Consider the following 144,179-nt stretch of genomic DNA (forward strand, 5'->3'; position numbering starts at 1 on the left):
GAGAAAGGGTCTGATGAGATGAAGTTGAAGGACAAGTTCACAGTTCTTGTTTCTCACATGGCTATTAGAGGCTATCTCCAAAGTCTATTTGTGTCATGCATCTCTCCCTCTGTTAGGATAACTGAATTGATGTACAGAAAAATGTGACTTTTGTTGCTGTTCTCACCAGCTCCAAACAGAGCAAATAATTCATATATTAAAATGCAAAAGTCAATCTCTAATCGAGAAAAGGGTGAAAGTGGATTTTTCATATAAACTTCCCAAACGGTATTGCTACCTCATTACACTAAAAAGCAGCAATAAAATACATTATCTGGTTGAAGAAGGATCACAAATATATCCCAACTCCAACTGTAAAAAGAATATTGATGGGGACCATGGCCCTAACAGAAAAGTTTTTGCTAAAAAACAGTCCTGCAGCCACTGAGTGACCTTCAAATAATCCAGGGCCCTGGACAAAAATCAATAGGGAGCAGGGTTTCTTCTAGCAACCAAGTCTAAAAGTTATGGGCCAGCATGAAGAACTAGCTCACGGTGGAAACAGATATTTCTTTTTGTTGTCTTTGCCATAAAAATGCCAGATGTCCAAGCCCTTTGTCTCACCAGAGCGTGGTCATGACAAAAGGTAGTAATAATTTGTGCTGCTTTATTGCATCTATTAGCTTGATGGAAGGAGAGTGCAGGCAGCCTGGAGCTGCCCCAAGCAGGTGCTCTGAGGGACTGAGGGGCCCGATCTTGCATACCCTAGGAATTCATGCACAGGATCAGGCCCCTCAAGGCCTGGGAGCACCTTCCTGGCCTTCCCTGCTTACCAAGATGCATCTGAAGGGATCTCTGGGACACAGCTTGGTTAGTGGGCAAAGTTAGGATTGCTCTGCTTAACAAGGCATGCCCCAGAGATCCCAGGGATGCATTTCAGTAAGTGGGGAAAGTTGTACAGGTATAGGCACTCCCAGGGTTTGAGGGCTTTAATCCTGCTTGGGAATTCTTGGGGTCTGGGCCTCCCAAACCCCAGGAGAAAACATCAGCTGTTGTCCCATCAATAGGCGGGACAATAGGTGACATGCGTTTGGCCCAATAAAGTGGACCAGCTGCCCAGGACACATCCTGACAGTTGCTCCACTCCATTTGGCAGCATCCATTTCTAACCTCAGTGAATTATTCAGGGTAAAAACAGGCATCAGATTTAACCCTGCTGTGCTTGTTCTGGCCTTTGACTGTCAACTAAAACACGAGTCAGATTTGGGACAGTAGTTTACACACACAGCTTTTATGGCAACTAACTTGAATTAGCCCTGATTGTCCCAGGAAAAAAGTGTTACCTCAGATACTTCATAGGCACTTTAACTGGGACAATGGGTTGATAAGTCTGTAGGACCCCTGCAGAAAAAATATAGTCCCCAGAAGAAATCCAACATCTGTTTTTAGCTTCAGAGGCTGGCAACAAGGAAAGGATTCTTTTTGCCCTATTGAAGCACAAGCTCACTTCCAAGGATTTTTTATTACACAGGACAGAATACTTATCCCATAGAATATTATGTAGTACCCGTAGAACCTTATGGGATCACAAATGAGAAGGCAGGCAATTCACAAGACCATCTCTGCATTAAACATGTCAAATGGTTTAAGGCAGCGCTGTCAAAGGTATGGTCTGGAAGCTAGATTCAACCAACAGAGCCCTGTTATCTAGTCCATAGGGCTCCTGAAGAGGCTGAGAATTTGGAGGCAGAGTGAGCAGGGACAGAGTATGAAGAGCCCTGCTGTTCAGATCTGGCCCTGGGGGGCCAAGGAAGTTTGATACCCCTTCTTTAAGAATACTATAACCACATGGGTTTAAGAAGAGTGGAGACACCAAGGGAAAAAAATTCATCAGTATGGCTAGGGACAGACATTCAAAAAGCCTGAACCTAAATTGATTCAATCTTTGCAGGTTAGTCTAACCTGGCTGGCTGAATTGGTTTGTAACTGGACAGACATTCTCTCTGGACTGCAGACATTCTCTCTGTGCTTACATGCCTGCAGTGGCTCAGGCTAGAAGCTGAGGGGGGGGGGGGTTCTAGAGCCTTCCTTCCCTTCCAGAGTGCTGAGCTGAAGGTTGGGAAGGGGGTGGGTGGCCAGACTCAGGCAGGACCTCTTATTAGGGAGGTCTGCCTGCATCAGCCCAGGCTTTTCCCCGCTGACTGCTCAAGGGTGGGAGTGTTGCCAGGCCCCAGCCCCCTGCTAGCATTCTGAGGCACAGGGGGATATGCAGTGCATGCATCTGTTGATGATACAGAGCTTTTCAATCTCTCTCACTGCTTCTTTATACTGTCTGGAGCAAACTGACAGGCAAGCAAGTTCAAATTCTTCAACAACTTACCAGCTGACCTGTTGTTTAGCTTCAAAAAGCCCTAAGTTGTCACTGTTCTGTCTGCCTGCCTCAGTGAAATTGGAGACATGCACACACAGACACCTCTTGGCATTAGCTAGGGTCTGTGGGGCTGGGGTCTGTGCTGTGGGAGATGAGAGGGAGGGAGGCGAGGATCCCTGCTTCAGCAGTGAGCAGTGAGGGTGGCGGGTAGGGCAGGAGGAAGCAAGGCAGACCCTGTTGTGCTTGCAGTCTCTGCCAGAGCTCCAGTCAGGGAGCAGAGATGAGGAGCTGGCTCTCCTGTGGAGCAGAGAGCCCTGCCCAGGCCAAACAGCATGCTGGGATGCTGGGAAAGTCTGATTTATCTTAAACCAGCAAGGGGTCTGGGACAGACATTTCATAAACCAGTTTGAGCCAAATCAGTTAAGTCTGATACTACCTTCAACTAGGTTAATCTCAAACTGGTTTCAGCCATTTTCAAACTGGTTTATGTGCACTGAACATCTGTTTTGTTACAGGTTTAAACCAGTTTCTGATCATTTAAACTGTTTTATGTGTAATGCCTGTCCCTAGCCTATATGTGTACACTGACTGCAGATGTTGCCTTTGCTTTTTATGTTATTTATCAAATACATATTTAAGATCAGCCTGTTGTATACAACTCACTATCTGAAAAAGATTCATTCTACTAAATGAATGCTCCTTAATTTCAATATCTACTTTTGCTAATTTATTTCCTCAGGGATAACAACCTTTAAAGCAAATTAAAGTATAACAACCTTTATGGCTTTCTTGTTTGCCTTCATCTTTTGTGCAGCTGTTTATATATTTCCGTTTCTACATTTCCAGTCCAACAGATGAAAAAATGTGATGAGATTATGGTGCTGTTCGAAACTCTCATTTTCACAAGTTAATTAAATTAAGGGAATTCATTATAAGATTTGAAGCATTAAAAGAGGAAGAAAAAGGTCAGGAGAACATAAACCTTATCTGTCCAGGTATTTCATTATTGAAAGTGAGGCTCACAGGCCTGCTCTTATAGAGGCTCAGAATTAGAATACTATTCTTGTTATTATTAGACTAGAAGATGAGTAAATGGTGGAAGTGTGTTAAAGAGGATTTCTTGGGACAGGTGTGAAAATAGGTGGAACAGAGGCAACATGGTCCTCCTGTCAGCTGAGAATGAAGGGTGCCTACACAAATGCATCAAGGCTTCTCTGATGTGTCATAATTACAGTGCATTGGAGCAGCCTTGATTAATCAAAGCTGCTGGAGCATGGTAATTACCGCACTCCAGTATCATGTATATCAGCATCCCTGTGCTGAAAAATGGCATTTGGGGTGCTTTAACTAACACTCTCAGAGCTGGTCTAATTAAAGCAGCTCCCTCTCCCCCTCTGCCTCCTGGGGCACGTATATAAATGCCTGATGGCTCTGTGTGTCAAAAAGCAACAACCTGAGGACAGGATGATGCTGAATGAGGTGCACAGCACACTGAAGAATGTACACTGTCAGCAGTATGAGATGGCTGAGAAAGCTTCGCACAGAATCAGGCCTTACCTGGAGAGGCTAAGAGACCTAAAAGGTCAGAATCAAAATTATTAGTCCCTAGGCTTGGCAGACTTGTAGGTTTATAATTCTCTTCTCCCAAGCTGTTCCTCGTGACTCTAGGAGGAAATTTCCAAGGCACATCTTGTTTCCTGTTCCTTTTTAAATCACCTTTTCATGAAGTTTCCCTAAAAAGGGTACAAAATAGCCCAAGGAAAAGAAAGAACCCAATTTTAGTTGTATCTGAATTTCCAAGGTATTACTCCAAGGTATTATTTAGTTATATCTGAATTTCCAAGGCATTAAGCTTGTTATAATATTAGAAACATTTTTTAAAAGGTCACTTGCTGATCACACAGACCAACCAGAAATTTATGTATTATAAAGGCCAACTTCCATGAGACTCAGCAAGAAGCCTGAGCTCACAATCAAAATTGGAAAGCAGAAGCTATTTGCTTTGGTTGATCAAATGAGATCTTTAACATAGGGAGGTCATTCAAATGCAAGTGTTTACTTCATAAAGGCAAACCACTGGAAAGAAACAAATGGAACCCTGATGGCTTAGTCTGGCCAACTGTTAGTGTAAGCATTTCTTAGGCTCTTGACCCTACAATGAGTCATCCCAGCTAGGAATGGCTAAAAATGTGTTTTTCAGTGCTGTATACAGTAACTAGAGTACTAATAATTCACCAAATAGGCAAGTTGTAGATTTAACTGACCTCAAAAAGTATTCTAGTTTGAAAATAACTATTGAGTTAAATATGAAAAGAACCACAGAGCACTTAAATGCTCTGGCTCTGTAAAACACAACTTATGTAACTGTTTTCTGGAAAGCTAACATATAATAGCTTAAGAACAGTGTAACCTTTTGCATGCGTTTCCATAGCTACACATCTGAACATTCTTTTAAATGGAATTTCAGTATTTCTTTAGTTATTTCTGGGGCTGTCTTCCATACTGTGCTGGCTTGTCATCAAAGACAAAATGTTGCAAAATATGATTTAGATACTGTAACATTATTTCCTAGTATTAAATTGTATTTGCATATAAATAATTCATTGATGTCTGTGCAGATCCAGGAGATGCACAGATCTGTGCACGTTTGAATATATCCTCAAGTGGGTGTCTGCAGGTGTAATATATACAATCATTGAGAGCAGAACAACATTTTCATTCCCACTCTTTCATCATAAAAGACAAAAGTTATGGATAGATACATTCCGTTGCCATGCATCATTTAAACTGCTATTTTATGTTTCCCATTGTACAAATTTTATGTTTCCCATTGTACACAAACAACCCCCGATTTTGTTCTTGCCATGAGATAGACTACAAGGTGGCTTCCAGATGAGTTGTCTTGACAATTCACAGCAGGACTTTTTTCCCTGATAATTTCAGTGCAGTTAGTTGAAAATTTACAATAAAGCTGCATATGTAAATAGTTTAACCCCATTTTGAACAGGAGTTAGCTATGCTGCACTGAGAGATTTTTAAGCATGTGGGCTTCAGCAATAGAGATTCAAGGAATTCACAGATGTTGATAAGATGGACAAGATGACTGAAGTGCACATGCCCTCTATTACTGAAGAACAGCAATTACCAGTTCATTTAAGTTATGCAGTTCTTACTTTCCCATACAAACTCTTGTTTTCTTGTTCAGTAAATTTAAAATAACAATTTTGAAAGAAATCTCTACTTAGTTTTTGTGCATGGAAACAGAATTGGAACACCAACCTCACAGCTCTTAAATACGTGTTAAAATGCATATCCCTCAGAGCTTTAAATTAACTGTCTAACCAAATAAAACTACAATTTTATACCCTCTTTACATCATTTAATATACAGTATCATGTGACTCCACTATAATTTATATGTAGTTCAGAAAAAAAAACACAGTTGCTCATAGTACTTTAAAAACTGGTAATAGGAATAGTACAAAAATAGGGATAGTATTAAAATGTACCGTTAAATTACTTATAATTGGGATATAGCTAACCAATAGAAAAATGTCTTAGTCTATATCACATCTACTCACCTAGAAACATTGTTCAGTTTCTGCTTCCTGAAATGGTATCAGATAATGTTTGTCTTCCACTCTCGTGCAAATTCATAATCAAAGAAGAAGTGACCATAAGTCACTTACAAATCAACAAGAAATTTCCTAAAACCAGTCCCAGTGTGGTTCTATTGTTTATTGAAAGGCTGTCAGGAAATGCATTACTAACTTTAATATGACGGTATTCTTTAAAAAAAAATCTGAGCCATTACTAGGCAACTACAAGTCATCAACTTAACTTATTCATACAAAAAGAGTTTGCCTATTCAGTCATTTCTGAAAAAGGAAATAGAAAACAAAAACTTCACAATTTAATCATCCTTTTCAATTATTTCTTTCCCAGTCAGTCATGAGTATCACTGATTATCTTAAAATAATATATTTACTAACAATGTACAAGCCAAGAAAGGAATATATTCAAGAGAGACATTATCCGTACTGTGTTTAGACTAATGGCGGTGCTACTAGTATTGTCCAGCTTCATTAGAATGGATACAGAGACCAAGCTGCACTATAATCAAGAAGGAAGTCAAAAGAATATCACCTCTGAGAAAAACAGCTAGAAACAGGGGCTAATTATGCTTCTGAACCATTCTGTTTTCTTCCTTATAATTACTGAAGCCCATTTCATAATGTGGGGCCTGTAAAAACCAGAATTCATTCATAAATGCTGACTGATGTGACAAGCAGTGTATAATCTCATAGGATGTCCCTTTCTGGAGTCCAAAGGTGGCATTTTAATAACATTGGGGTCATTACAGAAATAAAGAATTGCAGGACAAAACCCTGTTAAGCAACCATAATGAATTTGAAGGAAGTTTAACAGGCAAGATGGAGAATATGTGACTGATCAGTGATATGTAGGTCTGTTTAAAGTGGTCATTCTCATTAAGCCCAACATCTGAGGTTAGGTTATATCTATGACAAATAGATCAGTCCCTCAAAAATTATTCATCTGCTTCTTATTTTGACCCACATCTTTGGCTGAAGAATCATTTCCTCTTATCAAAAAAATCAAATTAGTAAAATGTCAAATAAGGCATAATATAGTGATAGAACATCCTTTTAATTAGTGCTATAGGAATCATATTAGACTGCATGTGGATTTCACAAAGAACTACTTTTACCAGTATGTAAAAGATTAAAAGAAGAGAAAGTCAAAACAAACAAAGATTTTCCTGCTAATGAAGTCTCATAGGAACAGGGCTAAGGTCCTTACATACTTGCCCTGTTCAGAGATCTCAATCTTGGAGACAGAAAAAAGGCCCAATCAGGTTAAAAACCCCATCAGCCCAGGAGATCACTTCTTTAAACCCAGCAGATTATTAAATCTTGAAACTATAACATGAGTCTAGCTTCAGGGCTCAATCTTTGTAGACTCAAGGCATCCCTCAGAAAATGTTAGCTCTTAGTTTTCACTCATTTTTTAACTACAGAAACATAATAAAGGAATACATCGCTTTCAAATAACTCAGAAAGGACCTTCTTACACCGTTTGTACACTTAAAGATCTGCAAAATTTTGCCAGCTGTTTCATTTCGATGCTGTTTTGACTTGTTTTGCGCTCAAAACAGCAAAATCAAAATGAAACAAAGGGCCTCAAAACAGCCTTGAAATGAAACAAGGGCAGTTGAAATGTTTCAAAAAGTTTCAAAGCCTGTTGAGTTTTGAAGGTGAAACTGGGCTTGCCTGCAGGGAAACAGAAAATGAGAGGGAGAGGGAAGGTGTGGGGGAGGGAGGGAAGGACTGCTATCATATTGCCAGGCACTGTTATCCTTCTCTGAGCTACATTCTAATCCCAGTGCTCTGGGGGAGAGATGGAAAAACAGCATAAACAGCAGCATTGTTTGAAATAGCCTGCTTTCTGCCTTGGGGTCAGTTATTGAGCTATGTTCCAGAAGCTCAGGAGCATTAAACAACAAAGACTACTACCATTGATTTCCTACTTGCTAGCCTAGTAAGTGGGATTCTGCAATACCTTTTGCTTTCTTTCTAGGCCCTTTTATTTTATTATTATATTCACTGATTTATTCTTTTCAATTTCATAATTATATTGCATATTATACTATAGAATATATAGGAAGACACATATACATTTATATATTTTTATTTTTATACATTTATATATTGCATATTATACTATAGAATATATATAGGAAAACACATATACATTTATATATTTTTATAAAGACAAGACACTATGAAACACACCAAGAAGCGTGCTGGAAAGGCAGCTGGCAAGCCTTCAGGGAGGGACGGAAGGGGGAGTAGAGGGAGAGGTGTAAGTTCCCCATCCCCCCAAACTGAGACAGCCTTTTTGCTACAACAAGCAGGCATGAGGCTTCCACTAGTACTGGCAGCAAGAAGAGGGGAGCAGTGCCAGTGCCACTGCCACTGCCTGTGCCTGAGTCTGCATCCCCTCAAAGAGCACCAACATAACCCACCATCACCACCAGCACCATGACAACAAGCAGCAGAACCAGCATGACAGTCTCCTCCACCCCCATTTCACATCCCATGCTGAGCCTTCAAGTGCCAGAGGAAGAGCTGGAGCTGGATCTGAGTGCTTTGGCAAGGGAAATTCTGCGGAATAAGGGGGAATCATCTGAGTTTGTGCTCCATTACCCTCAAGTTTCCCCTAGAGCTAGGTCTCCTTCCCCAGAAGGCACATCAGAAGAGGCTGAGATAGAGGCTGCAGAGGCAAGTGGCTCAGCCAAGTCCTCTTCTGTTGCTGTGCTTCTCTGCCTGCTGAGGAGGGGGAAATTGCAGCATCCACACATGCACCCACACCCCAGAAGTGAGCAGGTAGTGTGATCTGGGATCATTTTGAGCTGGCAGATGATCCCACATACGCTATCTGCCTGCACTGCCGAGAAAAAAACCAGCTGAGGCAAGGAAACAAAATACATGAGCACCATGGGGATGCTGATGCATCTCCGCAGGCACCATCCCCTTGCCCTTGCTCCTCAGCTTGGAACCAGCGGGAGTGTGCCCAAAGGGAAGTCTTATTCTCACTCCAAAGTGCCCAACCCCCCGAAGCAGAGGCAGGCCACCCTCAAACAGTGCAGGAAAGGCAGACAGAAAGCTGGGAGAGTTGCAAGGGCAAGTGAGATCAATCAGAGCACCGGGGAGATGACTGCTGTGGATGGCCAGCCCTTCTCCTTAGTTGAGCAGCCAGGGTTCAGGTGCCTCATGGTGCTCGTGACCCCATCGTACCAAGTGCCCGCATGCACCACCTTGAGCAGGACGGTGGTGCCCTCCCTGTATGAGGCATGCAGGGAGTACTTGAGGGAGCAGCTGCACAGGGCAGGTCTGCAGGTAGCCTTAAACTTCACCTTGGACATCTGGAGCAGCCAGGGTGGAGATCACACTTGCCACTCCCTTACAGGGCACTGGTGCGACCAGTCAGGCTATCGGTGTGGGTTCTCCTTCAAGCCGAGGTGGTGAATTAGTCCCACATGACAACAGAGATCATGACCATGAACTGTTTGGTGCAGGAGTGGCTCATTGGGTAAGGCGAGCTCACCCATGGGTTCATGATCATCCACAACAGGGCCAATATGGTCATGACAGTGCATGATGCCAACTTTGCTGGCATCCGCTATGTGGCACACAAGTTCCACCTCATAGTCAGGGACACTTTGGAGGGGGACAGGGCTGCCAGTGACAGTGCCAGCACCACCAGCAAGTTCATTTCCAAATGCAGGAAGGTGGCAAGTTATTTTCACTGGAGCATCAAGGGGGGCAAGATGCTGTGCGACAAACAAGCAGAGCTGAACATCCCGCAGAACAAAATCATGCAGGATCTGGGAACCCAGTGGACCTCCTCATACCTGATGCCACCTTGCCAGCTGACTATTCAGACTGGGCACAGGTGGCCCGAAATCTAGGCCTAGACATCTGCCCACTTGCTAGCACAGGAGTGGCTGGACAGGGTCAGCTGACAGCTCACTTTCTCCCATATAAACCCTTGACCCAGAACAGGAATGGTCTGGGCAACAGAGCTCAACTCCTACCTAGAATGTCTGTTTCTTGCAGCTTATGCCTCTGCTTACTATGTGTGATCTCCTGGGCACTTGATGCTACTTGCCCTCTGACTCTGTGCTCCGTCTGATCCTTTGGATTTCTAACTTGATTTATCCCTAAGCTCTACTCTCTGCTTGATCTCCTGGCCACTTACCCAAGCTCACCCTTTGACTCCATGCTCTGGCTCCTCTGGCTTCCTGACTCAGCATGTTCCCAGACCCAGGTCTTGGCTTTCTGATCTGGCCTGTACCTGGATTCTGCTCACTCCTCCCAACGCCAGTCAGCCCCTCAAATCCCAAGTTACCCCCAGACCCGACTGCTCATGACCTGATGTGACAGCCCCACCCAACCATATCCATTAGGCATGTACACAACCGAGCAATGAGGCAGGGCAGCCATGCTGCATGTATTGTCTCTACTACTGCTGTCAAGATCCATCTCTGGTTAGCTTGAGAGCTGTGACAGAAGCTGCCCTCAGAACATCTTTGCTGCCCCATATGTGGGTTTATATATACCCTCAGGCTCCTGCTCATCACCACTGCTCAGGTTGGTCAGTTTGAGACTCAGATGAATCCCAGGACATTCTCTTCTCCTGCAGTCTTCCAGGCATACATAAAACAGATGGTTCTCTTCATGCTCTGCTAACTGTACTTCCCGGCATGCCTTGCTGCTCTTTGTGGATTCGGCAATCTCTGCGACTCCTCCAACCATTGTTGAAGCAGTAACCAAAGAACCACTTCTGTGATCTTTTATGAAGGGCAGGGGCTCTTAAATGCTCTTAAAGACTAGGTTACATGTCAATTATTAGAGAGAAAACAAACTGATGAAAACTACTTTCCCTTTAATAATGTTCCATCAAAAGAAGAGAATTAATCACAGTTCATAAGACCCTTACTACAGGATCTCATTTAACACTCCCAGTCTTAGGAGAGTGTCTAGGCTCCTGCAGCCTCAGAGAGAAACCCCCACCATAGCAACTCAGCAGCCCCTATTTCCTGCTCAGTTTTCTCTGAGGACCTCTTTTAAATAATCAATTCACAGGAAGAGGAAGAGAGCCTCTCTGATTTACCGCAGTTTGTTTCGACTGTAGGTTCCAACTTCCCATCTGGTTCTCCGCAAAGCTAGAAGAAATTCCCTGGCTAATGCAGACCCGGCACTGAGCCATCATTTAAGGCATGTTGCCCACCTGCAGTTAGAGGATGGAGTTGTGATTCAGAAGCCTCACCAGTGGAAGCTGCTTAAAATGCACCTTAAAATAGGGTTACCATACATCCAGGTTTTCACAGACATGTCCTCTTTTTGGATCCTCCCATCTCTGTCCGGGCGTTTTTTTTAAATATCAAGAAATGTCTGGGATTTTGCTCTGCCTCTGCTCAACATCAAAGTTTTTTCCCGGCACTTCCCGGCTTACCCAGCAAGGAGCTGCTTGGGGCTGGGGTGAGGAGGGGGAAGGAGGATTGCAGGCAGGGGCATCATGTGGGTCTCTGCACCACCCCAGCAGCTGCAGGCAGCTTAGTCTATGGGGGCAGGGGTTGGTGGGACAGGGTTGGGAACTGTCCAGAGATGTGTGTGCTATGTGTGAGTGTGTCTGTGCATCTGTCTTAGTGTCTGTGAGGGGATGTGTGTGTGAGGGGGGTGGGTGCCTAAGCTGTCTGGGCACTGGCACTGCAGCAGGGTGGGGAGGCAGGGAGGTGCCTGCCCCTCCAGCAGTGGAACAGAGAGGTTGGGAAGAGGAGGGAGTTCTTTAGGGGCAGCAGGGAGCTGCGTGGGCAGCAGGGCTGGGAGGGTCAGGGGGCTGTGAGTTGGGGGTGAGGGGCACAGATAGTGCTAAGGGAGGCAAGGGGCTGCAGGTCAGGAGTGAGGAGCACTGGCAGGGCTGGAGAAGTTGTGGCTTGGGAGTGAGGGGCACCATGGGGTGGAGAAATCTGGGTCAGGAGTGTGGGGCACAGGCAGTGCCAGGGGGCTGTGGGTCAAGACTGAGGGGTAGAATCAGGGATGGGGGTGGGAGGCTGCAGGTGTCGGGACCCAGGGCAGCCAGCCAGCAGCTCTCCCTGACTCCCACCCGGGCAGATAAGGGTCCGGGGCCTTAGAAGGCCATCAGGCGGGTACTTGTGATGCTTGGAGTGGAATTAATTAGGCAGACGCTTATCAGTTGCAAAGCAAGATTATTTACTCACGCCGTCAAGGTGGTGAATAGCGGAGGTCAGAGATACTTGGTTAGTTACAGCTTAAGGTTCGAAGGTCGTATGTCGGTCTGCATAAGAGTTCGTTGATCGGGCAGATAAACGGAGAAAAAAGTCGGGCCGGCAGGTCGTTGATTTATGTCTGATAAGGTCGAGACGGGGGAGACTGACAAGCAATCAATTTGTCAGTTATTCTCACGCATACGTTCAGAGGTTTTTCAGGTGTGTGTGCGGAGGTCTCCCGTTCTTCACGGAAGTGAAGACGGGTTTTATTTGTGTAATAGCCAATTGTTTTTCGCCACGTCATAAATTTAATTAGAATCACCAATTATCTAGCGGTCTTCGCTAGGGTGTTCTCACAGGGTTACTCCCTGTTTTCTCTAACCAGTTATAATGATTTATGTACAGCATAGAAGGCTAAGTTCTATTTCATGTTAGTGTCGCAGTTATAAATTTCTTTTTGACATGCGCAGCAAAAAAAAAGCGGTTACTATCATTATTGTTAACCCTTAGTTAACCTAGTGCAGGAAAAAACTGTTTTGAATGGTTTTACTTGTTTGTGACATGGGCATTCCTTAATTTGGTTGTGACAGCAGGTTGGGAGTGAAGGGCACAAGAATGGTCTGGGGGGCAAGGTACTGTGGGTTGGGAGTGAAGGGCAGCAGCAGGTCTGAGGGAGGGGGGGCTAGGGCTTGGGAGTGAGGGGCAGGGCACAGGCATATCACTGACCCCCATCCCCCAATCATATTATTCTGCCCTGCCCCCTGGACAGGTGTCCTCTTTTTTTAAACTGGAAATATGGTAACCTTACCTAAAAACATTCTCTACTCTGAAAGCTCTACTCTGAAGACCTCTTACAAGAGTAGCATTTTTCCTGCGTTAACGCTACAAACATCAGAATAGAATCAGCTCCAGGGTATGAGCACAAAGAGACAACGAATATTTTGGTTAAGTAACTGTCGAGCCAGTCAGTCTGCATTTTCAACAGCAAACAGAATGTATGCTGGATTTGAGGGAATAACTATTCTTCCTGCTAAAGACCGAAACAGGAGAAATAAGGGCTTATTACATTTATCTCAGGTGACAATCATGCAATAAATTTTAACATGCCAGATGTTCAGACTGTTCATCACCCAATAACAAGCCACAAAAATGGTGATCCAACCTCAAAGATAATACAAGATATTACTTGTAAAATGTAGAACCTTTGCTGTTCATTTGTATCATGCTATCATTTGAACATGTGGCATATTACCCGTACAGCGACAGTGTTTGACCATGTTCTCCAGCATCCCTGAGTGGACTGCTCTCTCCCACCCACCCCCTCCTTCATGCAAAAGGACCTCTGTGACTCATACTGAACTCTATTGCTGCAGGGTGTTTCAGCAAGAGATGTCATAACTCCCTTTCCATAACCAGTCTTCCATTTAGCACTTCTCCCCTGTGAGGGCCAGAGTGTATACAAGCTCTCAGCATGCTTTACGTGCACACAGTATGACCCTGAAAGAAGGGGGGAGAATTTGTTCAGAAAACTGCAGGCAGGACAAGATGGGGAGAGAGGAAATGCACATACATAAAAGCAACTCATAAGGTCTCCTGGCAGAGTTTGAGACCCAGTGTTTTTGCCCTCCCCCGCTCCATTTTGCACAGGTCTCCCCTGTTGTAGGCAAAAGTCAGGAAAAAGCTTCTTTACCCAGAGCTCACCTATCATTGGATCTCTCTCAGAGCTCATTTCTCATTAGCAACACAACTGACGGTGTAGGAGAGGGGCTGACAGCCCCTGCCAACAGCTCTCCAGCTTCCCTAGCTGTGGAGTGCTAGCAGAAGTTTCCAGGACACTTCTTTGTCCTCTGGATAGCTTGCCATGCAAACATGGAGCAGGTCACATGGAGTAATAGTTTCCACTGAGCAACATTACCTGCTGCTTGATGAAAATAATGTCTGCCAGGGGCCTAAGCTGCATGATGTCAAATGCATTTGCGACTCATATTGCTATTACACCTTTGATTAATGGTAATTACTCAAAGTACATAGAAGCTTAATTCAAATACACTCATTGGCAGAGACATAGCAAGCTCATTGAGCACCCAGGGTGGAGGGAGGGGGATCACATGCTGACCACTGTAGACGGATATGGGGAGAAGGGAACTTTGGTGAAGGGAAATCACTGTCACTGTTGCTGCTGTAACAGTGTCAGCTCCAACAGCTCCACTAGAGCAGCAGCAGCCACATGGCTGGGCACTCTGGGAGCTGACCCCAGTGCCCTGTTCACTTTCCCCCCATGCGCCCCCCCACCCCCAACATATACACACACATACATATATTTTGGGCACAGAACTATGTCTGCTCTGACAAAGGTCCCTGGGGTTGAGGGAATCTCCATTCCACTTGCTATATTCACCCCCACCCCACCCCTTCCTGGCTTCTATGGCTGGGCAGGAGAAGCACAGGCTGCCTTGGCCATGCCAAATACTCCTGGGTTGTGGGGGAGAGCTATTTTAGAGCCTCCTCTTAATTGATGCCTGGGGCTAGTGGGCTGCACACTCTGCCCTAGTTTTAATACTGCTCATAGGACACAGTTCCATACTACCTTCTTATACCTACCTTGCAGAGCTGTAAATTACAGTAAAAGGAGTCAGGTTGGTAACGTTATATCTGCTTTATAATTACTTTACTTGTTGTAGTTACCTACACATGGCAAAGGATGGTCGAAAAATCAGGTTCTTTGGCCGCAGGAAAATCAGTTCTTCAAATGCTGAAGTTACAGCCAAATCATCTACTATCAATGTTAAGTATTACCACTGTTTCAGAAACATATATGAGGTCATATTAGCCAAAACTGCAGAGGACTGAACTTGCCTCTCAAGACCTTAAAATGTTGTAGGTATGAACAATCCCCAAGATGTTGGGCTATTTCAGGGACAGAAAGTATTAAAGTTGTTTTTGCATTGCCTGCCAACATCTGAGCCAAGGAGTGCTATTGACATTGGCTTCAGCCTTGTTGGGATCAACAGTGTGAAGCAATGAACTGCAACAACCTCCCCCTCAACTATCACTAAAAGAAATTCAGAGACATGCCTGAGCCCAGTCCAGACAGCTACATGCCTGGAAAAACTAACATAATGCTTCAACTTAGCCAGACAAGCCAAAATGTATATTGGTAGTAACTGCACATTAACAGCTGTCCATGACTGTCATATCTAGAGCCCGCCTTGAGATTACCACAAAAAGGCAACATTCATCATTGAAACAACAGAACATTTCCACCAGCTCTTTGCAATCTAATGATACATCAACCAACAGTTTGAAGTTGACAGGCCTGAAATTTAAGTGCTTAGAAAGTGGCTTTCATATTAACTACAGCTTAAAACAAAATTCATACAAATATATGTCTATAAGCAATATGCTCCTTTAGGCTCTAATGAGGATATATATTAACAGATTTTTTTCTTTATTGGGGGACTCCCCCCAAAAATGGATTAATTATACTTTACTGAATTTTCAAGCATTTCTGACCACATCTAATATTGCTAAGGATTATTTTCCCTCAAAAACTTAGCCTTATTTTCAAGTTATATTTCTATACTCCTTACAATACAATGAAAACAAAAGTGGAATTACAGATGTCAAATTATTTTATTGTTGTCCTGTAAGACCCTACTCTCTTGACAAAGTAAAAAGGACAATATAATATATTTCTGAACCAAAACAAAAGCTTGTGGGTCTGGGTTTAAGCTTGACTGACTTAACAGTGCCCCTTTAAAGCTGGGATTTTAAGCCTCAGAAACATAGGAAGAGTGAAATAAGCTCTTAAAAATACAGTAATGATTTCTGAGTAATTGATGGAATTCTGTTTCTTTATAAAGCAGTTTATGACATCATCTACACTGTTAAAAACAATGTAACTTAATCTTCTGGGAAACTCCACTAGCACCGCCATGTAGGTTATTACACTGAACGCTGAAGTGGTGCTTTGTAAGAGAAAGACTACAGGTTAAAGATTTCACTCTTCCTTCAGACAAATTGTAGCTGCACATTTAAGCCCCGCAGCCAAACTAAATACCTAGGGCCCAGTTCTGCTCTCCAGAGCGCTGATTTTACATAAGAACAATTCAATGTTACCTTCAGTAAGGATATTTCTATTTTATACAAAGATAAACATAAGAATGAGGCCCATAAACTATTTGTGCAAACAGATATTTGTTTATAGACTGTAAAAATGCATCACCATAATAGCATGTTTCCTCTGAAATTCTGTTTTAAGTCAAAAAGACATGTCAGAAAATAAACAACAATAATCTCATAATTTCTTTTAGTAATTCTGAAATTTATATAGGCTTAGTTATTTTCTTTGCTACCTCATGATTCCCAAATACTGTTAAATATTGATTCATAGGTGGATTGAAATACTCTCAGCTTTGATTCATAGAATGTTCATATTTATTTCAGTAAAGGAAAAGCTATTTAAACCCCTGGGCACTTCACCTTTCTATATAATAGAAGTATATTTGCCTTTAATTTTGGCTCCAGAATTCTAATCAATGTAATAACTCTGAGCTCTTTGTATGTGGGGTATTTTTTAATTAATTTTTTCCCAAATAGTAATATTCAATTCATACAGTTGAATAGCTAAGGTTCCAAAATAAAAATGGGTTTCAGCTGAAAGCACAATTACTGAATTGTTAGAAAAAAGTGACTAAAAGGACCTTATGGGTCAACAAGTGTATTTCTTTGCTGTTCAACAGATACCATTAGTATAAATTAACTTTTTGAAAAAAGCAGAGTATTCAAAAGAGACTTCTGAATAGATATTTTTCTGTTTAGTACTTCCATATTATAGATGTATCAATGAGTTGAAATGTTAAAAATTAATCCTACAAAAAAGAAGATGGTTGGCCATATTATTCATCTTCCAGTGAAAGAAGAAAACAAAATAAGTATCAGACAAGCATGCAGAGAGAAAATCAGGAAGACTAAGGCACACATTGAGAAGCAACTCGCAAGGGACATAAAGAACAACAAAAGAGCATTCTGTGACTATGTCAAAAGTATGAGACTAAGGAAAGTGTAGGTCCCTTACTGAATGCAGAGTACAATATAGGTATGGTGTGGATAAGACTGAAGTATGTTTTTATTTCAGTCTTCACTAATAAGGTCAGCTAGTAGAAGACAAGTGCAGTTGCCAACAAGGATAGGGGAGGAGATAAGCAGCCTAGAGCAGTAGAAGAACAGATTAGGGATTACTTAGAGAAGCTGGATGTTTTCAAGTCAGCAGAATTGGACAGGATGCTTCACCGAGTACTCATGTCATTGGCTGAGGTAACTGCAGAGCCATTAGCTATTATCTTTCAAAACTTGTGGCATTTGGGTGAGATCCTAGATGACTGGAAAAGAGCAAATATAGTGTTCATCTTTAACAAAGGGAAAAAGGAGTATTCAGGGAATTACAGACTGATCAAACCTTGATACCTGGAAAGATCATGGAGAAGCCCTTCAAGCATTTTTTTTCTAAGCACCTGGGCTAAGTACAGACAGTCAAAAAACCCAAGGCTGAATCAATGTAGTCTTTGTGAGTTTGTCTAAACTGTAGAGCTTAAACTGAGAAACATACAGGACAGGCATTCATTTCTGATTCACAAAATACAACTACATACCTGCAGTGGCTTAGACCAGAAGCCAGGGGGCACTAGAGCATGACTCTCTGGCGCACAGCCAGCATGGGCTGTGTGTTCACTTCCTCTTCCCGATACCCCCAAAGTCTCTGGGTTTGTAGTCAAGAATGACAGCAACAGGACTCTGCAGGGTTGCTTCTCACTTTCTCTTCCTGCTTCCAAATGCCTCTAGGATTTGTAGTCCACATTTGCAGCCAGCAGTAAGTTTTTAGCAGAGCAGGGCAGCACTGTACTCAGGGGAAGGGAAGTTTAAGCCTCCTCCCTGGCCCCATACCCCAGCCACAGTTTGCCGGGGGGGGGGGGGAGGGCAGTCCCTGCCTCCCTGCTACCCCCAACCCTTCTCTGCTGAAGCAGACATCCCAGCACAGGGCTGCAAAGCATGTTGTGGGACTCTGATTTAACTTGTACCTGGAAGGGGTCTTGGATAGAAGTTTCATAAACCAGTTTGACCCAAAACAGTTAAGTCTGATTTAAACCTACATTCAACCAGGTTTATCTTAAACCAGTTTCAACTATTCTGAAACTGGTTTATGTGCACTGAACTTCTGTTCTGTTACAGGTTGAAGCCAGTTTCTAGTCACTTAAAGCAGTTTATGTGTAATGTATGTCCCTAGCCCTTAAGGCTAAAAACCTTCTCTGACTGTCCTCACCTGCACAGCTGTGACTTGCTGCTAGTGGCCCGGCAAGCAGGGGCCTGGCTCAGAGCTACAACTGCGAGTTGCCACGACAGGGGTGGTGAGCCAGAACAGACTCCTATCCCTACTCTTAGGTAGTAGTGTGCAAGAGATGGGTTGTGGGAGAAGGAGCAGGAACATGAAGCTAGAAGGCGGAGAGTTAGTGGGATGAGAGGTGGAAAGAAAATGGGTGTGGCAGAAGGGTGGTGAAATTAAGGAAGTCAGCCACTGAAGGATAAAATAAAAATAAATAATAAAAGAAGAAATAAAGATGAAGCAAATTAAAGAAGGTCTTGTGTTTTAATAAATTGGGATTTCAGATTGGGGTTTGGGAGGTTCTGGTCAAGCTTCCTAGGGTGGCTGGGAGGTAGAAGCGATGAAACATTTTTAGCAGAGCTACTGCCCCTGCCCTGAGGAAGTAAACCCCAGCTCATGGGGATCTAGCCTCCTACCTTGTTCCTGCACCCGTCTAGTCCCCATTCCCGGACCTATCTAGGCCCTGTGACCTGGCTAGCTAGCATGTGCTACCTAGCTTGCCTGTGCTCTGCAAGTTGTTTGCATGGGGTTTCACCCCTGGGGATGAGAACGTCACACCCCTAGGGGCAGGAGGGGAGTTGGCTTGATGCCAGTACCACTGTCTGGGTAGTAGAATTCAGGGAGTAGACAGTTTGTCCACACAGAACAGGAGAGTGGGAGAACAGGAGCTGTTTAACTCCCGCACATTTTCTTCCAGTCATGGCATTTGGAAGAGTACAGGCAGACTTTAAATTTCTCTTTCTACAAGGTTGCAGACAGCAGAACACAAAGGGAACCTACATAGCTCATTTGCATATCATTTTTACATATTATTTTCATAGCATTTTAGTTTTTAAAGGCAATAGACAAATTGCTGCTATTTAATTCCATCAAATTGCTGGCATGATTATCTCACCAGGCATATTTAACATTGCCAATTAACACAATTCATTACTGGGGTGATGCTTTTAACCCCTTCTATCAGACCATTTCTCATCTCAGAAATAATTTACTGTATTATGTGTATACAACTATTTTTCCCTCATTTTCTATGATAAAGTCTAAACTGTATATTATTTACAGCTCTGGTCTCCTACTGTGGGCATAATATATTACAGCTGAAACTAATTTCAAACATATTAAAACTCTGACCAACTTTTAAATATCAATATTTAATATTTTGTACACAAATTTCTTTTTACCCATCTCCTTCCATACCATGACATGGAACTTTTCCCCTTAAATTATGCTGTTCTGAAATACAGATCACTTCAGGAATGGCAACTTTATGCCTTCGAATAACTGTGAATCTCTCCTTTGTAACTGAATACATCTTTTGGCACAAAGCAAGCTATTGGCCCTTAACACTGTAATGTCAGGATTGATTGAAAACCTGTTTAAAGCCAATTTACTGGATAATAAATATCAGTTCTGTCTTCCCTTTGTGCAATTGGAATATATATATATATATAGAGAGAGAGAGAGAGATGTATATATACTTGTGTGTGTTTCTGCACACATATGCAGGCTTTGTATCTTATTAAAATAACCTCCTGACTGGAAGAGAGAGCATTCTGAAGCAGTGCAACAAAACACTAGTTTGCTTTGTGGCCATCAATCACATATGTTGGGTTATTGCTTATTCTTCCATTCTTCCAGATAAAACTGAGAGGCATCAGAGGACAGCACTAGCATTATTATTAAGACTGTCTCTCTGTCTCTATGAGTAAGATAAACTGAAGCACCTATTTAACACACTGAGGGCAAACCCAGTAGAAACACATTTTTTTTCCTGGTTTGCTTCACAGAATTTTTAATGTAAATCATGCAGTTTTCTGATTTAGGAGAGTTTTTTTATCTGTCTTCCACAAACATTACATTTTCAAAGGGCCTTTGCTGCCCTCATGTGTTTTATCAAGAGAAAACTTCTCTTGATATTGCCTTTGCATGAGTTAGTATGCTATTTTTCTTAACGAAGACAACTACTGCATATATAAAGGATGGTTATGTATAAGGGGCAACAAAAGTAATCACTGAAAGCTAAAAGTCAAGCCCTTTCTTTTTGTAAAGAGAAAAAGACCTGTGTCAGTATGCAAGGGTTATATATGTGAGATCCATTTTCCTATTTGCATTTGTAAGCATTGTTTACAAACAACAGATTTCAAGCTATGCTGGCATAAGGTAAATTCGCTGCTGATATAACTTAATTGAAATCAATACCATTAGCTGGGGGAGAATCTGACTCGCAATATTAAAAAAATATTAAACACCTACATTGGTTTTCATTAAAAGTAGTTTCAAAGTTATAGTAGTAGTAGTAATGATAATAATCACTACTATAGCAATTATAGTGACTATGGTAATCAGTATTAATATAAGATTATGAATAATAGTAATAAAACTATGATAATTATATAATGCTAATCATAATTGCATTATTTTCATGAGAGTAATCATAATGACAGTAATAGTAATAATATATATCCCAACCTATCAAGAGAGGGTCCGAACAGCTTACAATGAATGATAAATATCCCACAGAGAGGAAATAACAGAAGGCATCTCATTTGCTTCATCTTCTGATGTATTATACACCTACTGAAAGGTACAGAGTTCCCTTACCTCATTGATCTTGAATAAAGACCACTCAGCACCAGGCGGGCAGGAGTGGATGGTCATTAGATGTTACTGGGTGACTAAACCCACCCATATGCTTTTCTAAACAGTATCCCCATGCTGTCTGTGAAGTGACCTGTCACACATGCAATTCTATTATTCAGTGCAAAACAAAGTTATGTGAATGTTACCTTACATTTGAGATTTTAAAACTACTAGTCAGGATATTCAAGTGTTAAGGTTCCCACAGCAGTTTTCTCTCTGACAGAGTTGCACGTTACCATTGATATATGTTAAATGCACTTAAAACATGAACATCCATGGATTAAAGCAGGAAAACACTCTAAGCACACTTGATATGCGTCTCAGGCAAAGAGTATATCTGGCTGCAATGACACCTGCCCGCTCCACTTTAACTCCACAGAGATAAAATGAGCAATTTGCAGTCCCCTCCAGCACCCCAGGATTCACTACTCCCAGCCTCCTCAACCCATTCCTGCTCTGTGGATGATCTATCCACCCTTCTGAACACTACTGCCTAGCGGGTGATACTGTCTGGGGGCAGGTGGGGTCCTGCTAGTCCCAGGGCTGCCACAGCTGGGCCCCCTGTGCATGACACAGCACCAAGTGAAGCAGGTAGATGGCAGTATGGCTGCCCCAACACTCAATGGTCCTGCTACACCAACCTCCCTCTGGGCAGCGGCAGCTCCACACTCATGGGGAAGCCAGACTTACCTATAGCCAGGGGCAGGTGGCACTGCACAGTACGAGTATGGAGCATGCTTCTCCCCCTCCTGGTGGCTCCATTCTCCGTCTAGCTTTCCCTATGAGCGTACAGCCACAGCCACCAGGATGGGGTTGGCATGGCAAGAGCATGGAGCTACAAGGAAGGTCGCCATTCTCTGGCCGTAAAAAACCCTCTTCCATTGGCTGTGGTGGTACACTCATAGGAGGAGCCAGAGCATGAAGTCACCAGATTCTTGCTGTAAAGACTATTATAGTGCCTTGCCACTTGGTGATGGGGTGTCTGTCCGTCACAAATAGCTACCTCAATATCTGCAGGCACATGGCATTTACGCTAGCATAACTTGCACTGGTGTGATTTTATGCTTAACTTTTCATGAAAAGTTTTACATCAGGTTTGTTACACTAGTGTGTGGCTCCATGTCTGTTCCTTGTTTATACCCATGTACAGCTGATTATATTGGTGACTAATTTACAATGCCATTGGATAGTCCCGTCAGACATAGGTACTATCTGACAGCAGAGTAAATTACTGTGCTTAAATGCGCACATAGACAGTGATTTTAAGATTAGTTCACTCTGGCTCAGATTGCACCAGAGTTTATTCAGTCACAATAATTGCATGTGTAGATGTGCCCAATGTATCCAAATCCACAAAGAGAGCCAAATTTTCTCCTGCGCAGGTAAATAATCATTTAGGAAGCACATCAAAGCTCAAGAGATTTCTTATGCGTTTTCCTCATGGTTATTTTATCAAGAATGCAAGATCACCATAGACGCCTTCAGAAGAACAGCTGGTTCATTAGACTCTTCATTTTAATTTCATACTTATGGACTTTGATGGTTAAGGTTCACAGTCTGTGTTGTCTACATTGAGGGCAACAGACATTCCTCCAACTCCTTCTCCCTATTAAAGGGCCTAGACACACAACACAGTCGCTTTTCATCAGTTTGCAAAAATCTTTTAAAGTATCTACTTGTTTACTACACTGCCAAGCCCTCAAGGAACAGCAATAAACTTTTTAATAGGGTACATTTCCTAACATTATATTTTTTCAGAACAACTGTCTTTTGATTCTCTGACTAATAATTTCAATGATCTTACAGGTTGTGAGGATATTGACTTTGTTTTGGAGCCCTCTAGGCAAGATCAGTAATCACATAATGTTAAGTTATATCAGTTCTGGAAAAAAATGGATTCTCTTTAAACTTTTGCATGTGTGTCTGTATAGGCAGGGAGAACTATGTGCTTAACCAGAAAGTAAGCCATTTGCTTATGAGTCAATTGCCATAAATAATTATCTACATTCAAATAGTTCTACTGGGGCACATTGTTCAGGCATTTTTTCTGCCTAATGCAAAAAACTCAACTGAATTAATTAGAAAAAAAAAAGTACCTATGTCTTTTGAATATCAGATGCACTTAGTGACAGACTAGAACATACTGAGTTGTCTTAACAATGTCAAAGGCACATGCAGTGAGCTCTTGAAGCTTCTTCCAATCATATTTCTCAATACCAGGTTCCCCACACACCAGGAACAGTCAAACCTTCTGTGCTGCCCAACTGGGACATGCAGAGTTTTAACAGGCCCCAGCCACATGTTCAATTTAAGGCATGATACAAACATGAGGCAAAGTTATTCTGCATATAATGTGGAATAATATTGTCACTCATTTACCATATTATCACGTCTTCAACTGAGTTTCATGTGTGGCCAGTTACTACTTAACATGCCATTAACTTGTTAATCACATCTTAAATGTAATGCATCAGGGGGCTTAGAGTTATTTTTATCTGCCTCAGACTTAATTTTTCAATAATAAACAGTAAAATTTTTCTTCTTCATAAGCCAAAGAATGAAGGAAAAACTGTGAATGACAAAAAAAAACCCTGCAAAAGCAAAAAAAACCCAATGTTACCTCTCAACTCTTTCCATGGTGGAAAATGATTTTCATGGTGGAATATATACTAATGTGATCTCCAAAACATCCTCAACTGAGAAAGTTGTGGATTTTGTCAAATGAGTTTCACTCAAACACCTAGACATGCATGTGAACATATCCAACCCTACACACAAATATAAGCATTTTTTGAGCATAGTTAAAAAAAGAGTTGGAAAAAAGAAATAAGAGCACATTCCTCCTTTTCAGCCTGACAGAATTAGGTGGCAATTATAATACTCTCCAGAGTAAAGGTGTGGCTGTTTCTTCACATTGAAAGGATCTCTGACCCTTGTTAGATGTGTTTGGTCTGGTTGGGTTATATAGTCCCATTGATAAAATAAGGTTTTTTTTCTTTCTCTCTCAAGGCAAAAGAATTAGCAGAGACAGCATCTGATAAGCAGGCAAAACCAAACCTTGGACTAACTAGGGTACATTGATAAAACCTGAGGCATTGTGACATGACATTCAATAGGTTTGCTACTCATCACTTGGGTCAGAAAATAAAGATAGGCAAGAAAGAACAGTCGGAAACAAACTGACAAAAACAAAAAACAAAAGATATGGACATACCCTTTTGTGTTATACTCCATTATTTTATATTTCACATAGAAACTATTAAACTGTCCACAGCATTTTCAAATAACCCTTGAAGTCCAAACAAATAACTCATTACAAGAGAAACTTGAACAAATTCAAAATGTGTCTGCTGTAGCAGTCCTAGAACATAACAACAAAGGTGTGTTTCATTAAACAGTTCCAACAAATCTCTGCATGCATTGAGGCTTTTGTTAAAAGTAATCAAGACTCATGGTAGCAGTGATATCTTTTCTTAGACCAACTAGATTTTTGCAAAAAGAAAAACCACCCTAATTTTTAAATGTGAAGCTTTTAAAATTTAAATTTATATTTAAATTTGAGGATTGTGTAGCATTACTGGGTAAATTATTTTTAAGCCCTGGGGGAACAGTTTACTCTCCATAAATTACAGTATCTGTTGGAAGCAGACTAAATCAGTCAAGCTGCACTCCCCAGAGAGCTGCAGTTTAAAGACACTCCCTTTGCTTACCTAATGTGTAACCAGATGTAAAGTTAATGGCACTTCAGCTACAAGGCCAGATCTTTCCTCAGTCCCCAGGCATTCAGCAAACTACCTTAGCTGGCAAAGGATAATTAGGTCAGTATTAGCACATGGGAGGCTGTGATCTTCATCTCAAAAGGGTCAGGAAAGAGAAATGGGGGGAAATACTCTCTATTCATTCCCATATAGACATATAAATTGCCAGTCAGCTTTGCAGAACCTTAACTCTAGCTCTTAGTTTTTACTCATTTTTTACTATGGAAAAATAACAGCCGCTTTTCTATTGCAAAGAAGTCCAAAAGACTGTATAACAGGGAGCTCATAACCCCTGGGCTGTCCACATATAACACCTGAAACTAGTTTTAAGCACACTTCAGGCAGCTTAAATTAAACCACTGTTTGAGGAGAGAACACCAAATTAAAAGCTTCCTGCATGGGGTTAGTAGCTGGGCACCTAGAAAGCAGACAGGCTAGAAACAACACAGTAGAAACTACTACATGACTATCCTGGAGCTAATTACTCTGTAGAAAGCAGCCAAGGGACAGACATCTAGGTAGCCCAGAAGCAAAGAACTGCAAGGAGCTAAGTTAAACCACAGCAGGGAAGGGCAAGCTGGTCATCAGGTCAAAATAGAAACCCCTATGTGTGGCCGGACAGCCTCCTGATAGGTAGATATAGGGCTTTGGGCACATAAGCCCAGTATCTGAGAGGAAGTGATCTGGCTCTGCAGACTGAGGGAGCTCCTCGGTGAGATGTTTGCAAGAGATGGACTGACTGGCACCCATCCCAAGCTGTCCAGAGAGAGTGGCAAAGAAAGAACTGAGGAGGATTTAGAGCTTGTGGGGAAGTAATGATGACCCAGTGCAAGGAGGATTACTCTAACCAGAGGACTGGATTGTGGCTATGGGAGAGGTATGGAGGCCACAGAGGGGTGCCTGGTAGGACACCTAGTAGGCAGCCTAGCCTGGGGTCAAGGACCCAGAGGGCTGTGGGCTGGGATAGTTATAGCAGCTGTGATGGGGCCAGGGGCTCAGAGGCCTCAAGGCTGAGGCCAAAGCAGTCCTAAGAGGCCAAAAGCCCAGGGAAGGACTAGGACCAGAGGCCCAGGGAAAAGCCTTGCTATGGCTGGGCACCCAGCAGGCTGACTGGACTGTTTAATGTGTGGGGCAGAGGGTCCAGAGGATAACATTGGGCCTCTTTCTACGTTAATTTTAGGTAGTTTCTGGAGCTCATAACCCCTGGGTTGTCCACACATAACACCTGAATTTAGTTTTAAGCACACTTCAGGCAGCTCAAATTAAACCACTCCAGGGCAGGTTTCTCTCTGGCCTATGTTTCCCACTCATGTTCCACTAACATGTGAGCTACACAACTTTCCAGCATCCCAGGATGCAGTACCCCTTCCTGAGCCCTTCTGTTCTGCATGGATACACTTTCTACCCCCTAAACTCTACTGCCCAGGGGGTGGTTCTGGCACGATGCCATATCCCCACCTGCCCCTAGGGGTGTGACCTTCTCACCCCCAGGTGTGAAACCCATGCAAACAGCCTGCAGAGCATATGCCAGACAGCCAGGTTATAGATGGGTCCAGGAGTAGGGTCTAGGGAGCTGGGGGGGAACAAAATAGGAGGTGGGACTGGGTCCCCATGAGCTGGGGCTTCCTTTCTATGGCAGGGGCAGAAGCTCCCCCATAAGTGTCTTCTTCACTGCTCCTACCACCTAGCCACCCTGGGAAACTTGACCACCCCCCTCCCCCCCCCCTTAGTCCCAGTCTATTAAAACATGAGACCTTCTTTCATGCACTCCCTCTTTATTTCTTTTTAAATTCTTCTTTTTTTTACTTCACCACCCTTTCCCCACACCCATGTCCTTTCAAATTCCCATTTCATTACCTACCCCCACCCCATTAACACTCCAGCTTCATGTTCCTTGCCCCCCCACCCAACCCATCTTTCACACACCACCACCTAGAGCAGAAAGAAGCCTGTCCTAACTCACCAGCCCTGTAAAAGCAACTCACAGCTGTAGCTCCTAGCCAGGCCCTGGCTTTCCAGCCCTCTAGTGGCAAGTTGTAGCTATGTAGGCTGGGAAACAAGGTTTTTAGCCTTAAGTCAGGGTGGGCAAAATGCGGACTGGGGGCCAGATGCGGGCTGCCAAGCCATTCTATCCAGCCCGCAGGGCCCCTAAAAAATTTAGAAAATTAATATTTATCTGCCCCTGGCTGCCTATCATGCAGCCCTGGTTGGCTTGCCAAAACTCAGTAAGCGGCCCTCTGCCCAAAATAATTTCCCGCCCCTGCCTTAAGGTGTGACCGTTTCATTAAAGTAATATCTACTTGGCATGGGTGTGGCTACAGGGGTGGAAGAAGACCACAAATATTCCATAAATCAGCTGGTGCCTGGAAGCACCAATAAGGCCGGGAGGGCCACAGCATAGTGTCCAAGGGCCAATGTGGAACTAGACTGAGCTCACTCTGGGGCCCTGAGGGCAGCCTCCCTAAATCCTATAAATAACATCAAGGTGTGGCAAGCAGGATAGCCCAAGAAGCTGGAAATGCAGGGTGGGGGGTCAAATGTGCACCAGGGAATGTCCTGGCCACCCCTGGGCTCTGATCCTGTCCAACTACAGCATGTCAGAATATTTTTAACACTGTGATTTTCTATTTGAAATCTTTGGGTATATCTTGTGAATCATATTTGCATGCTGAACGATGCTAACATTATGGGGCACCCTTGAAAGGATTTTAAAACACTCCAGGGTGCTGGGACACCCTGCTTGAGAATCACTGCCCTTTTTTGTACCTCCAGTCCCATTCAAATATACCAAACTGTTACTTCCCATCCCTTGTAGCTATTAATAATAGAATCAAAACCTGTATTCTTTCTGCAGATTGTTAGTTTCTTCTTATGATTATTTTTCTGCTAATTACAAGAGGGGGTTACAAGAAACAATGGCCACAAGCTAGCAGAGAGCAGATTTAGATTGGACATTAAGAAGAACTTCTTCACAGTTCAAGTGGCCAAGGTCTGGAACGGGCTCCCAAGGGAGGTGGTGCTCTCCCCTACCCTGGGGGTCTTCAAGAGGAGGTTAGATGAGTATCTAGCTGGGGTCATCTAGACCTAGCACTCTTTCCTGCTTATGCAGGGGGTCGGACTCGATGATCTATTGAGGTCCCTTCCGACCCTAACATCTATGAATCTATGAATCTATGAATTCTCTCAGTTACCTTATTCTCTTCAGTTTTTCCACTTTAAAAAACAGAACCAAAACATCCATTTATACCTCCAGGTAAAAAAGACATGACAAATACCTTCTTTTAAAGCTTGAACAATTGCTGGCAGGCTATGCATTTTCTGTATGCTAGTCTAGAAATGAAATGTACAACACAGTTAAATTGCAGTCTATACAATTTAATTTCTTATTTTTGTTTGCATTATTAGCTAAAGTGTCACAAAGGTGATCAGTACAAATGCATTGAATTCAACTTTAAAAAAGTGGGACTCTGACATACATTTTGTAGTAATGGAGCACAAGCCAAAGTAATCAGATGTCATGTTTTAGAGTATAAACCTTCAGAATCAGTAACACATCCTACTTATCAGCTATTGAATTTTGGGACTGGCTGGTATTATGATGAAGGAGGGAGAATGCTTCTTATGTTTTTATTACTTGTGAACAAACCAATGAGGGAGGAAACAGAAATGTCTAGAAACACAAAAGGACTGAAAATGAATATAAGAGAGGTTGTCATAGAAACACGTTCATAGATAATTGGGGTTGGAAGGGACCTCAGGAGGTAATCTAGTTCAACCTTCATTACTTATTACTTATATATATAACTTATATAAAGCATTAAAAATAACATATCTAAACTATTAAGCTACAGAAAATTGCCAAACTATGAAGTCAGTAGGACTATAATGGGAGCCCCAGGCCTACAAGCACTTACTTATACTTCACCCATACTATGTGAGTGGCCCCTCTGAAGATGCTGGGATTTTGATAGCTATGTGATAAATAAGAAAAGGCTTGGAGGGTGAGCTGGGACAGCAAGCACACACTGGAAATGCTCTTGAAATGGTTTAATCCAGTGTCTTTTCTCTGGTAGTGGCCCAGCCAGCTCCATGAGCCTCTCAGAGCAGGCACGCACAACCCCAGATTTATGGAGGGCCACTAGCAAAGTACGCTTTCCAAGGGAGGGCTGCTACTGGTGGGAAATGTAGGCACTCAGCACATTTAAAGCAGTGGGGAATGTAAGCCCTAAGCATGTATAAAGCAGGACCCTGGACCATGTGTGCAGGCACATGTGCAGATGAGCAAATCACCATGCAGTGAAGAAGAGCCACTTGACTTCATTTTGCTTTTCAAATCTTTTTTTCAGCAACGAACAAGTGCTAAAACAAAACAATAAAACAAAACAAAAACACCCCCAAAACTAGACTGCAGGGATTGCCCTGCTGGGCCCCAGGCTATACTGGGATTTCTCAATCTGGTGTCCCAGCACCCTGGAGCACCTTGAGATCCTTTCAAGAAGGCCATGGGGTGCCAAGCACTGCTATACATTTCAAAGCCAAACTCGGGAGATTTCAATCAGGAATCCACAGCACCAAAGGGGATTCAGCCCTGTTGTGGGCTGAAATCTTTGGAGCAGCAGAACGATCTATTACTTTTTCCCTAGTCAAAACACCAACTAAAAATGAAAAAGTGGCATTTTCTGAGCAGGCCCTCATGGCCAGTGAGGTGGTCCCTTGAAGCTGTGGAGAGATGCCTTGAGTCTAAAATGCTCCAAAGCCATGGTGGGGCTACACATTGTGCCACCGTGCCTCCAGTTTTAGGTTCAAGGCCCAGGATAATCTGCCTGGGGGAAGTCTGTTGAACCTGGAGCTAGTTCCTCCTAGCTAGAGGCTGAACAAGGGGCTGGGGCATCTCGGGGGGCGGTGTGCCTTTCTGTGTGAATGTAGGACTCAGGCATCGTGGGGTATGTGTGAGTGTGTGGTTGAGGCATCATGGGGGGGGGCTGTTTGTGTGTGTCAGGCATCACGGTATGTGTGTATGTGTTTAGGGCTCAGGCATCATGGGTGTGTGTATCAGGCATCACGTGTGCCGGGGGGGGACTCCAGGTCCCGTCCCCACAAGACAACCCACAGGCGGGGCCGCCCCAGCGCGGCGGGACCCTACCCGCGCCCCGGGCAGCGCTGCCCTCAGCAGGCGGCGGCGGCGGCAGGAGGCGGAGCCGGGAGCAGGAAAGCGAAAGGGAAAGCCCGCCGCTGCCCGCACCAGCCTCCGGCCCCATGCAGCCGCTGGCGCTGTGGCTTGTGGCCTGCCTGCTGCCCGGCGGCGGCGGCCCGGGGCTGCTCGGCTCCCACAACCGCACGCGGGCTCCGCGAGGCGGCGGGCGGCAGAGCGCGGAGGCGGCGCTGTGGGTAGGTACCGGGCACCGGCTCCCGCCCCCGCCTGGGGCAGCCTCCCTTGTGTCTCCCGCCCCGGCACCAACGGGCAGAGAGGGGACCCCGGGGCACGTCACGGTGGCCGGGGCTTCCCCCGGGCTCTCTGCGGGGAGGAGCAGGCTCTGCGGGCAGGTGTGGGTGCTGCACTGCTGGCCACCTCTGTATTGGGGGGGTGTCTTTTATTGGGCCATCTGCGGCGTTGGGATGGACCTTGCGTAAGGCCTCTGCCATTCATCAGGCACTTCACTTTAGGGGCTGGACCCATGGGGAACTGGTGCCACCTTAGCGGGGGCACATTTGTCCCCAGCAACCAGTCAGCCAACCCGGGGAGGCCCTGTGGCCACTCTCACCAACCAGGCGTAGGGGTCCCCCTGCAGCAAAACTCACTGCGCTGCAGTAGCGCTACATCTGGCGCTCCCACTCCCCGGCCACTGCTCGCTGGGGGGGACACCAGTGCTCCTGCCTGCTCCCCTCTGCCCATCACCTAAGCGGGGGCACCCCCATGCACCCCCTGTGTGTCGCCAGTGCTGGACCTGATGATCTTGCAAGGTCCCTTCCAGCCCTAATGTCTATGAATTGTGCCCTTTGCTTAGGGCCTTGGCATACGTTTGGTGGTGAGCCGCACAAATGCTGATGGGTGTCAGTGCTAGCTTGGGGTTTGGAGTAGTCGCACCCTTAGGGAGTTTATACACATGCTCTGGGAGTGGTGGGTGGGGACAGGGGCTTTAATTAAAGTGACTCCTCTAATGACAGTGTCCCGAGCGTCTTGTACATCAGCCTCCCCACGCTTCAAAACAGCAGCGGGGGCACTTTAACTAAAGCTTGGTTGGCAAGCTTTAGTTAAAGTGCTCCATTTTTATACAGGAGAACTGGAGTGCAGGAACTACCACACTCCAACAGACTTGATTAATTGAGGCTGCTCTGGCATGCTGTAATTACAGCCCTTGCTGCTCATGTATAGGCATGTCCTTACTGTAGAAACCTTCTCTAACCTCCCCCCACCAGCTGTGACTTCCTGCTAGAGGCCTGGAGAGCAGGGGGCAGGAGCTGTAGCTGGAAGTTGCTGCCAGAAAGGCTTTTATCCTTGCTCTACCGGTGGGGGTGTGAGAGATTTGGGATACCAGAGGACTTCAATATGGGTAGCACATAGTAGGGGGTGGCCACACCTTAATAGAACAGGAGCTGGGGAGTGTGGATAGGAGATTGTTCTGCTTTGGAGCAGCATATATTTCAGCTGCATAAGGGGTGCTTAAAAGCACTTTAAGGTGTTAATATGCAAATAATCCAGGGGTTAAGAGCTCTAGGAGCCATCCAGAATTACTGTGTAACAAGTCCAAAGCAAGACCAGCCCTGGGTGCAAAGTAGTAATCCTGCAGCTGACTGGTTAATCACACAATAAAATTTAGAATGGCCTCATGTGCAAAGTCATGATCACACAATTAAAAAATGAGGAGCCAGCTATCAAAAGAGCCAGCCAACAAGGAAGTTAGAGCTGTTCCACATTTTGAAGCACTAATAGCTGGCTTCTCTCCAGCTTTAATTTGAATGTATGGCAGGGTCTGAAGTCTAACCCAGTTGGCCCAGGAAAGATATCACCCACTGACAACCCATGCCTCTGGCACAATTCTTGGACCACCATGGCTGCAACTGACTCCAGCACTGATTGCTTCTCTTGCTTACATCATGCCTCCCCTGTATCTCACCCACCTGTCCTTGCTTTGCCGCTCAGCCTCCCTGCCTGTCATTCCCCCATTTTACAGCTGATGAAGTAGAATCAGGTGCAGGAAAGCTCATGCTCTCTGGCCCCTGCTACACATTACATGTATTATACAACTGACTGGTTAATCATGCAATAAATGTAGACAGGCCAAACATGCAAAGTAATTTGCATAAGAATGTCCATCCAGCTATAAAAAGAGCCAGCTGGCTACAAAGCTATTGCTTGAAAATGTATAATAACTTTATAGTTGGTTTTTATCCAGCCTTAATTTGAATGTGTGGCAGGGCCCTTAGTGTATCTTAGTTTATAAAGGTGCAAGTAGATGTCTCCAGGAAGGGGGAAATGATATTGCTGCATAGGTATCCTGCCTTCTGACCGACTTCAGGCTAATACATCTAACTACCTTTCACTACTCACTGCCAAGACCACCTGCATGGTGGTGTTGGACATGCAGAAGCTGCACTTCATCAGCTCTACTCACCAGTTTTGCCATTTTCCCTAGTCTGATTCCCCAAACTTACTCCGCCTTATCCCTGTGCTGAAACGCTCTTTCACATGTCCGGGTGTTGAGGGTCAGCCCTTGCCTTTCATAAAATAGGCCTTCTTCACTCCTCTGATTTTGAGCATCTGCACACCTTAGATTGCAGAAGTGGAAGGAAGGAAGCATAAGGCGGTGTGGGGTGTAGATGGCAGAGGAGAAAGGACTAACATGATCCATGGTGAAATAGAGTAGAATCTAGCATGGGGACATGGAACAGGTTTTTTCCCCAATATAGAAGAATAAATGGAAGTTTTGTTTTCTTTAAAATTTCTCATTCTCCTATTAAAAAGATACAGCCTATTCATCACTGATTTGTACCTTGTGTACATGCAATATAAAATGTCAGCAGATCAGAATCAGCTTATCTGTGAATGTAAATTGACTGAATGGTATAACCAGCTGTGGAGAATCAAAGCTGTTATGCCTTGTTCATCCTATTTTCTCCCTCAAGATCCCTATGAACAAATGGGTTTTCAGTTGGATTTTAGCCTTGCAATGGCCATGAGAGAGCAGTTCAGAAAAAAAAGGATGTTTAGTTAGAATACTGTATTCTTGGAGCCTCATTCAGCATTATGCTAGTTAGATTTTACATCGTAATTCCATTGACATTTTACAAAATGAAAAGTCCTTTCTTGACTAAGTCCTGAACATAAGGGGTAGGCATATATAGCCATGATTTTCCTGGACCACCAAACCTTAAATTTGAATTGTACTTTTCATTTCCAGCACAAGGTGTCAGCCTTGAATTTACAAAAACCCACAGATTTTACCCAGCAATAACTTGACCCTGCTGTCTGTAGGAGATGGTGGTGTTACAGTGGCTTGTATAGTCTCTTGCAGTTTTGAGATAGAGCAGACTCGTCTTGTAAGGCTGTGGAAATGGGTTATATGCAGCTGAGTACTCTGATCCCAACTCCTTGTCTTGACATTCCTGACTCAGAGTCCTGCTGTTTTCAAATAACAGTGCTATTATTTCTTTAGTAATGCTAAAAATGTTATTTGTTTACGAAAAGACTTTTCATTCCAAGGTACCTTACAAAACTAGCGTTTAACACCAAACAAACAAACCAGCAACCAGGGAAAAACGTAAAGACAACCAAGCAGAGAGGAAAATCAAATAGCATTGCACCACACACCCCCTTACAGCAGCCCGTATTACACCCCACCCTCCTTAAAATGTGGCTACAAGTTGGATTTTGCAGCACAACTTGAACATCAAGAGATGTGGGCTGCTTTGGAATTTTGACCCCACTGGTCCAAAGACAAAGGCCATCTTGGCCCTATCTGTTCTATACCAAAAGCACCCCAGTTCAGGTAGCTCTTTGAACCAGGTTTGTGTTATGGGAACAAAGAAGCAGTCACTAAGAGGCGTTTTTGTTTGGTTTGCACTGGTAAGCAGCAGTGAGAAGAATTCTTGCTCTTATGGAAAATCATGCTATGGAGACAGAATTTCAACTTTCTGATGTTCAATCCTAAAACTTATAAGTCTAAAACTAGTTGAAAACAAATCATAATGTGTTACTAAATTGTATAGTTTAAGGCAGCGGTTCCCAATCTGTGATGCGCATACCATGAGTGGTACGCAGACAACCTGTCAGTGGTATGTGTTAATAGATTTATTATAATTACTTTATATGGCAAAAATGTGGTGGTGGTACTTAAGGTTGTATCGTTTTAAAATGATGGTGCGCAATCTGTTACAGTTTGGGAACCGCTGGTTTAAGGAGATGCTTTTAAATATTTCATGTATCTGGATAATTTAGGGCCATAATTTTAGAAGTATTAAAGCACCTAATTACTATTAAAAACTGGTCCTTAATTCTTTGTAAAATATCCATAGAAGTTAGAGCCATGGACAGAATGTTAGATTAACTTTAAAAATAGAAAACGTATGTCAAAACAATTTGATATTCTTTCAGATAATGAATTGAGTCAGCAGTCTGGAAGCTTGCAAGTTGTAGAGAGCATGTCCCAGAGATAACATTTGTCATCAGATAAAGCTGTTCTGTTTCAATTTTCAGACCACTTCCTCCTTTGTGAGCCATGTCCCATAACATCCTCTATGCACTGTTTAACCTCCAAGCATGCAATTCCAAAGACCACTGGGAACTTTGAGAGCCAGAGCTGAGGAACCTTGATCTAACTAAGTAATTACCTGCTGGCAATTCTTGACTGTTTTGTCTTTATGAAGGTCCACCGGCCCCTAAAGAGGACAGTTTGTCCTGCTTTTACACAGAGTTCCATACAAATACATTCACTACTTCTTCCCATACCAAAACAGCTTCGTATGTTGCCCTAGTTCAAAACTAGTGTATTCTTAAATCTATTCACACTGAATGTTTTACTGCAAGTATTCCAAAAACATATTAGTCTTGCTTCCAAGAATAAAACTATTATTTTCACTTTAAGAAATAACCATTTTTCTAAAGACCTATTTCTTGTGCAAGTTCACAGTAAAAACATAATGAAAAATGTTAGTTTGAAAAAGTTACTTAACATGAGCCTTTCCACTGGTTCTCCAACTGTATTGCTGCTGTTTATCTTCTAGCTGAAAAGCTCTTCAGACCCAGGATTGTATTGATAGCGGTGTCTTTTACATCGCTGGGTTTACTTTAAAGTTCAACTAACAATAAACCACAAAAGGAGATAATCAGATTTGAAAAGTCTACTTGATCATGGTGTGGGTAATCAAAAGTTTTCCCACTTAAGGGTGAACACAGACTCTAGTATCTAGGCTAGCAAGGGGTGGGGGAAAAGAGAAGAGAAAGAACAGTACACACCAAATCAACAGAAGAAAGCGTGTACTGTATTCTAGAGACTTAAATAAATATGAAGGGACTCCAAGATGACTAAAGAAGCCATAATAAAAATCAAGATAGAGAAAATTTTACAAGCTGTAGCAAAAGATGGATGCATTCTTTCAATAAATAGAAACCTAGTAACTTGTATTTTTCTTTTCTTTTTCAGGAAAGTGTTAAACGAATTACCAACTTGAATTCATTATCATCAAATGACAACACCACTGCTTTCTATGGATTCAATCAATTTTCTCATTTGTTCCCTGAAGAGTTTAAAGGTACAGAATTTGAGTCATGCCAGTCTTCTTCCTATTACTTTGCTGTATGATTCTGCGGCTGCTGCATGCACGTGCTCTTTTCTGTCATGGTTAAAAGTTATTATGTTATTATCAAACAGCTACCTATTTTTGGTAATAATTAATTCTACTTGCCAGGTATCTTACCGTCTATTACCCATGAACGGTGTGTTACCCTGGTAGGTGCAGACACAAGTACATCAGATATTTATTCTTTGTGTCCCCAGATCTCTCTCTCCCAAACCCAGATCAGGCTCTCCCTTTAAATTATCTCATCTATTTTTTTCCCCAGCCATTTTAAACCCAAACAAAAGAGTTGTATAAATTTTCTGAGAAGGCAATACTCTCAGACTTGTTTGTCTACCAAGGAATCTACATCAATTTTACATAAACCCCTATTGTTTTCAGACACACAAAGATACACATAACGCTTATGATACTAATATACCAATTTTGTTTAATGCACCAATCTTGTTGGATATTCAGTGTATGCATAGCTTCTGATGCACCTCAGTACAACAGTCTTTCAAGTTTCCTTGTTCCTGAGGTCTTGCGTTTCTCACAGATATAATATATACTATGACATTACCTGAAAACTGTAGGCTTGGCGGCTCACTTCCAGTGACTTCTCACCACGTCCTATCACAAATTCTTCTGTTGTCTTTAAGCAGTAGGATATTAGTGTCAGATGAGTGGAACAAATGCCCAAGGTGCTGACATAAAGGGGGTCCTAGTAGAGAGGCCCCCTTCTATGCTGCCAAATTTACCAATTTCCATAGTAATCGGTGGCACCTGGGGAAGAGGTGGGGGGCAGGGCTTGGTGTAGTGGGGAGCAGGAGTTGCTTGGAACCAGTGGGGCACCTGGAAACTTGTGGGGTTATACTGATCACAGGGTTCAATAGACAGGCACATGTGAATTAGAAGAACTAAAAAACAAGTTTTATTTGTAAACTAGTAAACAAGCTTCTGCAGTTCTTTAATCTCTAATTAACTGACTTGAGGGACCATCTCCTAACTCCCAACCTCTGTAGTCTTCCAAGTAAGGGAGTATCTTCAAATTACAACATCAGTCGTTGCAGGGGTCACATCCTGTTAGCCCCAGTTCCCTAATCAACCTTAAGTCCCCTGTGAGAGATGCCAGTGCTGAAGAGGGAGGTGACAGCGTGGCCAGCAACCAGACAGTTAATACCTCCCCTACTGCAGCCCCTGCCTTGGTCACATTGGAGCAGCTGTGGCAACTGCAGTTGGGGGTGTGAGAGGGTCCTGACACCTGGCAGTCGCTGTGTTAATCCCCTGACACCTCTCCGGACAACAGTGATGTCTCCCACAAGTTTAGGGGTGTGAAGCTAACTAGACAAGCAGGCTACTAGCATGCAACTCGATGCTGCCCAGGGTGTAACCCTTACCAGTTATGCTTCTCCCACAAGTTAGAATTATTCTTTTCTACTCAGCTACTTACACTGTTGCATTCTAGGCAGACCAAATCATCACTGATTTTATAAGCCATGATTAATGTAAGTCAGACTGTAATTCAGTCTAATATTTTGCTTCCAGATTGTTTTCATTTAAATTTACTCAAGTCCCCCCACAATTGACAGTTTTATTATTATCTGATCATACTTCATCCCCTTTACATTTCAAGAAGATATATGGATAATCTTCTTAATAGATTTTTTTAGTTCAGAGAGTAATATTAATGGCATCGGATTCCTCCCCCACCTCTACATTTTAAACTGCCTTGATGTTACCTGCCAGTTTCCTAATGATTTAGAGTAGGGCTGTCCAGCTGGCAGCCCATAAATGGCTCCTACCACCTTTGCCTCCTCAACTCTCTACATTTATCCCCACAGGTCCAGATACTGCTCTCCCTGGCCACTGCTGCTTCCCTCCATTGCCTAGTCCCCACCAAAGCCACCAGGGTCTCTGGGTTCTCACTCTCTTCTCCAGCTTCTACTTTTTGCTGCCACCATGGAGGGGTGGGAGAGGAGGGAAGAGCCAACAAAGTTCATGGCCACTCAGAAGTTGGACAGATCTGATTTTTACAGTACAGAACAATGACCAATAAAATATCTCCCAGTAGGGCTGTGCGAAATTTCTCTGGCTGTCTCATTTCAACGCTGTTTCGACTTCTTTCAAGCTCAAAACAGCGAAATCGAAATGAAATGAAGGGCTTTGAAACAGCTTTGAAACAAAACAAGGGCAGTCAAAATGTTTCAAGTTTCGAAGCTGAAGCTGGACTTGCCTGCTGGGAAATAGAAAGTAAGGAGAGGGAGGGGGAAGAGGGGTGAAGGAGTGCTCTCATATTGACTGTGTAGCTAGCCAGTGACTGTCATCCTTTCCTGAGGTCCCTTCCAATCCCAGTGCTCTGGGAGAGGGATGCAAAAACAGCATAAAAGGAAGCATTGTTTGAACTGGCCTGCTTTCTGCCTTGGCGTCTGACAGTTACTGAGCTATCTTGCAGCAGCTTAGGAGCATTAGACAATGAAGGTTACTACTAGCATTGATCTGAATGATTTCCTACTTGCGAGTCTAGCCTAACAAGAAGGATTCCAAAATACTTTTTTCTTTCTTCTAGACACTTTTATTTTATTATTATATTCATTGATTTATTCTTTTCAATTCTATAATTATATTGGATATTACACTATAGTATTTAATTCATATAGGAAGGGAGATGCATTTATATTTTATTTCTATACATTTATGTCTTGCAGCATAGACTATACACCGTAGGGAATTTATATAGGAACGTAGATACTTTTATACCTTGTGGCATAAAAGACTACATACCTTACAGAATTTATATAGGAATGCAGATACATTTATATATTTATATAAAAGCAAGACACTATGAAACACACCATGAAGCATGGTGGAAAGGCATCTGGCAAGCCTTCATGGAGGGGCAGAAGAGGGGGTAGAGAGAGAGGTATAAAGTTCCCCCCAAAACTCAGATGCAGCCTCTTCCCTACAACTAGCAGCAATGAGGCTTCCACAAGCAGCAAGGAAAGGGGAGCAGTTCCAGTGCCACTGCCTGTGCCTGAGACTGCATCCCCTCCAAGAGCACCAGCCATAACCCCCACCACCACCATGACAACAAGCAGCAGCACCAGCATGCCAGTCTCCTCCACTCCCATTTCACTTCCCATGCTAAGCCTTGCAGTGCCAGAGGAAGAGCTAGAGCTGAATCTGGATCTGAGTGCCCTAGCAAGGGAAATTCTGGGGAAGGAGGGGGAATCATCTGAGTTTGTGCTCCACAACCCTCAAGTTTCCCCTAGAGCCAGGTCTTCCCCAGAAGGCACTTCAGAGAAGGCTGAGGTAGAGGTTATGGAGGCAAGTGGCTCAGCTGAGTCCGCTCCTGTTGCTGTGCCTCTGCCTGCTGAGGAGAGGGAAAGTGCAGCATCCACACATGTACCCACACCCCAGACGCAAGCAGGTAGTGTGGTCTGGGATCATTTTGAGCTGGCAAATGATCCCACATATGCTACCAGCCTGCACTGCCGAGCCAAAACCAGCCAGGGCAAGGGAACAAAACACATGAGCACCATGGGAATACTGATGCATCTCCGCAGGCACCAGCCCCTTGCGCTTGCTCCTTCTCAGCCTGGCACCAGCAGGAGCATGCCCAAAGAGACGTCCTCCTCTCACTCCAAAGCCCCTGTCCCTCGAAAGCAGAGGCAGGCCACCCTGGAACAGTGGGGAAAAGGGTGACAGAAGGGGAGCATGCAGACAGGGGGGTGCATTGTAAGGGCAAGTGAGATCACCCAGAGCACGGGGGAGATGCTTGCTGTGGATGGCCAGCTCTTCTCCTTAATTGAGTGGCCAGGGTTCAGGCGGCTCATGACGCTCATGGCCCCATCCTACCAAGTGCCCAAATGCACTACCTTCAGCAGAACGGTGGTGCCCTCCCTGTATGAGGCAAGCAGGGAGGACTTGAGGGAGGAGCTGCACAGGGCAGGTCCACAGGTGGCCTTACACTTCACCTCAGACTTCCGGAGAAGTCGGGATGGAGATCACACCATCTCCTTCAAGCCGAGGTAATGGATGAGTCCCACACAGCAACAGAGATCATGGGGGGCCATGACCCATTTGGTGCAGGGGTGACTTGTTGGGCACAGATAGCTCACCCACGGGTTCATGTCACTGACAATGGGGCCAGTATGGTCAACATGATCCCTAATGCCAACTTTGTTGACATCCGCTGTGGTACACAAATTCCACCTCATTGTCAGAGATGTCTTGGAGGGGGACAGGGCTGCCAAAGATGGCACTAGCACCACCAGCAAGCTCATTTCCAAATGCAGGAAGGTGGCAGGCTACTTTCACCGGAGCATCAAGGGGGGCAAGATGCTGCAGGACAAACAAGCAGAACTGAACATCCCACAGCACAAAATCAGTGGAACTCCACATACCTGATGCTCGAGAGGGTGGTGGAGCAACAGAAAGCCATCCATGAGATGGTCTTGCTCAGGGAGATTGGAATCAGTGGCCCCCTTAACAGGGCTGAATGGGATATCATCTCTCAGATCTTGGTGGTCCTCAAGCCCTTCCTCGAGAAACAGTGTCGGCGAAACAGTTAGGATGAAACGAAATGGAACAGCAGTTTCAAAACTAAACAAAACTAAAAACAAAACACTGTCCCGTTGAAATGGAAGTCAAAATGCAACGGTGCTGTTTCTCACAGCCCTATCACCCAACTCTTGTTGTTACTGCCAGAATCTTCCTGGTTTTATCACACACCGATCTCCTGAACCAAGCCAGTAGCTCCAGAACTGGTCTTGGAGCTTATAATACTACCCCCTCTCCCCCAACACACACGCGCACCAAAAAAAAACAATGGACAACAAACATCTTAATTACATTTCCTTTTTCTTATTTTTCAGTGACAGTCACATTTGGATTAAAAATATTTCAGACTCTCCTTTTTCTTTATTCCATAATTTCCTTTTTTAGTGACAAAATAAGAAATTAAAATTGGCTGTGATCTACTCTACCCAAATAAAACGTGATATTTTGTGAAAAAATTTAAACACAATGACAAATGTCATGAAACATTTTTTATGTTTTTTAATTAGTCCTGATAAGAACCAGAATAAAGAAGCCCACACTCAAAGTCAAACTCAAACGTTCCTTTTTGTTACCAATACAGAATATTTTAAAATAGTTCTAAAATAGAATGGTTGTGGTAGATTGTGTGAATTTTATTTAAAGATTCAAAAAATGATTTAAAATTCTGTATAATAGACTTTTTTCATAATCATCAGTTCTGATCATACTTAGCCCTCAATTTTCTGGCTTTTTTAATAAGTATTTATAAACTGTTTAAAATAACAGCAATAACAACAATAATAATTGAGAATTTTTACGTGTTCATATATATGTTTATGTTTAGCTGTTTACTTAAGGAGCAGACCAGACAAACTTCCCAAATATGCAGAAGTGCCAAAGAGAAAGGAGACACCTTTACCGAAAAAGTTTGACTGGCGGGACAAGAATGTTGTCACAGAAGTGAAAAATCAAAACACGGTATGCTCTGGATTTTCATTACTTCTTTCCTGGGCTTGTTTATTCAGTATTTTATGCACACTATAGAGCAACGGTTTTCAACCTTTTTTTGTTTGTGGGCCTCTAAACATTTTTGAGTGGAGGTGCAGACCCCTCTGATTGCAAGTGTGGGTATTCACATAGTTATGATTGATCGTAGTCACTTTTTGCAGACCCCCTAGAGCAACATTCTGATTCATTTTAATTTAATCAAAAATATCAGAACAAAACGTAGATATTTCTAAATCCAAAATGTTGACAAATTTCTGTTCCATCCTAACTGGTATGTTGACTCCTGTTTCAGTTTGGAGTGGAATTTCTGATCTGTTTTATTATGAACTTTGCATTTTACTTAGCCAGGAACCGTTATTTTCCAACAGTGGCTGAGATGCAACAACAAAGTCTTTCAAAGTAAAAACAAACCTGAGGAAGAATGTCTTGCATTCAAAAGCTTGTCTTACTTTATCCCAATTATATATTTGGTCCAGTAAAAGATATCACCCTAAGAATGCCTTCCTTCTAAAATTAAAAAAAAACCAAACACTTTTCATTAGTACATCTGGAAACAAATTAGAGACAATACAATACGTCTATATGTAATCATTAAGTATTGATTTGACAGAGCTCAAATAGCTAGATGTTAGAGCAGAACAGAGGTTCTGGAATATATAATAGGCTTTTAATTTTATTAGCATATGGGCAACAGACATTCCTGTTAAATATATGATCAGAAATCAGTTACCTTATATAACCTGAATATTCCATGAGTGCTAATTTTAACTCATAGTCATATAAGAAATGGAATATTATCTGTGTACACTAAAATTCAGTAAAATTACCTGTATAATGGCCAGTTAAAACATCTTCAAGATTTGTCATCATATATTTAATATATACATGTGCCATTTTTGAACCTCAGGTCTTTACTAAAACTATTTACATCCTTAAATTTAAATACGCAAGTATTTTGCATTTTTCCAAAGTCTGTAGGAGAGGTATATTGTAATTTATTTGCATTGTCTAAATGGCACGAAAGGAAGCACAGGCTGCTCGTGGAGCCTTTCCTGCAGATTCTATCAGCAAGCTGAAGTCTCTTGTGGCTGAAGACCCAAATTCTGCATCTCCTTTTTAGAGATCCTACTAGAATGTCTCAGGATTAGGGAGTGACATGATGACAGAGCAGAAGAGTTGCCAGAGCACAGCTGCTTCTACCTTATTGCCATATGATCACACTCTTTAGTTAACTACAGATAGTCAAAAAGCCCAAGGCTTAATCAGTTCAGTCTGCAAAGGTTAGTCTAATCCAGAGCTGGGCAAAATGTGGTCCATGGACTGGATGCAGCCTGCCAGGCCATTCTATCCGGCCCGCAGGGCCCCTAAAAAATTTAGAAAATTTATATTTATCTGCCCCTGGCTGCCTGTCATGCGGCTCTCAATGGCTTGCCAAAACTCAGTAAGTGGCCCTCCGCCCAAAATAATTGCCTGTCCCTGGTCTAAGTTGTGTAGATTGAACCAATAAGCAAGTGAGCAGACATTCACTTTTGGTTCTGGAAATGCAGCCACATACCTGAAGTGGCCCAGGCCAGATACCGGGGGTGCTAGAGCATGCCACTTGGGGCAAACAGCATGGGCCAAGGCTATCCCACCCACCTGCAAGGGGTGGGGTGAGTTGCAGGGGAGGTGAAAAGCATCCTGTAATACCGGGAACTGTGAGTTAACTTGAATCTGGAGGGGATCTGGGCAGAAGTTCAATAAACCTATTTAATCTAAATCAGTTAAGTGTTATGCTGCATCCATCCAGGTTTATTTTAAACTGGTTTCAGTGATTTTGGAAGTAGTTTATGTGCACTGAACTTCTGTTTTGTTACAGATTTGAACCAGTTTCCAATCACTTATACTGGTTTGTGTGTAATTTCTGTCTGTAGCCTTTAGGGCAAAGGTGGCCAACCTTCAGCAATAGTGCCACAAATAACATGCAGCAGATATGGGAGGTGACAGACAGGATAGCAGCAGATAGGGCAGGGAGCAGAAAGCAGAGGAGATCAGGCAGGGAATACAGAGCAAGGAGCAGAAAGCAGAGGAGCAACTCAGGTGGAAGAAGGGGATCAGAGTGGCATTCAGGGAAGGTACAGGGCTAATTTGTGGTATGCCCCTCGCTGCCCTGGGGAATAATATCCAGCTGAAGAATTCTCTGGGCTGCTCTAACATGCATCCAAGGCCAGAAACAGAACTCTTGTTGTCTTTCCCTGTGTACTACATCCTAGTGTAACCTAAGCATAGCAGAGAATATGGCCCAGGAATATTGGCTCTTCTTTGGCTATGCTATGCATAGCATAATTGGCCCTATGTCCCACGCCCCCCTGCTCTCCTTACATTGTCTTGCCAACATCTGTTCTTGTTTAAAGTTATTGTTGCTTATCAAAATATAAACAAAAAGCAGCATTTTTTTTCAAAATTGTTTTAATTTAAGTGTGGAAAATAGAAGCATCTGGTAATTCACATCAAGTTGTTAAATTAAAAAAAATCTGTCCCATTCAAAACATTACTAAATTTTGTAGCTTAGAAAGACCACCTGTGGCAGAGCACAACTTGTACCTGCCACTTTAAAAGGTTTAAGCAGGCTGTGGAGTAGCTGGCAGGTGCTGTTAGGCCCAATTAGGCAGTCAGTGACTGCAAGGGGACCACTGGATTGGATGTGGGCAGGGTAGCCAGGGTGTAAGGCAAGACCCTAGGAGTGGAGCCAGCAGTTACATCTAGGGAGCCAGTGGAGCAGCATTGCACAGCCTGAGGAGAGCAGCTCCTGGAACATTTGGAGGTCAGGGTAGGGACTGTGGGGATGGAGGAGGTTCCTGTGGTCCTGGCTAAGACCTGAAACTGCACCCTGCTGGGGTTGGATGGTGTGGTAGGGCTGCCTGTGGTGGGGCAGTCTCCAGGAAATGTCACACCCGTGCCTTCCCAGTGAAAGGCGAGGATGGGGCACTATAAAGCCTAAGCCCCTGCTGTCTTGTGGGTACCCCTTGGAGGGGAAAGTCTAGGGGAGCACACCCTGATAGAAAAGCACAGGGCCCAGGTCCACTGAGTGGGGCTTGAGGCCAAGGCCCACTGAGTGGGGCCTGAGACCCAAGGGGCAGAAGGCCCAAGAGCCCCAATGAGGGGAGGAGTAGTGGCCCCAGTAAGGGGCAGAGAATGGCCTGGAGAAGGGGCCAGGAGGCCAAGGCCCTCACAGTGGGGCTTGAGGCCATATTTGGGTCATAGGTTGAGTGCGGCCAAGCAAAGGGGCCGGTGAAGTTATGGGCAAGTTGGATGCCATGTGTGAGGCATGGGACACAGTGTAGGGAGGGTTTGGAGCTGTGTAATTGGCCTAGCACACCAGGGTCACAATTAAGGCAGCCTCCCCCATTTAATAGCCATTCTGGTAACATTAAAGGCGTAGCAGGGCAGACTACCCTAGGCAGGGGGTGAGCCAGTGATGTGAGTGGCCTGAGGGCGGAGCTTGTAGTTGCCCCCCCCGTCACACCACCCCTAATGAAAGATTCAGAATCTAGATTAAGTGAATATCCTATATTATATGAACAACAGATCATGGTGAAGACATTGTATTAGTAATAGCAGACAAATTAGGGTGCTTGTTGGGGGAATCTTTAGAGTAGCAAATCAGGAGTACAATATGAGTCTACAGATAAGTACACAAAAAAGTGCATTACTCTTTAAGGAATAAGAAAAAAAAACAATTAAAATTACTAAGCTCAGTTCAAAGAAACCCCCCACACTAGCCGTTGTTTGTATTTTTGTTTGACTAACATGCTATATTAAAACAACTAAAAGAAATATGCTGTTTAAATGACTTATTTTTCTTTGAATATTTTTCTATTTACAAATGCTAATGACAAATATTGATTTTTCCCCAGTGTGGAGGTTGCTGGGCTTTCAGTGTCGTGGGTGGAATAGAGTCTGCCTATGCAATCAAGAGGAATAATCTGGAAGAACTTAGTGTACAACAGGTCATTGACTGTTCCTACAATAATTATGGCTGCAGTGGTGGGTCCACAGTTAGTGCTCTGAACTGGCTGAACCAGGTCTGAAAATTTTACACTTTGTAACTGTTTCTTAGTTTTCCATTTTAAAACATGCCCTAGTATTTTGTATAGAAAAGAAAAAGTAGTGTGAAAAATATCTGGATTCTAATATGTCTGACTTATTGGAACTAGTGAATTCCAATATGGTATCCAGAGTCACTGAGTTTGAAGTTGTATATAAATTAGAAAAATTGAGCGCATAACTCATGTAAATTCATCCACAAAGGCTCGCTCAGAACAAAGCAGCATCTGGTATTCAAGGGCATCTTCATTTTTAATTTGCTAGGATTTTTTTAAACAAAATGTAAGCTGCAAGCAATCAGCGCTGGTGTCAGAGGTCCCATTTATTAAAAAATTATAATATGGATTTTGGTGCCTAATATCTGCTCTATGTTTATGAAAAAATTAGCCTCGTAGTTAAATAAGAAGTCCTTACAGTTTGTGGAACAAAAACCCTCACTTTCAAGCTGAAAAGAACTGAAAATATGGAAAAAGTCACATTAATGTGAAATGAAGTGTCCTTAAAATATTTTCGCATTTAGTATTCAAAGGTGAATTTATTAATATAAATAAAAAGTAATTACATTATTGGTAAGATATTTAAATATTTTTCTAGTATGTGTTCTATAAGTTTTTAAAAAAGCGGTAGATTGTGTCCCCTTACAGGTGAAGCTAAGAGCTTTAGTAAAAGATCCTTAGGATGTTTCGACGTTTCTCATGAATCAAGGGGATTTTATTTTTGCTATTTTAAGAGTTCTCAAGCAATAAAGATTAAAGTGATGTAAACCATGAACTTGGCAGCTCCAAGTTCAAAAGACAGAATACATTTGTTGTTAAAAGATGACACATAGCGGGCACATATACCCATTTTGCCTTAGCTGTTGCATGACAGAATAGGAACCAGGGGTGGATGGGGCCATAAATGACATTGCTACCTAGATCTCTAGTCCTCTGCTTGACTGTATCGCGCATACCTTACCAGGAAGTAACTTGAGGTGAATGGCTCATAGTAGCCTTATGTCCTGGCAGGGAGGATTCTTCCCTCTATGAAATCTTGTCCAAGTATACACCTACTTCTGGGCTCAGGTTGATACTGGCATGTGGATTTGCCTCATAAGCAGACTTGTTTTAATAATAATATTTTACAAAGTTAGTCCTAATGCTTTAGCGATTCTTTAAGGTTCTGTAAGGGCCTGGTAGGTGAATGCAGTCTTTGCCACTTGGGATTCTACAAAGCCAAGAGATTCCTCAGGAGACCAATTGCATCACAGGTGGGCAAAATGGTGGATCCAGATGATGACTGGACTCCATTTTGCAGCACTGCCCACGTGGCTGGGGCCGGTTTTCACAGAGACTCCAACAACAGCCGTGCTGTGATAGTCCAAGGCTGGGGTTTCTGTAGACACTTGCTCCAGCAGCACTGGCAGGGCGGGGAGCTGCTCTGGGGCCTGGCTGGGATCTTGCGGCAGCGACAACGTGGTTGAGCCAGGGCAGAGCTGCAATCTGCCGCCTGCATGCCGCGAGCAGGGAACAGGGGCCCTGCAGCTACCCCAGCTGGGATACTGGGGGGAGCTGGATCAGGCCCTTGAGATGAGGAGGATCCATTCCACCCTGCCTCCTTTGCCACCCCCCCAGCTCTAGCTATTCAGCAGCTGGCAGCTCTGTGCTGGCTGTTGAATGGCCAGAGCTGATCAAGTTTGGGGGGGTGGGGGGGAAAGGGCCTCCTTACCTTGGGGGCCTGACCCAGCTCCCCCCAACACCCCAGCTGCAGGGGGTTGCAAGGTGAGGGGGCCATAATCCCCATCTCCTCCCCCCGAGCTCCCCCCCCTTCCCCATGACAGCCTGGGGACAGCCCGCCCCCCATGCCAAAAATTAACCCTGGAGGAAACACAAGTTCCACAAAGCCCTCTGCTTTTCAGTGCCTTAATGTAATACCTCATTTAACCAGGGTTAATTTTTGGCCATTTTAAAAGTGCTCTGCAGCTGTGCACATGTCCTATGACACAGCTGTAGAGGGTTTTTAGGGGTCAGATTGCTCAAAAAATGTCAGTTGTCTGCGCCCTTTGTATCTTACTCTTGAGGTATATACTCAGAAGCACTCCTCAGACTTTCGTTCTTCAATTTTGCTAATCTTCAGAGTGTAAATGTCTTCATTTTCAAACATGGCATTCTTATCTCTAACCTCACTTGGAACGCATTGATTTTTGGGTGGGTTTTCTGTGTTGTTTCAAAGGCAGCTTTGATTTGTATAAATCCGCTTGGCTTCTATTTGAAACATTCATTAATTTATCTTCTTGCAGACGCAAGTAAAACTGGTGAAAAGTTCTGAATATAGTTTTAAAGGTCAAACAGGATTGTGCCATTATTTCTCTCTCTCAGATTTTGGAGTTTCAATAATGGGATATGCTGCATATGACTTCAGGTAACTACTATTGATTCTTTTTGTTTGCTATACTTTATTTTTGTGTTCACTGACTATGCAGTGAAGCCAGAGTAAATGTACATGCCAGTCAAAGGTTACATACTAATTGATGCAGCTATATTTTAATCTTTTTGCAAAATAGATATTTAGATATTTGTCTTTTAAATAATTCAAATTCCAATGCTATACCTTCACTGCTGTTTTACATCTACTAACCAAATTAAACCTAGCCAAGTTCTGGTTACCTGGTGCAGAAGCCGCTTTAATTACAATGGAATCATAACTCAGTAATGATTTTCAGACAGTAAAAGGACAAAGTATGTCTTGCTGGCCAAATGATGGAAAGTCCATCAGTCTCAAATGTTTGGACAGTGGCTGTCTCAGTAGTTGGAATGTCCACCACACCCTGTCTTCCAAAAATGCTTGGCAAAGCTATGAGTAGCACACAGAGCACTGTGCATTGCCTTACATTCTACTGATACTGCAAAATCATCCATGCCTCCATACACTTTATCATTTTATCTTTTTTTAATGAAAGTTTAAATTCTGATGACAGAATTGGCAATCCCCCACATCTGGACACAGTTTACAGATGCCCCACCCTGGTGCATCTCCCAGCTGCCTGGCTCTGGCATAGGGTAAGGTCCCACACAGCTGAGGCACCATGGAAGACATCTAGCCTGCATCAGATTGGAGCCGGATTGTTCTGACACACAGTGTATAACAGGTTGCTGGCCCTTGTTCTATGATTTTATAGTATCATAGCAAACAAGAGCTGGAAGGGACCTCTGAAGGTCATCTAGTCTAACCCCATGTTCAGAACACTATCATCACTGTTTAAACCACCCCAGACAAATGTTTGTCTAACCAACTTTTAAAATTTTCCAGTGACAAAGATCCTACAACCTCTGGACATACTCTGTACCTGTGCTTATCAACACGTATAGTTAGAAAGTTCTGTCTAATATCTTAACAAAAATTTTACTTTTTGCAATTTATTCCCATGTGTGTCCTCTCCCTAGGAAGCAAAGAGCAATTGATTGCCAAAGGACAATCAATTACAAACCTGTTTTTACTTGAAAACTGTTATTAAATCCGCTTTCTTTTCTTTAAAGTGAAAAATCCCACTTTTTCCTTCCAACCTTTCCTCACATGACATAGTTTCAAGACTTCTAGTAACATTTGTCATTGTCCTTTGGACTTTTTCAAATGTGTTCACATCTTTCTAGCTCATACTTGGTACTTTAACAACCACATGCTTTCCTGCAGTACTGCAGGCTAGACAGTCTTCTACTCCTTTAAAGTTTAATAACATATAATAAACCTGTTAGGAAATCAGGCCATTTAAAAAAAATCAGGGTTTCAGTCTGCAATCATTGTTTCCATCTTGGGAGATGTCTTTACAGAGATGCTTCCAGAGATCAAAATCTCAAGTTAGACTGTTCTGTGTTTTGCAGTACAAACTATGCATCTATCCACAGCTGTGCCGTATTAAACTGTTTTATCCAGTCAGTGCTAAGGGCTTAAGCCATAAATAAAAAAATTAGGACATGGTTCTACAATGTTCTGAGTGCTTCCTGCAACATAGTTCATGATCTCAATTCCCACTGAAGTGAGTGTGTCTTGAGGGTGCTCAGTATGTCTCAGAACTAGGTTTTCATTTTTTTATAGCAGACCTGACAGAAAATATGCTTTCCAGTAATAGCAACTCTACAGAGACAGGTTATATGCTAAGTACTGGTCCTGTTAATGGTCTCTAGCTATACTTTACTGTCTTTTCTGTGGAACTCTTGTGCATGGCAAGAAGCAGAGAACAGTCGGTTGGGTCCACCATGCCTTTTAGGCAAATTGCTCTCGTTCGATGGCATTTTTCTTAGTTTTGACCTAACTTACTACAAGTTGTTTCTTTCAGCGATGCAGAGCACAGGGGTGTATATGTACTTGTTTTCATCTTTTTAGGCAGTAAGGAAGATTTTCAAAGGTATGCATTTAAAACTGAAAAAGTAGAAATAATCATAGTTGGACATCTTAGTTGAACATATAAAGAAAAGCTAATCGAATCAGAATTCAAGTTGTGTATTAGCTGTATTGTACTAGAGCTGGATTATCTTACCTTTGTCTTCCTCCCTCTTCTCTGTTCTGTTATTTGCTTAAATTCAGTTATTAAATCTTATTGCAGATTTTGATTATAAATCTCTCCTAAAGACAGGGACTGCCCATATTGTATTATTGTAGAATACCTGGCACAGTACACCCCAATCTTATCATAAAACATATAATCATAATACAATAATAATAGGCTATTGTTTGTAGCACACTTAGAGGTCATTCTGGATAAAAGTCATAATTACAGAGATGTGGTTTTCTGTATCAACAATATACTATCTAAATGAAAATATAAGCAATACCTGTAAGTCGGCTGTCATTACACTCTTGGTCCACAGATCTCAGTGTTTTACAAAAGTGAGAAAATTATTTATCTTCATTTTTTTAATATAGGAAGGGTGTGGTACAGAGATTTGAACTAGCTTGCCAAGGCTATACAACAAACCAACAAACAGATCTGTATTTTCTGAAGTCTAGTTCAGTGTCCTTTTAACCGGATCAACACTGTTTTTCATATATATATATATATATATATATATGAAAAACATATCTCCTTTTTACTGACCAGAAAGTCTGACACATGAGCAGAACAAAAATTTATATTAATACTTTCTCTCATGAACAAAACTTTTAATGAACATCGTTGGTCTATCATTTCAGTGTATCAAACATTTCATGTCACATGACTTGGATATCTTTTCATTTAACTTTTATTCTTCAATCTCTGTTTGGACAGAGGTCCTCTAAGATTCACATCAGAGTATTAGCCCAATCTGTAGCTACAATCAAATAAATTGATATCAAACAAATTGGCAAAACATTTGGATTTTACAAAAAACAACTTTAGATAGTCATAGAAATATGTATTTACAGGTATTATTATAAACCATAACCAGTTGAGTTTTTTCAAGTATCCCCAGTATCTTTTTTCCTAACTTCCCCAGTGAGAATTACAATTCATATGTCAAAAGAAGAAAAATTTCCTGAAGGGTGTTCTTACCTGCTAAGGTCATAAATTTACCAAACAAACTTTACTGAAATATGGTTGTGGAATTTTTGTCTTGCTGGGACCTTTATCTCCTCTCAGTTACAAAAAAAGGCACAGTAACTGATATGAACACAATTATGAAATAGTTGTATCAATTTCTGAGTTATGACCTCTGTTAAAGTAAGCTACGACCTCACTGAAAGTAGGTTTCATTTCTGTCATAAAATATCAGGGCATACATAGTATCTGTGGGACGCTTTTCCTAACCTGTATTTGAGGTAGGTAGATTTGTTTCGTGGTATCAAAAGACTGTGCAAGTCCACTTGTATGTTTACTTACACTGTATCTTATCAGAATTAAAATGTCAGGGTTTTGCTAAGGCTAAATAGGGGTTTAAACAATACAAAAAAGGCAAGAAGAAATAATAATGCATTCTTCTTCTTTGGAGAACTGTTCTTTAGAGCCAAACAAATGCGTACAAGGTTAAGAAGTTTGTTCTGACAGAATGCAGAGCACGACGTTCCCTGATAACATTTTTGTTTATTGTTATCTATTGTACAATATTATCCCCAAAAGTTAATTTAAGAAAAATAATACTAATAATATTGAAGCAAACTCAGTTCATACTAAAGCAGAAAACTTCATTGAAGCCATAAAATACACTCTAAGGCTTGCCAGAAAATACTTCGTTAGATTTCCGTTCTTTAACGCCATCCCTCCCCCCCAAAAACAAACAAATAGCCAGTTCAATTTAAGACACTGTGAAGTTTACTCATCATTAAAACTATTTTCTCTTCAAGCATACACTTTCAGAAAGTGTCTCTCTTTTTAGAAAGATTGTACTAAACCTGCAAAAATACGTTTCTTCATCAATTTAAGCTCTCTCTTTAATGTAGGTTATATTCTAGTAAGTAGAAATGCACAAGTGATAATAATGTTGCAAGTCACTGAAGCTATTCAGGCTTCCTGAAACCATAAAATAAACATCCTGGATCTTTGAATCTGTATAATTTCCATCTTGTTTATGTACTTTCTTAGTATTAAGCCAGTTATGATAATTAATAGCAGAATTAGCTAAAAAAGTCAAACATTTATGATTACTTCAGTACATATCTGTTTGTATTCTTTTATACTGCATGCACGTTTCAAAAGCCACTATGAGACTTGAACAAAGAATGCAATCATCTGAAAATTTGTAAAGAATTTTTTAAAAATTTTTATATAAAATTGTCTTCCTCATTTTTATCAGTACAAAGACAATTCACACTGAGAACCCCCTAAGCAAAACAATTCTACTAATGGGAGAAAAGCACGATACAGATAACTAAAAATAAGTAGATAGCATTATCATTTCAATAATACCTAAATGAAACATACTCAGAGATGAAACAGTGAATGCAGTATTAATCACATGATATAATTTCTTTTGTTTGGACAGTGTGTATATATATATATATAGAACACTTCAAATAAGAATTTTAACAAGACAAAATGTAAATAGGAAAATGTACTAATGATAGAATAATGAGTTGTCTAAACTGACATTTTAACTAAGTGGAAGGTGTAGACTATGAACATATTACCTGCTGGTCATCAACAACTGGATCCAAAATCCACATTGTTACCATTTCATTAAGAGCAGAAGATTATTTGACTTGTAGCTTTGTATACCTTGTTTTCATATCAACACAACTATGATGTTTGTGTTTCACAGGAAACAGCTTGTTTGTTTAATTATTATGTTGTACATGATTCACTATGACTTAAACTTTGCTTTGAGACGCTGCATTCTAACAATTTTGGATCATTGTCATTTTTCTTGTAGTGGCCAGGAAGAAGAAATGATGAGGAAGCTGGTTCACTGGGGTCCTTTGGCAGTGACTGTAGATGCAATTAGCTGGCAGGATTATCTGGGTGGGATCATACAGTATCACTGTTCCAGTGGAAAAGCAAATCATGCTGTTCTTGTCACTGGTTTTGATAGAACAGGTAAGTTCTATCAGTAGTTAGAGTCACAAATCTGTTCTTTTTATATTTATTGTTTTCCTGGAAATTTACCTTTTGTGAAAGAGGTGATTATAAACTGAAACGTTTAAGCTACCTGAAGCCAAACACAAACTGTTACATTTTGGGATTGTATGTCCTGTGGAACTTCATTCACAACATTTCAATTACAGTAAACACATAGTGCCCTCAAATTCTGTTACGTTAGTATATGATATTGTTCAGTAGAGCGCAGGCAGATTAGTTATATGAGAATACAAAGTCATACTGTAGTAGCCATATTTCATCTTCCTATGGTCTCCGTTGCTAATCACAGATTTCACAATGCTGTTATGTCTGATCAGTAGAAACTGAAGCATGAAAATGACTTGTATATTGTCTCACTGCTCAGAGTTTTTTAGGATTGCCAAATTTACTGTTTCCTATAACTATTTATAAAAGTCTTTTTTTAACAGGTATCATTCCTTACTGGATTGTACGGAACTCCTGGGGACGTACATGGGGAATAGATGGTTATGCCCGTATTAAAATCGGTGGTAACATCTGTGGTAAGTCAAACATACAAACTTAACTAGTTAGTTTGAGCAGTAAAGGTTCAAGGCATTTCTGTATATGGACAATGACTTGGAAGACATGTTAGGGAATTTCAGAATATAAAAACAAATAGCAGAAAAGGACAATTTTGTTTCCATTTTCCAGTTGGTCTAATAAAAGGTATCATTTTGGAACCAAGAGTTCTAGTTTTTTATGTGTCTTTTTGTCTCAGACCAATATAGCTACCAACTACACCCTTGAATAACATGGGCACCTAGAACCTTATCATTCCAGTTTTATCTCCATGTTCAGCATTGTGCAGAATAGATGGAGCCCCTACCTCATGGAATCTATTATTTAAAGGTTCAGTCCATCAAGCTTTCTGTGTGCCAAGAACAATGTCACACACATTGCCTATCTGTGACCTTTTCCTTAGAAGACAGGGTCGGGGTATCTGTAGAGGACCAAGGACATGGCAAAACATCCAAATGCTGAAACTTAGCTCTCGATTTCTCTTAATTAAAAAGAAAGAGTATTTTGAAGTATAGCCTAGGAAAACTACAGCTCCATTTTCAATTTCTGAATTCTCTAAAACAGGGTTGACACATATACAGCCCTTGGGTTGGATCCAGCCCACAGAACCACTTCATTTGGCCCAGTTGGGTTATGGGTGGGCCAGGGAATTTGAGGGTATGGCCAGCAGTGGGCAGAGCCTGTTGCAGAATCCAGGGTCCTGGTGGACACAGTCCTTGGCAGCAAGGAGGGAAGTGGAAATGGTGCAACACAGGGCTTGGTCATCCTGTGGGCTGCCTGGCCTTCTACTGATTACATGCGGGCATGATAGCAAGCGGCTGCCTGTCCTACTGCTACCACAGTAGCCACCACTGCCATGGTGATTGCAGGTGCTGCTGCCATCACTGCCTCAGGCCACATCTGGCCCAAAAGGAGCCCCGTGCCTAAAATGAGTTTGATATCCCTGCTCTAAAACAAGATTGTAAGTCCTCCACTGCTACCTTAAATCCTTCAAGTAAAGGACCCAAGACCTATAACATGAAAACAAAGGAGAAAGTGGGCTGGGTAAGGAGGAACCTTAATTGTGACCAAATAATGTTAAGTTGTAAAGAGCAAACACTTTTATTCACTTTTATTTTTCCTTGTATTTAATTAATTGAATCATGTCTTAGGGAGAGAGGACTTGTAGGAGTTAATTTTCAGTTGGTTCTTCTAGACAGCAAGTTTAGTTCAGAGTAATTATGTTCTTAGTATTCATTTAACAATTGCTTTACTATTCTAGGTATTGCAGATACAGTCGCATCTGTATTTGTTTGACGCACACTAACCAGAATAAAATGGTACGACGGCAGTTCCTTGGATTATCGCTTTCCAGCTGTTCAGTGTGAAGATTTTTTTAACTTCAAAAAAATTGCAAACTATTTTATAGTTAATGGTCTGGGCATTATAAATATGGCACAGCCAGATTTGGGGACGATATTACATTATCCAGGCTCTATGCTACTAAAATCTAGGGAAGACTGAAGTTGGGAATAAGGATGCCATATAGCACACCTTTTGTTCCGAAGAAGAAAGGTGAAACAACAGACATACATGATGGCCATTTTGGACATTTGAGTTTTACGCAAATCTTCTTAAGTATTTTCAAATGGTAACCCATGATGGAAGGACATTGGGACATTGGAAATCTGAGTCCCAGATCAGGAACAGCAATAAATTCTTTGCAACAAGTAATAGAAAGGTTGACATCACAGCTGATTCAGAATGAAGTTAAGGATGAAGAGAGAAAATTACAGGATATAATGTAGAATCTACTGAATATTTTGAATCCAGAAATCTGGTAGTATGGTAGGATACATCTGGAGATGCTTTAATGTCGGGGAGAACATGACATACCTCTTTCCTTATCCCCTTTCCTTTTATTTTTAGGTGCTGTCAGGGAAAAATTGTCATGCTTTTAGTTTAAAAAAAAAAAGAAACAACTATTGTTCCGATACATTCTGATGCTTGTATTGGCTTTTCTTGCAACTTTGACAACAGATGATGCGTGCACTGATGTGAGCTAGCCCAATTTCTCTTACTACTTTCTGTAACATTCCTAATTCAATTTAATTATGGTCTGGTCCTTCAGCATGTATGGTCCTTCCTTAGGGCCTTCTATAGTCCTTGTATGTAAGCAAGTGAGTTGAAGCCACATACTCATTTCTACCGCAACACCCAGAAAAAGTGAGCAGGAGGGTAGACAACAAGCCCAATACTAATAAAACCTTCTAAATGCCATTTTCTTCTCTCTAACCTTTCCAATCTGCTTGATCCTCATCTGTCATGTCTTGTTAAATGTAGTATGTATCTTCATCAGGGCAGAGAATATTATTTAGGAGGATCCTACAATACCTTTGAGCATTCAAAATTAATTCCTAATAGGTAATCTCATAGATTGGAAGGCAAGAACTAATAACCAATTAACAGCATTATAGGAATCTCGGATATTAAAGCACATGCTGTACCCTCATTTTGTACATCAGTTTGCAAATAGGCTACTCCACTTGGAAGAAGTGTGGCAGAGCAGCCTTGGTTCAGCCTTCTTTTTCTATGTCCCTGTCTAACATTTCTGCCAAGTGCAAAAGGGAAATTTACAGCATGTAACCATCGTTTTAAAAAAGGTGCCCAGTTCTGCATTCCATCCTTTTTAAGGGTTAATCATCAGTTAGTTATTAGCAGGACAGTGCAGAAGGCGCTCATTTTCTCATGTCAGTTCTCCAGCATCACTACTCTTTCATGAAAATGTTCCAAGCAGCCACAGATACCTGGATAAGTTTCCTGTAGAAGAATCACTTAAATCTGCTCTTCTCCGTATGTTGGTCAGAGAGAACCAGTGGACAGTTTCTAGCCCTTGCTGATCTGAGGTGTATAGAAGAGACAGCAATGCCATTTGTGATTTTTAAAGCATTTTAGTACCACTTTGTAGCTTTTCATAAATTTCTGTTATTTAAAAATAATTTTAAATGACTATATATGCTCCTTTTTTAAAACATACATCTTTTAGATGAACTGTGAAGAGGTTTTACAAACTCCAATACTTTGTACTTTATAATTTTTACATATTTTCGGGTAAAGATGTTGGGTGTTAAAAATCTTTGTTTGTTTTAATGATGTTCTTTCAAAAATAAAGAATTGGAATATTTATACTTGAACCCCATGTCTTTTTTATTATGGTGCCTTAGATTTCCAGGTAGCACAGAACAAAATCCGATGCGTCCACTCAAAATATTTTTGTATCATCTTTTAGTGAAGCCCTTTTCTTATAACAGATTTTTTTGCTGGTTGTGGAGAATATGCTTTCCTGATCACGACAATTAACCAGTAGCACTTGTTACATATTGAAAACGTAATATGAACATAGGTGCTATCTGAGGCTAGATAAATGATGTTAATATGCGCTTGATTCTACTGTAGGAAAATGATATTACTTGTGTGGTGTTACATTTACAAGTTGTTGCCATCTCATCCCTCCTGATAATCTCAGATTAGTAAGTGAACAAGGTAAACGTTTTTGAAGAACACTCCCCTAATAATTTATACCTCAAGTTCACAACTTCCAGTGTTCCAAGGACAAACATGTAAATAAAAATGAATACTCAGGATTTCCGTTTCCTTTGAGGTAATGCATTAAGGTCTCAATTGAGGCAAATTGTCAGGATAACATGATAAAACGTGTTACTACCACTTTTGCTGCACCACTGTTGTAAACAAAAGATTTCTCAGTGCCTTTATTCTGGTATGGTTTACTATCACTAACTTCATTTGAGTAAGAAAAATAACAATAAGGAGTAAAGAGCGTTAATTTTTAACACCTGTTTTATTTGAAGTAGAAAATGAAGTGCTTTGTTTATAGGTTACAAAGATCAAGTATAACAGACTAGTAGATAGTTCTGTCTAAAAAGATGTTACTTTTTTATAATTACATTTGTATGTGTTGCTAAGGCACACAGGATTCCAAAATATTTTTCCCCTTCTCAGATAAAATATTCAGGGAAATTATCAGGTTCAATTTGGCTGGCTCTGTCTTTGGATTTTTCTAAAGTTATCTTCTAAAAAACCTATGCCCAGTAAAAATAATATTTAAAAAAATATTCCAAGTAGGGACAATTTTAAAGTAAATAAGTATCCTCTAGCAACACTATGCTTAAGGACTTGACAGCAGTTGACTAGAAATAAGCTAAAATAATGGAAAAAGATTAGTCCACTTCCATTACACAAGCTAATAGAAATGCAGCTATAAATATGAACCAAGTAAATACACTTTACTGCGCACTAAACTATCTTGTGTAGACGCACTTCCTGTGTTTTTAACTTAAAGTGACATTTTAATCTCTGTATATTCTGTTCATTTCAAACTGCCTTCTCTCTCTATTTTTGCACTATTTTAAAAAGAACGTAAACATTTAGTTTGCAATACCTGTAAATCACATTATTCATAATGTATCTAGAATTTCATCACATTCTTAAAATGCTTTTAGCCTGTTGTTTATAAATATATATACATGCCTTATAATATTTATTATATTTCAAAGGACATCATGGAGAGTCAGGATCAGGTCACATTACAGTTCAAAGTGGATCACTTGGGTAGAGTTGTTTTTAATCTGAATCATCACTGCTAAAGTAAGAGCTGTCACAATACTCTGCTGTGTAAAGGAATTTATGAATGGTTGGGTTCATCTTTGGTATCCAGTGTCTTGGCACCAAAAATGTTGAAAGGTTGAACAGATCCACAAACACTTTGTACCTGTCACTGAAAAATAAAATCACATGCATTAATATTGTTATGTTGGCTTAGAGGAGCCACTACTCAACCCATACACAGCCTAATTATGGGAACCTAACCAGAAGACCTCCCTAGTGTTTGAGGGGTATACTGTGTCAGCATTGCCCCATAATATTCTAATGGAAATGTCCATTAGTAATGTTTTCAGGTGTTTTTCATTGAGCATGGCAGCTCAAACTGGAACTGAATGCAAAAAGTTACTTTTATTTAATTACAATATGGGCTCTTGTACCCTGATATTTTTTAGTTTTGAGCTGCAAAGCACAAAACACTCAGCAAAAAACTGCTTGATTGCTAGTCAACACCACTTGTGCTCTTGCTTTTATTCGTAGTCTACACAGACTTAAAATTGTTTCAGTTGACTGAAGTTTTAAAACATTTTGTAGAGCTTTATTAGTTCAAGATATTACTGTATTCAGACACCAAATTAAAACCCCTACCAACCCAGGTTCTGTTTGTTTTATAAAATTAATGATGACTTGTATCTTAGATATCATTGCAAGGAGCTGAACTAATATTGGGACAGTTGCTAATATCCAGGTAGTTTGAAAATCACTTATTACATAATATCTTATTCTGAAATCAGAAACAGGATAGCTACACTCCTGCAGTGATTTGGGTGGACAAAATAGCACTGCTGAATGACAGGGTATTTTACTCCAGCCATCTCTAGTACTCTGCCAATAGCAGAGAGCACAATGTCTCCAGTTTAGGTAATCTGATTAAAGTTGAAGGATTGTACATGGTGCAAAAGAATGATTATTTATTCATTTCTATTTTAGTGGTTTCTAAAGACCTTCTGGGGCAGCAGACCCCTTGTACAACATGCTGATAGAGAAAAACTGTTGTCCCCAACCATCTTAGAATCTATATATCTTGAGAGAAATACAAGAAGAACAGTGGACAAAATAAAATATAAAGTCAGGAAGAGGACAAGGTAACGATCTGATTAGTATACTAAAGTAGAGGTAATAACATACTAGCTACCTAGTCATTGTTAAACAGTTTGGACATTTGCTCACCACAAAACCTGCATGAGGTATATCAATTATGATCGGGGATCCAGGTTTTCTGTTCACTGTAGAAAAACATGGATTTTCTTTTTTAAAGGAGAAAAATCACAGATTTCCCCTTTAAAAGAGAAAAATGCAGGAAACTGTGGGCTCCCCTTGTAGGCTGGCAGAGTTCCAGGCTGCAGGGGGCTGCAAGGAGTGGTAGAAGGGCAAACAGGCAGGGGGTGCCACATGCATGTGCACTCACACATGCATGTGGTAGCTGAGCAGCACTGGAAAGCAGCTTGCTTCAGGTAAGTCTACGGGGGTGAAGGATGGTCAGGGGGGTTGGGGGAAGGGGCACAGACCATGCGGGGTAGAGGGGAAGAGGCTACATGGGCAGGGGGGTGGCAAGGACACATGCCCCCTGAAATTTCTGTGCCCACAGCAAGGCGCAGGGTTGCAGTGAGGCTGGACCAGCTCTGGAGGAGTTGTCTCCATGGCCCAGTGTGCAGGACCTGATGCGGAAGGGAGTGCTACACCATGCCACCATGGCTGCCAAGGGAAGGCATTGTATGCACACCCAGCAGCAATGGGGGTACAACTCCACTCTGCCATCACTGCTGCTGCTTCTGTCTATATGCCACAACGTGGCAGCAAGGCACTCTCTCCAGCACCAGCTCCTTGCTCCGGCCTGGCTGCAGCTAGCACCCCACTGGGGGCACAGAAATCTTGGTGGGAGGCACATGCCCCCCACCCCCACTGCATCACCTGTGGGTCCCCCTCCACTGCCTTGACACACACCCACTCCCTTCCTCATACACTGGGGGATGGGAATGGGGCAGCAGGGCTAGCGGGGGCTGTGGACCAAGAATGAGAAGCACCAGCAGGGCTGGGGGCCTGTGGGTATGGAGTGAGAGGCACCAACAGGGCTGGGGGACTGCAAGTCGGGAGTGAGGGGCAGCAGCAGGGCCCAGGGATTGTGGGTCAGGAGTGAGGGGCACTGGCAGGGCTAGGGGGCTGGGGGTGGGGAGTGAGGGGCAGCAGCAGGGCTGGGGGGCTGTGGCTTGGGAGTGAGGGCATGGCCTGGGGCAGGGCACCAACATATCACTGCACCAACAAAGCAGTAGGGTGGAACAACGACAGCTGAACCCATGTCCTGGTGAGCGAAGGGGGTAGGGGAAGCTCTGAATTTCCATGATAAAAAACTCCAAATCAACCACAAAAATATATAGGTATTTAGAAGGTATGTTCTTATAATGACTAAAGCAGTGGTAGGCTTCCAAATTGCTTTAAAATTGTAAATATATCAATAAAACCTTGTGTTCAACTGATACCTATATATATATATAGTCGCATTTTATTTTAATTGTGAAAAAACACAGATGGGGGGGTGGGGGGTTAATCAGAGAATTTGCAATTTTTAAACAGAGAAAATCAGGATCCCTGACTATGATGGTGAAGGGCAAGGACAAGGTGAAAAGTAAGTCAGATTTCTCTGTTCTTACCTCACTGTTGAACGCAAATACTGGTAGCCTGATGATCCCCCTGTACCAGCTTTGCTGCCAATCATTCTGTGCACCATGCAGACGTGGTTATCTAGGCAAATTAAACCAAATAGCATGAATCTCAGTAAACTAAACAGTGCTGATAGTTCAAACACTCATTAAATCTGGTCAGTCAGTGGAATGCATCCTAGCATAATTTCATGTGAAGGACTCAGAGACATCTTAGGAACATCTTCCTGAGATTTCACAGAGAGGCTGACCCAGTAGGTCTGCAGGAAGATAGGAGCCCTATAGTATGTTGCATACTGGCTAAGTGGTATTTTTGGCAGCCATGTCATGAATTGAATCCTGTTAAAATCTGTCCTCTACACAAGGGCAGAAAAGTATTTTGCGTAGTTGAGAATAGTCATGAGAAATGGGGAACACAGGGTGCATCTACACAAGACATTTACTGCAGAGTAGCCTAGTTAGCTCAACAGTAAATGTCCAGTGTTAGGTTGCAGAAAACTAATAAACTCCATAGCAGGGTAGTATTTGTAGATACAAGTACTATTCTGCTGCAGAATTTTTTTACCTGGCAGCACCGCATACGTAGACGCTGATGCTGCTGGTTGCAGCACCAGGATACTTCAGTGTGGGAGATGCTTGCTGGCTAGCCCCACAGTGAAGCACCCTTGTGCCCCAGCCAGTCCTGTTGCAGCACTCTGAGCTGGGTTGGAGCAGCCCCAGGCTGGCAGGCTGATTCCCCTGGGCCTTCTGCCAGCCAGGGCTTCTCTGATCTGGCTCAGCGTGCTGTGGTCCCAGCTGCATGTGTAAATGCAGCATCCTGATAAGTGCCAGAATTTATTGCGTCACATTGATTGACGCATGTAGATGTGCCCACATAGTAGTCCTTTAGATACAAATGTTGACCAAACCTCAGGCACATCATGGAAGTCTTCTGTTTAAACTATGGTAGGTGATAGCCCTTACATATTTACATACCAGATATTAAGGAGGTGACACACTGTTTTTAGCCAAAAAAAAGTTGCCCACATAATAAAAGAGAGAGATCTTTAGAATTTCATGTAGGAAAAAAAATGTTGATAAAGTTGGAAAAAAGAGGAACATTTTCTTACGTTCCTGTAAGAGACTCTATGATAATAAAGGTCTGAAAACTTACATCTCCACTTTGTCATGAGTATATCCATATCCATAAGAGAAGTTAGAAGTTGAAAGGGAACCTGGAAGCGAGGCTCCTCTCTTGAAAAAGTAAAAGTGAAGACATCAGAAAATCACTTATCTTAAATTATTCTAACTTACCAATTATTGTTTTATAATGCTATATTTGTCTAAGTGTGCAAGATACATACCTGTGTGTATTTTTCCTAAATTTGTGGAAGCAGGTATTCCAATAGGTTCTTTCACCTTCTCAACATGTTGGTTGCATTGTTTCATGTTTGTAACAATATGCTATTAAAAAACCTAAAGGACCAAACTACAGTATATATTCCTAAAACAGTCTTGCATTTGAAGCAGTCCAAATTCCACTCTAGTTAGAGCTCCAACTATTTAGATTTCAATAGCATATGAACATACAACTTTCCCATGCTGGAGTGATTCAAAATCATTGTGACAACATATAGTGGTGGTGTTTTTTGGTCAGCAGGCATGATGGGATTGCTTCCTCCTGTGGCATCCCAGCATGCTCTGTTCCCCAAGACAGCTGGAGAGCAGGAACTCCTGCCTGCCTGTTGGCTTCCAGAACCTACAGGTGTTCTCAAGGATAGCTGACTGCAAGGAAAACAGTCACCCCCCGGGCTGCCCTGCTCTCCCCTGCTCCTTTCCACGGTGGGGTACAGTGGGGAGCAGAGCACTGTAGAAAGCTGGAGGGCTGAACAACCCTTGCCACACTGCACCTGGGGGGGAAGAACCAGCAGCATACCTACAGGCTGCGGAACTCCCTTCTCATCAGTGCAGAGGCAGAAAAGGATCTTGGAGTCATTATAGACTCCAAGATGAACATGGGCCGACAGTGTGGGGACGCAGTCAGGAAGGTCAACCGTACCTTTTCATGCATCCACAGATGTATCTCAAACAGGTCCAAGGAGGTGATCCCCCCACTCTGTGTGACATTGCTTAGGCTGCAGTTGGAGTACTGGGTCCAGTTTTGGGCATCGCACTTCAGGAGGGATGTGGACAACATGGAGAGTGTCCAGAGGAGGGCCACCCGCATGATCAGGGGACAGCAGGGCAGACCCTACGAGGAGAGGCTATGGGACCTGAACCTGTTCAGCCTCCACAAGTGAAGGCTGAGGGGGGAACTAGTGGCCGTTTGCAAAGTAGTCAGAGGGGACCAGCAGGCATTGGGGAAGTCCCTGCTCCCCCGAGCACTACCAGGAGTGACTAGAAATAATGGTCACAAGCTGGCAGAGGGTAGATTCAGACTAGAAATCAGGAGGCGCTATTTCACTGTCAGGGCGGCTAGGATCTGGAACCAACTTCCAAGAGAAGTGGTGCTGGCTCCTACCCTGGGGGTCTTTAAGAGGAGGCTGGATGAACACCTTGCCAGGGTCGTTTGACCCCAGTGCTCTTTCCTGCCATGGCAGGGGGTCAGACTTGATCATCTGCTCAGGTCCTTTCCAACCCTACCAACTATGAAACACTCTGCTAGAGCATACATATGTTTCAGGAAATATTTCAAAAAGAAATGCTTCAAGGATATTCTTCATTTTCTAAGGTCCCCTCTACACATGCAGGCAAAGGTGCAATGGGATCTGATCCGTGATTCACACAGTCATGCTTCCTGCCATACCACATGTGCATTGCAGGAGGCGTGACTGGGATCACACGTTAGATCCCATTCTGCCTTATTGTTGATGCAGAGGGAGGCTGATCCTGGACTCCTGCACTAGGAAGAAGCAAGCTCCTCTGGCTGGGAGCCCCATGCAGCCCAGTTGGTCACCACAGGAGTGATTCCCCCCACCCCACACACACACACACACTCCCAGGAGTGTGCAGAAACCTCTGGAGTTTAAGGGTGGAAACTCCTGGACCCTGGGGATCATGGCAGCTATGATCCCCAAGGCTCTGGGGCACGTAAAACCCCCAACCCCTGTGGACTGGCTGCCACAATCCCTAGGGTTTAGTGGTTTTATGTTGGGCATGGTGCACCGCTATGGCTAGGAACTCAGTCAGCTGACAGGGCTCCCAGGCACAGGGAAAACTCTGGTACACATGCAAATTAAAGCTTGAGAGCAATCAGCTGTAAAGTTAGTACACATGTTTGAGGTCTAACTTTATCACTGCTTGGAGCTTTTTATAATATGATAGCTACTTTGCACATGTAGGTAGTCTCCAGGTAATTGAACAATTAACCAAGTAATTGTGCAATACTTGTAACATGGTGAGGGGGCCTGAGGATCATTTTTGAAGCACCTCAAGCCATAAATGTTGGTATATTCACTCATCAGAGTGCTTCAAGCAGCACCTCTGCCCAGGGCCTAGAGTAATTTCCCAAAAAACTAACTGCAGTAAACTGATTCCACATTGTTTGTATACACAATCTGCAGTCTATAATACATTATCTACCCTTTAGTACTCCATCTTCATGTTATGTATACATTTATGAGCATTACCCCGATAAGCATTGAAGGAATATCACTTGGAATTACCTGTAGAAGTAAATCATTAAAGCTCCCTTCAGTGCTTTGTATGACAGTCTTCTTTCTCCTGCAAAGATATACATTTTTTTAATGTTAATTTTCCTGGGAAATTCCAGTATATGAGAAATAAAGTTAAACGTGTCCTGTTTACAAGCCAGTGAAGCCCACTGAAGTAGCAGAGGCAATGCTACATTGTTTCATTTTTAATGGCACGAAAAGGAGGTGATGAAGTCAGCATCATGCACTACCTGCGTTTACCCCCAGGTAGCTCTTGGTGCCCTTTGGATAAGAGGCTGTGTAGGGCACACTGGAAGTGGAAATGATAAGTGGAAGCCCATCACCCTCACCTGAGATCAAACCCAGGTCCTTCCATTCCATAACCAGGCACTCTATGAACAAAGCTGCACAGCTCCCCATACATTAGAAATGCAAAAATAAATATGCTAGAAAGAAAAACAAGTATACATTGTCATCTTTCACTCCCAGAATTCTTTCTTCCACAGTGACTGTGCCCTGAATTCTACCATTACCTGGAAACCCCCCTATCATGATAAATGAGGATAGAAAAAATCAAAATCTTTTGAACTTATTTATTTTTGTATATAACCTTAAATTATTTTTCAGCAAGAGTCTGGTTATTTTTATTAAACTGTATTTTTTTATAGACTCAAAAGTAACCTGCCTTTACTAAGAAGATGTTCATGGCGCTTTTCATCAAATAATGAAAGCAGTACATCTTTTTGCTTTTGAAGTTCAGCCAGCAGGTCGTCTTTTTCTTCTGACTCTGGTTTGGTCTTTAAAATACAAAACAAAACAATAATTGTCTCGGGAAAATGTGAAGTTCCTGAATTATCTGTTATAAAATTGTGGATTTTAGCATTACACCTCTAGGAATGTATGCATTAAGTTTACGAACGATATCTACTGACTATTAGATTTGCCACTGTCTATGCAAAGCATGATTATCACAAAATGCCCCTACTTAGACATGTGTAATTATCCCTTTGTCACACCTTATTCAAATTAATATATGCACAGATGCACAGTCAATTAATTTTTACTTAAAAACAAAATCCATCTGTGAGAAATAGCCCTCCCTGACCTCCATATTTTAAAAAGATATAAACATCCATTTAATATTTTGGAAACCATGATTTTGTGATGAAATATTTACGAATGCGCGCACACACACACACACACACAACAAAACAAAACATTACTAGAAATTAAATGCCAAAAGAGAGTGACACTATGTTCACATATTTTCGGTATTTTTGTACATCTAAGTATTTTACTCTAAAAAATATGCATTTTTTTCTCATGGTAATCTACATGCAAGTATCCCTCATTGCCATATCCTCAAGGGACAGCCTATTAAACAATTATAGATTCCACAGCTCTGCTTCACTGTGGTACATAAGCTTTGAGCCCCATGGACTTAAAAGAGTTTTACTCTGATCTCCAGGTGCAAACACATGGAATACCATTCTGCTATCCGTACAGTCAACAGCAAAACTTGAACTGATTTCAGCAGGTCTCAATTTTACCCTTACCCACTCCCTGCTCCCCCAGCCCCCTTTTGGCAACAAATATCACCCAAAGTACCACACATTTTAGACTTGTTTAGATGCTAATTTTTAAAGGGGCTTAGAGTTGCTTGAAAGGCATGCACAATTCTCCTTAGAAGTTGCCGAAGGCTGATTGATTAAAGGAAAAGAAACAGAAAGTGAAGATGGAATTAAAATTCCAAGATTTTTCTGGTCATACACTTATCACTAGATCAAGAATATATACCTGGATCATTACAAATTCTTCTTCTAGACCTTCTAAAACATTCTTTTGAAATTTTCCCCAGAAATCAAATTCTTCTTGCTCAAGTCCTGGTGTTCTTTCCAGCCATGACTTTATTAAAACAAAGTTTTATGTTAATGTGTGATATTTAATACATTTTGGCATAATTAAGTAGCATAATATATTTATGCTGCAGTGTTTATATCAGTAGAATTCCTGGTGTGAGTATTCATTACTGAAACATTAGGGTCTACACTGGGATTTCAATTGGTATAATTATGCCCAGCAGACAATCTAGCAGATTCAGAATTATTCTTAAATAGCCACAGAGTTGGAGACAAAGACTCGCCAGTTGTAGTATCTTCCCTAGCACAGGCTCCTTCTAAAGACCTGGTTAAGTCACCTCAACTTCTTTTGCTGTCACTTCTTCCTTTCATAAAGAAGGTAAAGTACTACCCTATCTCACAGAAATGATATAAGCATTAGCTTGTCACAAAAGTGTGCTGAATATGAAGAGCCTTAAACAGGGGTGACTGATTATTTTATTGTATTCAAATATACATTAACTGGCAAAATATGCATGAATTAATTTAGGAAATAAAAATAGATATAGCAATCCTTGATCAAAAGAATAAATTGGCAAGTTCTCTCTGTTTTAAGTCTGATTTCTTTTGATCATTGAAAAGGAAATTATACAATAAAACTTCAGAAATCTTTGGTCATATTCCCTTTGAAGAGGACACCATTTGCTTCCATTTTCATCTAAAATAGGTTGATTATTACATAAAAAGAATCAGTATTCTGGACACATCTACACATTTATTAATGTAATTTGCTTCTATGCATTAAGTTTAGTACCTCTAATATGAGGTACTACATAAAGGCACATTAGCCCACGCTAATGTGCAATAGCAAAGGCAATTATTTTTTTTGTGATGCTTAATGCACAGTAGACTAATTTTACTGCTCATTAGCATGTTTTTTATGTGATGTGCTCATGTGCAGTAGAATAGGCTACTGCGCATTACAACATCTGGTGTAGATGTGCCCAGTATTGATAGAAAATGATATATGCCTTGGAAACTGTTTATCTGTGAATGTGTGTGTCATATTAATCCATGGAAAGTTGTATAAAAGTCGTATATGTATGTGTGTAAGAGAGTGTACAAGCGTGCATAAGAGACCATGAACATACACTTATTCTCCTCAATAATAGTTTTCTTCTTAACTTTTTAGAGTGAAAAATCAAACTTGCCTCACAATAAATGTCAATAACATATTCTGCCAACATCCCCTTTTTTCCCCTAGTGTTGGGTTGGCACTTATCCTTTTCCCTTACACTTGGATACACAGCAGTGAGGACATTAGTTGTTCATGGAAGAAATATTTCACAGTTTTCTCATTCTAGAAGCAGTCTATGTCCATGTGAAATGGAACAAGTGTATTTATGACATAAATAGTCAGCAGATAGGCAGAATATTCAGAATTCCACAGGGAAACTTACGTGTTTAATATCCAATTAAATTTTTCAGGTAATAAGAAATTATTAAGGGTCAGTAATTAAAACAATCTGGATTAGTTAAAAACCTTAATCTAAAACTGTAAGAAAATCTAAACAGCCAGATTGTTTAAGAAATTGACAATTCTGTTATCCTCTCAGTGAAAAGAATTTTTCATTGAAATCAATTGTAAATCTGCATGGGAAGCAATACAGAACTGAGTCTTAAATCACGTCCAAGACAGATGATGTTTCTTATATTGAAATAGAAATTATATTCTTACATTCTTATAATATTTCTTATATTGAAAAGGGAATTAAAAAACAATAACAACAAAGAAACTGTTACCTCTACTAGTTGCAGAAGAGTTGATTCCTGTTCTGATTTAAGCAAGAGTTCATAATCTTGTCCCTTGAAGTTATCACGATAATGTCTTCTGTTATAAGGGACTCTCAGACTTTGGGGGACACCAATCTTATTCTCTAATAATCGAAACTGTAAGCTCTGAAAACCTGATGCTGGGCTCAAGTAATCTCTTGCGATTAGAAAAAGATAAAACAGTGACATTATTATTATTATAAAAATATGCAGAGTTCCTAGTCCTAATTTCTTATTGATAATTAGACACACGTACATATTAGAAATAGATTAAGTAGATTCTGATATAATATTGTCATTTACTTATTTTGTTGAAAGCTTGGGATTACAGCCAGATCTGATTTTTAAAGTTTTTAAAAGTAAACCAACAAAATAATATGAAAACATGTTGTTTTTAAAGAGGAAATTTCATTACAGTACAAGGGTTTTTTTTCTAAATAGAATTAGCAACTGCATCCTGAACAGAAAGTAAGAAAGATGTTCTTTCTGAATCTTTAAAATGGAAAAGAATAAAATCTAAAATGTTCATTAGAGTTTATATTATTTTATAAATAGGAACTATTATTCTTTTGGACAAAAAAATAAGGCAGGCTTTGTGATCATAGCTACTTTGCTGTCTTTTTCAAAAGGATAGACCTATGGCATGCTGGAAGAATTAATTTGTAAGCATAGAACAAATGTAAGGGATGGAGGACTTGGCATATATGGGACTGAAAGTCATTGATTTGATCATATTATAAGAAAATATTGATATGTACCATATGATTATAAAGGCTTATTTTTTAAATAATATGCAGAAAGTAATTATCCCCCCTCCCCCCCAGATGATTAACCCATTTACGTTTCACTCCATTTTTTGAAAGGTATTAAAGTTTTACTATAATAACTAGTCAGAATCTCAGGGGCACATCCACACATGCAGGCACGTGCACTTGCAGCAGCTCAAATAGAAGCAGTGCAAATTTGAGCTGGGGCTTTTTACCTCAGTGCACGTGCCGGACATGCACTTTGGTGTGGGGCAAATTGTGCCACTTGGGGCAAAATAACCCTGCCTGGCTTCTCCTAGATCTGCAGCCAGGGAGAGCTGGAGCCTGGGCCAGCACCTGTGCTGGCCCCAGCAGTATAAAAACCTACCATGTGCTAGCCCCAACAGTATAAAAAGCTGCCCTGGCAAGAAGCTCAGGGCTACTCACTCTCAGGAGCTTCTGGGCCCTGGCCAATTGGTACCTGGGGACACTACCCCTTGTGCCAGCTGGACTGCTGAAGCAGTCCTGAGTGTTCCCTGCACCCTCTACCCACTGCAGCAGACTGGCAGTGGGGGCTGCTGCCTGGCTGTGATCTGCTGCCATTTGCGACAGCATATGGCCCCAAGACTGCATGCCTGCCAGACCCAGATAGAGACTACATGGACATTGGAGGCATCTACACCTCTGGGCCAGCTGCCAGTGGACTGTGGCAGCCCAGATGGCTTTTGTGCAGCACTACTGCCATGTCTGCCACTGCCTGACCATCTGGGCAGCTATTGCCCAGAAGATGTTTTCAGGGTCATGGCCTGCTTTGAACTGAGAAAGCATGTCCTCCTGGCCCCAAGTGGCTGGGAGGTCAGCCACCTCCAGCTGGGTCCTAGGTGCCAGCCCTGAGCAGGCTCCTCTGCCTGGTACCTGCCATTTGCCTCACTAGCAGGAATTCTGGTGTTGCCTTTTTAAAAACTGCAAAATCCCTGATAAAAAAAATCCCAAAGTCACTCTTTTAAATACACCAACATCCATGTTCTTCCACAAGTAAAACAAAAGAACACTAGACACATATATACAGAGAAAGAGAGAGATCAAATCAGTTGAGCAATGTTTTATTGATATATTTACAATTTTAAAGCAATTTGGAAGTCTACCAGTGCCTCCATCTTCATAATAAAATACATTCTAAATATCTATGCAGTTTGGCAGTGACTTTTGGCTTTTTTGTCATTGAAAAATCAGAGCCACACCTACCCCCATTGCTCACCAAATTGTGCAGCACTGAGCAGCACTGATATGTCAGTGCCCTGCCCCTGCCCTTACCTCTCACTCTTAACCCACAGTCTGCCCCTCACCCCAGTCCCCTCATTCTTGACTCACAGGGCCAGGTATGTGGGTGAGGGGTTTGTGGGGGTGGCTTGAGGGTGTGGGGTTTGTGGATGGATTGTGGGGGAACTAAGGGAGGGCATATGGGAGGCTGCTCAGGAGGGGTGGGTCCCTGCCCCCCGCAGGGCACAGCCCCCTGCACAGCTCATGGACTGCTCCCCCGACAGGGCCATAGCCTCTCTCAACAGGGGCCACATGCCCCCTCCCCCACATGGCTCATGTGTCCCTCACCTGACCTCAGCCCCCATTCGCTCCCTCATCCCCTAATTGTTTCCCTGCCTGGTTGCAGTCCCCGATCGCATGCAATGAGGGGTCAGATTTCCGCCTGATAAGCCATTTTTTAAGCAGTCTGCAACCATGCATTTGTGTTTGGTCACGGCTATAAGCTGCTTTCTATTGCCAGATTGGGCAAAAATTGTCACTTCTGTCTGTGCCTGAGCTCATTTTGAGCTACTTTGTATATATCTCTAGACCAGCAGTTCTCAACCTTTTTTGTACCAGGATCCATTTGTAAACATCAATGACCCGTCCCAACCCAGTGCCTCTCGCTCCTGACCCACTACCCCCCGCCCCCTGGTCCCAGCCCCCGAGTGTGTGGGGCAGGGGGTGGGTTGTGGGGCAGGGTGTGTGTGTGTAGGGCATGGGGGGCCCAAAGCAGCCCCTTGCAAGCTGGAACTCTTGCCAGCCTGCAAGGGAAGAGCCATGGTTTTCCACATCTTTCTCCATTAAAGGAGAATCCATTTTTAAAGTTTGTCCACGACCCTTTCATATATTCTTGCAACCTGCTTTGGATCACAACCTACAGGCTGTGAAACGCTGCTCTAGATGATGCTTTTTTTATGTTCCATATAGACCTAGGGTTCTAAAAACAATTTAGCCATAGCAACACAAAGTTCATGTAGAGCTAGGCTGGTACTTCTACAGTACACTACAGTGTGTAATGTAAATATTCCCATAATCCTTCTATTTATATGGTGCAGGCTCTGGGTTCAAACCCCATTGTCAGCTCTAGTGAAGGCAATTGTGTAAGTATGGATTTATTATGTATGTAATAAATGGTACCTGAAATCAAAGAAGTCCAAGGCAGTCATTGTTTCCAGAACTGAAAATTGTTCCACAAGTAGCTTAAGGATCATTGAAATCCTCTGCATTCGCGTAACAACCTTGAGCATGTTCCTCTCATCTTTCATCTTATTAGAAAAAAGAAATACCTATCAAAACCACATTGCAAAAAATATATTTCTTTACATTCTCCCTCTATCTCTGCCTCAGGCTTATACCAAATGCCCTTCATCATAGTATGCAACTATTAGGGCTGTGTAAAGCTTTGGAAGCCAATTGGATTCAGACAAGATTTGGCACGATTCAGGGACCAAATCTCTGAATCCAAATCAAGGTGCATTACTTTGAGTAAATGCTTTGGTAAACATTTTCTAATTTTCAGAATGCCATCAACATATTGAAGTTCACTGAACAGCACTATTTTTTTTTGTTAAAAATATTGGGCAATTTTTTTTTCCATAGTCCAATTCTAAACAGTGCAATGAATCTATATAATAATCCTTAAGTGCTAGCTCTGACTTAAAAGGTTCAATTTAACCAGCTGTTCTATTCACAAAATATATCAAGGGAAGCTTAAGATAAAGTTTTTCACTTTATAATGCAACGAGTCTATTTCATATCTGACAATTGTCAATAAATGCTCAAAATATGCCTCTCAGACCTGCTGTTTTCAGAGATCATAAAATCATTTATTCTTTTTTTTATATTTCCTCTCAACTTTGGTCATATCATAACTATACATTGAAGACAGCTCTCCTTATTGTTTCTAGTACTTGAAAAAATAGATACTAGCATTCAGTGCCACCAAGCAGATTTTAATCTACACTGTAAAGAAGATTCAAAGTTAGAAGGAATATTTTCAAAATAAAAATATAATCTTAAATAATTTATTAAAATGAATCAATATCCCTTGAATCCTCTCTTATCCATATACATATGTATATGTATTTTAATCATGTTCCTATTCCTAATCATTTTTTGGCAGTAAAATATTCCCAAGGCTAGCATTCACAATGCATAAAGATAGCGGTGCCAGTGTGTGTTTGTAGTTTGGCCAACATGGTGTGTCCAGGGCTAAGTACAGACAGTCAAAAAGCATGAGGCTGAATTAATTCAATCTTTATAGGTTAAGTCTAAGCTGCGTAGATCAAAATGATAAACAAGAAAACAGACATTCACTTTTGATTCCTGAAAGCAGTCACATGCCTGCAGTGACTCAGGAGGGGGTGGGGTAGGGGAAGGGACAGAGACAGGGGGTGCTAGAGTATGCTTCCCTCCTCAGCTGGAGCAAACAGTTTGGGCCAAGGCTAGCCCACCCACCCAGTGAAGCACAGTTTGCCAGGAAGGTACAAAGCATTTTGGGATACTGGGAGACCGTACATTAATTTGAATCTGGAGGGAATCTGGGACAAAAGTTAAATAAACTGATTTAACCTAAATAAGTTGAGTCTGATCATGAGTGACTGGTGCCTCCTGAATCTGGGGGGGCACCTGCAGAAGCCGCTGATAGTGGCAGCCCTGTCAGGGGGAGTACCAGCCCTACTGGCAGCATCAGTTTTGGCCATCGGGGGGGGGGGCACATGCACCCCCATTCACCCCCTACCAGTCGTCTATGAGTCTGATACTACATCCGTCCAAGTTTATCTTAAACTAGTTTCAGCCATTTTAAAAGCAGTTTATGTGCACTGAGCTTCTGTTGTGTTACAGATTTGAACCGGTTTCTGATCACTTATACTGGCTTATGTGTAATTTTTGTCCCTAGCCCATGAGAGATCCATGAGGATCAGTCACTGTAGAAAACACAGTCCTTGAAAAGTACATGGATTTACAGATCAAAGTTTCAATAAACAGTTGTCACTTAACTGAACTTCAGCCTTAAAAACACAACTTTTCAGGTTTATGTAATGTTGTACAACTCAAACATTTAAAAATACACTCATATTTGCTTAGTTAAAATATGTGAACATAAATTACCTTGCCATTTTGAAAGATCACTCGAACGGAGTCCAATTCCCATAGAATCTGCTTAAACCAAAGCTCATAAGCTACAATAAGAAAAACAGCGTTTAGTTTGTTATTGTTACAGGTCTGCAAAAAGAAGTTAGGAAAAAATTTTAGGAGGTTCAGTTATCTCCCTGTTTACTGTTAAATTTTTATTTTAAATTAATGCTGCATCTCCCTAAGATTGGGGGAAGAGTTTGGAGGGAAACTCTGTCTTTTCTCATAAGTCTTGTGTCTTAGGTCCCTTATCATTTTTATTGTTCTGTGCAGGACTCTTTCCAAACTGTCTGCATCCTTCTAGAAGTGTGGGGTCCAAAACTAGACATAGCACTCAAGGTGAGCCTCACCAGTGCCGAATAGAGCAAAAGAATCACTTCCCTTGATTAGCAGGTGACACTTCTGTGAATACAACATAGTATGCTGGTAGCTTTTTTTTCACAAGAGCATACAGTTGGCTCATTTTTCAGCTTATGGTCTACTGTAACCCCCAAATCTTTCTTTGCTGTACGGCTCCATAGCCAATCATTCCCCAGACTGTATCTGTGCATGCAGTTATTCCATCCGAAGTGCAGGGCATCACAATTATCTTTATTGAATGTCATATTATTGATTGCAAACCATTTCTCCAGTCTATCCAAGTCATTCTGGATCCAAGCCCTACCTTTCACAGTGTCTTCAATGCCACCCAACTTTATGTCAACTGCAAATTTGCCAATCATGGATTTGGTTCCATCATGCAAAGCATTAATTAAGATACTAAATAATACCAGACACAGGACAGACCCCTAGGAACCCATACTTGATACCTCCTCCAAACTAGACATTGGACCATTGATGACTGCTTATAAAACATTAGGGTGGTGCAAAGCTTTGTTCCTTGATTCAGTGGCCAAATCTCCAAGTCCGAATCAAATCAGGAGACCCTTTAATCTCTCCAAATCGAATCGGAACACTCTGAATTGATTCGGAAAGATTCAGTGATTTGGATATAGACACAACTGTAAATGTTTTTTCTACATACCTCAAGGTACCAGGCATCTCATGAATGCTCTGATGGTGGGGAGGATGGAGTGTCCCACAGGAGCATGGGGGGCTCCCCAGCATACTCGGCAGCAGACCTGGAAGTGGACCAGAAGCACTTCTGAGTCCATTGGGGAACGTGCTGGGGGCCCCCCCATGCCCCCCTGGCTCGGTGACAGGTGGCTCCTGGGTCTGGGGGGGCACCTGGGGCCCCCCTGTAGTCAATCATTGAGCCAGGGGGCTGCAGGGGGCCCCGCTGTGTGCTTGGCAGCAGACCCAGAAGTGGACCAGAAGTACTTCCAGTCCATTTCTGAGTTCACCACTGAGCACGCAGGGGGCCCTCCCATGCTTCTATGGGACGCTCCATCCGCCCCAGTATCACAGCGTTCACAAGCCATGCCTGGTACCTCGATTTATGTAGAAAAAATATTTAAAGCTGTGTCTATGGCCGAATCGCTGATTCTCTGAATCAGCATCAAATCTTCAGATTTGGATTCAGCTGAATTGAATCAGAGCCAGTGATCTGAATCAACAAATCAAATCACTGTCCCCGATTCGGGCTGAATCCGAATCCAATACGGCCCATTCCACACACCCCTATTGAACATGATCATGATTTAAACAGTTGCACAGTACAGTACTTATAATACTTTCATCTAATCTGTATTTCCTTAGCTTATTGATAAGAATGTTATGGGAGACAGTATCAAAAGCCTTGCTTAAACTCCAGGTATATCACATTCACTGCTCTCCTCCCATCCACAGAATCTGTCACCTTATCATAGAAGGTAATCAGGTTGGTCAGGCATGACTTGCTCTTAAAGAATCTATTCTGGCTGTTCCTGACTACTTTGCTCTCCTCTAGGTGCTTCACAATAGATTCCTTGAGGACCATGATCTTTCCAGGTATAGTGGTCAGGCAGGCTGATCTGTAGTTCCCTGGACCCTCTTGTTCCCTTTATCCAAGATGGGCATTATATTTGTCCTTTTCCAATCACCTGAGACCTTATCTAACCTCAATGAGTTCTCAAAGAGGGGAGCCACTGGCTCTAAAATTACCTCAGCCAATTTCTTCAGTACCTTAGGGAGCATCCCATCCAACCCTGCCAACTTAAAAGCATCTAGGCCCTCTAAGTAATCCCTAGCCTGCTCTCCTTCTATGAGGCTATTTGTCTCCTTCCCTATCACCTGGTAGCTGTTCCTATTTGTGAAGACTGAAGTAAAAATGAAATAAATACCTCAGCCTTCTCTGCATCATTTGTAACTAGATTGACTTCTGCATTCTGTAAGGTACCTATGGTTTCTCTGGTCTTCCTCTTACTTTTGACATACTTTTAGAATGCCTTTTATTACCCTTTTTTGTCCCTTGCCAGCTTCAAACCATACTTTGGCATTCCTAATTTTCTCCCTGCATGCCCATGAGAGATTCTAATGCTGTTCCCTAATCCTCTGATCAAGTTTTCACATTTTATAGAATTCTTTTTGAGTTTCAACTCATTCAAGAGGTCACTGTGTAGCCAGGTTGGTCTCCCGTTGCACTTTCCAACATTAGCTCTTTCTGCCTGGTTTCAAACTTTTGCATGTAAGGCAAACATGATAACCACTGCATCACTGAAACCTTGTCAGGACTGCAGTCTTGAACCCAGGGTCCTGGCCTGATCAGCATGGATGTCTACCCCAAACCACCACACCTTGACAGTGTCAGTCCACTACCCTGATGATGTAGAGATACACATGTAAGCATAAAAACATTGGTAAGTGAGTGGATGCAAAAGCTTGCATTTATTTAAGAATTAATAACTGCATCTGAAATGCAGAATAAGTTTTATATGGACTATATCAGCATCAAATAAAGGATGTAGCAAAATTATGCTGAATAGCAATAGTCTTTCTCTCTTGCAGCTTACCTTGATGGGTCACAATAAAAAGATGCTCATCATGGATTTTATTTCCTTTTTTTTCACTCTGAAGCTCTTGGGCATTCAATATTTTGTCCAGCTGGAAAAAAAAGCCTGTTATCATCCAAGTACTCTGGTATTGATTTTAAACAGTTTTCCCCTCAAAGAAATTGAAACAAGTTTTATAAGAATATTCAGGTCTTCACTTGCAATTTATTCATTTTGAATTTTAACTGGAGTTTCACTATTGCTTATGTTTAGGAACAGAACATTTAAGTTTTTTAAAAAGACACATTGATAGATTCTTCCAACCACTCTGGGACTGCTTGCAAAGTAAAGTTTTATTTGGGAAACATCACTTTTACTAGGTAACTTTAGAACTTCAATCTTCTTAGCTTATCAAAGAGAAGGTTAAGATGATTGTTCTTTCAGTCTACCAAAGGTTCCCAAATATGGAGTCAAGATATTTGATAGTAGAAGGTAACACAACCCAGGAGACAAAGTAGAACAAGAGCTAATGGGTTTTCCTGGTGTAATTTATTTCTCAGTGAAGGTAAGTAACCAATGGAGCAATTTACCAGAAGTTATGGTTAGAGACCTACCAAACACATGATTTTTTGGATTTCATGGATTCCATGAAATCTTGCATTGCCTGTGAAATCCATGGTGGGGGTACTTGTTGAGCACTGTGGCAGTTTGTCGGGGTAGGGGAGGGGGGTGGCTGCCTGCTCAAAGATGCTGGCAAGATGGCTGCCAACTCTGCCCATCACTACTGATTGGTTGCAAGGATTGCCTGTCATGTGGCCCTGCCCCTCTCCACCAATCAGTGACAAGGGGCAGGGCTGCATGCTGGAAAGCCCTTACAGCCAATCAGCAACAGGGGGTGGGGCCACATGGCAGGCAACCCCTGCCAACAATCAGCAGAAAGGGGTAGGGCCACTGGACCCCTCAGCCAATGCAATGCTCTCCACCCATAAAATGACTGCCCGAGCCTGTGTTTTGCCCATGAAATCAGGGGGCAGCCCCTGTGAATTAGGTAGGTCCCTAGTTATAATGGATTCTCCATTACTTAATATATTTAAGTCAAATTGGATATTTTTAGAAACTGCACTCTGTAAGTTTCCCAAAGCATTGGGAGGAGGAATTAATTCAGGAAAACCTTAAGGTACTGGTTATTCAGGAAAGCAGACTAAATAATCACAATAGTCTCTTCAGATCTGAACATCTATTAATCTAATATATGAAAGAATGGAAAAAATCTAGCCCAGTATGGGCATTTAGACCCTCCTCTGTTCTTTCAAGCAGTCTAGTTCCCCAAACCATTGGGACCAGCTTTTTCATTCAAAAAGAAAAGGAAGAGATGTGAAAGTAAAACAGCTAATGTATTCAACAAATCATGTGAATGAAATCTATTCTCAGCAAGACAGAGGTCCTAAAGAAAAATTTTGTATGACCATGTACACCTAGACTATCGTAATGCACATGCACAAGGTGATGGTGGTCAGTGCAACCTTAATTTAGTGTTTGTTCTGAAATTGCCCAACTCTTGATTAAGTGCTTGATTTTGCAATCTCTCTCAATAATTTTTTTTAATGAAATTATATAAATATGAGAATAAATTACTTTTTCACATACAAATATAGGTATAGAGCAACTCCACTGACTTTGGCTTGCATCAGTGCAACTAATGAAAAAAACTGGGTCTAGGTATTGACTTTAATCACAATGCGATGACCAATTGTAGCTGCATACTGTGTTGAATATTTGCCTCTTGGTAACTTTGCTAAAAAAAATTGCTAATTCTGCTTTACCATGATTTAACAGAATGATGTGTTATATGCATCTCAGTGTAACCCTCTAACTCCATTTAGCTCACCCTATAATTTAGCTATAAAGAACTAAAAATATTTAATGTCTAAGAAAAAGAATAAAAGACAAAACCCCCATAAAATTAACTTGTTTTCCTACCAAGTTAAGAAAAAGTAAGCATCCCATTCATATTAATAAGGAAGTGCATGGCTACAAACCTGGGAATTTAGTAATGTCACACTGAGGGGTAGATTACCTGCCTGTGAATATATCTGGAAAGCTGGAGTAAAACAGGGATGACATCTGATTTACTTGATAACTGTAACTGGCCATTTGCTGACAGTGGGCACAAAAGTGCTTATTTGTCGCATCCCAAGTTACTACAGGCATCAGGGCAATAACAAAACCCAGTGTTCACACTTACTTGTAGATAGTCTCCATAGATAAGCCCACCTTTGCTGGCTTTGTTCAGCCCTTCTTGTGACTTGTCTTGTCCCTCATCTTCCAAAGAGAGCTTATTAAAATTGAACCTAGGAATATAATGATTGAATAAAAAAGAGAAAATATCAGGTAACTCATGTTGCATTGAGGATAAGTGCACCTAAAATATAGATACTGCTCTGTTTTGGCAGCTCTGTTTCTCAAATATAAATAAGTAAAATGAACAGTAAGTAGCTGTAAATGTCAAAAATAGGTAGCCAATCCCTGTAATATCTAGGTACGTTAATATAGAGTCCCTTCTAATAACCAACGCTTGAAAGATTTCTTAGGTAGCTAGCTTTTCTTCACAGAGGATAGTCTACACAATTACTTCATACTTTGATAGTCAATATGTATATTGGGAATTTTAGCTGATATTTTACCTGATATTTTAAAGAGTTTTACCTGATATTTACATTGTTAATTGATATAATAGAATAAATAGCAAAAATATACTCACTGGTATTTGTTCCCCCAAAATGGACACCCACTCATGGCTCCAGAATCCAATAAAGCAGAGTTACGTTCCCTAGGAATACGCTTTATTAAGGTTCCCAATTCTACTGCAGCTTCCTTTTATGTAACCTGATCCCAATGCATAAGCCAATCAGCTGCTACTCTTATCTGACCATCCCTGCCATTCACTGGTGTTACAGAAACTGTCCTGACATAAACGTCAGCAAGTACATGTTTTCTTAGCTGTCCACTTACTTGAATCACCCAAAACAAGAACAGCTGGAATACTCCATTTTGTTGAATGCCACATATATTTTCAAATCAGTCACATACTTGAGGCTTAAAAAGTAATACAAATACTATAGAAATGAATGAGAGCTCTGAGCACAACCTGAGAGCAGCCTTGAGTCCTAAAATTTGAATCCTTGGATGTCTGAAATAGAGATATAATATTTTAATCTTGGAGTCAAAACATGAAGGCAGCTTTATGTAAGAAAGAAAGGTGAAAAGTCCTTTAGGGGAAAGAGTTAAAAAAAGAGAAAGTATTTTAGTGGTGGGCTGAATCCTGTCAGAAATAATATTTTTTCTAAACAAAAACAAAAAAATTAGTCATGCACACAGGCTTCCTCAAATTATAGTGAAACATTTATTGTATTTCCTCTGTGATTTAATACATAAAGGTTTCTTAATACTTGCATTATCTTCTCATGTGAAAGTCTCAGTCATGTTTGTGTACATGTGTTACTCAATTTTGTTAATCATCAACTTAATACAGTGGAATAACTGACGTGCATTTAGAATCCCCCCTGTGTTTGTACAAGTCCAGTCCCCTGCATTGACAGACACCATTTATCCAGAGTCCTAAAAATCATCTCCAACCACTGGCACACCACAACTATGAAGCACAGCATTATAAAAACTTAAGCCATGCCAAAGCACATCAGAGGTAAAAAGCAGAGGTACAAGGCCACTGACAGTGCTTTGCTACTGCAATGCCTTAAGATGTTTAAAGGTAGTGGAATAATTGATGCCTTGAGGCATGGGAGTGCCAGGCACAGATCACACTGCAGGTGTCCCTTCCCATATGCCAACATGAAGAACACAAATATTTAAATGCATATATCACTCGCACTGATGGCTGAACCAAGAATTCCCAAGAACATTTCTCTCTCCGCTCTGCCCCACACTTCAAAAGTTTTTTATTTTTAAACAAACACGAGTGCTCATTTTTACTGCAACAGAAATGTTTTCCCTCCTGCCACACTCACAATGCTTTCTAATATCCCTATGTGTCCTCGGCTGCTCCTGCCCCTCAAACATCTTTATATGCCAATAAACCTTATATTCAGTGTGTGAGTACTAGAGGGCAAGTTTCCAAGATAAGCTACAACGGCAAAGGGCTTAATAGTGACAGGGGACTGAAAAAAGTCTGAGGGTGGACTGAGAGTAGAATAATCTCCGACACTCGGGTTTAAAGAAGGTAGCATGTCTGCATCTTCTCTTGGATGCTAGCATGCACAGATAGAAGGTAATCCTCTGCATTAACTCACTTGATTTCAGGCATGCAGTTCTGAGACCTGAGCTACTCACCTTCTCCTTTTGCAGTAAAAGATACCAGTAGTGATCCCTAACTCTAGTACAACACTTTAAACACTGGACATGCATCTAGCTGGGGTCATCTAGACCCAGCACTCTTTCCTGCTTATGCAGGGGGTCGGACTCGATGATCTATTGAGGTCCCTTCCGACCGTAACATCCATGAATCTATGAATCTTTACCTCCAAACATCTTTAGTATTCTAAAAAGAATTTAAATTGGAAGGTTGGTCTCATCATTCCCGTGTAACAGCCATAAGATGTTCTGGTTTCTTTCCTTCACAACACAACCACAGAGAAACAACAACAATTGATCCTAAATATCTATGTTTAAAACAACTTGCATGCATTTGACGCATCTGTAGACAAAAATTACCACATTTAGCAACATTTCCCTAAAGCCTATTGGAGAAATCTTACAGTATCTATATTTAAAACAACTTGCATGCATTTGACTCATCTGTAGGCAAAAATTACAGCATTTAGCAACCTTCCCCTAAAGCCTACTGGAGAAATAGCCTTATCTTACAGTCTATCACCACCAAGCCCAGAAGGAATCTTGTCCTTTTAATGTGGCCGATGCATACCTGGCAATGGAAGCGTGTTCAAATCTGCAGAACAATTGCATACTCCATGTTTAACAAGTAGTTAACACCCTATCTGAAGATCTATCCCAAGCCTAGGATGGATTTAGGGCCCCTTATTCTGACAATTTAATACTGAGTACACTCTTTCCTTTCCCTAAACCAGTACTTGCAAACATCCCAACCAGGATATACAAAACTTAGGGTTGTTTAAAATGGCTTTCTGCTTAACTTCACACAGAAAAAAAAGAGAAGTTATTGCTTTTCCCTGTAAAAATGAATGTGAAGATGAAGAGTGGCATTTAAAACTGACAACTGACAGCTGCAGTTGGTTTTTAGCCAAGGCAGTCCCTGTAAACTGCCTGTTTACTAAAACCAGCTGGTAATATAATATACCAATGCACACTATACCCATTTTAAAAAGCTACATTCCCATTAGCTCACACACTAGTTCTGTGCTCCAGCCATTCAAATTCCAGCATTCTTTATAATGCCCACCTGGGGCAAAAAGAGGTCCATATGAAGAGCTGGAGACCATTATAAAGAGGGAATTAAACCCACAATGTAATTAATATTACCACCATATACATTAAAACACAGATTCTTACTCTTCTACATTTCTTTGTCTTAGAGACTCAGAATCCTTCAGTGTCCTGCTGCAATAAAACATAGAGTTGCTATTCTTGCCATTGAAGGCTAGGCAAGGTACTGAAAACAGTGGAAACCTGCCTTGTACTGGGTTTTAAGGCATAGAAGTCAAATATATTTTTGGAATGAAGAAAGGTCTCATTGAAATAAAAAGAATCAAAAGCTAAGCACACAGAGAGAGCAATGTTTCATCATGTGACTGAATGCAAAAAACCAGCAGGCAATAAAAGAGAAACACAGATTCCTGGAACCCAGCTATGTGACCTTCAGATGACCTGCCAACACTGTGTAGGGTTTACAAATATAATATGGTAACACCTGGAAATAGATGGCTGGATATTGGAACAAGAACAATTAACAGAATCATCTATCAACCCCATGTCCTGCCATCTGATGACTGGAGTACATCTACTCCTCACTGCTGTGATAATAGTCAAGCAAAGACTCAAAAAATAAGCCCATTTGGTCTGAAGACAGCAGTAAGCATGTCAGAAAGCCAGAAAAAAAAAATCCTCCCTCTGGCTAGCCAATTGGAGCTCTTCTTTATTTGTTTCAGCCAGAAATTATTCTTGGCATATCTTATGACCAGGGATCCGGGTTTTCCATTTGCCAGGGAAAAATGCAGTAAAACCCGGATTTTCTCATTTTAAGGACAAAAACCTGGATTTTCGCCTCTGAAGCAGAAAAATGTGAGAAACGGTGCGTCTCCCCTTGCTAGCTGGCAGAGTTCTAGCCTGCAAGGGGCTGGTGGGAGTGAGAGGAGGGCAGTCAGGCAGGGGGTGCCATTGTGCATAAGTGCAGGTACACATGCACATGGTCACCAGGCAGCCTGGAGAGCAGCTCCCCCGCAGGTAAGTCTGTCAAGAGAGGAAGGCCCGGGGACAAAGTGGGGGGAATTGAGGCCCCAACTTGAGGGAGAGAGGCCACATGTATATACCGGCACATGTGTAAATGGTGACACTTTACTGCAGAGCTAATTAGTCAACTCTGCAGTAAAGCGCATATGTAGATGCATCCACTAACACCAAAAACTGTTGGGCAGAACTCCCAGCTGGTGATTATCAGTCCGGGGCCATTGAATACAATGGAACAACACTATTTTCACTAGCAGGGGATCTGGCTCCGTTATATTCACAACATTCTGTGCATGTCTGCCACACCAATATGTTCCTTAAAAAGATATTAATCTTTATGGCTACCACCAGCACTTCACAAGCACACGCACACACAGGGTTGGGCTGGAGCTGGGACTGTTACCCAGCCTGGGTGGTACATGGAGTTTGGGACCTGGGGCCAGAATGTGTAGCCGCAGAGCCCAGAAGTGAAGTGGGATGGGACCGTGGGCAACTTGTCCTGTGGTGGTGGAGGGGGCTGGCTCCCCACTGCTGTGTGCACTCCTGGGGGGGCATGTGCCCACAGATTTGTGCAAGGGTGGGAAGAGATGCAGGCTGCCCACTGTGGGCTCAGGCTCTCTGCCCTGCTGCCTTCCTCCAGGGGCCTCCATGACTAAGCAGTTTGGACATGGTGTGGAAGGGCAGAGCAAGGCAAGGAAGCTTGGTGCCGCCACCACAAGCCCCACACCACCCTGGTAAGTTATTCTGCGCCTACCTGGCATCAGTGGGGGTGGTGATGTAGAGTTGTGCCCCTCGCTGCTGCCAGGCAGGCACCGGGCACCTCGTTATGGTGGTGTGGGGCTTGTGGTGGTGGAATTGAGCTTCCCCATTCCACTCTGCTCTGCCACGCTGAGTATTGCCTGATGGGCCTCAGAGCCCTCAGGGGCAGAGCAGCAGGGCAGAGAGCCTGATCCCACAATGGGCAGGCTGCATTCACCCCTGCCTGCCACGGGCTCCACTCTGGCCATGCTGTCTGTGAGTGGGCAGAGCTCGGATCCATACTCTGTCCTGGTGTAGCAGCTGCTGCTTCCCATGGGTGGCAGCCAGGGCTCAGGTGCTCCGGCAGGGGGCAGGGGACTATGGACCCAGGTCTCTGGCTCCATAGCCCTGGCAGCTGGAGGCTCCTTCTAGCAGGACTGTGGGTGGGGAGTGAGGGCACCAGCAGGGCTGGAGGGTTGTGGGTCAGTAGTGAGGGACAATGGCATGGGCAAGGCACCAGCATATTAGGGCTGCTCAGTGCCACAGTGGGGGGCGAGGGAGGAAATCACAGCTGGATCTGTGTCCTGCTGAGCAAAAGGGGCAGGGGAAGCTCTGCTTTTCCATTATAAAAATTGCAAAATCAAACATCAAAATATATAGATATTTAGAATTTATTTTATTATTGTGATTGAGGCACTGGGAGGCTTCCACATTGCTTTAAAATTATAAATATATCAATAAAACATTGTGTTCGTCTGATATTCCTAGTTCATAGATTGTAAGGCTGGAAGGGACCTCAGAGGACCATCAGGTCCAGCCCCCTGCACCAGGCAAGAAAAATGACAGGTAACCCCAGCAAGATGACTGTCCAGTCTCCTCTTGAAGATTTCCAGGGTAGGTGATTGCATCACCTCTGGAGGGAGCTTATTTTACAGTCCGGACACCCTAACAGGGAAGAAGTTTTTCCTAATGTTGAGCCTGAAACTTTCTTCCAGGAGTTTGTGGCCATTACTCCTGGTTTTCCCAAGGACGTCCTGGTTAACAGTTGTTCGCCAAGCCCCTGATGTAATGGTAAGCTGCTACCAAGTCCTCTCTCTCTCTCTCTCTCTCTCTCTCTGTGTATATATATATATATATATATATATATATATATATATATATATATAGTGGCATTTCATTTTAATCATAGAAAAATGCAAACTTGGAGGTTTTTAGTCAGAGAATTTGCAACTTTTTTTCAGAGATTCTGCAATTTTTAAACAGAGAAAATCAGGATCCCTGCTTATGACTGCAGGAGGATACCCTGTTCTTTGTGATGCTCTGTGTGCAAAGGTACAGCATAGAGAGAAGGAACTGTGATCTGTTTCAATTCTCATGGATCCTGTTAGATTCATATATGCCAACCAGACAGATACATCAGGATTTCTGTAGAATAGAGAATTCTATCTAAAGATGAGAGAGTCGCTACCATTTTTGTTTCTACTCAGAAATTGTCATTAAAAAGTGAACTTTGAATTTTATTGAATTTAGAATTAGATTTGAAATATAAAACTAAAGTTCTGATTTAAAAATTAACTCTGTTCAGTTTGGATTTGTATTAAAATGAAGATCAATTATAGCAGGGCTTGGGAAGGGCTTCTGGCTACAAATAAGTGACCTTATGCTCTCTACGCTTATGATTCTCCCAGAGTCAGGTACGAGAAGTAACCAACCTAAGAACATCAGCTGTCCTTAGTTACAGCTATACCATTCTAGTCGTACATTCAATGGAATTAGAATTTGGCCCTCAGATTCCATAACACCCAAGTATAATAAATAACAGAGAAAGCAACCATATTGTCATGCCTCAGAAATTTTTTGCTAAATTACAGATGAGGCATTATGACTAAAACAACATTATACTCTGCTCTCACATGCTCTAAGGCATATCTATTTCCCATATTTCACAGTGTATAAGTCAGGTTTTGAAAGCCAAATTGTCTCTCTTAAAAATCAAACTTGACTTATACACCGTGCCACATCAAAAAATCGGGGATGGGGTTGGGCTTAGTGCTTAGCTGGCGTAGTCCCATCCCCTGCAAGCAATGATGCCTGGGTCATACCAATGCCACTCACAGGGGATGGGGAAGCACCAGCTGAGCAGAGCCCAGTCCCGTCCCCTGCAAGTAGTGCATTTGGCAGCACCTCTCACAGCAGACAGGGCCAGGCTCAGCTCTTAGCTGGTGCAGCCCCATCCCCCGTGAGCCCGGTGCCACTTGCAGAGGACAGGGCTCCGCTCCGTGGTGCTTGGTTGGCATGGCCTCATCCCCTGCGAGCAGCGCTGCAGCCCAGTTGAGCCCAGCCCTGTCCATGCCCCCATCCCCCCGCAAGCAGCATTGGGCTTGGCACTGCTCACAGGGGATGGGCCAGGCTCAACACTTGGTTTGGAACACACTGCTCTCAGGAGATGGGGATGGGCTTGGTGCTTGGCTGGCATGGCCCCATCCCCTGCAAATGGCGCCAGCAGTGCCACTTGCAGGGAATGGGGCTTTAGCAGCTGAGCCTGGCCCCAACTTATACACTGTGCCTATGAAAATCCTGGCCATTCAAATCAGAAAGCCAGAGGTCGACCTGTACACCATGAAATATGGTAACTTTAGGCGTATACTTACTCGTGTGCTCTTCTGAGAAGTGGTTCTTGGATAAGTGGCCACTTGTGCATGCTGGCTAGGGCTTACTATAGCACGCTGTCCTGAAGTGGGGCCACAAAAACATCAGGCAGTAATTTCCTAATCTTTATTCATGTAGTTCTGTTGAGTGAACTAGCTTTGCCTATTATGTATATTGAAATCCCTATTTTTCTCTATTTGAAGTTAATATGTGCTTCACCACATAATCCCATCATACAATTGATCTTATACAAGGGGGGTCACTGGAATTCTGTGGGTTTGGGTTCATCGTAATTAACTATACAGTACTATTTTTGGGGTCCCAGGCATAAACCAGAACCTCACTACGCAAGGTACTGTACAAACACACAACACAAGGAGTCACTGTCCCCAGAAGCTTACAATTGAAGTATAGGACATAAAACAAAAGGTGGATACTGATAGAGCAAGGGGATACGGACAGGTTTTTCTTTCTCAGCCTTGTTTTTCTTACAAATTGTATTTAAGTCAAGTATGGAATAACTCTCCACTGCTTCATATAATGCATAATTAACCATTTCTGATTTTAATTTGTTTACTTTGCTATTTGTTCTCAATTTTACATAAAAATAAAATGTAATAAAATTAGGTAAAAATGCTTCGTACTTATTCTTCTAAAAATACTTGTTACAAATTAAATAACCTTTGATATAAGAGCAGGCAGGGAAAAGGCTTTGAAAAAATCAGTAATGCCACAGAAATAACATAAACAACTCTATCATTAAAACCTGCCATAAGAAGATAACACTTCCTGTATTCACTGAGTATGGTGTAATTTCCTTAGCTAGTACTGCCCTTTGCAGTTAACCTCCACTGGCAATTAAGTGTGTTTTAAGTAAAATAAAGATTCAATAATTCAAGGTTAGGCAAATAAGGATAAAGGTTGATGTAATATTAATAATCCAATCAGACATTTATACTTAGTGGGAGGAATAAAGTTCAAGGTCTTGCCATCTACAAACAACGGATTTGTAAAATACAGTGAAGAAAGGAAGTGCCAAGAGGATTTTTTAAGCATTGTATTTGCGTGCCTTCAAGGGACTGCATCACTTCTCAATGTACTTCCCTCTCCTGGGTGCATCTACATGTGAAATTAAGGCAAAGCAATAAACTCTGGCACAGTTCATGCCATCATCAACTGCTCCCAAGTGCAGCGTTTACATGTGCGCCAGGGACTGTGGCAGTCTGAGCCGGGGTAAAGCAGCCCCAGGCTGGCAGGGGGCATGGGTGGGGGGGAGGGGGCAGTGAGCCCTGGGCTCCAGGTCATGGTGTTGGGCAACGGAGGGGTTAGTTGGGGCATGAGGGTGCTATAGTATGGGGCAAGACAGCAGGCAGCCCTTGCATATTAGCACCTCGTGCCTCAGCCAGCCCCTGTCACCATCTACATGTGTGTTGCAGTGCACTTAATGGCCAGATCCAGAAATGCAGGCACATGCATTTCCCCAGGGACAAACAGCAGCAACATAATACTACTGCTACTTGTCCCCAGGGAACGCCTGTGCACGTGTGCTCTGGGATACAACACGCTGCCCTGGGTGGGCTAGGGGAAGCTGGGGCCAGCACCTGGGCTGTTCTTAGAAGCCTTACCTGGGGTTCTGGGGGCCTCCTGGGGCTCCAGCAGTGTTGAACCAGCAACAGGGAGCCTGGTCGGCTGCCAGTGTGACTCCAGCTGGCCAGGCTCCAGTTTTGGGTGGTGCATGCTGCTGCCATGTGTGCCGCCTTGCTTTTTTCCACTGGGTTTTCTGACACCAGGATCTCCCGATGTCAAAGCCCCCACCCCCATGCTGCTATGCTTCCATGTGTGGCATGTGCATTGTGTGGCACTGCAGGTAGGTCTGCAGCACCGCATACCGTACGTGTGCGCTCATACGGACATGCCCAATGAGTCTGCCGTAAGATAGTACTGGGATAGTCAGGGACAGTTCTATCTTATGGTGGATTTAATAAATTTACTGTGCCCTAATACCAGCACAGGTATAGACAGTGATGCTTTACTGCAGAGCTAATTAGTCAACTCCACAGTATAGAGCATGTCTAGCTGCATCCACTAACACCAAAAACTGTTGGGCAGAACTCTCAGCTGGTGATCATCAGTTCAGGGCCATTGAATACAGTGGAACAATACTGTTTTCACTAGCAGGGGATCTGGCTCTGTTATATTCACAAAATTCTGTGGATGTCTGCCACATCAGTATGTTCTTTAAAAAGATATTAATCTTGATGGCCACCACCAGCACTTCACATGTATACATACATGTGCGCACACACAGAGTATGATATTCACCCTTCCACTCTCTTCTACCACCCTAACTCATGTGGAAAAGGATACTACTCAGCAAGTTGTCCCAAAAGAGTCATTAGTTTTCTGACTATAGATCTTTCCAGGGTAGATTCAGAGAGATTTCTCCTCAGCACTGTTACCAAGAATCCCTTTTCTTTCCCACTAAATGGGTCAGTAACAGTGAGAACATTAATTACTAAGTTCAATTTTAAACCTGCCAATGTATACAAACATTTAGACTTTAATAGGACTTTTCTGTGCAGTACTCTGGAAGGTGATCTCATTTCCTGTTTAAGATCTTACCACTATGCTCAAAGGCCCTGTGTTACAGTTGCCATCTCTCCAGTCGTTTGCTGTTGTCTCCTTTGCTTTTCCTATTAATGCCACTCACAAGATACAACCAGACCCGTGAGTCACTCCTATCCCTTGGCACGTGGCTGAACGCATGTTGCTGTTTACTTTATAGTTCAATTACCACATCTGGCTGGGGGAAGTAAGGGACTGACTCAAAACATAAATTCTGATGGTTTTTCTCTAATCACAGTCCTCTTTCTCTTTGCTAATCCTTTACTCTGGAAACACATGTCTTCTGTAGAGTGCAATCAGATGCACCATGATACATCTGCAGACATTACTGGGTGCCGTGCCCTAACTTGAGGTGTCTGCAAATGAGGAAAACCCCCTGCTGGGAGGTGCATTCCTGCCCCCTCCCCCCACCATGTTGAGAAGCAAGTGGAGAGGGGGGAAACTTCCTTAAGTGCATCTATCTGTGCCATGGCATGAGGCATGTGTCTGCAAGTACAGTCCCCCCGGGAACTCCAACTGAAATTTTCTGCAAGCACAGAAGGGGAACTCTCATGGGAGTTTCGTTTCATGCTTGCAGATGTGAGTCAATGTAGGAGATTCCCCTGCTTCTCAATATGGGGGGTGTGTCTACAAGCAGAGGAGTTCTCCATCCACCCCAAACTTGCTCCTGGGCCTGAGTGAGTGGGGAATCCTGACTTCCCTGCATACGGAGAGGCAACCTAAGATTACTCAGGGTTCCTCTCTATAACGGGGGAAAGCTAGGTGGATGCTCTGAAGGCTTAAGGGATACTCATATTCCCAGAGCACCTGCCTTTGGTGGCTGGAGAAAGCGAACAGCTCAGGCTGCCCATACTCTCCCACCACAGAGCTAATAGACATCTGCCACAATAAATAAGTGGCAGAATCTATGACTACTTGTTACTGTGCCACTGAGTTTCTTCTCATGTGGTACAACAGAGGGTAGGGATGTCTATTTGCTCACCATTTATGCCAGCATAAAAAAATTTATATTGGTACAAATGAGGGGTTGGGCAACGTCTGTTTCCAACCTTATCACCTGCGCAGACTTAAATACACAAAATGTATCCATGTTACTGCCCCACCAAAAATCAAATCTTACTCTTAACTTTCCATATCCTCATTTTTGTTGTCAAAAGTTCAGTTTTCTATAGCCAGATCTGGTCACTCACTATTATTTAAATTCACCAATTTCCCTTCCTGACTTGCATCTTCTATGGGTGTTGTAGGAATCAAACATTTAGCGTTCCATTCCTAGATCTGCCTCTGAATTGATACCACCTTAGATAAGTAAATGTTTCTCCATGCAATATTCTCCTCATATGTGAAGTGAGAGATAAATAATTGAACAGGTTTCATTGAAAATAAACCTAAGATAAACTTTGCAATTCATTAATATTTATAAAATGCTTTGAGTTACCTAGATAAAGAATGCTATAGATGTGAAAAGTGTTATTTCATTATACTAAGGCCCACAAACTTAAGGCTATATATGTTTTCTTCTGAAATAGAAAGCACAGAAATTCTGAGATGCACATCAAATATGGATACATATTTGCTTCTTGGCAATCCATTAGTGCTTCTACAAGATATTACTGCATCTATGTTATGGCAAAACAAAGATATCACATACAACTGTAACTAGGGTGTTCCTCAAATTGACATATTGCCCAAACAGCTGACATTTTGGAATCATTTAACGAACAAAAGGTGGGGGGACACCTTGTTTTTGCCAAAGATTTTCAAAACTCTGAATGTTTTGCCCAATTCCAAACAAATGCACAAAATATACTTTTTACCCATTTTCCAACCTTGCTGTGATATCCTTATAGCTGATCCATAACTTATCAATGAGAGCTTAGTGTCCTGGGAGTTGGAAGGCCAGGCCAGAGGTACTTTGAATAAAATTAATTGTAATTATTATCTATAATATTTTATCTTATAATTTGGTTATTTTTATGTTGCAGACTCTTGACCTTCACTTCTTATGATATAGCTAAACTGGGCTATAGGCCAGATCAGTGGTCTATGACCTAAGCATTTTCTAGGGTGTGAGCCCTAATGTAGTTCTTTGTGGGAATCCAGCAAGGAAAGCTCATTCCTGGTCCATTCTTGATTGTCTTCACATCTACAGAACCTGAGAATTTCACAAAAAAATTTGAGTAATGATTATTTGTTCAAAACATCATATCAGGCACAGGTATACAACACAGTTAGTGAATTGATAAATCCAGCGGTGAGATACTCAGCATCTGAAAACCATTTATGCAAACTATACGTCAAACCTACACCAAGAATTCAACCTGCAAAGTATTTGCTAAAAGCAGCTTAGTGCAGAAAAAAATTCAACAGATTAGTGCTCTGTTTCTACTATAGTATGAAGATGGAGTTTGGTCATAGCAGATGGTTAAGCTGCTCCCCCTGGTGTTTTCTTATTGTTTACTTCAAAGAACAAGTTGGCTGCTGACAGACATGAAAAAACAAAACAAAACTGCACTTTACTGGAAGAGTCAGCACGTCAGTTTGACTTAGCTCTACAGCAGAGCTTTTTGGTACGTTTATCTAATAGCTAATTTAGTCAGCTATTAGAGAAATGTACCAAAAAGCCCCACTGAAGCACATGATTTATACAGATGTTGGGCAAGCCAGGTCAAACTAACGCAATGCCTCTTCTGGGTATGCACTCTTCTCGGAGCAGGGGCGCACCAAACTGAAAGTAAAGTTCTGGGGAGGGGGCGGGAGTTTTCATGTCTATAAGCAGCCATGTTGACTTTCCAGGCAGTAAGTAGAGAGAGAGAAAAGCTTTTGTAAAGCTGGCATGGCAAAATTGAATGATAATAAGTTTGGTAAACACACTCCTGACATCTCTCTCCTTTTAAAGCTGAAGTCTAAAAAGTACTGTAAGTTATTTAAAATAAGATATAAAAATAAAATAATGGCTATCACACCTTAGAAAATCCCTGTCTCATGTGCTACCTTCTCTCATTATATAGGTATCCAAATGTGGAATGGGAAAGAGGACTTAATTCCCTGTAATATTTCCTAGAGCAGGAGAGCTGGGGTCAACAACCCACAGCCTGCAGGTGGATTTGCAGTTCCCTTGCCTCCTCCCTTTCCCCTTCCCCCACTGCGAAACATTGCCAATCCCTGTTCAAGAGGTCTAATCTTAAATGATACACTTTAGAAGCCAGATGCATTACCAAGTATTTCACTGTGAAGCACTAGACCAAGGGTTGGCAACGTTTTGGGCCGGAGTACTAAAAACACCACAACCTCCACCCACACCTCGACCTGGCATGCTGAGCTGCGATGGGCCTGATTCTCATGCTGGCAGTAGCTGCATGCACATCTCTGGAAGAGGAGGGACTGGGGTTGTACTGCCCCAGACTCTTTCCTCTGTACTGCAAAGCACACGTGCACCCACTGCCATCTTGGAGTCAGTGCTGGGGCTCTAGACCCTGGTACAGCTGTTTGCAGCCTGCTCGCTGCCTGCTGGAGCTACCCAGAGCTGCTTCAGTAGTGTTCCACATGCTACAATGCTACATAGGGGCTGGCTGAGGCACAAGGGGCTAGCCAGCAAGCAGCCCCTGCACTGAGGCTTCCTCATGCACCAGTCAGCCACTCCGCAGCGTGTGTAACCCTGTTAGAGCAGCCAGCCCAGAGCTGTGCTGATGGGGTGTCACATGCTGTGAAAGGGTTGGATGAGACACAAGGGTGCTGCAGCATGAGGGCTGTCTGCTGGCTAGCCCAGTGCTGAAGCACCCTGGGCCCCAGCCAGCTGGGGCAGCATCCACACATACGCTATGCACAAAAAACCACTTTGCAGCAGGTTAGGATTTGTTTACTGCACACTTTATTAGGCAACTGCACAATAAACCTCTTGTGTAAACTTATTGCTTATCAGACTGTTGATGCTGCTGTGTCCATCTCCTCTGGGAACTCTGTGCACTTGATGAAAAACAATGGGATAGCTACCCAGTTATGACCCCAAGTAGGAAACATGGCAGATGCAGACACTAATTATGTTTCAGAAATAGTCATGATGGAAACTTCCATAATGTGGCCATTATAACTTGATTTGTGAGTAGACAGGCTGAGGGTGAAGTAGTTACCGAAAAAAAAATTGTTGAGGCATAGTCGGGGTCCTATACTTTCCTAAACATGAATTAAGATATTAATCCTACCCTTAATCCTAAGAGTATCCTATGCATACCCCTAAAGTTAAGTACAGGCATGTTAACTTTCATGAAATAGTATACTTCTATAAGCAATACTTAGGATTTCTTTAATTATTTTTCCTTACCCATTAATAGGGAGAAATGATGCAACTATAAAACCAAATCTAGAGATGTCCTATAGGACTCAAAAAACACTTAGTTTGCCTGCATTTTTATTTAATCAGATTTTTAGAATTCTGTTTCCCCTTCCTACCAAGCCCACTCCCATGTCTTTCTATAATTTCACCCGCTGTTATTAGTGTGATTTTAGGTTTGTGAGTTTATTACTATAGAAAGTGTCACAAGAATCCCACATGCCCTCCACACGAGGGAAACTGAATCTCAACTTTTTTCGACAAAGCAGTATGCATACAAGGGAATCCTGGGGCCCTGTTGGTTTAGGCCTAGTAGAACCCATTCACAGAGAAAGGACCACTAAAGTGTTCTCACTTGATGGGAATACTACCCAGTTCCTAAAGACTACAATATTTTTACTGCAACATTGCAAATGAACAATAACTGGTCTTAATCATAACTCATTATTTTAAAAATAGATTAATTTGCATGCCAGAATGTGCTACAGCACATATGATTTCCTTTCTACTGGTACATGTCTCATAATAGATAGCTGAACTTAGATATCTGATCCTGCCATAAAACTAATCTTTTCTTCTACTTCCCAGAACATGTTATTCAGAAAGTGAAGTATAGCAACACAGGCAGGTAGATTGCCCAGTGTTGTGTGTCAACTAATATCCCCACCCCTTTAATTTTCTATAAACGCCATTAATGAACAGTGATCAACAATAAAAAGGAAGCTCTTTGTATTTGTGCCTTCTTTCTCCAATAAGGACAACATAAATGAACCCGTTTGGGAAATGTAGTGGATTGGATGTTGGAGGTATGTAATAATAAATATAATGCATTACCTAGTAGTTTTACCTAATTTAAAATGGATTTCTACACCCAAAAGGGGAAAAATAATTTTCCTTTACTTCAGAGCAAATTTCCAAATAATAATTAATATGTAGTAAAGAAAGAGAAAAGAAAATAAGCATTGTAAAAGTTATAGTCCTAATGTGTGCAAGTGGATTGTTTGCCTGTAGCCATTGCTCTTTTACATACTGAGAACAACTTGCTTTTATTTCATATGTTGTTTTAAATTGTTTTCTTCTGAGTGATGAAATAGACTTTAATAATGAATAGATTTCTAAGGCCAGAAGAGATGCATTGTGACATAATCTCATGCATAACACAGACCATAGAACTTCCTTGAATTAATTCCTGCTTAAGTCCAGTAATTCTGACTGAAATAAAACATACATTCTAGAAAAGCATTAAATCTTTGTTTAAAATGTATGTTAATGAAAAAGTCATTGTGACACTGTGACATTTGGTGAGCTGTTATAATGGTTAATTACCTTCATCATTAAAATTTGAACCCTGTTTCTCATCTGAATTTGTTTAAATTTAAATTCCAGCCATCAGACCTTATTTCACTGCTATATTAAAGAGTTTTCTATTATCAAATGTATATTCCCCATGTAAGTAATTGCAGACTAATCAAATCAGTTTTTAAGATTTTGTTTGATAAACTAAATAGATTGATCAGTTTGAGTTCTCACTATCAGCCATGTTTTCCAATAAGATAAACAATCTGTGGATCTTCTGCATTCTTCTCGATTTTTTTAGCATGCTCCTGGCAGCATAAACATCAAAATTAGAGAGACAATATTCCACTTGGAGTTGTATAAAAAACTTCTTCCCTCTTCCTATACAATATTCCCCTGTTTATACATCCAAAGATTATATTAACCCTTTCAGCCACAGTAGCATACTGGGAAACTCATGTTCAACTAATTACCTACCATGGTTTCTCCATCCTGTCAGTATACTTTGGATTCACTTTTCCTAGATGACTTGATAGCTAGCCATATCAACATGGCTTCTGTTTTCATTGTGCCTGGTTTACTAGATGATCCAGATTATATCAATGACTTCTTTTCTTTATTCCTTTTCTCCTCAATCTCTGTCAACAATTAACTGATCAATAATGATTTTGTTTTTTCTTTTATGTGACTGATAAAATACTTTATATACTTATGTGTATCAATGAAATGCCTAGAGAAGGACTTCTTGTGCCTGATGTCTGGGGGGGCACCTGGGGTCTCCCACGGCTGATCGCTGAGCTGGAGGGGTACAGGGGGCTGGGGCTCCCATGTGCTTAGTGATAGACCTGGAAATGGATCAGAAGTACTTCCGGTCCACTTTCAGGTCCACCGCCGAACACGTGGGGAGCTCCCCAACACTCCAGTGGGATGCTCCATCTGCCCTACCATCTCAGTGTTCATGAGCCACACTTGGAACTTTGAGGCATGTAGAAAAAACATTTAAAGCTGTGTGTATGGCCAAATCACTGATTCTCCAAATCAGCATTGAATCTTCAGATTCGGATTCGGCCGAACTGAATCGGGACAGTGAACCAAATCAACTAATCGATTCACTGTCCCCTGAATCTGGCCAAATCCAAATCTGAATCGAATATGGCCCACTTTGCACACTCTGACTAGCCAGGTCCGTTGACCAGCATTGGTTGCTAGCAGAAGCAAGGCTCCACAGCTCCTTCTTGTTCCTCTTTATTCTTGTCTACTTGTAAGCTGAAGTCTGCCTCCTCAAATGCAGGCATGTGCAGTTTGTGTGCTACCGGATTTCCCAGTAGCAAACCCCCCCCCCCCCCCACTAAAGTTAGTGCTGGGTCGTGTCTACATGTGCAGTAATGTGATTTAACTAATTGGACCTAAATTTGATACCTGCATTTGCCGGTATCAAATTGATGCATGATTACCCTAATTTAGCCATTTTTAATGTGCATTAAGGGCACACACATGTAGGTGTGTGCCCAAAATGCACATTAAATTAGCCTAATGAGCATTAACGCAGCTCATGTAGATGTGTCCTATGAGACTATATTAGATGTAAGGAGTAATGAACATAATTCTCATTACAATCAATTTTGGAGTGAGGCATTTAATAGCCTTAAGTGCCAAGTGGATAAATCACTGATTCTCAAATTCTCAGTCTGAGTACTAAGTGAAGCTACTTTGCACTGCTACTATTGTGGATTTTGAGTGGCAGGATAGCCTACTCTCTATTTCACCCTTGCCAATAGAGACATTCTATTAAACTGCTTATCCAGTTAGGACTTGGTTTTACATGGTTGTAGTTAAAATGACCTCCTTTGGATGTTTTGTGAGAGAAGGCACCACTCCTAAAGCTCAAAGAATTGCTCACTGATTGCTATCCCATTTCTCATTCTTTATTTATGTATGTATATATATATATAAACCCTGTAACTCTTAAATTATTTCAAATCTAACAAAAATAATTTTTAGATATTAAAAAAACCCAAAGATGTGAAATCAGACTATTCCCAATAATTCTCCTAGAATCAAACCTTTGAGGTTGTAGCCTTCTGGGTTTTGTTCAGAAACATTCAGTAACGAGTCTGAAGTTATGGAAAAAACCCTCTGCTCTTTTTCATGTTTAAGACTAATGGCCTAGTCCTGAATGGTTAATAGAAAATTACTTGAAACTGGATGCTCAGCATCTCCTAGAAAATGCATAATGGCCTGCAGATTTGGTTCATAATTTAGGTGCCCCAAGATTCAAGCTTTTGTCATAGCAAACCAGACTAAAGGTTTATCTTAATGGGATATAGTAATGTTGTTATAAGAATAAAGTTTATTGTGGTTCTGCTCTTTATAGGGATCTCACTTTCTTTTGATCTTTTCCTTTAAGACAGTTCTGTCTGCTCTGAGTAAGCTAGTGCACAGCTCTCTCAGCTGTCAAAAAATACCTGCAGGAGAGAACTCTTTAGGCCAAGAGAAATTATCCGAGCTGGCATCCTCTCTAAAGGATCATCATACTTGGTTTCGTGAAGAACATACGTTACAAGAAGCATTTAAATGATTAAATTTGAAAATGTTCACAAGAAAACAATATCACTAATCTTTCATTTTGTCCAATATTAAGGATTATTGAAAAAGACCAGCCTGTACTTAAAAAGGAAAATGTTGCCATATTTGGAAGAAAAAAAGAAGTACAACTATGAGTTTGCTACATCCACTTCATTTCATGGGGTGCAAAATATTGTCCGAACCCCGAGCAAGATACGCAAGGTGGTATGGATGCTAGTGGTTATGGGCTCCCTTGCCATCGTCACTTGGCAAGTCTACAATCGCTTCATCTATTATTTGAGTTGGCCAACCACAACTTCAGTGGTAGTTCAGTATGTGGAAAATATTGAATTCCCTGCTGTGACTTTTTGTAACTTGAACAGGTAAAACACTTTTTAGTGCATCATAAATATGGAATAATAGATTTAAATGTCTCTTGTTAAAAATGTATTGTCATTCTGAAGTACATCTATTCAAATTGATGGAATATTAGGGGTGCAAATAGGGTGACAATTTTCACTAGATCTGGCCACAGAAAGTGGTCTATAGCCATGACCAAACAAGTTAATGGTTGCAGACAGTTTAAAAAACGGTTGATCTGGTGAAAATCTGAACCCTCATTGCATGAGGGATCAGATGACATTTCAAAACATAGTGACTTATATAACTTTTGTCTGTGCTGCCTCCCAGCCTTGAGTTCAGTCTGGGGGCTGGCTTTTCAGCTCCTACTGGAAGGTGGAAAGAGTGTATTGGAACCCCCCCCCCCCAAGCTGGGGGGGGGCTCCAAATCACCCACCCCACCCTCCAGTGCTAGAGAACCCCTAAAATGAGATCCTTCTCGTCCCTTTCCCCCCTCCCATTCTGAAAGAGGGATAGGCTAGGAGAGAGGAGGGGCTGTTGCTGCAGGAAACCAGCTGCAGGCTCCTAGCCAGTAGCTAGATTCCCCTTCCCCCAGAACCAACAATGAACTATGGTCCAGGGGGATCGTTGTAACTCAGAACACTTCCTGAAATGTGTTCTCAGTTACAGCAGGCAGCTGCACTTCTGGTCCATATCCTAAACTGACTGCATATGGTCAGTTTTCAACATGCTTGGTAGGAATTTTGCTGCATGATTTTAAATGGAAATGAATAAACACCAGAAGCTCCTGAACAAAACTTTAAGTATTTTACTGCACTGAGAGAAAAAAACTTGATCATCTAATCATACAAGTAGAGGAACAATCTTTTGGAAGAAAATAATCCGAGTAACACGTTCTCATTGTCATTACTCAATTCTGGAACACCTTCCCTCTTGGAACCCACCAGAGCCCAAGCCTGGACATCTTTTGGAAGCACTGTAAGACCTTTCTACATGGGCAGGCATTTAGCAAAGGAAACTAGGCTGGGTTATTGTTTAGTGGGCTTCTGTTTTATGTTTTCTCCTGTTCTATAAGCATTGTTTTCTGTTTTATAAGTTATTCTGTTCTCTTGTAAGCAGTCCTGAGCCTCTCCTGGGAAGGGAGGCATATAAATCAAAGAAATACCATTTTTTTTCTTGCATATAATGTCCGCAGATCAAATATGTACCTTGTTTTTGGAAAGCAGAATGTAGAAATTATTTTTTCCAGAGTCATGGTCTGAAGCTGGCTTTTCCATGAAGAGACAGTGCTGCCAGTTTCTTTCCAGGATGGCAAGCAGGAGGGATGGCATCCAATGTTAACCTTTTCATAGCAGCTCTCAAATTGGAAAGAGTTTTCAGCTGTTCATTTGGCTGCTCAGCCAAAAACTGTTGCCAATTTGAAAGCAGCTATGAAAAGAGTAATATTGGACTTACCACTCCTTGCTACCTTAGACAATCTGGCAGCCATCCTTCAGCACTGTCTCTCCATACTTCTTCTCTCCATACTTCTATTCCAGCAAAGAAAAATCAGCCTCCCTGCTTAAGACATGTACCCCAATTTGGGAGAACTGATTTTTGAGAAAAAGTTGCGTGTAGTACACAAGTAAATATAGTAAATAAAATAATGAGAGCTTGGTCTTAAAGGAGCTCTTCAATGAGTCTATGTAAAATATTTACCTGAAAAAAAAATTAAGGATCAGATTTTTGTTTGTGCTTCATTTCAGCAGAGATAACAGACATGTATTATAACTGCTTTAGGATCTCTAATGCCTGTATCAGTCATACCATACCAAAAAAATACACTGTTTGATCAGCAGGATATATAGTACCATGTATAACTACAGAACCACCAATATATTTTGCTTAAGGGTGCTCAATCTGGTTACATTCCTTTCCAGTCAATTCAGAGACACACTTCTGCACTGAAATTTGCAAGCCCGACAGGCTCAATTTAGGAACCTAAATATGAATTTGGAAGCTTAAAAATCAGGTTACTTCTATTTAGAATTACTGAGGTCCTGCTTTTCCCATTGGCATCAACAGATTGGTACTCATTCAACACTTCTGAATGTCAAGATACTTTTCTTTAGGAAGTCTAAATAACTCTCCCCTGAGGATTCCAATCTGAACATAAACCTTTTAGAATTGTTTAAAGTGAAATTTATATCCGTATCTCCATATATATATCTCCATACACACACAGGTGTGTGTGTGTATAATTTTTTATATTTAACTCAGATTCAGCTGAAAAATATTAAAGTAGTGTAATGAACCTGCAAGCTCATTAGTATAGCAACTGTCTTGAAATCTGTGTAGTTTGCCCACATTTTACTATCAACAAAGATATGTTTTGATCTCTCCATCTCTCACCAGTAGAATGAGTCACAGGTGCGATCCCCAAACCCATGGGACATACCTGGCCCTTAGTCCTTCCCGCAAAGAAAACCTCTGTGACAGAATATACACTGCCAATAATAGAAGTCTATTTCGCTATGATAGGCAATACATTATTGTAGCTAAAACAGCAGAATGTTATGGGTAGTCAACACTCAACTATTCAGAGTGTGGCAGCGGACACAATAAAATGACAATTTGCTTCTACACCCATCTATTCCTGTCAATTTATATATTTCTGTTTTTAGTAAGAAGCATTTCTTTTTGAGAAACAAAGCCAACCATGCACATGGTTGTTTTCAAAAGCATAGTTAAAACTATGTGGACAGAAGTAGTCACAGAATATTGTGGAATTGCAAAAGGGGACCTTTATACAGATCTTCTGATATTTTAGGCATCCAAGATACATTTTGATATATAGAAATTGACATAAAATGGCAATTCCAAGACAACATTACATAGGAATAGTTTACTGGTTTTTGTTCAACATACTGAATTCAAATCCATCATAACACTTCAATAAATCCCTAATTTTCATCATTATTAGGTGTTCCTTTACCATTTTATGAGAGCATGTGATATACAATGCATTTTCGGTTAAACCTTTATCCCAATCACATTTTAGAAGATTTTCAAAGTGTTTATAGGCATTAGATTCACCTTAGATTTATGCCACCTTTTACCACCAATCACCAGGCACAGAGCTCCTGAGGAAGGATAAGCAACATGGTTTGAATTCCAGTTCCCACGGCTATGTAAGCCCCTTTGGCTGAGAGACTTCTGCAGATAGACAAAGGGGCAGGCTGCCCAAGTGATGGCACTAGAATTCTCTGGTTCTCTGGTTCAGTTCCTTCCATCATGCCTCCTAGCCTGACATCTGCCTGTGACAACTGACAACTTTCTGTCAGTTCTACCAACAGATCTACTTAGTGGTTGCTTCAGATGGCCAGCCTGTGGTTTTAAAAAGGGGTGGGACGAAGTAGAGGGGCAGAGTTTGGTTTCACTTGTTTTAACTCAAGTACCCATTTCCAGGCCAACAGTAAACCTGTGTTTATAAAAACGAAAAGTGTATTTGCTAAAAGTGCATCTTGCTCTACCTGCAGATTGTCTCTATAGTTGCCCAAAGAGTTCAAAACTACACTTCTAAATTCTATTTCCTTCTTACAGGTTCCAAATCCAAGCAGTAGCCAACCTCAACATCATTTATTTTCTCTGGAGCATTGTATCTGGAGTTCTTCGTGCATTTGCTCTGGATGACAAACTATCTCAGGACCTAAATGATTTCTTGAATGGAAACCAAAACTTCAGCATTAAAGAGTTTACAAAGAATAATGGATTTTTTCTCAACAACAGTACTTTATTAGAATGTGATTTTTTTGGAAAGCCATGTTACCCAGAGGTAATAGTTTTTACTTTATTGTAATGGTAACAGTGGAATTAAAAACTCTTTAAAAATAAGGGCTGAATCTTCACACGCGCCTAGGACTGCAGCATATTGAGCCAGGTTGGAAAAGCCCTGTTGGCAGATGGTCCGGAGGTCAGCCTGCCAAACCAAGGGTGTTCCAACCTGGCTCAAAGTATTGCAGAGAGGTTGGCTAGGGCACAAGGGTGCTTCAGTGTGAGTCTAGCCAGCAGACACCCCCATATTGAAGCACCCTCATGCTTCAGCCAAGCGCATCAGCATCTACACGTGCATTGCTATGTACAAAAAAACCTCTGCAGCAGGATAGTACTTTTATTTACAAGTACTATCCTGCTGCAGGGTTAATTAGTTACCTGCAGCCTAATAGGGCTGCACCTGTAGATGCAGAGATGTTTACTGCAAAGCTAATTAGGCAATTCCACAGTAAACATTTCATGTAGATATGTCCAATGACTGTTAAATTTTTGGTGACAATACACCCTTAAAATCATTGAACAAATGGGCAAGTAGTACACCATACTGGTCTACTGTAGTACAACTTCATACATTCCCTTGAAACAGATAGAAACTACTTCACAAGTATCACCTACTAGAAATTATATTACTAAGTGAACACTAATTTCCTCAAGTCCTGGACTTAATAAGGAAGAAGACAGTAGGACCTTACAGAAAATTATTTTAAGCAACCAAAATCATTTAGTGGATAGTTAAATTATTTCTTTTGGTGAGTTCCATACATTTGTTTCCATAGAAAGGATTTCATTCTTGATTAAATTCTGTAGGACTATTCCACCAGTGATTTGTGTGTTCACCTACTATAGTCATAAATATACATCAACAACAGATAATTTAGGCAATCTAGGCCCTAAAGCATTCCATAATCCCAAAAATAGATTGAAGTTATCTGGTTTCTTTTTGTTTTCTACTTTTATTGTTATAGGACTTCGAACATGTTTTCACTGAGTATGGAAACTGCTTTACTTTTAACCACATTGATCTTCCAGCAAAGAGAAGAGTGAGTGTCTCTGGAAGAGGCCTAAGTTTAATTTTTGACATCAAACAGGTATAGATATGATAATAATCTTACATTATATATTCATATAATACATATTCAAGGTGAAAAAGGCTACTATAAGCATTTTTCTGTCCTGCATAACATGGGCAACAATTTCATCAATTAATTGCTGGGTTAAGACCAAAATTACTGCCTGAAGGATAGCACATCTTTAAGAAAGATGTCCAATCTTGATTTGAATAAGTTTTGAATGGAAAATTCACCATATTTCCCAGTAAATTCCCAAGCTATTTTTACCAGTAACTGTATGAAATCAGTAAGTGATGGTCGTCTTTGAACTAAAGAACTCTATTTGAACTTCAACATGTTGTTCTCCATTTTATTCCCTGTTTTAACTGACCCTCCAAGATTTTAGATCCTAAGGCAACAAAGGAAATAGAAGTTACTTTGTTTTTCTGCCTTTCTTTAATTGCCAGAGGAGATATGTCACCTGCTTAAACCTCATCACCAAATGAGGTTTAAATTCAAGCAAAATGCTTTTTTGACTTGAAATAAAGCTAAATGTCATAATGTAAAAACCACATCGTGACACTGCTTTTCTAAGGAATTTGTTTTGTATCAGGCACTCTTCACTGATGACCCTTCCCTGGGTTTTATTGATGCTGGTATAATTTACGTTATCCATTCACCTAAAGAACCTCCACGGTTTGATGGCTTGGGCCTGTCCACACCAGTAGGCATGCATGCCCACGTTGCAATCCGCCAACTAAAGGTAAGCTATTTGTGTGATGAAGTATCAGTCTCTCTCTGAAATTTAAAGTACATTTTTACTCTGAAAAATTACAACAGACATTTTAAAAGTTTGGTATGAATTATGCTTCAATGATTTCCACAATAATTTTTTTCCAGAGTCCAAATCATACTGTATTAGAACGTAGGGAACTTATCACATCTGAGCTGTTTTGTGCATATATTCCACCTGGCAATAAGTGGAAGCCAAACCAAGGCAACTCAAGCAGTTCTTTTATTCCAGAGTAGGTAGCTTCCAGCTACCACAATATATAGAAGACATGCAAAACAGTCACCATAGATTAGCTGATGCACTGTAAATCTTTATTCCTTCCTTATAATTGGGTATAATTTGCAGTAGCATAACTAAGGATGCCAGTCTGAAGGATTCATGATTGGGAATGTGGAAGGGGAAGTGCCAAATGGCAGGCCACAGGGAGCCCATGTCACCACACCAGTGGCCTGTGTTCAGGCAGTTTTGTACTACTGGAGCAGCAGCCTACACTGCCACAGCAGCCCCCATACAAAGAGGCAAGCTCTTGGCACCCTGCTCTCTGGTCCTTGGTATGCACATACATGCACAAACAGATGCACCCACACACATACATACACCCTGCCCCATACCAGATAAATGATTTATGTTCTTTCTTCATCCAGAGGCAAAATAACCAAAAACTAAAGCTGGACCATTCCCTTGCCACAGAACATAGGATCTGACCTTGGAATATCAAGTTTCTGAAATGTTTCAGAAACACTTCCCTAGAACTCTGTCTCTAGAGGGGATTTCTGCAACATGAAATCAATTACCTGTGAAATCAATTACCTGTGTACACACCATAGGTTTTAATCCTCATTAAGTTAATTAGGTTTATAAAATTTAAACTTTTGAAGCATCGCATCTGTGTTTGCACGCACTAGGTTTTCAAATGAATTAAGCTTTGGAGCATTGCATCTGTGTTTGCACGCACTAGGTTTTCAAATGAATTAAGCTTTGGAGCATTGCATCTGTGTTTGCACGCATTAGGTTTTCAAATGAATTAAGCTTTGGAGCATTGCATCTGTGTTTGCACACACTAGGTTTTCAAATGAATTAAGCCTGATCCCCGGTCAGCACCGCAGGAGAGCAGATGGTCCAGCACTGCACCCCCGGTCCAGGGTCCTCCACCCACCCCATGCCTGTGCCCTACCACACAGCTGTGGAAGCAGGGAGATGGCAAACCACACAAGAAAAAAAAATGGAAGCAATTTGAAAACAAAAGCAATTTAAAGGGGTGAACTACAAAGAAGTCACAGAGCCATTTGGTGGACAGAGTGGCTCATTACATGTCTTTGAGTGCCTTTGTGTGTGCATGCAATGAATCCATGGATGCGACACTCCCGGTGAGCCAAACTCAACTACAAGGATTTTTAGTTTAATGCACCAGAAAAACTTTTAAAGTGTGTGGAAAACCCACTCATGCAAACAGTCACGCGGTTGCAGTGCAAGAAAGGACAAAAAATGTGGCATGTAGAAAGGCCCCTAGTTTCTTTGTACAGCCCTATTGAAATCCAATTCTGTAGGGCTGTCTACATTGTCAGGTTGTACAAGAGAATCAAGACCCAAGAGAACAGATACTAAACATACATACACTTTTTGTTATTAACCTCAGATTTAACTCATAGCAATTCAACTTTAATTCAGTTAACATTTTAGTATAAATTGAACATAGTGTTTTATTAACAAACTTTGCATTTAAAATAGTATTAAAGCATTCTACTTTACTATTTTCTATTCAAGACAGTTATCCAAGAATACCCTTGGGGAGAGTGCAATCCTAATATCAAACTTCAGTATCACAATATCTACAGTACCTATGGATGTGTACAGGAATGCAAGGCCCATTACATACAGGACTGGTGTGGATGTTTGCCATTCATGCTTCCAGGTACTTCTTGGGCAACGTTACACATGTGGTACAAAGTGATTCATGGATCTTCAAACAAACATGGACTTCAAACTTTTACTTTCACTTAGAAAGCTATATCATTCTCTGAAAGTCCTTGGCACAACTAGACTTAATTGAAAATTTTAAATTATTCTCGTCAAACTTTGACCTTTCAGTGAAATATTCAAAATATTTGATTAGCCCTAACCATCTGGTCAGCATTTCTTAATGTTGTCATCTGAACCCCAAATGAACATCCAAGTCTATATCAGAGTGCATGAAATTGGTCATCTTAAACTTGACCCCAGAAGAACTTTGAGCTAAAACCATAAAATGTCTTTTCTGTCATTATGTGCATTCTTCACTGCTCAACTTTTAGGCAACTAGCTCCTACAGCCCTGAGTTAGGAGCTCAAGTTCAATTCACGAGAAGCTAGGTACCTTAAAAAGGATCCACAAAAAACAGGGTATGTGCCCAGAAAACAGAACAGATGTAGAGACACAACTAACGTATTTTACTCTTATTTTCCAAGATTTATTCAACTGTACTTTATTATATTAAGTCATGTAGTATTAGTAATAATACAATATTGAGCAATATGTGCTCTCAGGTGCACCAGTGAAATGTGGAAAAGTCTGTAGATTTCAATTATTACATTTTACTTGTACTAGTACCCCAAGAGCAGAATTTTCACTTTTATGAAATAGCTGAATACAGGAATAGATTACCTGATTAATTGTTATTTTGCTTTTAAAGGAAATGGAACAGAATGTGACCTACTAAAATCTTACAAATGTGTTTCTCCTGCATTATGTAAGTAACTACTGACTTATTAATACCTTTCTATTCTTTAACTTCATTTAAGTAAATCAGAGGACTCCAACCAAATGCCAAAAAGTAGCTAGAATTCAAGACTGATCTAGTTATTAATTACAACTTACGATTTTAACATTTTCAGTTCTTATCATATCCATGTTCATTTAGTTATACTATTTCCATGAATCCCTGTGCATTTGGAAAATGCAAATAAGGTAGTCAGTTGTAACTTTCTATTTGTGGGAAGCTTTCATGGGTCTTGTACATTACTGTTATGTTTCCAGCAACTGCATTTTAATACATTTTTCATGGGTAACTACACAATGATGGTATATTTAGATGTTATTTTTACAAACTTTACATGCTTTTTGTAGAACAAAGCATCCTATTCCAACAGATGATTCCTCAAAATGGCCTTGAGGCAGGAAAGAAAACCTTTTCACTTCCACAGGTTCTGCACTCTTTCTAAGGTCTAGACACACAACTACACTGATGCGATTTACACCAGGGCTTACCGATGACCAGATATTGCAGGGTATCCACTGGCAGTAGACACTATCATTGCACCTCACAACTAAGAGGCAGAAGCGCAGATTTGCCTATAGCAAACAAATACCCTGGCAGAGCTCTGGACTCACTTTTATACTGCTGTAACTTAGAATGTAGTTTTACCTCTCATCTTTTTTCTAGAATATTCTACAGCAGATTCAAGTAAATTATACTGCATGTCACCCATATAGACAAGCCACATGTATATAAGCCCTTATATAGTCAGATTAGGGTTCAATATGACTACTCTTACCTGCACATAAGCTTTGCCTTTTTGATTATTAATAGCAACTGCTACTTTCAATTAATAGGCCTGGAAAAAAATAACAAATACTGTTTTAATCCTTCTAGGAATATTCATAAGAGGAAGTATAAATACATTACAGAGTTAGCCCATTCCTTATTCCTTCACTAAACACCAGCCTGTAAATGGAATCTTGTTTCTCTTTGGTTCTATATTTGTGAAATTTTATAAAAGCAATTCATTTCTATGTGCAAATGATCAATATACAGGTGATTTAAAAAATGTTAGCCACACTTATAAAATGAATCATCCTACTGACTTTGTGGCCCTCTATACATGCAGCTACAGATGTAATGAGATCTAATGTGCAATCCACAAAATTACACTTCCTCCTATGCTGTGTCCCCTGGCTTCTGAGATCTAGCTGGATCCTAGCACCCAACATCTGCAGTTGCAGGACTCTGGGTCCCTGTGGTGCTGGGACCCAGAGTTGGCAGCTGCTGGGGCTAACAATCCCCTCAGTTGTCAGACTCCCAACCCCAGCTGGGTATCAGGCACTTCTGTGGCTGGGAGCTCTATCAGGTGATGGGGCTCCCAGCTGTAGGGGAGACCCTGCTACATGTGCAAATTGAAGTTAGATAGCAACCAGCTATAAAGTTATTCCACGTTTTTAAGGTCAAACTTTATAGCTGGTTTGGAACTTTTTATGGCATGATTGTGACTTTGCAGGTGTAGCTGGTCCCAAGGTAAGAGCACAATGAATCAATTATGTAATGCCTGTACCGTGTGGAGGAGGCCTTCATTTTAAATCATGAGTTGATGAATCATTTCTCTTCAACTCTATAAATTCAGTTCAGAATTTTTAAAGCTGTTTTCCAAAAGAATGTAGGTGTAAGAAAAAGTCAATTAGATTAACTTTGGGCTTCCTGGTCTCAAATGTGTGCAGTGTTCAAATGAAATATAGAATTAGTTTTGTCATGAGTCTTAGGCAGTGATTAGTTCCATAAGGTTCATATCCTTGTCCTTTGAGAGTTGAGATATTACTCAACTCTCAAGGGTAGGTATATTATTCAGTGGGTGCATCTACACGTGCACCGTTACTGTGCAGTAACTTAAGCGGCAAACTTCTAACTATGGCAATTTATTCAGACTTGGGAGTAAATTTGCTACCTGAATCATGCAGATAGCAAATTTACACTGAGTAGTTACTGCGCAGTAAGGCATGTGTAAACTCCTTACTGCACAGTAACCTTGTTTGTGTGGAATGACTTGAGACTAACTTTAATTTCAAGTCTATCCATACACAGCGTTACTGCACTGTAATGCCTGCATGTGTAGACGCCAACATGAAAGTCACTTACTGCACAGTAAGCTACTGCTCAGTAAATGCATATGTAGACACACCCAGTAGATATATGGGGGGAAGTATTTCAACTACCTTCAAAGAAAGTCTGTTGGGGGAGGAGGAGTTAAACCCTGTTATACTTTGTGACTAGATCCAAAAATGTCTAATGCATTTCAGTGCTAAGCAGACATCTAACATGGCAAACTTCGAGATGCTAACATTCCAGGACAGAATACAGAACCCTGAGGTAGGTATTGGTACCTGGAATTCTTATACAATATATGCAGAGGGTTTGGTACTTCTGAACAGAACCCAAAACAATCAGCAGGCTTATCAGGGAGAGGACAGGGCATCATTAAATCCCACCCTTTTGGGAGGCTTAGGTACCTTTCAGAGAAGCACCTCCCTCTATGTGGGATTCACATTTTAGAACCCTCTCCTGAAGGGAAACACCTACACAGTTTCAAAAGAAAAGACAAATTAAGAAACAAAAAGCAGACTTCACATATTTATTTTAAAATATAGGATACTGAAACCATGATATCAGTTTCCTTTATATGTTAAGGTAGTGACCAGAGTACTCAGGACATAGGGTACCAATGCTCAATTTCCTTCTCTGCCTGAGAGGATTCAATCCCACAGTTCTCACCTCCCTGTAGAGTGCCCTAACCATCAAATATGGGGTAGAAGGAAGATAGAGAACTCTCTAGCCCCATTAAAGTTTTCCACTTTTGTAGAAAAAAATTTGAACTTATGTGACAAACTTCCCCCCAAATATCTACTGGGTGTGAAATATTTCCCCACAAATATCTACTGGGTGTGTCTACACATGCATTTACAGAGCAGTAGCTTACTGTGCAGTAAGTGACTTTTATGTTGGCGTCTACACATGCAGGCATTACAGTGCAGTAACGCTGTGTATGGATTGACTTGAAACTAAAGTTAGTCTCAAGTCATTCCACACAAACAAGGTTACTGCGCAGTTAGGAGTTTACACATGCCTTACTGCGCAGTAACTACTCAGTGTAAATTTGCTATCTGCATGATTCAAGTAGCAAATTTACGCCCAAGTCTGCATAAATTGCCATAGTTAGAAGTTTGTCACACAAGTTCAAATTTTAGGGAAATGTGAGCGAGGAAGAGGAGACAATAAGTATGCCTATGTATGCAATTTACACCGGCTTAAATTTACTGTGCAGTAAGCAGGAATAGGCTGGTGTCTACACATGCAGGCATTAAAGCTCATTAATGTTAGTCCCAAGTCAGTCCACACAGTGTTACTGTGCAGTAAGGTGTCTACATGTGCGTTACTGGGCAGTAACTAATCAGGTGCAAGTTTGATACCTGCATGATGCAGGTATCAAATTTACACTAAAGTCAGCATAAGTCGCTATATTTTCTGTGCAGTACAGACATGCACGTGTAGATGTGCACCTGTTCTGCACAGTCATTTTGGTTACTACACAGCAAATGGGCACGTGTAGATGCACCCTGTGTGTCCCAAAGATGCGTTTAGGACATTAATCTTGAAAGGGAAAGGAATGAGTTCCTCTGTGCATTTTATGTGAATCATACAAATATAAGGCTGGAAGTGACGTCAAGAAGTCACCTCGTCCAACTCCCTGCTTAAAGCAGGATCATCCCCATCTAAACGGTCTCATCCAAGTTTTTGTCTCAACCACTCATAAAAACTCCCAGGAGCACATCTACACATGCTATTAATGCGAAACAATAAACTCCGATGCATATTGCACTGGAGTTTATTGCTCCCAGGCACTGTGTTTACATGTGCATGCAGAAGCACAGCACATTTTGCTGAGTCAGAGCAGTCCCAGCTGGCATCAGGTCCAAGGGGTCAGCCTGCCAGCCTGGGGCTGCTCAAACCTGGCTCAATGTCTTGTGAAGGGACAGACTGGGGCAGGAGTGTGCTCTAGTGCAGGGCTAGTCAGCAGGCAGCCCTTCACTGAACTACCCTAGTGCCCCACCGAGCCTCATCAACATCTACATGTGCATTGCTGGGCACAAAAGATAGTACTTGTATTTACAAGTATTAACCTACAGCAGTATTTATTAGTTTCCTGAGACCTAATAGGGCCGCATCTGTAGATGCAGAAATTTTACTGTGGAGCTAATTAGGCAGTTCCATAGTAAACATTTTGTGTAGGTGCACCTATGTGTAGGAGCAAAATCTTACAACCTGTATAAGTGATCTGTTCCAGTGTTTAACTACCCTCATAGTTAATAAGAGTCCTTCCTAATAAAATATTTAAGGGGAACACAGTAGACTGTTGAACAAAGGAAAACTTTTAAAAATCCTGTCTACATGAATTATGATTGCGTTTCTATAAACTTATTTGTTATAACATTTACTACCCTATCAATGGGATTTTACTGAGTGCCACAATGATCATATCGATGCAAATATCTGTGACTTGTAATACTAGTGGAACAAGCAAGAAAGCATCCAAGAGTCAAGAACAGATTTCATCCATGGACAAAAATATGACACATACACTGAACTGTCAAACCTAGAACACTGATGCAAATCCAGAAAAGTGGTAGGATAACTCCCAGAATCAAAAGGCATGAGTTTCATTAACAGTCCCACTGCTAATATTCTGCTTTGTCTTGAGAAGTTGAAAAAGCTGGCCCTTCAGCTTTGGGTGGCTCATTTCTATTTCTATGAAATAAGAGTGACATTAATTCCTCTTTGTAAGATACTCTGAGACCCTCAGGTGAAAAGCCACATGCAAGATCATTATTATCATCATTTCTGAAATTCCCTTTGAATGAAAGAGAGAGATGATAAATGATATGGTTCTCATACTGATTCATTTGCTTAAAATTTCAGATAACATAGATATACTGGGATTGTGTACAGTAGGCACCCACAATTCCACTTGCCCTGTCCCTTGTGAAGAAACAGATTATCCTTCCACAGTCACCTACTCAAGTTTTGCAAGTGAAAAAGCCTTAAAATTCCTTTCTACCAAACTGAAGAAAAGTCCAGATTACATCAGGTAATCTTATTTATATTTATTGTATGTTATCAGAAAACCTTGGATGACTTACGGGTGTCATCTTTATTATTTAATTTACTGTGTCTAACTTTAATATGAATACATTTCAGTAAGATAAGATTTTACTTTGCATATAAGAACACAATCTGCAATAAGTGTGGGATATTTTTACAAAAGGAACTGGTAGAGAAACAATATTTTATTAATTTACATCTTTTGCTATATGGGTACTACTAGGAAGCACATTGTCCTCCTTCCACCCTCATACTACTATGTAATTTGAAAGCCTTTTTCCATATAGCCATAAAGAGAAGTGCAATGGATGTGAAACCAGTCCCGAACTATTAAGAGAAAATTTCCAGTTACAATACTTAAATCTTAGTCCTGTTGTGGCTGAAGATAATTAATTGTACAAATCTACTCTGCAAAGGATGCATTTATTTTCTTAAGGGGAAGAGATTAGAAGCATTTTGGAAGAGTTATCTTGCACAAATCCAAAAGATGACAATGATTTGCAGAAAGTAACACCTGGAAAAAGTCAGGTCAGTCTAGCAAAAAGGTCTTAAACCAGCCTATACATCTGTGTTTACATCTGTAAACACAACAAGAAATCATGTAAGTGTAGTTATGTGCACAAAATTAAAATATGCTCATAAAAACTGGTTTCAACAATTGGACTTCAAAATATGTGAATCACTGAAGTTTTTGAAAATGTTGAACTATTTTCCTCTTCAAACTATAGCTCTATAAATGCTTAAATGTGTTTTTAAGTAGACACAGACCACACAAGCATTATGCAAATCCAGTTTATTATTTTTTTTTTAAACATTTTAATAATTTGGTGCCCCTGAGAATTCTAGGACAACATTATTATTTATTTCACTTTGTCAATTGTTTTATTATTTGTAAACATCACACAGCTCAGTAATTACTCAATTAAGCAGGCAAAAATACATAAAATTCTTCTGTTACCAAGTCTTTAGCCAATAGGAATCAAGCAAATATATTAATGAGTACATATAATAAATTACCAAATCTGGGGATATATTGATTTCTGAAGATGTAAAAAGGGTAAAGTTAGCTATTTACTTCTTTATTCTAGCAAATTACAACAGAAGCACCTTGATAATATTAATAGGATCCATCATATCTCTAATGAATGGTTACATCCATTTACCAAATATCTCTAATGGTTACGTCCACTTACGAGATGTAACATGCAGATTAAAACAATCACTAACAAAACTGAAATATAAAAAGTTGGGGACAGAAAATACTTTATTTTCATAAATGAGTGCATGAGTTGCATTGTGCTATTATACCAAGAGCCTGTAGTTTGGGCTTTCCACAAAAATTATAATCATGACCATATTTGGGTTTTAACACATTCTTTTGTTGAATGAAAAGTGGAATTCTTTTCTATTCTTTTCTGTGTTCTCATCCCCAAAATTTATGGAAAGAGCTTTTATATTCTGCATAGCTTTCCAAGAACTCCATATAGTATATGTGTGGACTCTCTCTGTCTAACAGTAGTACCAGAGGGTCAGATTTGCACTAAGCGGTGCTTCATGTCCCCAGTCTACAAAGACTTACACAAATATGTGCTTAGTTTTACACACTGGGAATAAATCCATTGAAGCCAATGGGATTACTGGCAGAAGATAAGGTTAAATATATTAAAGAAAAAAAATCTGCAGGATTAGGCCTCATCTGGCCAGTGAAATTCACAATGGTTCTAAATATGCAGAGAGGTACTGAGGATGCATAATGATTCAACCATGCACCACATGGTGATGTTCAGCTCCTCTTGCTGCTATAGTTAAGGATCACTGGTATTTCTACTTTAAGCCTCCTACTTTTCCAAGGGTGTGGAAATAAGGTCCCATAATGTGGTCTCACTACAAATATTTCAGTATATATGATTGTTTTAAAATTATATCTAGTCTGCCATTCCACACATTTTTTAAACAAAGAAATTGCTAAAATGTAATGCAACTGCTGAAGTCTTAACTAGCAAACAAACACATATAGGTAACCCTGCCTATCCTAACTTGTTTTTACTAACACTAAGATCTGACCCTGTAATGAACCATTATGAATTTACACTCTAGTAGACTTCACTGCTAGTAAATCACACTTTTATCCTATCTCTCTTTGAGCATGACCATCAGCATCCTATTGCCATTTTTCCAGCATGAATTTCTAACTAAAACCAATGATAGAAGAGTGGCAGGCCCGATTTATATTGTATGTATTTTTTCATTAGGCAGAATCTTGTACATATTGACATTAACTATCAAGATCTGAACTACAAAATGACACAGCAGCAGAAGGCCCTGACTGTATCCGAGTTGCTTGGTGAGTGGTCACAGATTAATTTTTAATTAAACCAGAACAAAACTGTTCATTTTCCAGCCACAGTCTGGACAAGTTTCTAATTGCCTAATTATTCCACCATCAGCAGTTACTTTTGGTCCCAGAACTCACTTTCTAGACAGACTATACTGCAGTGATTTATACATATACAATATCTAATGAATTACTACTCCTCACTAAACACTTCTTACTTTAGATAAATACTACACAGTGGCTATGTTGGGTTGCTTATTTCATTCTGTTTAAGAACTATATTAATCTTTTCTTGTGAAGATTTTTTTAATGGATTTAATGTTTTCCCTTAGAATGTCAGATTATGTGCATTACACATATTTAACACTTGAACCCAACAATGGGTGGTTGGCTTCCTAGACTAAACCAAATGCTTGGCTGACATATGTTTATTTCCTTGTTACAGCTGAAGTTGGTGGCCAACTTGGATTATTTTGTGGTGCCAGTATGATTACAATCATAGAACTCGTTGAGTATATTTTCACTAACTTCTGTTGGATGTGCATCTTTCTTCTACTGAAAGCACCAGAAATACCCCAATGGAGCATCCCAACTCAGAACCAGATAGCTAAGAAGGGAATACAAGAATGTTGAAAGCTTTACTTTTGACAACCTAACATGCCCCTCTGTAAATTGCCTTTGTTTTTAAGATACTAAAGGACTTTTGGTATTTAGCCTGAATTGTGACTATTCACTCCTTGAATTTTATTATTTATACGCAACATATTTTGGAAAAAATGGTCATTAGAAAGTCTCTATTTCCTTCTCTTATAATGACATATGTAAATTTTACCTACCCCAAAATGCATTTTAAAGAATTAATATATATTTTTAGTGGTTACGCAATTGATGTAAATGGCACATTGCAGTACTGTCTGTATGAACTGGTATAGAGACACAGGATATTATTACATGTGTTGTGGGGCGCAGCACTGGGTGCTTTAATTAGAGAGCTATGCTAATTAAATGCACCCGCGCATCGCATGTATCAGTGTCACTGTGCATCCCCTCACTAAAAAAGGGCGGTGGGGCACTTTGAACTAAAGCTCATTGAACGTGTTTTATTTCAAAGGGCCCCACTGCCATTTCTTTAGCACAGAGATGCGCAGTGATGCTGATACACATAACATGGAAGCCTGAAGGGGCGCGTCAATTTCTGTGCTCCAGCAGACTCAATTAATCAATTAATCAGATTTCCAGTGTGTTAGAGCACGCTCCGTGCACTTGTATAGGAACCCTTGGAGTTTAAGCAATCAGAATTAAATTACAATGGTCCCTCAGAGATTTTCAGCTTCCCAGTGTCAGACACTCTCCATTGTGCACATTCTTCTTAACACACAGTACAGAAGCACTGACACACTGTTGACCAGGGGCATCACAACTGACCATAAAGTATTTGTTGCTGTTAAAGCCAAACATGGCCTTGAAATTAATGGATGTTTTGCAAGGGATCATGCTGCTATCAGGAACATGCCTTATATAGCATATACTTCAGATTAGTGATGAATTAGCCCTGAATAAAAAAATAAAGAAAACCTAAGTCACCCAGTGCATGAAAAAATGAACATGTAAGGGCAAACAACAACGGCAAATATCATATGCAGGTGGCAAAGTATAGCCCAAATTCACATTCTTGGTCTCCTTACATAGTGAACATGACTTTTTTTTTTTCAATGCATTTCACAGTTTTATAATTAAACTACTATAAAGGTTACTCAATGTAAGTTTATTACCTCTCTCTCATGCTGTAAATTTATTCTATTGGCTAAGTTTATCATCTCTGGAAACAATAAAACATCTTTAAAGCCATCTTGAAGCTTTCAAAATTATGAAATTGAGTCAACTCCAGTGAGTTGGAGTTATAGCAAGTCCTAACAACTGGTAATTTTGAGGGGTTCAAAACCCAGTTTTCATATTATACATATTAAGCACTCCCAATCACTTAAAAAATTAGTTAAATGAGATAGAAGTTAGAAAGAAGTAGAGAAGTTTAAATGGAAGCATAGTGTAAATGGAGAGGAAAAAACAAAAGACTTTCATTTTAGCTGTTATGTTTACTATTTTTAAAACCTTAACTATTTAAAATTTACAGAAATTAAGAGGGTAAAGTAAATAGACAGTGAAATACAGTCACAGATCATACAGTATTCTGAACACAATCTTAACACTTCCATATTCATTGAAAAAGGCCTATTCTGATAGTGACCAGAACTTTAGACATATTTGAACACTCCAGGGCTCATTTTGCCCCCATGTACAGCCAGGAAGCTTCACTGAAGCTACTGAATTTGGTCTCCAAGGACCACTCTAGATATGCAGGTAAAGGCGTGATGGAATCTGATGTGGGATCCATGCAAACATGCTTCTTGCCATGTCAACCACAGGGGCACCCTTGGCCACACATTCAATTAATCATGTGGTAGGAATCAGCCACAAAGTTATTCCATGTTTTTTTATGGAATAACTTCCTGGCTTATTCCTCTTTTTACCATGCCCTTATTTGACTGAATGTGTGACCAGGTCACAGGCAGACAAGGTTATTTGGGTAAATCTGACATCTTTTATTAGACCAACTAAATAGTTGGAAAAAAATGTTCTTAGCAAGCTTTCAGGTTTAAAAACCCTTCATCAGGTTGAGGAAGCCTCTGCAGTTGGTGTGTGCTCTTCCTGGATGGAATGAACAGTAAAGAGGCCAGAGGCTGGTATGCATGCAAGAAAGCCAGTCAGTGCTGTTATTTTAGAAGAAATAACAACAAGCCTTTTTGAAAGTAGAGAGAGATAAAAACTAAATGTTGGACTGTCACTATTTCAGATCAGGGCAGGGGGTTGTTTGTTTTTTTAAGCATTCTGTTACACAAAATTAGTTTGACCTGTTTTCTTGATATTCTTAAATTGCAGAGTAAAACTGCATTTTACAAGCCAAACAGCCTTGTTATTTAAAAAAAACCAACAACCCCAAAACAGGTTAATGATGTAATAATGACTGTAATATCAACTATGAAGAAACAATTGCCTCTACTGAACTGATTTATGATCACTACCAGCAGTACCATAATTGAGAAGGCAGCCCCGAGCACTACCCTTGTGTGGTGGGAGTGCAAAAATAGCCACCACTGCTGTCAGCACTGCAGACACCGCTCCCCATGGATCACCACTGCCCTGTTATAATTTCAGTAGTCAGAAGTGTAAGCCCACAGTCTACAGAGGGCATTCTTCTACTTGTTTTGTAAAATATAAATCTGGTGAATGTGACTCTTCATCCATGTAGCCAGGTAGAGCAAGACAGTGCTCCATGACTGGCAAATTCTGATCCACTACTTGGATCCTCCAATTGGAACCTGAAAACTATTATTAACCTGCCTCCCACAAGGTCTTAATCCAATAAAGGATAAAAAAAGTCCATTTTGCTTGTTGCATATTTTCTGCATTGCTGTTGTAGCCCTAATGATCAAGGAAATATGCAAGAAGCAAAGTGGGTTTTTCAGGTGATTTCTTTTATTAAACCAATTGTATACTTGGAAGAAATGTCAGGCCAGCTTTTGGGTCCAAACTGCTTCAGGTCTTGTCTAACATCTCGCCCAATTACTCAATTGGTTCAATAAAAGGAAAAAAAAACCAACCTTGCTTCTCACACATTTCCTGGATCATCAGGCTGCAACAACATTCCAACTCTACTACTTTTTACAATGAAAGTAGTGGATGTGTGTCAACAAGTTGTCCCCTAAAATTTTAGTTATGAATTAAAAGAATTCCATTAATGGGTAGCCACAGACATAGCACTTTTGTACCTCCATTCTGAGCCCTGGAAAAACTGAAATATAACAGATATTGTCAACACAGTCCTGCTTTCTGATTAAGGAAAGAACTTGATTCTGCTCCTCAGTGGGCATGTCTACACAAGATACTTTACTGCTCAGTAGACTAATCTACAATGCAGTAAAACATCACCATGTAACTGTGTGCAGTAGCTACTGTGCAGTAGATTAGGCTGTTGCACAATTTTCTACTACCTGTAAAAGCGGTCCTGCAGAAAGCTTACTGCACTGCATTTTACTGTGCGTTTTAGAGCTCGTGTAGACACTCCCACTAAGTAGGGTTTGAGTAGCCTTAGGGTTAAGCATATAGACTGGTAGATAAAGCAGCCAAAGACATTGCTTGCTGGGAAAAAATCTTTTTTCCCTGCTATGGCCAAGACATTCCACATTAGGGGAACCGTAAGGAAAATACACTGCTCTTCAGGGAGAGGAAAAGGAAGAATGCACATTGTCATTTAGTGAAACAATAAAAAAGCAATAAAATATTCAGAGTGGAAGTTAAGACTAGACCTTTGGTGTGAGGAAAACTTATAATATGGAATCAGGACTAGATTCTAGTTACATGTCCCTCATTAGAAAATGTTCTTGTTGTATATAAATAATATTGCTTCTGAAACTTGCTGAAGGACTGTATTCTGTACATCTTGGGGAATGACCAAACATTTGTGGGACCCAGTTTAGATTTAGGCAGATTACTTTAAGCTGCTTAAACCTAAACCAGGAGTGGCATGTACAGCATTTGCTGCTGCTGGGAGTGGTGTGGTCAGCCCAAGGTAAGTAACTCAGGGTGGGTAAATGGGCTGGCGGTGGGGAAAGGGGAGCTGCCATGTCTTGGAGAAGTTGGGGGTCAGGATTGGGGTTAGGAACAGTGCAGCTGTGGATCTGTGGTGAGTGGCTGGGCTGTGCTGTCAATACATGCAGACATTCACTAGACTGTGTTAACCCATTTTAGATCAGGTTGATGCAGCTCAATCAAAAGTTAGTTTACACCTGAGGCCCTTTGAACACCTGCACTCTTGACCATTTAGATCTACTTAATCTTGGTTAAATGTAATGCTTGTATGTACCCTAAATGGAAGGGAAATGTGTTATAAAACACTTTGTTCTAGATCTTCTGTTTGATAATACTTCCAAACGATTTTTCATTTCTTGTTTATTAGAAACACCAAATGCAACAAACGGTCTTACAGAAAACTCAAAGGTAATGAACTGTATGGACAAGATATATGGAAAGATTAACAATTCCAACGACTGTCTTAGACTAGGAAGGTTAAAATTTAAATAATTGGAAATGCTGGACTAAATTCACTATTCACTCCATTGAACAGTTTCACTTCAAATTCATTTAACAATTTGGTTACAGGTTCCTTTAAAAATGCAAAACAGAAGGGCTACCAAAGAAATCATTCGGTCATAGCTTTGTCCAGAGTCAAATGACAGCATCAGTTCTTGCTATTTTTCAGCAATGGAGTGCAATGTTATGTTGCGCAACGCAATTAATTCTTCAGCATGGCTAAATATAGCCCATGTGCTATGCACTGAGTGGAAGTCTTAATGTGCTTTTTTGTGGTTTATGACATGTGACAATTATTCTGGGGAGGCAATGATTGTACAATTTTAAAGAAGCTACAGAACTGTTAAATGAAAATAGAATTAAATCCACCTAACAGTTACTAAAGAAGATAAAGTGAACTGTTAGGCCTCATTGAGCTGCCCACATTCTAAAACTGCTATGCTTGAGGAAATGTGACTCATCTGCATTTTAAGTTAGTGGTGAAAGCTAGTACACGACAATTAGTTAGCCAGAAGGTGGCACTTTCCAGCTGCCTAGAAATTGTCCTGGTTCCACACCGAAGTATTTGTAAGAGAAACAAAAAACAGGATGTAAGCTAAAATTGATGAACATGGTAACAATTGTCATTTTTTTTTGAAACCTTGATCAAAAAGGAGCATTTCTGACAGTAAGTTTCCTTTACAGTTTTGAGATTTCTATAATAATTTGTTCCATGATATGAAACATTAAATCGATATGGTTTCACATTGTTGGATACCAGATGGATGTATGCTTCATCTTAGTAGCTCCTAAATACAAAGAATATACTTTATGATTGAATGAGAGGTGACTCCAACAATTTGAGAGCAAGAAAATTTAATTAAGTGAAACTGACAAAAAAGACCCCATAAGATATTTCTTTTAAATCTTTTGCTAACTTGTTCTCCCATTTTCTTAACTCACTCCAGTGTTTAAGACAACAAATTCTATAAGGTAAACAATGAACATCTCAAAGGGCTCCTACAGACATGAGGGGAGCTGGAAATCCAGCGCATCAAAGCAGACTTGATTAATTGAGTCTGCTGGAGCACAGAAATGTACACTCTGGCAGCCTTCCGTGTCACATCCCCATGCATCCCCATGCTGAAAAAATGGCAGTGGGGCACTTTGAAATAAAACACATTCAATGATCTTTAGTTCAAAGCATCCTGCCACCATTTTTTCAGCACGGGGATGCTGATACATGACATGCGGGCATGTAAAAGCTGCACTTTTAATTAGTGCAGCTTACTAATTAAAGCGCCTGACACTGCATCCCAAAGCACATGTAAAAATGCCCTAAGAGATAACTAGGAAATGAGGGTTTAATATGCATGTAAAGAAAGAGAACATTAGCCACAAGAGAAATCAAGTTATAAGTCAGGTGGTTTCTTACATTGCAGGGGGCAATGAGAAATGAGATTGTTTCTAAGGCTCCCTCCAGATGTTACAAAAAAGTTGCATAATGCTTACTTTTAACCTGCAACGAGTGTAATATGCCAGATGGTCAGGCAAGTTATCGATGAAAGTGGCAAACCTGCAACAAAACTGGAAAATCTTCCTCAGAGAAGTTCCCAATTAAAGCAGTAACCTCTTTCAGATGCAGAATCATCCTGCAACAATTTTAACATTCAGCATGTCACCTGTAGCACAACAGGATATGGCCGAGTGAACTGCAATCCCCAAACGAACTGCGTTCTCCTGACTACACACCTTCACTGTAAGGGGACTGTTGTGACTGACGCTGAACTCTGCAATATGTGAGAAAATGTCTCCTCTCTCCTGCTCAGGAAAGTTACTGGGCTACTGGACCCAACAATACTCACTGCCCCCATCTTGCCCCCACCTCCCAAAAATGTGGTGTTGAAAATGCCTGTTTTCTTGCACTAACCCTCCCCCCAACCTATTCACAGATGCTTGATTTTGACCCCCCCCCAACTCACACAGACTGAAAAGAGAAGCAACAGAGCACTGAAACTCAAAATGTTTACTTTAGACCTGCTGCTTCTACAATATTTTCCAGGAATTTGCTTAGAGAAAAAGATGTGGGAGGAAGGGACACAGGTTGGGGGAAGGGGAGGAGGAGGGGAAGGGCTGAATGGAGGAGGAAGGCAATGGAAATGGCCCATTTAATGAAATTATTACAGAATGAATCCTTCCAGCACAGAGCTGGAGAGGCATAGGAAAAAGCCAGGAGCCAGGTCCACACAGAGGAGAGGGGCTCACTTGGGAAAGCAACTCACAAGCTCCCCCAACTGGTGATCAGCAGAAGTGCAACCTTGTGTGCTGCTTTTCCCTCCACTTTAACACCAAATTAGGCCCTTTAACATCTGGCTACAGCATGTTCTGCAAGTTTTTGTTGAGCAAAGAAAACAGGCTTTAAGGTCGAAGACTTAGGATGACCTCACACTAGGTACAAACAGGCATTCATTTCAAGCAGTGGAAATTTCTGAGACATTTCATAGATTGTAAGGCTGGAAGGGACCTCAGAAGATCATTGGGTCCAGCCCCCTGCAACCAGAGAGGAAAGACAACTGGGGTCAGGTGACCCCAGCAAGGTGACTGGCTAGTCTCCCCTTGAAGATTTCCAGGGGAAGTGATTGCACCATGTCTGGAGGGAATTTATTCCACAGTCTGGACACCCTACTTATGAAGTAAGTTTCCACCCATATCAAGCTTTTTAGGAGAGAGAGAGTGCAGACATTCATCCTGCAACCACCCCGTTTCCCCTGCTCTCCACATGTTCCCAAGACTAGAACAAACCTGGTCTGGGGAAGGGGTGGGGAACAATGTCTACTCCACTCCTCCCACTGGAGCAGCAGGGGAAGGCTCCCTACACCTTCCCCAGGCCACAGGCCCAGAAATGGTTGGGAAGCAGCCTCCTCCACACTACTTCCACTTTCCAGGAATGGAGCGAAGGCAATGCCTGGTCTGGGGAAGAGACAGGAGCACTTGTGGCTGCTCCCCTCCCTCCCAGAGCAGCCAGGCAAAGTTCCAAGCCTATCTACAAGCAGTCTCAGGGAGCCATGAAGAGGATGCAGCAGGACAAACCCCTGCCTGCTTCTCACTTTGGAGACTCCAGAGTGAGAAGCAGGCAGGAAGCAACTGTTGGCTTCTTCTCCCCTCCACCCCTCGCAGTCTATGGAGTGAGAGCAGTTGCCACTGAACCTTCTCCGGACTGAGATGACCCCTGTTTCTAGAAAGCATGGTCCCCCTACTCCACAGGTCTACTCCCGCTGTTCCCTGGGAGGTGTTTAAGCCTCAGGAAAATGCAGATATTCATTCTTACAAGAAATTTTCACCTGCGAGTGATTTTTATCTGGTTGCAGTCAGGTTATTTTTCTCTTGGAATGGCCATTTTTGCTCCGGGAGAGAAAGCTGGAGCATCATATACTTCTGGTCAGATGTCTTGGATAGTGATGATTCTTCTGGTAGAAACTGAACATCTGTACATGGTCACTGTGGGCAAAATTCTGCTTTCAGTGAGGGCCATTTAAATTGGACATAATCCCTGTGAAGCTTCTCCAGATTTGCATAGGTTTAACTAACTTCATTTTTAAGCAGGCAAGGTATTTTGTAATATCTTATGAAGCAACTGTATAATTGGGAAATATGGTGGACCAGGTTTTGGGCACAAATTGACCATTCTGGGAAAGAAGCAGGCACTGGCTGGTTTATTCATTACTAATTACTACTAATCACCAGCAGATGTCCCACTTACCCTCAACTTCTTAAATTGTCAGTTATATAAAAGGGAAGAGGTCATATTCAGAGCCCATTTTCTCAGCAGAATTAGATCACACTCCTGTGTGACTTCTGTTATTTCTCCTCTGATCAAAGTTTAATTGGCTGTGGAACTGTTTCTAAGGAATTGCTTGCAAGTCCAATATTGCTCACACTGCACATAATTGAATGTTGGCATAATCATTAGATTTATTTTAGTTTCATTTACTACTATGGAATAAAAAGTGTGCCTAAAATATCACATGATACTTTCAGAAACCTAGCAGTCATAGCAAGACTTGAGGAAGCACATCTTCATTCTGCATCACAGCAGGGCTATGGCTGATCTCTGTGGCTGAAGTTATTAAGAAATAGCCTGAAGCCTCCTCCATCCCTTGTTTTAAAACTGTAAGATCAGAGGAGTTTGCATAGAGAAGATCTCAGGTTCTGGTAAATGTCTCATATATCTGTCCCCTTGCTTTTCTATGACATATGGCACTGCACATAATTCAGGTGGGGGAAAAATTTGGCTAAGAAAATTGGCCAATTTCATTTCAAAGGCCTCAGTAGTCTCTGGCAAGACACAGCAGATTCCTTTATATTCTGCTCTGGCATATTTCCAATTTAAGAGCATTGTTGGGCTTGCTTGCTTCTTGGAAATACAATGCTGTGTGCTTCTGAAATCCCAAAGCATGATGGGTTATAGCAGTACAATCACTCAAATTGCCAAAGAAAAAATGCACACTGTTTTAAAATTATGTCAATGATAAATTATAAACATTTAGTACTTCAAGTGAATATAACTGTATCCAGAGTTAAATACATTCCTAGGTTGACAGTTGATGCTGCTATTGAACTCAGGATACAGGATGTACTTCAAAGCTAGTACTGCACCAATTAATTAGTGCACTGTAGAAATATGACTGGGTTATAAATGCCAAACTGTGTATGGAGAAAAAAAAGATTATACTACTGCAGATTTCAGCACTAGCACAACAGCACTGTTCACGGTCCCTATCCCAGTCAGGAACACTGTCAAGCTAGCAGTTAGAAGGAGTGCCCTCAGCCACCTTTCCTTTGTTGTTTCGTCACTTAACTCTAACAGAATAAGCATCTCCAGCAGTCTTGTGGCAATCTCTTTTGAAATACTGCACAAAATTGTTTCCTATTTTCTATCATCTCTTTTAAATATATTTCTTCAACTTTCTCAAACTGCTGCTTCCAAAACACTGCAGTCTGATATGGGAATGGAAAAGAGAATCTTTAAAAAATAATAATAATAAATTACTTTTAAAAATGAAGCTAATGCTGTAGAGAAGGGTAGAACTTACTTTTAAGTATTGAGGGGAGAAACTCTTGGCGACTGCTCTTTCACAGAAGCAAGACACATAAGGGAGTAGGTCAGAGGCCTGATGGTTTGCTAATCAAGATACTCTCAGCAATCAGGACTGGTTGAACAATAATGAATGGTAGAACTGTGTCATTATCGCAGCTGCGCACCTAAACTGTGATTCTTCTGAGGCTCTTCCATCACTAGATAACTGTGTTATTCTTAGCTACGTTGAGGCTGATTTATAGAACACATCGTTCTATTGGGGTTATGGTAGTGTTTGCCCCTCTGGTTTTTGCTGTGCCGAGGAGAGAAGAAATGCCAGCAATAACCATTGTGCCCTTTACACCTCACATTTTAGAGGATCATTCTGATAGGAAGTTAGCTAATTTATGATGTATACGGTACATATCCCTACGCAAGTGCATTGGGATATAGCCATTTCCATCTCTCGTGGACTAATGTGCCTGTGGAAGTAAAAAAGAGGAAGAGAGGAGTCATAATTGTATATACAATAAAAGCCCTGTTATCCAGTATTTTACTAACCGGCATTTCTAGTGTCCACACTCATTATTGGTCTCTTAACATCTCTAAGGCAGAGTTCAAAGCTACACAGAATCAACAGAAATCCTTCCATTGATCTTGTAAGTTCTTATGAAGTTCTTCAGTCTATAAATATTGCACCATATCTTGACCCCTTACTGTAGTCTGAATAAATAGAATTCAAACTAAAGTTTACAATCTGCTATTTAGGAAACTATATTAATAAAAGTAGCAGTGCCCAGCATGAAACAAACCAGGCTGTTTAAATAGCACAACTTTAAAAAATATCTCCCTTGAGAATCAATCTTTAAAAGTTTGGTTTACTGTTGAAATCAGAAAATTCTGCTAACAATAACAGTTAAGAAGAACAAATGATCAGCAAACTTGCAAGCATATGTAAAAGATGAAGAGGAATTAAAGACCAGTTGCTACTGTACTACATCATTGTGTTTTAAAGACTGCATGTAAAATACAGTAGAAGTATTTATATGATAGAACAACAGTGGGCAAAATACAGACCGTGGGCCAGATCCAGCCTGCCAAGCCATTTTATCTGCCCATGGGACCCCTAAAATATTTAGAAAATAATTATCTGCCCCTGGCTGCCTGTCAAAGATGACAGAAGCCAGGGGCAGTAGGACTCAGGGGAAGTTGCCAGCAGGACCAAGCGGCTGCAGAAGCAAGGCCCACCTGGCCCTGCCCCCCGCCACCAGTCCTAGCTGGAAGCCCCTGCCTAGCAGAGGCTTCTGGCCTGGGACCCTGGGGCTGTTCCTGCCTCCCTGCGTCAGAGGGGAATTCAGATAAGAAGAGGGGGAAAGGACTCAGGGGGACCACCCCGGTTCTTAGGGTCGGGCTGAGCTGGCTGCTGTCATTCTGGCGCTGCAGCGAGCAACCAGGTGGTGCTGGAGTGGCCAGTGGGGGCGGGGGGGGGGGGTGGAGAGAAGCAGTGGCAGCCTCAGGCAGGGAAGCAGTACAAGCAGCAGCAAGTGGGGGGGAAGGGGCAGTGAGCAGGCATGCGGGAGTGCAGCAACAGCTGGGCAGGAATGTGGGGCCTGTGCCAGTGCACTGGAGCCAGGATCAGTGGGCACTTAGAGAGGGGCAGTAGGAGCACGGGACACAGGTCAGCAGGGGCTCTGGAGCTGGACTGGCTCCCCCTCTCCCTGCTGGCACAGCCTGGCCCAGCTCCAGAGCCCTTGCCAGCCTACGCCCCATGCTCGTGCTAGCCTTGGCACACCAGCACAGGCCCCGCACTCCCACCCATCACTGAACTCCTGCCCATGCGTCTGCTCGCTCCCACTCCTCCCCGCTTGCTGCAGCCATTTGCCCACTGCTGCCAGCACCCCCTTCACCCCCTGCCTGCCACTCTAGCACCATGTAGTTCCCAGCTGCAGTGCCAGGCTGCAAGACTCAGCAGTAGCTGGCCTGGCCCCTGCGATTCTCGGCTGGCTCCTTGTGGTGCCGGCCGGGCCAGTCCAGCTCCTGCTGTGTCCTGCAGTCTTGGCAGCTGGGGCATGGTGCTGGAGCAGCGAGTGAGGAGGGCAGGGACAGGGAAGCAGCAGAAGGGCAGCACTGACAGATGGAGGGGGAAGTGGCAGCAAGCAGGAACACAGGGCCACATGAGTGCCCCAGGGCCACGAATGCAGAGCCCAGGCTTAAAAGAGCACTGGCAGGGGCCCTGCCTGCCACGGGGGGCTGGAGACAAACCTTCTTCCTCCACACATGCCACAACCCTGCCCAGCCACTCTCCCTCCACACACTCACAGCCCCCCACAAACCCTATACCTACCCACACTACATATCCACACACCCACATGCTCCCCCACCCCACATACAACCCCCCTTGCCTATCCACCCCCACAAACTCCACGCATACACCCACACCCCACATACCAATGCACCCACAAACTTATACCCACCCACCCATACCCCCCACAATATAGAAAAGTAAGACTTCATTTTAAGCTATTGTGCAATCACCTCTATGTACACTACACAAACATATGTAAATCAGGACAAAAATGTTTTTTGAAATCAAATTAATGAACGTTGTAGATGTTTGATTTTTAGAATATAATTTGGTATTTTTCTGGTTCTGAGATGGCAAAAATTGCTAAAAGGAGTACTTCGGGGGGGGAAGGGATGGGACTTATGGTGACAAAGCTGAGGGGCTAGGAGGTGGGACTTCTGGTCCCAAGATGGTGACCTAGGGGCAGGGTATCTGTCATAGGGCAGGGCTACCCTTGTGGCCCTCAACAGCTTGCCAAAACTCTGTAAGCAGCCCTCTGCCTAAAGTAATCGCCCCTGTTATAGAAGACTGAAGGACCCCAGTCAAGACCAGAGCTTCACTGGGCTAAGTGCTACACAAAAGCTTCTGCTCATCAGTCTTCATTGTTTACTTGGACAGCGATCCTAAGAGGTAACAACATACACAAGTGATACAGTTTTATGATAGGCCACTCCTTACTTTCCTCCCCTAGGCCTATTTGCTCCAGCATGCCTAGTTAGTATTATGCTGGGGGGGAAAAAGAGAGAGAGAGAAAATCTATTTCCATTTAACATAGATGAAATAACAAAAGCTGATGTTATTAACAGTACTCCAAAATATAATAACCGTAAGTCCCTATTGCTCCTCTCTGCCTTACCATGGGAAAGCAGATTTTTCATTAGCTAGTTTCTAGGAAGTGGGACATCTAGGTCTCTCTCCAGCAGACATTCCTGACTTATTGCTGCTCAGGAGGTCTCACAATTTTTTAAGTACCATCTAAGAGACCCATCATGTAAACCTTGTGTGTGCACTTCAGTTGGGAAACTTGTAAAATAGGATTGTTAAACTTTTAGAGTATTTTATTTGACTAAGATTCAGAATTCAGACATTTTAGTTGCTGACATACAGCCAAGTTTTCACTAGTTTTGAGTCTCCCAACTTCTGGATGTCCAGCTTTAAATTTGCTGAACTACTGAGCTGCATTTAATCAAAGGAAGGCTGAAATCTGGACCTTTTACTCACAGAGGATTCATTCATTAGAAATCTAAAACCTTGGAACAATACTTTGCAAACTAATGAGGGACAGAACCAATCTATTTGGTGACTGAAAGATAAAAGGGCTGCTGCATAGAAACAGTTTAGCCGTCAGACTACACCTTGCAGTTATTCAAACCCTTTGGATTTTGAAATCAGTATTTCTGATCTGAAGAGCTAAGTAGTGGAGTAGTCCATATTTCAGGTTTTTGTCAGTAGATCTTCCTCCACCACTGTTACTCAACCAGATTAATGAAAAGATTAAAACATTTCTGGGGAGTGTGGAAATCGCCATTTTAACTTTTAATCCATCTTGTCCAGTTTGGGTTGATTATCAAATTGATTTATAGATCTGAGAATGTGAAGCCTTTTCTGGATGCCACACTTGCTTGGCAGAAAGGAAGGGATTTTACAAACTAGAAAAATTTACATACAAGCCACTTTCACAGACTCTTGTACAAGATGTTTCTGAGGAGCAGTTGAGTAACTGAGGGTGGCCAAGTTGAGTGCAAGCTCCATTATGCTCAGTGAAAAGGGTGCTGGAATGGATGCAGGGAGGCTCAAAGCTCTGGCCAGGCAGAGTGGAGCAGGCACAGGTGTCCCCTTGTCAGCCTCACCTTCTCTCCCCCTGGGAGATACTGCTACTGTGAGGGGAGCTTTTGCCACCAACAGCCAAGTTAATCCTTTCCTTACCACCCCCACTTCCTGGCTCTGGAGCTGCTGCCAAATTAAAGCCTTTGTAACATCCATCACTGTCTCACTCACCATATAAATCTGCAGTGGCTGTGGGGTCAGGGAAGAGTTAACTTGGCTGTTACTGGTATGACTCCCCTTACAGCAGCATCCTGTCCCTGCTCCATGAGGATGAAACCTCAAGTCCTCCATCTCCATTGTGGAGTCCCAGGAAACCAAACCTATCAGGTGTGCCTCTGGCAGCAAGTACAAACCAGTTTTCAGCAGTTCAGGTTTTGTTTTTTTTTGTCTAGTCACATACAAATTTGTTAAAACAATGGTTTTCCAACTGTTTTGATTTGAGGCACCCCTCAGAAAATGTTGGCGCTCAGTTTTCACTTATGTCTTTGACTACAGAAAAATAATTGCATTCTTTGCAATAGAAGAATTGTTCTAAGAACACAGGAGGTCAGAATGTTTTTAAAGCTATGGATTCCTATTGGATATCTCTGGGTTTATCTTGTGTTTTGTATTTGCACACCTACCAGGTCACCTTGGTTGAGAATCACTGTGTTAAAAGTAAACAGAGGCCAGCTGAACCACAGTACACTCAATACCGCATGAAATCAGATGCTTGGCATTTAAATAATATGATACTGCATCTGGCTAACCCCTCAAATATTTGTCCTCTTACAAAGGACACATACAAAGGAAACATACTTTCTGAAGATGGAAGTCATTAGTCATAAACAGTAGATACAGCCTAGTAAAATGATGTCTCAGAAGACTTGTCATCACCAGCCTCAATAATTAATACACATTAGAGTTCAATTGTGAGTTACAATATTGTTTAACTGTGGGGTTTCCTGTCATGCTTCTTCGCACACTGTAGCTAGCATTAAATTCTGCATAATGGAACATAGTCAAACATTAGTATGGAGATAAGCAGGACTGTGACCAAAAGTTGGTATTGGATTTTGGAAGAAGTAATTTCTTATTAGCCGGAATTTGATTTGCCAGTTTCTTACATTGTATAGAATGGGTTGAATAGACCGAAGTCACATCCGGGATAAATTTAGCCCACTGACATAAAACTTTGCCAGAGACACTAACAAGAAACATCAATCATTTAAATGGTTTCTACCATCAAATACCATCTGAGAAAGGGCAAGGGTTATTATACAAGTATAAGTTTTCAGAGATCTTCAGCAATGAAGCATATGATTGAATGGCTTTCCTTTGACCCTTCCTATAATCAGAACTGGAAGATGGAGGAATTTAATATTACACATTCTCCTAGATAGGTGCATAGGATAATTCAACATTTGTAGTATTAATAACCATAGACTAATGGGATAATCAACTTTTTTTTAATAAACCATATGAAAAATACATGCCTACTTATTTCCCTTGCAGTGCTGAAATCTTTTTTGAATATTAAACTTGAAAGGTTAAAGGGTCACAAATTAACTGTATAGCTTTCTGTTTTTTCAAACTCTCTGAAGGTCACATTCTAGACTCTTTTTCAGTGTGGGTTAGGTTCCTTGTTTCTACATGAAAAGCCTGGTTATAGAAGATATTGGCAAAGACTCCCAGTTAACACTGCTTCACGCTGGTATTGAGAATGTATAGCTGCCATTTAGGGAAGGCAGAGTGCTACCAGGACCACACCGCCCTGTTTCTTGTCTCCAATTTATTTAACCAGTCATTCAAGAGGTTTATTGTTTTGTTTTGTTTTTTAAAGGAGGCAGGGATAATTCTCCTGTGAGAGCACTTCCTCTTTGTACAGCTTCTATGACTTGAAAGTGTGAAGGGGATGATCCAGCTCTTAAAACAACAGTATCTTTCTTGTTGTGTGGGTGTTGATAATACACTGTCTGCTCCAGGTGATGTGGTTCAATGAGCCCTAGGCATTTCTGCCTGCCTGTTTTGGGCTTTTCTGCACCTCAGCAACAATATGACCTAGCCAGGAAGGCCTGAGCAGAGCTTTCCCACTCACTGGCATCCTCAAAACCTAGAAGTCTACCTATGAAGACATTCATGGGTGTCCCTCTGATGCCACATTTCAGTCTGATGTTCTTGAGAGTGACCATTGATAGTATCTCTAGAATGACATAGTTGCAAGTTGACAGCAAACATGAGCAGGCCAGGATATGCCATCACTGTAGTGTAGACACATACTTTGTGTATTATTCTTCTGCTCTTACATGTTTAGAATGAAAATAAAATCATCCCAAGAGTCCTTAAATCTATTTACTAATCTGTATGCAGTCCTTAAATCTATTTACTAATCTGTATGCCAGAAGGGTTGTTCCATTGATCACCTATTCCCAAACTCAATACTTTATTCCCTAACTGCTATTACATTTTTCTATACCAAGCTGCAAACTGATAGCATTATATCATTTAAAAAAAATAGAACAGGTTGCCCAAAATAAGCCTATTTTTCTAAAGCCAAAGAAGCTTCAAGAAGGTTAATTTGTGAGCAAATATACTCCTGACTCTGGACCTGTTCATGTCATCAGACCTATTGAAGTGCTAGGAATAAGTAAAGCTACTTTGCTGCACACTGCAGCATAACCATAGCTCTCATATGTTGCAGTAGTAGATGAAGAATTGCAGCAAAGATCCCTTTAAACATAAAGGCAAGACTATCCATTTCATCCACAGTTTAGTAACTCAGATTTCTGCAGTACTTTGAAAACTACTAGACCAGTTGCTGGTAGTATCAAACAGGTGATTTTTACATAATTCCAAGAATAGTTAACCTCCAACATTTTATTATAGCCGATATATTTTCTTTGTTCACATAGTTCTTTGTTCAACTCCACCTCCATTTCAGAGACATATTAAACCTGTCTTCACTGGCAGCCCTGATTAGTGGGAACAAGGATTTCCATTTTTCAGTATGTTACTTGTAGTGTAATAATGTAACACTACTGTATAACCAGAACATTTCTGAGAAACATAGCTGGAAAACACAGGCCCTGCTAACATCCATTTAGGTATTATCTGCTTGAAATAGGACTGGATAAAGTGGAACTATCTGGGCTCAATAGAAAGAAACTCCTCTCAGTAGCAGAATTACCTCTCAAAACATGCTTCACAGAAGTCTCTGAGGGATTCTGATTGGTTCCCTCACCAATCTGAAGTAGCAGACAGTAGATAAATAAATGGATCAAGATAACACTTTTGAAGTGAACAGATTCCCCAAGACTGTTATGTGGCAAGAATAACTTAGTAGGCATATGGAGCTAAATTTCAAAAATGCCATATACCTTTGTTTTTGGCTGTTCACCATGAAACATTTCAGACAATATCTTCAAAAATATTGTTCCTACATAACTCCATTTAAAGTCAACAAGGGAAGGATGTGTGTGTGGCTAGGGTGGATCATCAGTTGTTCAGTATATTAAGAACAGACACCCACAGCCAGAGACTTTTGCAACTATTGGGTGCATTCCTGGCACTCACTACCTCAACCTCCAAATTGCTTTTACAGGCAGCTAAAGATATTCTGCTTTACCAATATTACTTTGTCTTAAAACAACTACTTTTGTGGTGGCAATATTTGACTACCAGTGGTAAAATAATATGACTAGGAGGCAAGGCAGTCTGCATAATCCTGAATGAGAAGGAAGGCAAACCATACCACAGGGCAGCTGTTACAGTATTTCTCTTTCTGGATCTTATGTAAATAAGTAATAGAGAATGTACCAGAACATAGCTCTCAGAGAATACATAGCATAGCTCTGAGTTTCTTAAGAACAATAAAATGTGTTGCTGTACAAATGTAAATGTGAAGCCCTGTATAACAAGCTGCCTATTAAGTTATGATCTAAGCTATGAAATGTTTAGAAACACCTGTGGTAGCTTACTGTCCTAAAACAAATGAGGGGAAGAGGATGCTTATAAAATTTAACCAACAAGTCATTGCTTCTTCAAATAGGACCAGATTTCTCACAAATGATGCATGTACCTAGAAACTCCCCACCTGCCTTGTAGGAACTGTGAGTTTCCATTTCCTGTAATGGTATTTATATGTGTATCTTGTTAAGGGACAGTTTCCATTATGTAAATGGAATTGGAAATAATCAGGATCTTATGTAACCCTTATAAAAATCATCCTTTGATGAATTATGACATTTTAACTGTTTTGAGTTAGATCCTAACATAGTCTAAAACACATTAGGTTAAATTGCATCATTTGTCATGAGCCAGTTGTTAAAACACAAGCCACCAATACTTCCAGCAAGAGGAAGTCAGCTGCTTCACATGTTTTTGAATCATTTAGTGACAGATGATGTGGAAAAGGCTGAAGTAACTCAATGCCTTTTGCACCTTAGTCTTCACAGGAAAGGTCAGCTCCCAAACTACTGCACCTGGCAGCACAATTTGTGGAAGTGAGCAGCAAACAGTGGCAAACAAAACAAAACAGAGCAGGCATTATTTAGAGAGTTGGATATTTACAAGTTCATGTGGCCGGATAGGATGTACTCGAGGGTGCTGCGGCACTTGGCTGATGTGACTGCAGTGCCATTGGCCATTATCTTTAAAAACTTGTGGTAACTGGGAGAGGTCCCAGATGACTGGAAAAGGGCAAATACAGTGGCAATTTTTTTAAAAAGGGAAGGAAAAGGATCTGGGGAACCACATACAGGTCAGCCTCACCTCAGTTCCTGAGAAAATCATGGAGCAAGTCTTCAAGGAATCCATTCTAAGCACCTGGAAGACAAGATGATTAGGACTAGTCAGCATAGATTCACCAAGGGCAAATCATGCATGACTAACCTGAATGCCTTCTATGAGATGACTGGCTCAGAGGTTGCCAGGAGAGAAGTAGATGGGATGTACCTTGCCTGTAACAAGGATTTTGATATGGTCTCCCACAACATTCTTGCAAGCAAGCTAAGGAAATATGGGTTGGATGAATGGACTGTAAGGTGTATACAAAACTGGCAATCAATGGCTGTATGTCCAGTTGGCAGTCAGTATGAAGTAGGGTGCCTCAGGGATTGGTCCTGAAGCTGGTTTTGTTCAATATCTTCATCAACAATCTGGAAGATGGGGCAGAGTGCACCCTCACCAAGTTTGCAGATGACACCAAGCTGGGGGGAGTAGTGAATACACTGGAGGGTATGGCTTGGATTCAGAGACACCTAGACAAAGTGGAGGACTGCACCAAAAGAAAGCTCATGAAATTCAGTAAGAAATGCAACGTCCTGCACTTAGGATGGAACAATCCCATGCACCAGTACAGGCTGGGGACTGACTGGCTAAGCATCAGCTCTGCAGAAAAGGACCTAGGGGTTAGTGGACAATAAGCTGAAGATGAACCAAGTATGCCCTTGATGCAAAGAAGGCTTAGTAGTGGTGTTGCCAGCAGGTTGAAGGAAGTCATTTTTCCCTTCTATTCAGAACTGGTGAGGCCACATGTGGAGAACTGTGTCCAGTTTCGGACTCCCACTACAGAAAGGATGTAGACAAATTGAAGAAAGTCCAGCAGAGGGCAACAAAAATGGTTAGGGTACTGGGTCACATGACTTATGAGGAGAGGATGAGGGAACTGAGCTTATTTAGTCTGCAGAAGAGAAGACAGAGGGAATTTAATAGCAGCCTTCAACTACCTGAAGGGGGGTTCCAAAGAGGATGGGGCTGTTCTTAGTGGTGGCGGATGACAGAACAAAAAGCAATTGTCTCAAGTTCCAGCAAGGGAAGTTTAGGTTGGATATTAGGAAAAACTCTCTTGCTAGGAGGATAGTAAAGCACTGGAACAGGTTACCAAGAGAGGTTTTGGAATCTTCATCTTTGGAGGTTTTTAAGGCCTGGCATTACAAAGCCTTGGCTGGGATTATATAGTAGGGATGGTACTGCTTTGAGCAGAGAGTTGGAGGACTAGATGACCTCCTGATGTCCCTTGCAACCCTATTTTTTATATGCTTCTATGTTTTTTCTAACATGATTAGCTCTGCTAAGTGAGCTGAGCATCAGCTGAAAAATATGTAAGTGCCAGATTGCAGGGGGTGCACATGCCAAAGCAAGGTTAGGAGTAGAGCAGGATTTATTTTCTTTTGGCCTGTTTTACTGATTTTATTGAAGATAAAATATCGTCAAGCAGGAGAGTTGAGGTAGGCCTACATCAAAATAGCTTCTGGTTAAGGTCACCAGCAATCCCTCACCGTCAAGGATGATCACTTCCAAATAAAGGGTTGTAGATAAGTCCGTTGATGGCTAAGAGCCGATACTAGAGCTGCAGACTCTCTGGCAGATGCCACAGGTGGTGGGTAAAGGGAGGGTTGAACTGAGGATTTCTGGGTCTTGTTCCCTTTCCTTCTGTTTCTGTCATTTTTCTGCCTCCAGGGCAAGACAGTTTTCCTCAAAGTAAGATGTACCTTCTCTCACAAGGCATTACCACGTAGCCTTGTCTTGGGCGAGTTTTTTACCAATATGTGATGTCAATGCCACACTTCTTAATATTCATCTTGAGCGTGTCCTTGAAGTGTTTTCTCTGGCCTCCACATGTCCTTTGTACTTGGCTGAGTTGGGAGTATAGCACTTGTTTTGGTAAATGTATATCAGGCATGCACACATAATGCGCTGTCCACCACAGCTGATGTTGAAAAAAATCAATGCTTCTATGCTGGTGGTATTAGCGTTGGCCAGGACACTGGCTTTTGTGCAACAACTCTCCTACTTTGTGCCAAGGATCTTCTGGAGGTAATGCTAGTGAAGGTGTTTTCAGTTGGTCCCTGTAGGTCACATAAGCTTCACAGCCATAGAGAAGAGTTGGGATTACCACAACCTTGTATAATAGGAGCTTTGTTCGAGTCTTGATGTTGTGTTCATTGAACACACAATGATACGGTCTTCTAAAGGCAGAGATGACACATTGGATCCTATACTGGATCTCCTCATTGATGTTGGCCTCCTTTAAGAGATGGCTCCTGAGGTATGTAAAGTATTCAACATTCTCCAGTTCCTATCCGACAACGAGGAACTTTACCATAAGAGTTAATTGGTCCAGAGCAGGCTGGTGAAGAACCTTTGTTTTTCTGTTGTTAAGGGTCAGTCCAGGACACTTGTATGCCTGAAAGAAGCAATTAACAGCCATTTGTAGGTCCTCCTCAGTATGCACAGTGACAGCACAATCATCTGTATACTAAAGTTCCACAAACTGAGGCCAATGTAACTTTGGTTTTGGCATGGAGGTGGGAAAGATTGAGAAGGCTTCCATCCATCCTATACTCAATACCAGTGCCATGTGGCAGATTGTCTCAGATGAGCATCTTCGTGACTGCAAGAAAGATGGAAAACAGTATTGGTGTGATTAATCACAGTCAAAGGCTTTGGTCAAATCAATAAACATACAGTTTCTGGTGTTGTTCTCAACATTTCTCCTGCATCTGCCAAGCTGCAAAAATTATGTCCATGGTGCCTTTTGATAGCCTGAAGTCACACTGAGACTCAAAATGGATTTCCTTAGCAAGAAGGAGCAGTCAGTTCAGCAGAATTCAAGTGAGGCTCTTCCCAACATGGAGAGGAGGGTGATACCTTGACAGTTTCCACAGTCAGACTTATCTCCCTTTTTAAAAATGGTGACAATGTTGGCATTTCTTAGGTCAGTGGGAATTTCCTCCATGTTCCAGGTTTTATGAAACACTGTGTGGAGCTTGTTGGTCATAGTTTCCCCACCAACTTTGAAGACCTCAGCTGATATGTCATCAGAACCAGATACATGAACGACACGTGCCCCCAGAGGCTAGGGGGGCATGGCAGGCAGTGGTGGCAGTGGCAGTGGCATGGCAGTGGCGAGTGGGGAGCTCTCGCAGGCAATCACAGCGGTGTTGACAGTGACAGCGGACTGAGCAGAAAGCTCCCACAGGTAGCCGTGGTGGTGTCAGTGGCAGGGGGGAGGGTGGTGAGAGCCAACCAGTGGTCAGCGACCACCTGCAGACACTGCAGGCAGTGGCGGCCAGCAGTGATTGGGGACCATCCACAGACACTGCCAGCAGTGGCGGCGGCAAGGGGGGGGGCAAGTGGCAACAACCCATATGTGCCGCCAGCAGTGTTGGCAGTGCTTTTCACAGACGGTGCACCACCAATCTCTACACATCACCAATGGCCAGATACTTTGTTGTTCTTCATCTGTCTAATTGCCTGATGGACTCTTTCAGAGGTTGGTGGACTAGCAAGTGCTTCCCCCACTGGATACTGTGGAATGGATTTGATAGTTTCATCAGTCACTATTGAGTCTCAGTTCAGGATCTCTCAGTAGTGCTCCTTCCAGCGGTTTTTGATGGATTCATCATCTTTGTGGAGTGTACTGCTGTTTTTCAGATCTAAGCAGGGTGAGTGAACAAGAATTTGGTCCATACATAGCCTTGAGTGCAGTGAATAATTTCTGCATGTCATGACCGTCAACACATTGTTGGATTTTTTTCACCTTCTCTTCCTACCATTTGTTCTGGATTTCTCAAATCTTCCTCTGGGCTTCAGCTTTAAGCCATCAAAAAGTTCCCTGCTTCTGACTGGACATGGGATGATTTTGCCAGTCACCAAAAGTTTTTCTCTTCTGATTGAGATGGGCTTTGATCTCAGTGTTGTTTTTATCAAGCCCATGGGTGACTGGTGCCGCCTTAGTCAGGGGGGACACGTGCCCTCCCTGCGACCAGTCCCACTGACCAGAGGGGGGGTTCCCTGTGGGCGATCCCACAGTCCGAGCGGGGGGTCCCCCCTGAGCGATCCCGCAGTTGAGGGGGTCCCCCCAGGCAATCCCGTGACAGCCAATTGCTGTGCTTGCTGCAGCCGCTTCTGGGAGCAGCTATGGCCACTTCTGGGAGCAAGGGCTATGGCTGCTTCTGGGAGTGAGCACAGTGATCAGCTGGAGCTTGCAGGGGGGGCCCTGGAGTTCCACCTGCCCCTCCACCCATCGCCTAAGTGACTAGCGTGGCCAATAAGGGGGCGCACCGGTGCTCTCAGGGGGTGCACATGCACCCCCATGCACCTGCTACGCATCACCACTGATCAAGCCAATCCTGATGGCATTGGGTGATGAAGCCAATTGATGCCATGCAAGCCCCGTGGATGGTCTCTTTTAGAGCTTGCCAATCTCTCTCAAAACATGAGTCATTATTTTCAATCCTAAAATTGGTGAGTTTCTTACTGAGATGCGTTTGGAGGCTTTTGCACTGTCTAAGGGCCTGAAGGCATTTGGTGTACTGTCTTCAGACTGATTTGGGTTACTTTTGATGTTTCAATGCAACCCTCATGGACATGACTGATCTCACTAAATGGTGATCAGTTCAGCAATCATTTTCCTTCTCTCATGACATGTGTGATACAAACGTCTTTTAGATCACACACCCTTATAATGACATACTTAAGAAAGTGCCATTGTTTTGAGTGGGGCTGTTGCCATGTTGTTTTGTACCTGTCACATTGCCTGAAGATAACATTAGTAATGACAAAGTCATAGCTCTGCACACTTGCTGAATAAAAGGATGCCATTGGAATTGGCCTTACCTACCCCTTCCTTCCCAATGGTGCTCCTCCACAATGTTAAAGTCCTAGCTAGCTCTTACACTGAAGACTCCAAGGAGGATGATCTTGTCCTCTTTTGGGATGGTAATCACAATTTCATCAAGGTGGCAGTTCATTGAAAGATCTGGTTAGGGTACACTTATGGGAGATGGGGGTTTAAGTCCTTTGAGACAGAGGTAGGCATTAACTTCCACATTCTGAACAAGAGCTATAACCATCACCACCAGTTTTGCAAATCTAGCTCTTAATTTCTTTTCCACATCTTAGGAACATCTGCAAACATGAAGTGTTAAATCTTGGGTTAAATGAAACATTAATGTAGAAAAAAGAGTTTTGATCAAAATAGCTTTGTTTGTGGGGTGGGGGGTTGAGTTGACAGGTAAACAAACAAGCAAGCAAGCATTCATATGACCTTAGTTAAGACAGCTTTCAAGTCTTGTGTGAGCTCATTATCTACGTAGCTTCTGGATTTAGGTTCTGCAATATCACACTCATTCGATTGTCATTCAACATTCATAATAAATGCCACTATAATAGATGTGGATCTTAATCTGTTTGCTGACTCTTGAGTAGCAGTATCATCACCATAACTTCCATTATATATTTTCAAATATAAAAGATTTAAGTTATTTCAGTCTTAGATCCGGTTAACATTCCAAAGGAAAGGGGAGCTCAGAGAACAAAGAATCAGTATACCAAACAGTATAACATATACCAGTAGAAATCACAAAGTACATCTATTAAAGTATTGCATAGCAAGACGGAGTTGGAAAAAGGAATAAAATCATATCAAATAAAATTCAGAGGCAGGCATTCTGCTGCCCCTCCTCAGTTACCTAACAAGTGGCTAGCTTATGTTAGATGGTCTTATGCCATCATTACCAAACATAAGTTTCTCCCTTATGGGATAGTAAGGTACATGCCTGGAGTATATCCTATTGATGTAAGCAGCAATTTTACCTGAAAAGGGAGTTTCAGAGACATTGAATCACTTCTCAAGGGTCTTACTCAGAGCTAGACCTTGCCCCTACTCCACAAGCAGAGTTCCTATGCTCCAGACAAAAAAAGAGAGCAGGGGGCAGTTACCGCTGTGTGCCATACTTCTCCGAGATGCTGCATGTATTCCCATTACCGGTCCTACAAAGACTAGCAAGTAGAAGTAACACATCCCAAGACTGTAGGAGTTTCCATAAGAAAAGTCCTAATTGCTGTGGAGCTAGCTTCCTTTAAGAGGGACTCAGCTAACTATTTATATATTTGATTTCTGTGCTGTCCTTCCCAAAAAGGGCTCAGAGCAGTTTCCAGTAAAAGACAAAAACAGACATAGGAATTCTATTTTAAATTTAGAAAGTACAAGAACTGCCCCCCAAAAACCCCAAACCACCCCATCTCCTCTACTCCCCCAAGTGAAAATGTCCCCTCCCTAACATCCAGACCTTGTTTTCCAACTTTGCTTCATTCCCTTTGTAAAAGGAGATGCAAATTCTAACACTGTGCTGTCTCACATTCCCTCCCATCCCTACCAAGCTCCCACCCTCCTGCTTCACACACAAAGGAGTTCCCCCAACTCTCTTAATGTCCTCCCAAGCTATGCCTCCCTCACTCTGAAGAAGGCTGTGGCTGTTCCCAAGACCTACTCTTCATCCACTTCTCCACAAGGAAAGGGATTGTTCCATTTAAAAAACAGCATTTTTCCTATCTCTATCCCCTGACACAACCACAAAGCAGCCCACAGTCCCTTTTAAACCTCAGAGATCCTTTTATTATTCATTTGCTAGGTTTCTTTTTAAACCTCACAGGTTCCTTTTAAACCTCACAGGCCCACAGTAGACCCTTTTATTTTTAGCTTGACTGGCTATATGGTATGTCTGCTCAGCCTCCCAGCTCTTCGTCCACTTTGGGTTCTGCCCTAGAAGGGAGGGGGTACAGGAATACTGGTAGCAGCCCATGGAGTGACTTCAGCCCCAGGCACACTTAGATTCATAGATGCTAGGGTCGGAAGGGACCTCAATAGATCATCGAGTCCGACCCCCTGCATAGGCAGGAAAAAGTGCTGGGTCTAGATGACCCCAGCTAGATGCTTATCTAACCTTCTCTTGAAGACCCCCAGGGTAGGGGAGAGCACCACCTCCCTTGGGAGCCCGTTCCAGACCCTGGCCACTCGAACTGTGAAGAAGTTTGTCCTAATATCTAGTCTAAATCTGCTCTCTGCTAGCTTGTGGCCGTTATTTCTTGTAACCCCCAGGGGCGCCTTGGTGAATAAAACCTCACCAATTCCCTTCTGTGCCCCCATGATGAATTTATAGGCAGCCACAAGGTTGCCTCTCAACCTTCTCTTGCGGAGGCTAAAGAGGTCCAGGTGCCCCAGTCTCTCCTCACAGGGCTTGGACTGCAAGCCCGTAACCATACAAGTAGCCCTTCTCTGGACCCTCTCCAGGTTATCCACATCCCTCTTGAAGTGTGGCGCCCAAAACTGCACACAGTATTCCAACTGCGGTCTGACCAGTGCCCGATAGAGGGGAAGTATCACCTCCTTGGATCTATTCATCATGCATCTGCTGATGCACAATAAAGTGCCATTAGCTTTTCTGATGGCTTCGTCGCACTGCCGACTCATGTTTCATCCGCTTTCCGCTTCCGTTCCACCAAGCAGGTCATTTCCCAGGCAGTAGGTATGCTGGACATTTTTCCTCCCTAGGTGCAGCACTTTGCATTTCTCCTTGTTGAATTGCATTCTGTTGTTTTCCGCCCATATGTCCAACCTGTCCAGATCTGCTTGTAGCTGTTCCCTGCCCTCCGGCATGTCCACTTCTCCCCAAAGTTTTGTGTCATCTGCAAACTTGGACAGAGTACACTTCACTCCCTCGTCCAAGTCGCTGATGAAGATATTGAAGAGTATCGGTCCAAGGACCGAGCCCTGTGGGACCCCACTGCCCACACCCTTCCAGGTCGATACCGACCCATCCACTATGACTCTCTAGCCAATTTGCCACCCACCGGACTGTGTAGTCATCCAAGTCACAGACTGTCAACTTGTTTACCAGTATGGGGTGGGATACCGTATTGAAGGCCTTCCTGAAGTCTAACTATACGACATCAACCCCTACTCCTGTGTCCAGGCGTTTTGTAACCTGGTCATAAAAAGAGACTAGTTTAGTCAGGCATGATCTACCTGCTACGAACCCGTGCTGGTTTCCCCGCAGCATAATTTGTCCTGCCGGACTCTCACAAATGTGATCCTTGATAATTTTTTCAAAGACTTTGCCTAGGATGGAGGTGAGACTGACTGGCCTATAGTTACCCGGGTCCTCCTTCCTCCCCTTCTTGAAAATGGGGACCACACTGGCCCTTTTCCAGTCCTCCGGGACCTGGCCCGTGCGCCATGAGTGTTCAAATATTACCGCCAGTGGCTGTGCAATGACGTCAGCCAGTGCCTTCAGTACCCTCGGATGGAGCTCATCCGGGCCTGCCGACTTAAACGCATCCAGTTCCTCCAAGTGACTCTGCACCATCTCAGGGTCTACACATGGCAGTCTGGTGCCTTGCTGCTGCCTCTCTACAATCCCAGTGAGAGCCTTGTCCTGCCCCTCTCTTAGGAACACTGAGGCAAAGAACTCATTGAGGAGTTCAGCCTTGTCCCCACTATCCGTCACCAATTGCTTCTGCCCATTTAGTAGGGGTCCTATTCCACCCTGGGCCTTCCTTTTACTCCCTATATAACTAAAAAACAATTTTTTGTTATCCTTTACTTGGGATGCCATCCTCAGCTCCATGGTAGCTTTGGCCCATCTAACTGCCTCCCTACAAGTGCGAGCAGAGGAGGTATACTCCTCTTTTGTAATCTCTCCCCGTTTCCACTTTTTATATGCTCCCCTTTTAGTCCGCAGGCTGCCCTGGATTTCTCTGGTCAGCCAAGGAAGCCTTCTGGTCCCTTTCCCTCTTTTTCCTCGCATCGGGATTGTCTCCCTCTGTGCCCGAAGGATCATTTCCTTAAGGCACAGCCACCCTTCCTGGGCTCCCATCTCTTCAAAACTCCTACTCTGCAGTGCGTCCTTGACTAATCGCCTGAGTTCATTGAAATCAGCTTTCCTAAAGTCTAGCACTTTCACCCTACTAGTTACCTTACCCACTCAACGTCTTATGGTGAATTCTATTATTTGGTGATCACTGTCCCCCAGGTGACTACCAATCTGTAGGTCCCCTACCATATCATCCCCCGTTGCCAATACCAGGTCCAGCAAGGCATTCCCCCTAGTGGAACTGTGTACCTCCTGCGTCAGGTGGAGGTCCTGTACGCAGGATAGGAACGTGCGTGAATGGTGGGACTTTGCTGTCTGCATCTCCCAGGAGATATCTGGGTAGTTTAGGTCCCCCATGACTACCGCCTCCTTAGTTTTTATGGTCTCTGAGAGCTGCCTCAGGAGCCCCAAATCTAGTTCTTCCCCTTGGTGTGGGGGTCTGTAGCAGACCCCTACCACCAGATCCCTTTCTCTTTGACCCCCATGTAACTTAACCCACAATCCTTCTTTCTCCTCCTTTGATTCCATCTTGATGAGGGTCGAAGTATATTGCTCATTGACATAGAGCGCAACCCCTCCCCGTTTCTTCCCCACCCTGTCCTTTCTGTACAGCTTATAACCCTCAATATGTACCGCCCAGTCGTGGGAAGAATCCCACCAGGTTTCAGATAGCCCTACTAAGTTGTAGGTGTTTTCTGCAAGCAGGAGTGCTAGTTCATCCTGCTTGCTCCCCATGCTCCTAGCATTAGTATATAGGCACTTGAGCCCTGTGACTGGTGCATTTTTTGCCCCCCAGCTCCGATTCCCAAAGGGCCCCTTATTGCTCACCTGTGCTGTATTGCTGGCTGCCCCATGGATTGCAGGTTCCCGATGTTCTCCGTCTTCAGGCTGGGCTGTCCTTGTGGGTGCCACATGGTTTGGTGGTCCACGGATTCCCCCGCCCTCATCTTCCCCTCCCCCGACGAGCCTAGTTTAAAGCCCGCCGGAGGAGATCCACCAACCTAGAAGAGAACACACTCTTACCTTTGGGGGACAGGTGAAGCCCATCCCAACTGAGCATGTCCCTCGTCATGATGTGCAGGTCGTTGTCCAGGAAGCCGAAGCCTGCCTCAAGACACCATTGCCGAAGCCACCAATTGGTCTCTCTAATGCAGTTCTCGTGCCGTCTTCCGCGTCTGCTCACTGGTAGGACAGAAGAGAATACCACCAATCTCCCTCAGCACGCCGCCCAGAGCATGGTAGTCCGGCATCAGGTGATCAGGGCTTCTCCTGGCTGCATCATTAGTACCCACACGGACTAGGACCATGGGGTAGTAATCAGTGGGCTTAATCCTGGCCTGGATTATTCCCGTCACATCCTGAATCTTTGCTCCGGGCAGGCAGTAGACGTCTCGTGTTGAGTGGTTCTGGCGACAGATGGGTCCTTCCATACCTCTCAGAATGGAGTTGCCTATAACGATCACTCGACACCGCCTCCTCTGAGTCTGTTTGGATCTCTTGACCTGTTTGGAGTGTGGAGAATGTGGCGTTGGTTCCTGCCCAGAGGTTTCCTCCTCTCCTTCCATCTCCTGCAGGGTCGCCAGGGCCTCGTACCTGTTCACCAGTCAGACTGGAGGAACTGGTACTAGTTTACTGCGAGCAGCTCCGGTCCTGGACGTGACTGTCTGCCACTCTGCTGTAGATGGCACTCCTCGGGGTGCTTCTTCCTTAGGTGTTTGGTCCTGCAGGGAAAAGAAATAACTGTCAATTTCATCTTCCGCCTCCCTGATACCCCTCAGCCTGCTAACCTCCTCCCGGAGCTCCCTCACCTGTGCCTCCAGAGCCCTAAGAAGGGCACCTGCCCCCAATCTCTGTCCCCCCCGGCCCTGCTGTGGATCCCTCGCAGGCCAGGAAGCAGGGGGACACCAGCTCCCCCATGGGCTCAGTCTGGGTGAAAGCCTCAGACCAGCCCCAGGTAGGCGTGGCCCCCCGGGCAGAGGCCCTAGCAGCACTCCTCGTCGACACCATTGTATAAGCTACTGTTTGTTAGATCTGTGTGGTGTCTATGCTCTACCTGTATAGGAGTCTCCCTCCTTGCCCTTCCTGCTTGTCCGCCAGCGCGAATGCAGGTGCAAGTGCCTGTTTGCACGCTCTGTTCGCGCTACACAGCTTGGGAGCGCGGCTCCCTACCGGCTCAGCTATAAGGGACCCGGAGGGCTTCCCCTCCGGATCCGGCTCAGCTGTGCCGGGTCCCTCCGCTCCACTTACCTTCGGGGGATCAGCTGTTGCTGCCCCCGCTGCCGATTCCTCTGCTGCTGCTGTTTTGACAAAAAAACCACAAGTTACTGTATTGTTGAGCCTACAACTGGTGCAGAACCATGGAATACCTGAACAGATGCCCCAAGCAGTGTTACCAAGTCTCACGAGAAAAAGAAAAAGCGGTGCTACCTTTAAAAACAAGCCAAACTCATTTCAAAGTCAGGGGAGTGAGGGTGCTTATCAACGCATGACTCTCAAAAAATTAAAGCAACTTAAAAAAAAAACAACTCAATTCTACTTATTGTAAGCAGACTTGGCAACACTGGCCCCAAGGCTGAGGGAGAAATCTGTAAGCTGATGAGCTACACCTCTCATGGAGATTCAGCTGCATCCACATTTGGGCTTTTTTTTTTCCCTCCTCCTTTTCTCAATCAATTGAGTCCTAAGCATTTATCTCAAACTTTCCAATGCAACTGTGTTACTAAGGGCAGCAAACATCAGCAAGACAATGCATGCTGGAAAGAGTACCTGTGCATAGTTAAGGGGAATGCAATTGCCGTTGTCAATACATCTGTAAGTCAGTCAGGAGAACAAAGTAAAACCATAAAAAATAAGCATGTATATAATGTAAAACAACTCAGCACTAAAATCCCTGAATCACTCAGCTGTCCTCTTTCAGAGGAAGCTTTCTCCTGACAATACATAAAAAGATAGCAAATATTAAATCTTGAGAGACAAAAAAAATTCTCCAATGCAGACTTCCTTACCCAAACCTAAATTCAAAGAACACTTTTTCCTCAGCTAGTTGTTCTCTTTTTTTCCTGGAACAACTGCTTCTAATTTCACTGTCCGACACACTTGAGTGAGCCGACTAACTCTGTTTGCTAGAAACAGGTTCAACACACTTTTGTTG

At 41.9% G+C, this 144,179-nt stretch overlaps 3 protein-coding genes across 4 annotated transcripts; 2 read left to right on the forward strand and 1 right to left on the reverse strand.

Moving 5' to 3' along the window:
• The first annotated feature begins 30,057 nt into the window (after positions 1-30,057).
• CTSO (cathepsin O) lies at positions 30,058-56,579 on the forward strand. 2 transcript variants are annotated; one of them, XM_019481461.2, is made up of 8 exons: positions 30,058-30,328; positions 35,581-35,689; positions 41,100-41,233; positions 45,160-45,252; positions 47,628-47,749; positions 52,669-52,832; positions 53,303-53,395; positions 54,676-56,579. In XM_019481461.2, the coding sequence occupies exons 1-8, from the start codon at positions 30,197-30,199 to the stop codon at positions 54,708-54,710; spliced, it is 882 nt and encodes a 293-aa protein (XP_019337006.1). In that variant the 5' UTR covers positions 30,058-30,196; the 3' UTR covers positions 54,711-56,579. The 2 variants fall into 2 exon arrangements, with proteins under 2 accessions (XP_019337006.1, XP_006275840.1); XM_006275778.4 differs by having other exon boundaries at positions 30,061-30,328; positions 45,160-45,327.
• Positions 56,580-57,233: 654 nt separating this feature from the next.
• TDO2 (tryptophan 2,3-dioxygenase) lies at positions 57,234-78,992 on the reverse strand. The gene is made up of 12 exons (XM_006275776.3): positions 78,887-78,992; positions 78,371-78,476; positions 76,147-76,237; positions 73,193-73,263; positions 71,219-71,346; positions 68,004-68,190; positions 66,160-66,267; positions 65,048-65,159; positions 64,375-64,432; positions 61,884-61,963; positions 60,722-60,812; positions 57,234-58,188 (listed from the first exon to the last, which is right to left on the reverse strand). The coding sequence occupies exons 1-12, from the start codon at positions 78,919-78,921 to the stop codon at positions 58,035-58,037; spliced, it is 1,221 nt and encodes a 406-aa protein (XP_006275838.1). The 5' UTR covers positions 78,922-78,992; the 3' UTR covers positions 57,234-58,034.
• A 14,679-nt stretch (positions 78,993-93,671) lies between these two features.
• ASIC5 (acid sensing ion channel subunit family member 5) lies at positions 93,672-114,142 on the forward strand. Its single transcript, XM_006275777.3, has 10 exons — positions 93,672-93,711; positions 96,843-97,149; positions 100,709-100,940; positions 101,905-102,027; positions 102,602-102,751; positions 104,546-104,693; positions 105,450-105,506; positions 110,499-110,667; positions 112,934-113,025; positions 113,462-114,142. The coding sequence occupies exons 1-10, from the start codon at positions 93,672-93,674 to the stop codon at positions 113,647-113,649; spliced, it is 1,506 nt and encodes a 501-aa protein (XP_006275839.1). The 3' UTR covers positions 113,650-114,142.
• Positions 114,143-144,179: the final 30,037 nt, after the last annotated feature.

The sequence above is a fragment of the Alligator mississippiensis genome, chromosome 2 (assembly GCF_030867095.1).
Source record: "Alligator mississippiensis isolate rAllMis1 chromosome 2, rAllMis1, whole genome shotgun sequence".
NCBI classification, from domain to species: Eukaryota; Metazoa; Chordata; order Crocodylia; family Alligatoridae; genus Alligator; species Alligator mississippiensis.

Coding starts and splice junctions, on each gene's coding strand:
- CTSO (XM_006275778.4), top strand. CDS start 30,197: ATGCAGCCGCTGGCGCTGTGGCTTGTGGCCTGCCTGCTGCCCGGCGGC. Junction 35,690..41,099: donor GTTCCCTGAAGAGTTTAAAG/GTACAGAATTTG, acceptor GTTTATGTTTAG/CTGTTTACTTAAGGAGCAGA. Junction 52,833..53,302: donor CACTGGTTTTGATAGAACAG/GTAAGTTCTATC, acceptor TTTTTTTAACAG/GTATCATTCCTTACTGGATT.
- TDO2 (XM_006275776.3), bottom strand. CDS start 78,921: ATGAGTGGGTGTCCATTTTGGGGGAACAAATACCA. Junction 78,477..78,886: donor TTTTGGGGGAACAAATACCA/GTGAGTATATTT, acceptor TTATATTCCTAG/GTTCAATTTTAATAAGCTCT. Junction 71,347..73,192: donor TGATCTTTCAAAATGGCAAG/GTAATTTATGTT, acceptor TTTTCTAATAAG/ATGAAAGATGAGAGGAACAT.
- ASIC5 (XM_006275777.3), top strand. CDS start 93,672: ATGAACCCGTTTGGGAAATGTAGTGGATTGGATGTTGGAG. Junction 93,712..96,842: donor TAGTGGATTGGATGTTGGAG/GTATGTAATAAT, acceptor TCCAATATTAAG/GATTATTGAAAAAGACCAGC. Junction 110,668..112,933: donor AAAAGTCCAGATTACATCAG/GTAATCTTATTT, acceptor TTTTTTCATTAG/GCAGAATCTTGTACATATTG.